At 36.7% G+C, this 116,518-nt stretch overlaps 2 protein-coding genes across 2 annotated transcripts; one reads left to right on the top strand and one right to left on the bottom strand.

The window, feature by feature from the left end:
* Positions 1 to 3,945: 3,945 nt before the first annotated feature.
* Positions 3,946 to 69,494, bottom strand: PUS10 (pseudouridine synthase 10). Its single transcript, XM_060169067.1, has 18 exons — positions 69,328 to 69,494; positions 66,937 to 67,077; positions 64,172 to 64,435; positions 63,339 to 63,425; positions 32,507 to 32,541; positions 29,157 to 29,268; positions 26,901 to 26,962; positions 26,559 to 26,604; positions 24,450 to 24,514; positions 22,846 to 22,931; positions 21,664 to 21,789; positions 16,593 to 16,649; positions 15,644 to 15,720; positions 15,495 to 15,550; positions 14,336 to 14,453; positions 10,691 to 10,833; positions 7,842 to 7,941; positions 3,946 to 5,753 (listed from the first exon to the last, which is right to left on the bottom strand). The coding sequence occupies exons 2-18, from the start codon at positions 67,060 to 67,062 to the stop codon at positions 5,715 to 5,717; spliced, it is 1,599 nt and encodes a 532-aa protein (XP_060025050.1). The 5' UTR covers positions 67,063 to 67,077; positions 69,328 to 69,494; the 3' UTR covers positions 3,946 to 5,714.
* Positions 69,495 to 70,477: 983 nt separating this feature from the next.
* Positions 70,478 to 104,008, top strand: PEX13 (peroxisomal biogenesis factor 13). Its single transcript, XM_060168601.1, has 4 exons — positions 70,478 to 70,589; positions 87,031 to 87,725; positions 100,567 to 100,692; positions 103,041 to 104,008. Exons 1-4 carry the CDS (start codon positions 70,498 to 70,500, stop codon positions 103,337 to 103,339), a joined length of 1,212 nt encoding a protein of 403 aa, XP_060024584.1. The 5' UTR covers positions 70,478 to 70,497; the 3' UTR covers positions 103,340 to 104,008.
* The last annotated feature ends 12,510 nt before the right edge of the window (positions 104,009 to 116,518 follow it).

The raw sequence follows: 116,518 nt of genomic DNA, 5'->3' as shown, positions 1-116,518 counted from the left end.
CAAATATGGAGGACTTTCATTTGGCCATATTCTTTCCAGAACATTTCCTATTGTATAGTGAAGATAAGGTCAATTAATGACTTCGGGTTCTGAAATTCTATGACTCTTAATTTCTTTGCCAAAATTGACTATGAATTGGGAGTTTTATGACTATCTTCCTAAGAAGGAGTCTCATCATAGCTAATGAAGTGGCCACGTGAAGATTTCTGATCTGTTTTGTTTCTGGAGATTGAGAGGGGGAAAATTAGGGTGCTTTTTGCATCACAAATAATACAAAATTTCATGCTATTTAACATTATAAGCCCAGGAGTGGGTAGCGAATTAGAGATAAATGTATGAGTTGTCTGTACCCAGTTTTATGCCTTTGTTTGTCTAAGACTTGGTCAAATTAATATCTTAACTAATACATCTCAGCAGAGTTTAAAGTACAAACTTAACATCAGTAAAGTCTCAAAAGTAATCATGTCACCACTACTTTCACTAATAAAACACAGATACAATTTTTAAAGAATTATTTCTTCTAAATATTTTTTCTATTCTAAATGTCTGTGGCTTTAGAAAAAAGTACCTGCTAGTAATTATCTACTTAAAGGGAGTAGCATTTATCATACTCTTTTTTCTTAATCTCTTATTTCTACAATTTCAGTTTGCTATTGGACTTCAAAAATTTAAAGAATCACCAAAAATTTATTAAATACCTATGTGTGAACAGTAATACACAGTAATTAGTACAAAATGTTGGTGCTTCAGTAAATCAAGTTTTCAGGAATATCAGCAGATAAGTAAAATATAAACTTTGTTAAAGGTATCATTCATCTTGCTTATTTTTCTAATTAAACCTTAATCAGAACATTACAGCTCTGCATAAAATGTAGTGAAAAATAAGTTGGAGTGTTTGGGGACCCCATTTGTGGAATTCAGTCTCAGGAGACTTCGTTAGTGACACACTTGATTTTATTGGGTAATCAGCTAAAAATATTGGTTGCTGGCGCACAGTTCAGATAGCTTTAAGATGAGATGGAAAGGAAAACACAAAGTTTTTGGGTAATGGGCATTCTTAAATGCATGGTTCAGACCAGATGAACACTTTTGGAGATGACTTCCATTTTAAAAGAATGTACTTAAAAATACTGTTGACTATGATGAATCCAGATCCCTGAAGAATGGCACTGCTGTTTTTATTTTTTAACTGTTCTATTTGTATATGCTTCTTAATGACTGTAATGAATTTGGAAGCACTGAAAAAAATGATTTTTAAAAGTTCTCAGTGTTCAATTATTTAATGTTAAGTGTGATACTTAAAAGTTGAAATCATTTTTTAAATGTCAAAATGTCTTTTGTACAGAATATTTTATTACTTTTGTAATATCTTGTATACAGTGATTTTTTTCTTGATAATATAATAAATGGAAAAAATTCTAAAACCCTTACAAAAATTTGTTGCTGTTTGACTTTAAAATTATCAAGATTTTCTTATATTTATAGCATCTTCCTTAAAGAGAAAGGCAGTTTTGGTTGCTTAGAAACATTAGACATTTTTATGGAATGCTGTATCTGAATATACTTACATATGTAACTGTCCTTTAAAGTGATAATTTTTGGGCTTCCCTGGTGGCGCAGTGGTTGAGAGTCCGCCTGCCGATGCAGGGGATGCGGGTTCGTGCCCCAGTCCGGGTAGATCCCACATGCCGCGGAGTGGCTGGGCCCGTGAGCCATGGCCGCTGAGCCTGCGCGTCCGGAGCCTGTGCTCCGCAACAGGAGAGGCCACAACAGTGAGAGGCCCGCGTACCACAAAAAATCAAATAAATAAAATAAATTTTTGTAGAGTACTGAAATGCCTTTTAAAGAGATTTTCATTTTCTGCCTTCCTGACTTATTTCCTGCCTGTCTCTCTCCCTTCCTGAACAATTCAGGACAAAAGTCATTTGCTTATTCTGAGCAAGGTACAGTTACCTATTGCCACAGGGGGCAAAGATGGTGGCCCATTGTGGGATTACAGTGTGGAGCCTGGGAACATTTGAGGGTAGTAGGGAGGGGAGTCTCAGTGATCTGAAATAAGGATGCAGCAACAGGAGATTGGTTACTTATGAGGGGGAATGATCTATTAAGGAAAATGTTAAGGCTAATGGACCCAGATTTCTCACTGTCAGAAAGGACTTACAAATGCGGAAAGGGGGAAAACTAGAAGAAGGTTGGAATCGGAAGTACTGGTATAAACTCATAATTTTCAATATATGTAGATAAGTATATAGGGATGTGTGCATGCATGCATGCCATGAGAGGGCTTGGTAGCAGCAATGCCACAACAGCAGTGAGCACACCTAGTGCCCAGATCTTTTTTCTATCATTTTCCATGAAAAGGAACCAGTTTTTCTTAGAGAAATAGCCCATTCCAGGGCTGGTGCAGATGAAATACAAGATGAGCCTGGAATGTCTTTGTATTAGAAAGTAAGAACATGCTCTAGGAATGATGGGGACATGCCACAAGGACAAAGCCATCTTGAAGGGGCACCCACTGGCCACATCAACACTTAGAAATCAAAATAAATGTCAGTAACAGATTATAAACCATCAAATAAAATAGGATGCCATGAATCCACAAGAAGGGAAAGCTCTACCTTTCAGTGTAATGCCAAAAGGAATGGTGGAATTAGAAGATCATTTGATAATCATTGTGGTAATAGATTCAGGTGAAAATCTTCAATAAATGCTAAAACTAGTGAATGAAAGTTTGAGGGTCTCCTACAAGATACTTATTAAAGGGAAAAAAGGGTAACTATAAAAGTGAAGGAGATTGGCACACACCACCTTCGTTAACTGATCAAAGCCGAGTCATCAGTAACTGCAGTGATCAAAATTGTGACATCTGAGAAGATGCAAGAAGATAATCTCCCTTCTGTGGTATTCTTGCTAGAAAGGTACAAACTGAACCTCATTATAAGGAAACATCAGGCAAGCCCAAATGAGGAACAGTCTGCAAAATAACTGGCCTGAAATCCTCAAAAAATGTTGAAGTAACGAAAGTCAAGGAAAGACAAACTGTTTCAGATTGGTGAAGATTAAAGAGACATAATTAAATACAAAGTATCATCCCTTGGCTATGAAGGACATTTTTTGACAACTGGTGAAATTTGAGCAGGGTAGGGGTGGGGGGGGTCCTGTGGATTACATAATAGTAATGTTAGTGTTAATCTGATTTTGATAGTTACATTGTGAGGAAGTAGAAGAATGTCCTTGTTTATCGGAATTTGTCCTTGTTTGTAGGAATTACTAATGCATTCAGGGTGATACATTTCTGGGAAAAACATTCTTTGTACTTTTCTTGCAAGTCTGAAATTATTTCAAAATGAAAAAATTGAATTGAAAAATTTATTTTCCCTATAATAATAAAGGGCAGCATTTAAAAACATCAACTCAGGAAAGCTTACATCATAACTTGTAAATGAAATCAGTTACCTTACTTGGGAAATTTTTCATTTTACCAAAAATTTTTTCCCCCATTTTTCCAGGTACTCGGTGTTTTTCCTAAACTAAACCACGGACTATATTTGGGACAAAGAGATACTAAAAGTACAAAGGGCCCTTTCTCTTAAGTGTTTTTTGTTTTTTGGTTTTTTTTTAAATAAGCTATAGAAGATCACAAAAGTAATTTAAAAATATTTTTATATAGGCAAAAGTTAAACTGTGTAGTACTCTCATGACTTAATGTCTTCTGTTCTGCTTAAATAAAGACCTACATTAATTTTTAACAACCTATGTCTCATGGATATTTGGAATAAGTATTTGCAGTTAATGCTTACTCTTGAAATTTTGTATAATCCCAGGAATAGAAATTTAAGAAACAAGTCTTCTAATTTAAGTTTGCTAAGGAGATTCTTAATTCTTCCATTTGCAGATCCACTAAATTCAAAGCTGAGCCAAAAAGAAACCTGCAAAAAACGATTTCCCAAATTATTTAAATCTCTTTTGTAGCAAAGTTTCCCCCCAAACTAAGAAACATTCACACAAACGTTCTTACCTTTTTATCAAGTTTATTTCTATTATCCCTTTCTCATTTACCGGCATTGAAAATAATGAAAAAGTTATTTGCTATTATTCACATATGAAATTTCTTCATGTCAGTTAAACTGTTTTCCTGATTCTTAAGGTGAATGATACAACTTAGTATCTCTGAATCATGTTTAATGTAGAGATGGGAAGTTGAATAATCCAATACTATCCAAGTCATGTGTTCCAAAATAAGCTCAGAAAGTTGAATCAGGGTGATGGAAACTGCACTTAAATCTGAAATTTGAATGAGACTCTTTTCTGAAACTTTTCTCTTAATGATCTATCCATTTTCTTTGCTTCTTTAATGTTTTTCCTCTTCGTAGTACCAACTAATGATTAATTAACAAATGGTAATCATATGAGCTCACGTGAAATTTACTTGGGCAATTTTTTTGTAAGCTTGATTTGGTATCTAAATTCCAAAAGTCAATTCTCATGGTTATGTCCATTAAAATGACATTCTTGGTTGCCTCCTTTCATGTAGCAGATGCTCAATAATAAGATTTATTAGAAAAGACCCTAGAGACCGGGAAACTTCAGTCCTAGTCCTAGATATGGAAGTAACTAACAATTTTAGATAAGTCAGTTCACTTCTATTCTTTGGTTTTCATATTTATAAAGTGGAGATAATACCCTATCTACCTGATGAAGATGTTTGAAATTGGATAATACATTGAAGCACTCTGGAATATCAGCTTACCTTTGTTTAGCAATGTCAATTTTTCAAAATCTTATCCCTGGGATTGAAGTCATTGAAGGCACTTGTGACTCCTTATTTAAAAGATTTATGAAAGTCTCTTATGGTATGCCTCAATTCCTAAGGTCTCACATTCTCTCCCCCAGGAAATGTACTGACAATTTTAGATTGTCAAAAGAGTAGCTTGGAGTCATTAAAGTTTGTGACAAATTGTACCAAAACACACTTCTATTGGTAATAGCTTGTTTGAAGCTTACTGGGAAAAATATTAATGATGTCAGATTTGCATTTGGTATCTTAGAATATTACAAGGATACTGTGCTGCATAAATCTAGATGTAACTTTTATCAAGATCATTTAAAAAATTTTAAACCTGATTTAAAAAGTGGTATCTGGGCTTCCTTGGTGGCGCAGTGGTTGAGAGTCCGCCTGCCGATGCTGGGGACGCGGGTTTGTGCCCCGGTCCGGGAAGATCCCACATGCTGCGGAGTGGCTGGGCCCGTGAGCCATGGCTGCTGAGCCTGTGCGTCCAGAGCCTGTGCTCCGCAACGGGAGAGGCCACAACAGTGAGAGGCCCGCGTACCGCAAAAACAAAACAAAAAAAAGTGGTATCTATCCCGTGGAGGGCAATTTTGCTGAAAGAAATTACAGCTTCTCAGATTTTCAGAGAATGTATCCTGTTTGTGTACCTCTCTGAATGAATGATTTCATTATTCATAGTTTGGCTTGTGGGGGGTTGGAGAAGGAACGAGAAAAATCATAAGACATCCTTAGGACAATTCAACACAAAATATACATGTACATAGATCCTGAGATGTTACAACAAATTTAAAAATAGATAGATCAACATGATCCAAATGGTTTCCAAGACACCGTTATGGTGGGTAAAAACAGCCATCTTACAGTGTATGCTGAATGGACGTCCACATTTTGCTGGAAAACCCTACTCTTTGTTTCCCATTGAAAGCTAGTCATCCAGAGCAGGGGGCCAATCGACATCTACAGACTAGAAAGAAGAAAACAAGTCATTAAAACATTATTGTTCTAGTAAGCATTTGCCGGTAATGCTGTATAAATCTAGTAGTTTTAATATAATGCAACAGAAGAAACTGCATTGGAAGAAAAGAGCCATTGAACACCACGATTTCACACTCTAAAATCCATTCTAGGACCTGGGATTCTTGGGCCTGAGGTCTGTTCCTGAATTCACTGAGTATTTGGTTACTCAGCCAGTTATTAATTGTACCTTTTGGTCAATACAAGACTAGAGTATGTTTAAATTTTTCAAATGTTATTTATGGGAAAAGTAGCAAATAATGCAGGGCCAACACCAACTTTCCCTCAGAAGTCTCAGGAACTTTTAGTCTTCTGACTGTTTTCATTTTCCCATCTTGCATTTAACAGTACTCAAGTAGTCTATATACTTATAATCTTGTTTGTAACTTAGCAACTAAATGTGAAATAAATGGTTATGAAAGATCACCTGTAACTAGAAAAGGATTAGAGATCTTTGCATGTCACTTCAGCAGAATTTTTGTTTCTCTTAAAATTGAATTTATCTATCTCTACTCATCCTGGTTTGGCACTTCTAGAACGAAACCTTGATCTTTAAGTCATAATGGAATTACAGTAGCAGACTATTTGCCTCCACATAAATAATCATGTCCCAGGCATTAGAAGTATGAAATTGCACTTTGCCTTAACTACCCTAGAGGGCCTAATTTAGAAGTTAAAACCAAAAAATACAAAAAACGAACAAAGAAAAACAAAATAACTACCATACCCATGTAGTTTTTCGAGAATTAAAGTGTAAAACCTGAAATGATTTACTACAAATTATTTTCAAAATTAATCTGAGTCACTACCAGATTTGGAAATTTTTATTAGAAAAGCCCAAATAAGTGTGTGTGTGTGTGTGTGTATCTTTTACAGATGCCAAGAAATACTTTGGTTTTGTTTCAGAATATAGCCATAAAACAAACACCCATATATAAATTAGTGGGTGGTTTCTCAAGCCTGAAAACCAAACATTACTGATCACAATCTTGTATGTGTTGAGATCAGGGGAAGGTAGGCATGTTTGTAGGGTTTTAAAAATTCTACAGGTGATTGCAATGGACAATCAGGGCTGAGAAACCCCCGCCTTTGGCTCTTTGACACTCCTAAGCTGTCCTAAGAATTAAGGTCAAAGAAGATGAATGCATTTGGGATTTTCTTTAAGAGAAGGTTGTCTTCCTCAAAATGATAGTCTTACTAAGAAGACTCCCTGCAACCTTGAAGATGCTAGCACTGGTTGTACCACAGGTGTATAAAATCTAATCTGAACGCACTCAAGAGAAGTGCTGGTAAAGCAATGACATTCCAGTGATCATTTGATTACCATGGCTGTTTTCATACTAGGCAATTATACCCACTTCTTTTTATTTATACTGAGATTATTCCCAAGTGCAAAAATTCATTTTTTTGTGTGGGGTGTGGGGAAGCTGTTCTTAACCAGATATTTACCAAAGTGCACAACTCGTGACTCAATACCTATTGATGCTCAAATGAGAAAAATGTTTATGGAGAATTGTCTGAAAGATCCATTCATTCCATTCTTCTAATTACTTAAGAATGTAATCTGATTTCAATTCAGACTATAAGAGCAGAGAATTTCTCTTATACCACATCACAGAACCCTTATAGAACTGCTTTTATTTATAACAATTAGCTCATCCCATTTTCTATCCCTGTCCTGAATATATGTTTCTGAGGAGGCTGCCTTAAATTCTTTATAAGAGAGTCCAAAGGATATATGAAGGGCACTTACAACTTCATTTCCTTGCTTGGTTTAAGGGTTTAGATCTCATGTCATACGTAAAGCACAGTTAGTAAATTAGCTATATATTTGCAAGGATTATAAATGAGACCTTGTGTTTTTTAAAAAATAAAAATTCTGAAGATAGTCCCTCCCTGCAATTCAATGCTACTGTGAGATTTTGACTGTTTTCAAATACCTATTAAAGTGAATAGTACTATTTGGTTTAATGCTAAAAAAGCATAACCTTGGCTGATTCAGTGTGCAAACAGGCATTTCCACAATAAAATGGTTTACCTCAACATCCAGCTCAAGAATGTCTGCAGTCACATCCATCAGAGAGCAAATGTTCGGCTTCGTTCTTCCAAAGTCTCCATGTACAAACTCTTTAATGTAGCTGGGTTTTGTTTAAGGAAAAAATGAAGATAACCATGCAACACCAACTGTTTGATGAGATTTGACAGGTTGAAGGGGAAATGACAAAACAAAAGCAGAAAGGTTATAAAAGGGAGTTTATTTCTGAGCCATGACTTGGGATGTATGTCTTAGAAATTACAGCTATGGCAATAAATAAACTAAGGATGGCAAACTGGTTCCTACCAGCCTGGCAGCTAACACTGGGTCCTAGGGCCCATGTCTAACTTCCCAAGAGTCATGACTTTTCTTTCGGCTCATCTCCAAGTGCCAAGGTTTGAATATGGATTTTTTAAATTAACTATAGTAAAAAAACCCTCAGCTATTTTCTTTTTTGCCACAGATTCTATTGGGTCATCTTTTTGGTCTCATCATTTTTCGATAATGACAGTAGGCGGCTGCCAAATGGTAGGTTTTCACAGGGTCACTCATAGAGCGACCTCAATGATGGCTTTCCTTATAACATGACCCAGTGACAACAGCAACAGGATGGGAGAGAAAATGAACTTATTAATTTAGACTTGATGAAGGCCCTTCAGAAGGATCATCAAAGGACGTAAATTTTAGTTGTTTGCAATTCTTGCATGGTTAGCAATAGACCTAATTCTTTTTGTGTGTGTCTTCCTCATAGATCTTCAAAATTTCAAAGTCAGTGACTGATCCTAGAATTATTCAGATTACCTTAACACTCCTTACACAGAACTCTACTATAATCTTAACAGTATTTTATCTGAAAGATGTGTTTTTGCCAGCATTCAGTAAACACTCATTTAGCATTGTTGTGTCTATAAAGCAGCACTTAGTATAAAAATTAATATAATTTGAATATAAAAAAGTTTATTCTCAGATGATAAATAAAAAGTTAACACCATAATATGCTGACATTATGTCCTCCTCACTTTCTGATAGTTTGTTTACTATACTTTCACCAAATGTTTTGACTCAAGCATAAGGCATATAATTATCTATTAACTGTCTTCTTTGCTAAACTCATAATTACTCAACAATTGTCCTTTTTCTCTCACTTCTTTAGAGAGTGCTACTTCTAAGTAGCAATGATGAGGGGAGATGACCAAAAAGCCCCAGAATAACCAGTTAAAAGGTCCAGAATGTTTTTTATGAGGTATGAGTCAAATGAACTACTTCATTATACTGAGCAATATACGAAAAAAATTCACATACTTCTGTGTATAACCACGTGGTATCTAAAGTTTTACCAAATAGGGACTTCCCTGGTGGTGCAGTGGTTAAGAATCTGCCTGCCAATGCAGGGGAAATGGGTTTGAGCCACGGTCCGGGAAGATCCCACATGCCATGGAGCAACTAAGCCCATGTACCACAACTACTGAGTTTGCGCTCTAGAGCCCGTGAGCCACAACTACTGAGCCCGCGTGCCTAGAGCCCGTGCTCTGCAACAAGAGAAGCCACCGCAATGAGAAGCCCGCATACCACAACAAAGAGTAGCCCCCACTAGCCGCGACTAGAGAAAGCCCGCGTGCAGCAACGAAGACCCAACGCAGACAAAAATAAATAAATAAAATAAATAAATTTATAAAAAAATAAAGTTTTATCAAATAGCCTTTCTTGGCTAATGCCTTAAGTACATGTACATGGCTGGTTCTAAAAATATGTTAATGAGATTGAAAAGACATTAGCTTCTCCATAAGACCATCGCATTTCTTCCTAGCACACCAAAACCAAAGCTGAAATTAGGTAAAAATATGTTTTTAAAATCTGTGATTTCTTTGAAATTCCATCCACATTCCATCTACAATAGGCAAATGTGCTCCATGCCCACTGGTCTAAATAGATCCAAACTGCAAAAATTTAGAAGATTTTAGGAGTAAATAACCTGTACCTGTTTCAGCTTAGTCAGTCCTGGGGTGGAGTAGGGAAAGAAGAGGGGAGAGAAGGTTGATGGGAAAGGAGAGGCAGATTAATTATAGCAATATAGTGAGAATGCTATTTGGTGATTAAAATGACATTTTTCCCTCTATTGTATCCAATAAGTATGTCATTAGTTTTATACTAATTAGAAGGTTTCATGCTTCATGCTATTGGATCACAAAATAATATAAAGCCAAGAAACAAACAAAAACTAGGAGCACCTTTGAAAACTAAACTAAAGCTAAGACTATGGCAGCTCCCTGATATATTTTAACCAGCAACTAAGATATGATACAAAACCACACAAAGCAGGGTAAGTTATGAACAAGTGATCAAACTGGGACTATTCTCTTGTTCTGGGCCAGTGGCCAAATAATGTGATGGTCTACATGTAAAGTAGGGCCATTCCCATCTATCATCCCTGTTTAATCATTTGCGGCAAATGCTCGAAATGCTGAAAGGACTCAAATGTGGTCATGAATATGTGACTTGCAAAATGTGTAAAGACATGAATCGATGAATGAATCAATTAAAAGTGTTCCCTGAGCACTTACTATGCCCTCAGCACCTCAGAATGATGTGAGACACTAAAAATTTTAAGGTTCACATTGAATTCGCTGCTGCCTCATGGTTTAATATGTCATCTTGAAAAACACAAATTTAATGGGTAAAAACACTCCAGACCAAAAAAAAAAAAAAAAAGAAAAACAAAAAAAGGATTCTTCTCCAGCCCAAACCTTTCCCGAACTGTTCCGAGATAAGGTTGAACCTCTTTTCTAGGGCAGCATGAACTTTCCCAATAGGATTCTGGTTAGATTAGTGCTACACAGACAGTGAAAGGATACGTTCCTGCCTGAGTCTTCAGGTAGAGGCGGAAATGGTGCTCATCCACATAGTGTGTCTCCATGGAGTGAATGATGCGAGTTCTCACAGCCAAGGGCCTCCGGTGAAGGACCCGTAAAGGTGTTTTCTGGTCAATCTTTAAGTCCTAGAGGAGGATATGATAACCATGCGTCAGCTTTGCCGCCCAGTGAAGCCCATTTTAGCATCTCCTTTGTTCATCCGTGGCTCACTACAGGCACCCCCATCTATCAGTGTCAGGATAGAAACTAATACTATCATAAATTGTATCCTCTAAGGTTCAGACTCTGTGAGACTTCCTATAACCTAGGCCACAATTACTCATTTTCTGGGCCCCAGTATGCCATTAAAAAAAAAAAAAGGCTTTGAAGTAAATGATACCCAAGGTCCCTTTTGCCCTAATATTAACAAATTGATTGGACCCTGGAGTCTTATCCTGCCCTTTAAATAGAGCTCTTCTAAAAGATAATGTTCTTACCTTTTTTTTCCCTAACCCAACAGAGTGACCTAATAGTGGGGATTTCAGACTGAGGTGAGAAATGGTGTAGAAGGTGGGACATGAGCATCACCTGTGTGCCTGGGCAGTGTCCATGTTTTAGCGAGAGCCATATACCTACTCACAGGATTTTTTTTTTTTTGGTTATACAAAAGGATTTATCTGGAAAATTAACAGCTGCATCTCTGTCTAGGGTGGTATTTCCAAATAATAATTACAAATAAGTGTGTACAATAAGCCAGGACCTCTCAATATTTGTTAGCCCAGTTCAGGTTACTTGAGAATAATACTGCATGTTTCTTTACAACTCAGGTTTTTAGGGACAAAGTCTTGTTTTTCTCACAATTGGAGATGTCCTTTTATGTTACAAGATATAAATTAAGAAATAGAGGTTGGGCTTCCCTGGTGGCGCAGTGGTTGGGAGTCCGCCTGCCTATGCGGCCGACGCGGGTTCGTGCCCCAGTCCAGGAAGATCCCACATGCCGCGGAGCGGCTGGGCCCGTGAGCCATGGCCGCTGAGCCTGAGTGTCCAGAGCCTGTGCTCTGCAACGGGAGAGGCCGCAACAGTGAGAGGCCCACGTATCGGGGAAAAAAAAAAAAAAGATATTGGGCATAACCAGCAACTCAGGTTCATAAGAATTTTGAATCCTCTGAACTTTCTTGTAGGAACAACTCCTGCCTGATTTACATGATTAGTGAGTGCCTAAAGCCATGCTGAGAAAAGAAAAATTTCTGTCTGGTCTCCCCCTACCAAATTCTGTACCAAGAAAGAAGAACAGGTTCTGACAAAGACTACACTTGAAATGGTATGACTGCTTTTATCAGAGCAGTGAGTCAGTGACTCCTCCTTATGATTCTATAATTCTTTGATTTTTAGAAGCACTTTGTTCTGATGAGATAAGTTGTTTCCACAACGTTTAACATTACTCTGGCCAAAAAGACCAAAAAAAGGACAAGGCTGAATTATTATAGAATCGATAAAGATATGGCCTCCACTTAAGAGCACGGAACCAGCTGGCCTTTAACGGAGTGACTCGCTAAGGTGTTCCCTTCCCCTCTGTTTCCTTTACCTAGAGTCACTCCCTGGACTCTGACCCAGGAGCAGTCAATGGAGGTACAACTGAGCTAGTAGATGCACCACTGCTTCCAACATAACACTCAGATCAACACACTTGCGTGTCGTTTTTGGTTGCTTGTGTCTAGCAAATGAAAGGAAACCGCTTTCATGTCCCCATACTGAATTTTCAGAAACACACGTAGGTGACTTTTTTCCTTAGAAGTAGGTTGCCCTTAAAAAAAAGGAGGCAAGTGGTAAATTTGAAGTGACCTTTTCTCAGAATGGGGCAGTAACTCAGTTTTTTTATTTTTGATGCCAATAGGAGTATCTGAAAAATGTTTTAACCCTAACACTTTAAAAAAATTATTAGACGTCACCTAGTCTCATCGGTCCAATTGGGCAGTGGGCCATTAAATCAGACCCTTTCACTACTTAGTGTGTACCTATAACAATCATCTTTCAGCATCATTTCTGAATCAGCTCTATGGCTACTCCCAAACTGTAAATCTATTTTTAAAGTGAGTTTTTATTTTCCCCACAGCATTCTAAATGAGCTGTATACATGTACACATGTGATAGAATAGAGGTTTACAAATTTGTTTTACAATCTTAAGGATATCTGTCTATAGCATAACTATCATCCTAAAGACCCTAGATAATAGGGCCAAAGGCCAGAAGGCCTTAGATTTGGAATCACAGAACCTGAGAAGTGGAGGGCCCACTGGGGATCATCTAGTCCACCCCTCATTTTATAGGTAAACTTCTCTAAGCAGGTTAATGACATGTATGTTTTCACCAAAACACTCATACTATAAACGTTATTTTGCACCTTGCTTTTTTCCGGTAACATCATGGGTGTTCCTACAAGTCCTAGATGTAGACCTACCTCTATCTTTTCTTCCAACAGTTTTAGGCATATATACACACAATAACGTAAATTAAATGGGATCACATGCAGTTTTAGTTTTTTTAAACAGCTGTATAATATTCCAACGTGTTCTACCATTTCCTTATTGAAGGAAATTCACTTTTGTTTCCAGTTTTGTTGTTGATTTTGTCACTCTGAACAAAGTCAACAAACATCCTTGTGCACATATCCTTATGCACTGGAGTTTTATTTCTTGTCCTGCCAGTAGTGGAAGTACTGGGTAGAAGACCAGTCTATTTTTTATTTTTACAGTCACTGCCACATTGTTTTCCAAAAAGGCTGAAACACTTACATTTCTACTGAAAATGTATATAACTAGCCTTCTCCTCCCTCCAACCAACAGGTATTCTTAGTCTCAGAAGAATAAAGTGATGTCTTATTGTTACTTCAATCTGGAGGTGGAACATCTTTTCAGATGATTCTTGGCCATTTGGAGTTGCTCTTTTTTTTTTTTTTTTTTTTGCGGTACACGGGCCTCTCACTGTTGTGGCCTCTCCCGTTGCGGAGCACAGGCTCTGGACGCACAGGCTCAGCAGCCATGGCTCACGGGCCCAGCCGCTCCGTGGCATGTGGGATCTTCCCAGACCGGGGCACGAACCAGTGTCCCCTGCATCGGCAGGCGGACTCTCAACCACTGTGCCACCAGGGAAGCCCTATTTACAACATGTTTTATTTATGCACTTAATCTGAGCATCAATTCTATTAGATAAGTTCTATTTTCTATTTCCTTTTTGCAAATGGCCAAATATAATAATAGCATTGCTGAGTGTTTTCTATGTGTCAGATTCTATTCTAAGAGGTTTATATGGCTAACCCCGTTTAATTCTTCTAACTAATTTTACAGATGAAGAAAACTGAAGCATAAAGAGGCTAAGCAACTTGTCCAAAGTCACACAACTAAGAAATGCAGGATTTGCACCCAGACAATCTGTCCTTGGAGTCAGACTCTTAATCACTAGCAACACTGCTTCTCACACAGGTTAGATGAATTGCCCAGTCATTTACCTAGTAAATGGCAAAGGCAAGATTTGGAACCAGGTCTCACAGTCCCCAAAGCCTATGCGCTATGACTTGTTGGTAATAAACGAGAAGACAAAGGACTCTTTTATAGGCAGTAGAAAAATAAAAGAATTAGAGCACTGAACTACCTTTATGTCATCTAGGAATTCAATGTCCTTCCTCTGTATTGCTTTATTTGTCCATATTAAGGCACTATAGGTCTTGGTCTTTTCTTCTTCACCTTCTTTCATATGACCTATTGCCTCTCTAAACAAAAACAATAAAAGAAAGTTCGTCTGAATATATAAAATACAGACAAGACTTGCCCCAAACTTCCCTTTCTTTAAAAATAGATTTATTGAGATATAATTTACATACAATTCCCCTGTGTAACTGAACGATTCAGTGATTTTTAGTACGTTTACAGAGTTGTGCAGCTATTACCACAATCTAACTTTAGAACACTTTCATCACCCCAGAAGAGAAACTCCGCACCTATTTGCAATCACTTCTCATTCCTCATTTCCCCCAGCCCTTGGCAACCACTTGTTGACTTTCTGTCTCTATAGATTTTCCTACTCTGAACATTTCATATATTAAAATGTGAATATTGTAAAATACACAGTAAGTGGTATTTGATGTCTGGCTTCTTTCACCTTATAATGTTTTCAAGGTTCATCCATGTTGTAGCATGTATCTGTACTTCATCCCTTTTTATTACTAAATGATATTCCACTGTATGGATATACCACATTTACATTTTGTTCATCCATAGATATTTGGGTTGTTTCTACTTTTTTGCTATTATGAGTAATGCTACTATAAACATTCATGCAGAAGTCTCTGTGTGGATGTACATTTCCATTTCTCGTGGGTATATATCTAGAAGTGGAACTGCTGGGCCATATGGTTACTCTATATTTAACTTTTTGAGAAACTGCTAAACTGTTTTGCAAAGTGGCACCACTTATAATCCCACAGCAATGTATGAGGGATCCAATTCTCCATATCCTTGCCAACACTTGTTATTTTCTGTCTTTTTGTGAAGTGGGATCTCACTGTGGTTTTGATTTGCATTTCTCTAATGACTAATGATGTTGAGCATTTTTTCCTGTATTCACTGGTTATTTTGTGTATCCTTTTTGGAGAAATGTTCACTTAATCATCTCTCCATTTTTAATTGAGTTATTTTCTTATTATTGAGTTGTAGGAGTTCTTTACATATTCTGGATACAAATCCCTTATCAGATAAATGATCTACAACCAAAACTCCCCTCTTGAAAACATCTCCAGTGATCCTACCCTTACCTTGTGACAAGCTGCAAGTCACGGACTTGGATTTTGTTAGACGAGTTATTAATTTTCTGTAGTATTAGAGAAAGAAAAACAATTAGCAACTCTAGTTCAGTTACAGAGTTGCAGAAACATGACAATTTCCATGTCATGAAGTGGTTTACCTGCTGAAGTTCCTTAATTTCTTGTGAAGTGAAATGTACTCTATGAGGATTCACCAGCTCAATTGCAAAGGGCCTTCCTGGCAGCACACACCCCGTCATGAAACAGAAACGTGTTGATGGAGTTAACATTTGGGCTAATGCAAGAGGGTTAGGAGGTGTGAAAAAACGAGTTGAGCTCTAGAGGACTGAAAGTTTAGTGACATGACTACATCTGGGGGAGAGAAGAATGTGTGAAAAGAATCAAGGGGCTGTTTGGGGGCTGCTAAACCCCAGGACAGGCAATATGTAAAAACGACTGCTTTCCCAAAAGTCCATGAACAAGCCTGTGTTAATTACAAAATCAAATCCAAACAGCCACTAATTGACCTGGTTACACTAACGTAATGTTGTCACATGCAGCAATGCCCAGGTATACCAAATTGAAATACATTCTCCTAGCCTAGTGAAATGAAAAGCTGAGATTCCATGAGAAGAAGGGACTATAAATCTCGAATACCTCAGGATTACTCTCATCATCCTTCTTGTAATGCAACAATGTAAAATGAGAGAAATGAAGGCTAAGAGAGCAGAAGCACTTTTTAAATGAAGACATTTTGCAATTTAAATGAGGTGCATTTTGAAAATTGTACTGGTACTGAAATGTTATTAAAAGGAACAATTAATTATCAAAGTTTTGGAAAAAATCAGGCACCTCTTTGTTAATGCACATAGAAGTCCCTTATAACCTACAGGTATTCAATAAAGATGGCCTCTGAAGAAATGATCCCTGTTAAAACATAGTCATATAATTTACAAGGGTAGCTCCATAATCCACAAGGCTTCCTCACATGGAGAAGCTCTGGACTCTGCCAACTTGGATTATGACTAAGTGACTACAAAAAAGCTGCTGTCTGAAAAGGGTGATAATCTGAAAGTTAGTTCCAGTCAAGTGATATTGTCACAATCTTACCATTTCCTAATGTTCTCACATCTACATCTTCTCTCCCAGAGGATGAAAAATTAAAGCCTTTGGAAAGCAGATAAAGAAAAAAAAAATCAGAGACATAACAGTGCTAAGACTTTCATTCCCATCCTTTGGTAGAAACCCAATTTGTCTTAAACAATCTACAAGAGAATCCCAAGGAATAGTCATCATCACACCTCTAATCCCAATCTCTACTAAAAATAGCAATGATAATAATAAATACCACTTATTGAGCACTTATTACATACCAGGTACTGAGCTAAAATTCTGCATACATTATTTCATTCAATCCTTATTATAACCTTATGAGGTAGGTATTAAATAAAAGAACACCAAGCTTCTAAAAGGTTAAGTACTTTTCCCAAGGGAACATGATTAAATGGCAGAGGTAGATGTTTCTGATGTCAAAGCCAGACCTTACTTATCATCCCAGCCCACCATCCCATGGGAAAGCCAAAGGCAGAGCACTGTTTGGAGGAAGGCCCCACTACCACCCTGGCTACAAACTTACGGTGAAAAATCTATCTTTCGTCTTTTCCTTAAAACAAAAGAAAACAAAATAAAAACATTATTTGAGAATTAAACTCTATGAAAGGAAGAGGAGGGGGGAAAAAAAGGTTTGATTCTGAAAGGAAATTCATTATGTAAGCTGGAACCACAATATAACTAGTATACATTTTAAGATAGATGGATCATCACAGACTAAAAGCTGCAAATATTGGAATGGGAAAGTGGTCAATACAGTGTGGGTGGGCAGGGGAAGTGGTTCCATGACAACTTTCTTAGATACAGAAATAACTGATGATTTCACCACAGGAAAGATTACCATGAGCAGGCATTATTCTAAGTACTTCATATATGTTAACACTATGAGGTAGATACTATCATTATCCCCATTTTACTTATAAGGAAGGTGAGACAGAGACAGCATAAGTAACGTGCCTAGGATCACATCACTGGTAATTGGTAGGGTCAGGATTTGAACCAGCCTGGCAGTCTGGCTCCAGAGTCTCTTAATCACTGTCTACACTGCACCACCACCAAGACAGCTGGAAGAGCTCAGACTCGTGCCAACTGGGACAAGCAAGACCAATCAGTCCTCTTGTACCAGGGACTGGGAAAGACTAGGATGTTTTGGAAACCCTGGTCAATCCATAGTTCAGCCACTTTGGAGAGCACAAGATGAGGAAGGACAAGATTGCTGGGAAGGACAGACAGGAAAGGTAGAAGGGAAGGAGGGTCTGTACCATTTTGACAGACATTTTTCTCCTAGGAAAGGTTCAATATGCAAAGGTCCCATGTAGATTTTAGAAAAAGGAAGGCTAAAAGGCTTGAAAAGTGCTATAAAAACTACACTGAAGATTAGCTCTCCTTTCTAGGATGTTTAGCTGTGAAGAAAGTAAGGTTTCACCCTTCCTTCACCTTTAAGACATCCCTTTAGCAAGTCAAGGCCAACGCTTGTTGGAAACATGGGCTCCAAGCTGTTGCCTGTCACCCACTGCCAAGGTGAAGTGGGCTCTTCTCTGCCCCACATGGCCCAAAACTGTGGGTCTCCCAGAGAGGACCAAGCCAGGACTGGTTAGGTAAGGCCTAGGTATCTAAGGTCGGCCTAGAATTCAAGCTGCTCAGAGGTCTGGGTAACTTGTGCAGTGTTAACACCTGGGGACTAGCCAAGAGGGCAGCCATGAGGGGCACAATGTCAGGCTCTTCTCCAGGGGGAGAATCTACACCAGGCAGTTAGTAGGATTCTGTGAACCATTAAGTCCCAAAGAACCCTCCATTCCATGTCTATACTCCATTGTCAAGCAGCTAATAAACCTATAGCAACATCAGCAGCTTCTAGTCAGAGTCAACAGACTCAAGAGTAGTGCTAACTAGGGATGGATAGCTACATGGAGAGTTCAAAATGGCATCTGGAAAGCTGAAAGATACTCCCTGGGGTGGGGGTGGGGGGCCCTAGTTTGTCTTATACCTGCCCACCTCCATCTCTAATCCAGGCATAATACTGGGGAACCAGGGCCCTACAGTGACTAAGCCATAACCTGTGACTGATAGGGGTGGAGGGAATGAACAGGACACAAAGAGGTAGATCTACTAGTGACTACTCAATCAGACCAGAAATCTCAAATTCATAAATTAGCCCATAAAACTTCCCACAAATTCCAGCCCATCAATAAGAAAAAAGTACAGAAAACTAGGCTCTTGAGAAGTCCAAAGAAACATTAAATCCAGATTAAGGGAGAAGGGGTATTTATTATATCTTTTAGAAAAATGTTGCAAATTTGGACCCTACATTGAGAAATACTTCAGGGGGCAAACTTTAAAAAATAATTTGCAATCATGAATAATAAATGACAAAAAAAGGAAAAGGAGTCACTGCCTTAAGTATGAGGAAATATATGCTTAAAATTTAGTTGGGGCTTCCCTGGTGGCGCAGTGGTTGAGAGTCCGCCTGCCGATGCGGGGCACATGGGTTCATGCCCCGATCCGGGAGGATCCCGCATGCCGCGGAGCGGCTGGGCCCGTGGGCCATGGCCGCTGAGCCTGCGCGTCTGGAACCTGTGCTCCGCAACGGGAGAGGCCACAACACTGAGAGGACCACGTACCGCAAAAAAAAAAAAAAAAAATTTAGTTGATTTTTCTAAACTCACATTACGCCTTGCCTTATCCCCCTAATCCTGTGAGTTCTACAGACTTCTGCTCAATGGAACAGATAAACATACAAACAAACAAACAACAAGGACAAAACCAAGGGCAAGAATGATCAGGAACTGTAAGGGGTTCAATAGTCTGTAGTGGCTCTCATACCTGGGGGCAGATAGACAATGGGACTGAAGGATGGGCAGAGGCCAGATGATGACGGTCTCAGAATATCAAGTTATATAGTTTGGACTTTACCCTGTAGCTAGTCACTGACCAGTTTTCAGCAGGGAACTGACATGACAAATATTTATTCCATAAGTGAAGTAATAAATGTATTAGGAAAACATTTCTTAGACATATTGATTTTGAGAGTGTGTCAAAGTTTTACTTATTAACTAGAGAACTGGCAAGTAGAGAATATGATGTGTCAGTCTGAAGTGGCTGAGAAACAAGTTTGTATCTCCCACTGAGGGGAAGGAGTACTAGTTACTTCTGCTTTATAGAAGTAGCTAGGCCGCTTCATGCAATACTGGTTTATTTTCATAGAGCTGTAAAGCACAGAGGTACAACAGTCAGAACCATTTTCCCAGAGTTGTCAGATGTGAATCACAGAGGTAACGAGTAATGTATCTGAGAAGCACAAGTTTAGCAAATCGATGCTATTAATCAGGCATTTCAAACAACAAGGTTTTATTTCACGACAAGGAGCCAGTTAGCACAGAGGCCCAGAGGTCTGCTTTTTCTCAAGCGGCTCTTAATAAATTTCCTCAGCACACAATTACAGATGCTAAACACACAGTTTGCTTTATTTTCAGTTTGGAGAAATTTTTTTTCCCTCCTCAAATGGAAAATGACAACAAATCACCTTCGTGAAAGATTTCAAGGGGGAAACATATAGCTATTTTAGAGCCCCCCCAACAGCCCTCTTGGTAATGGAGGCTTCCTTGGGACCCAAATAATCAGAACAAAATCTTGAATTTTCTTACAGAAAGGGAATAAGGTAGCCCCCCCAAAAGAGTTTGAAGGACACTTTTCATGCTAACGCTTTATTTTCACTTCTTCGTAACTTGGGTAAGTCTTAGGAGATAATCAGCGTGTAAATATTAAATCAAGTAGGTAAAAGCTCGTGGCAATAGCCCTTTACAGCTAAGATTTTGAAAAATATTACATTGCTAGGTTACTTTCTTCTCCATTCAGTAAACAATTCTTAAAGGCCCTTTTTAAAAGGGCCCACCTACCTAATAGGCAACAAATTATAAGAGGGATATGGTTTTTGAAGTGCTTCTCTTTCCTCTTAACAAGCAGAGAGCTGGAAGGGATAGCCATGTCTCATTTTGGTCACCTGCTCGCCATTCCTAAAGCAGGCTTGTCTTAAGGTTTGTGAGAGAAAAAGATGGATGTCTTGGTCTATCTGATCCTTCAAAAAAGGTGTTCTGGGACTTCCCTGGTGGAGCAGTGGTTAAGACTCCATGCTCCCAATGCAGGGCCTTGGGTTCAATACCTGGTCAGGGAATTAGATCCCACATGCCTGCCGCAACTAATAGTTCACATGCCACAACTAAGGAGACTGCCTGACGCAACTAAGGAGCCCACATGCCGCAACTAAGGAGCCTGCCTGCCGCAACTAAGACCTGGCAATAACCAAATAAATAAATAAATATATTTTTAAAAGGTGTTCTAATTATGCTAGGAGACCCACTCCAAAGAGTATGATATACTTACTCATTGTCTACAGTTTCTCCTGATGTACAACATGGTTTCTTGTGATTGAAATCTTAGTCCCTTTCCTCTAGTCTAATCCTAGGTGAAATCACAAGGTTTTTTACTCCTTTGACCTGATAGCCCTATTGAGCAAAGAAAGCATATGCCTGACAGGATCTGACTCACCCCACAAACCTGGGCTCCTTAATACTTAGGAAATTAAAACAACACAACTACTATTAAGTCTTTGTAAAATGGTAGCTATTGATCTATTTTCTCTAGGCCTGAACTTTATTCTAGGCCACTTTAGCCGTTAAGATGGAAGCTGGGCATTTGCCAGTGATGATTCTTGAACAGCACTTGATGTGGAAGCTGTATTTTAATTACCTCATATTCCCAAAAAGAGGCAGAGGCTCAAGGTGTCCCAAGGTCAGAGCTTAAGTGCATTCATTTAAAGTAGTTTCAATTGTTTTGAATTTGCCCAGGAAAAAGCGTAATCTTGAGAGAGGAGAGAAATCCTAGGGCACCTTGGCTCAAATCCAGCCCAGGGCAGAGGAGCTCAGGACACAGCGGTCCCAGTTCACAGGAAGCTGCCAGCCAAGGGGCCCAGACTTGGTGGTGGCTTACAAAATATAGAAATCTTTCCTGCCACCTCCAAGAAGTCTATTCATGAATGACAATGTAACTAAAATATGGATATTATAACACTTACTCTCTGCTTTGAACACTGTCAAAAGGTGGTCTGAAATTAATTCTTCCACTGAAGAGTCCAGCTTCCTTTCTCCGTCAATTATCCAAGGAGTTTGTGGTAGATTCCTGGAGTATTTATTATATCTCCCTGCCAAAGAAATATAAAGGTCACCTGGATGGAATGGTGTGCTTAACACAATAGGATAAAAAGGAAAGCAACAGCTATTTATTGAGTGCCAGTATCCTAGGTGCTATGATATAAAACAAGGTTTAGCCTTCAACTAACTTACAATCTAATTTGGAGAGTCAACACATACACATAATTAAATGAAAAAATTTAAGGTAGCAATAGAAGAGATGGCTAAAGACACGGTATGAATCATCAAATGAGTTCTAAAGGAATGCTCAATATACTTATTAATCTTTTTGGCTGACTGAACAAGTTACAATATTATGGAACACACTATGAATCACTTAAAAAAAGAGCAACTACTGTTTTTATGCCTGGTTAATAACACTCTCAGTGTAATAGTCATTGGTGATAATGTATTCCAAAGAATTCAAATACAGGAAATTTTGAAGTTTTTGTAAGCAAAAAAAAAAAACCCTAACAGAATATGACTCACTGTTTTATGAAAAAAGCTACTCCAAGGCAGGTAGCTTTTATTACGCCAGGGCAGGGTATTATACTCAAGACTAAAGAGCAATTTCATTTCAGCTATTACTATGAAACAGCTGTAGCTTTCAAAACAAAAACTGTCTACCCGATTTACCTCTTGGGAAAGTCAATGCAACAATTTCTTTTTCCAGGCAGAAGCCAAATGTTTAGTCATTTTGCAGATAATAAAATAACTTTTTTCAGGATTGATTTCATGTTATAAAACATCCTCTCCCTTCTCCTGACCAGTTTGAGGTCTGTACATGTACCCATATTTTTACCTGGCCATCTCTGATGAAAACCATTAAACCTGGGAAGTATCATTTCCCTTCAACATGGCATTTTAAATAACAAATCTCCTGAGTGACCCTTAAGAATGCCTACAGAACCTACAATAAACTTGGTTATCAGCTCTAGTTCTCAAAAGAGTTAACTAATCAGAAATTAATAACAACAGTAAGAAGGAAACAGAGGAGGAGTTAGTTGAGTTTTTCAGAAAGCAGAGAAAATTGACAATGTAAGTATATCCTGGACTGAATATTTTACCAGCCACAAAAACAGCACCATGAGCACATTCAATTTCAACAACACTGCATACAGCCTTTGGTGAGTTTGGAGGACAAGGAAACTGCCTGCAAAACAAAATAAATTTTACAGCTACTATTTTCCAGACATGATATTGAAACACATAACTAAGATGAATCAGCACTGTCTGAGTTACACAGAGCCTGAGTCTCTCAAGGACTAAGCCTCTCCCTAATTTTAAGTTTTGGAACCATAAGGGTCTCTTAGGCCTCTGGAGTACCACTTTTAATACATGAGAGTGGCACTAAGTAAATAAGGGCTCGCTAATAACATTCATGCTCAGGAGGCCTCATGTTCCCAAATGACAGTTTCCAAAATCAACCTGGAGATTTGGGGGAAAAAAATGCATCTATATGTAGTGGCAACCTCTCCAGGTTCATTTTGCTATCCATGAACACTTGCTGCTGGCTGACAAGGTCCTCAGTCATTTGGGTAAAGCTGGTGTGCAGTCAGACTGGCCACATGAGCATGTCCCACCTATGGTGAGGGTACTCCAACATTTTTCTCTCTTTTTCCTCTTCATTTCAACTATGACCTTGGGAATCAGACCACAGAGCCAGAAAAAATGGAATATGGCAGACTCTGTCCTTTAGCTAAGAAACTTCAATCCAGCTGAGGACAGACCAGAAAGAGCAATGTATGGCTTTATTCTCTGTCCAACATCTGAGAAATTCCAAAGCCATGGAATGGAATCTACCTGTAAATGACTAGGTGTGGACTTAATCCAAAATGCTTGTCTTAAAGTTTTCATTCCGTTTCCCAAGATGTCTTAACAAAGAAAGCACTTAGAAACTCAGGAACTATTGCTTGTAGAGAGTAACTGTCTTTACTTCCTAAAGTTTAATAGGGAATTCCCTGGCAGTCCAGTGGTTAGGACTCTGTGCTTCAACTGCAAGGGGCACAGGTTCAATCCCTGTTCGGGGAACTAAGATCCCACAAGCCATGCAGCGTGGCCAAAAAAAAAAATTTTTTTTTAATAAAAATATTTCCATTCTGAGACTCATGTTTAGTCAGAAAAATAAATGAAACCTTCGTCATAACTTCTTCTGGAAGGATAACTATGATAATATTTTATTAAATAAAATGAACACACTGAGAATTAAATCTAAGATTTACTGTAGTTCAGTATATTTTAACAAGAAAGGAAACTCAGGAGCCCTTTTCTCCCTCTTCTGGAGATGTACAATAACAGGAAATCCAGGACAAGGGATGTAATGGGGCCAGTAGTAGGCTGGAGAATCAGGAAACCTGGCTCTATGTCCACTCTCTATTGCCCAGTTGAAATCTTAGGCAAGTCAACTCCCTCTTTGGACCTCAATATCCTCCTCTAAAAGATAAAGAAGTTGGACATGATTCATAAATTCAAATATTAATTTGACATTTACTGAACACCACTACATGCCAGATACTGAGCCAGGGATTGGGGATATAATAAAGATTAAGACACAATAATCCTGTTCCCTAAAATATATCCAGTCTTGTTTTAGAGATAATCCAGATTATTTCTAACATTCCCTTTATTCTAAAATTCCATGATTATTTCTTGTTTCTATAATTCTACTTACTTGCGGAAATCCTCTTCTTTAATCTTATTCAAAGCTTTCATAACTGCCATTCTAGTGAATACTGACTATATAGGGTAAAATGAAAAGAAAAGACATTTTATCACCCATATAAGAAAACATCAGAGTTGAAACAAAGAACATGGTTGGAGAAATTATATCATTTTAAACCATACTTAAAAGGGAGAAATACTTAATAACTTCAAGAAAATAAATGAAGCACAAGTGTTCATACTGTCAGTTCTGTGATTGGTAGACCCTATAACCCTTCTCTTCAATCTAGTCTATGTCTATAATACCAGGTGGATCTAGCAGAATGTCTTCTTCACTGCACTCTCCCATTCCCCTCAAAATGTGGTATTCTTCAAATACAAAAATGATGACATTGCAGGAAATGTGCTTTGAATATTTTTTCCTAGACCTCAAAAGAAATTTAGACTGACCCATCTATCTTTTCTTCCCTATATCCCTTCAGGGGCCACGGTATATAGTTTAGGAGTTGGCTGCCAGGGTAAGGGGTAAAACAGAGCCAACCAGCCTGACTTGGCATCTAGCAATTCAATATCACTCACCAACCTCTGAGAAAGTAAATTAATCCACTATACTGAATAAAAGGGCATCTACAAATGTCCCACTCTGGGTTTTTTAAAATAAGAAAAGCCAAACCTCATGGTAGACATACTAGAACTAATTAGTGCATATATTTGTGGTCACTATGATAAATCACAATTATTTCTTCTGTTATGAGAAATTACACTTGACTGAAAAGAAGAATAATGTAGGTATCTAAACAGTTTATCATAAAAAAACTGATTTTCTAAACCATATTCTGGGGAACTCTAAGGTGTCCTAGGGTTAGAATTAAAAATTAAGTGCCTGTTTGTTAAGATATGAAATCTTAGGCCTGAAAGAATCTCAAAAGGTCATTCAAATTATTCCCAGCCATAAGGCAGGAAAACTACATTTAAGACTATACAACACCTACTGGCCAAATGGCGTGGTGTCCATGATCGTTTGACAAAAACTTCCTTACTCTATTATTTGATGCTGGTACTTATATACTTCCTCAAAGATAACAAAAAATAAAACTAGATCTTTAATATAAATATGGCTTACAGCTCATTTGGGCAGAGCTTCCCAATTGGTATGGCAAAGCATACCACTGGGCTACAGTTGTGCCCACATCCCTCTAGTTCACAAGGGCTGAGGGGCAGGGCCTGGAACAATGAGAACCCCCAGGCCTATTGCTTACAACTTAGAGCAACTTCATCTGTTAACCTCAGGGTGCTGGCCAAACATGGTAATGTTCTAGGTATACCATGATGTGAGAAAGGGAGGCAAGAAGTGTTTTAGGCTTCCTGCATTTCTGATTATTTCCACACAGGGTATTTGGCAAATGTTACAAACTCCCCAACCCTCCCCTCCCACCCCAGGCAAGAGGAAAGACCAAAAGATGTATCTTTGGCAATAAACTTATATTCTTTTTAACAACCACAACAGCAAAATGGACGTCGGTAAAACTAGGAAGGCCTGAGTCTACACAAAACCAGCTAAGTAACTGGGGTGTGAAAGCTTGCCAATATTGTGCCATGCTATTCTATCCTGGCATAATAGAAACTAAAAGTACATGCTAACTAATTTTTCTCATTAACATGAAGACCAGCTCACATCAGACAGTAAAGGAGAGTTTAAATAAAATACCTTTTGGCAAATGTAGCCTGAAATAGGCTCTATTAATTCAGGACTGTTCTAAATAAAATAATTTACTTTGGATTATATTTTCAAAATACCGATTTCTAGAAAATAAATATTAGACAAAAGTTTGGAATGGTGATGATACTGAACAGGTATTTTCCCAGATGACATAATCTTGGGGAAACAATCCAGACACTGACACAAGCATGAGAACATTTGTGTGTTATGACTTCCCAGCCAAAGGCAAAGGTGTTGAGAATTGAAAAAATGGAAATAAATGTAGCAAATGGAAATATTTAAAGACTGATTCTTAGTATAATAGATTGCCACCATTTCTAATGCATATCCTTTTTGTTGTTAATTTGAATATTCAGCTCAGACAAAACTCACTAAAGAGTAAGAAGCAGGAATCCTTACCTGTTTGTTTTTGGCTGGCTTGAAACAATCTGGGCATATCGCACGTCTAAGTAAAATTCAAGGTAATATAAAAGATTAATGAGTTTATTTTGGGGAGGATAAAATTCAAATATATTTTATACAACATGGCTGCTAAATTCAGGATATCAGAAGCAGACAAAATGAATCCCTCTATGAGCTGCATTGGTTTGCCTAGACCCTTATGTCAGACAGCTCACAACCTACTAAGACATGACAAGTTCTGACAGGCTCATTAGAAAGAAGAGCAATACTATTTTCATGAAAATCAAAAAATATTAACAATGTTGCACAATTGGCATTGTTGTTTACATTGTAACTTACAGGAAGTGGCAATCCTCAACTGTTTCTGGGTGAGCAAAGACCACACTCACTTCAAACAAGCTCTAAAAATTATAAAGACAGTTTAAAGATGAGCAAAAGGAAACTAACATCTAACAACTTATGAATGGAAACAGAAATTAACTCTCAAAGACTGGCTCAGAAAAAGAGTGACAAGAAAAACTGGAAATACTACTGTTTTCAAATTAGCTTGTTCACAGGGCAGCTGTAAAGGAAATCATCTTTTTTTTTTTTTAACTTCTAAAACTCAATCATCAGTGATCCTACAAAAAACAAGTTTAAAACAAATTTTAAAATAAATTTGTATGATATTTTGTACATGTATACATTTTTGTACAGGTATATTTTTTCTACATGTATAAATTTTGTATAAGATTATACAAAATTCCACACTGAGAAAAATATATAAATGTACAATTAGGTATGAAGATGAAGGAGACTTCAGGGAATTGGAAAGGGATAACTGAAAGAAATGAAGAATTACTCCTGTCAGTACTATGATTAGAATTATTAGCAAAGCAAATAGCACTTTATGCACATGCTTAAAAACTCTGTATGAGGCTTGTTTTAAGTGCTCAAACTTCTTAACGGATTTGACTTTTAAAAGCAAGATCTTAATTTTTTGTTTTATTAAAAAAGTGATCATAATAAATTATAAAATAATCAAACAGGATGGGTTTTCAATCCCATTCCACTGAGGTAGAACCAGTAACAGTTTGGCATGTTTCCTTCTAGCCATTTTTATGAATATAAACATAAATGTATATACTTCTTTGTATATTAAACAGACTTGGAAAATTGCTTAATTCAATTAATATTGCATCATGAACATCTTTTCCACTCTAGGGACTGTTGGACGTTTAAGTTGTAGTTAAGTTTTTTCTGTTTTTAAAAAATGCCACAATGAACATCCTTGTACACAAAAAAGCACAAGTTCATACTCTATATACATTTACCTCCATGGAGATTATACAAAATTCCACACTGAGAAAAATATATAAATATCATACCATATAACAATTTTTCTTTTTTATTGTGTTCTACATTTACTGATTGCATTGGATCGTCAGCAGGCCTATTAGCAACTCTATAATCACAATAGTGAATAGCTAAATTTTTGCTCTAATCTACAAAATAAAATTAAAATTGCAACACATTCCTTTTACTCAAGAAAACTTCATTCATCCTGAATCCATTAGAACATTACCGCATCTTTTGTTTTTTATTTTCTGTTCTCACTGATTCAACATGTAAAATTATCTGTGCTTCAAACTGAAATTTGAGGTTAAAATATTTTGCATCAATGACTTCTCTAATTTCCAAAGTACTTTCATCACCTCATTTCCTCTTCATACTATCGGTGAAGTGGTTTTATTCTCTATTCTGTTAGTAGTCAGTTTAAAGGACAGAGCTTACTCTTACTAACAGAGGGAAACAGAGCTATGTAATTCAGAACGAGGAAAATTTTTTAATTACTTAGCTTTGAAAGATGGTTTTGTGACTTTACTTGAATAGGGGTGTGTCTGATATTCAGGGAATTTCCTTCATGCAAAATGATGAAGCAATGAGGCCATACTATTAAAGTCTAATTTAAGAGGAGCTGGGAATATGTCCTGTTTCCATCTCCGGAAACCTATTGAACTCTTCCCTAAAATTCAATCCATTTCAAAGGCTGAGGCAAGGTCTGCCTTGGAATAGGGGAGATGGTAAGTGTTCTGGTTTCAAAGGCAGTCTGCTTAAAATTAAACAGAGGGACCTGAGATACCAACAAGGTGGGATAGGTTGAGCCCATGCTCACTGTAGTTGAATAGGGTCTGTCTGCATATTTGAAAACAAAATTAGCCACAGATAACCAAAATTAAATAGTCTAGAGCTGACTCCACACTTGTTCCTAGTTATTTATGTTTAGCTTTGTATCAGTAAATCTGTCTATCTAATTAAACTATAAATATACTAAAGGCAAAGATTCACTTCTAACCTTTTAAGGTCAATTAGGATACACTGCACCTGTTATAAGTGTCTTGGATCACAAAGAAATCTTAAAAAAAAAAAAAAAGAAACAAAGAAAAACTTTAACCTCAATTTAAGACTGTTAGAAATTAACATTTTAAAATCTTAAAAATCCTTCATTGGATTATTGAAAGAGAAGATTCTTTTGGATAACCAAAACTCTGCCATTTAATGAAATAAAACTAGTAAAACCACAGAATAAAATTTAAAATGCTGATGACCCAATACCTTTCCATCAATGGGAACACCCAGCTCCTCTGAAAACAGGGGGTGAGTTATCCATTTGTAGGCTTCTTTTAGCTGAACTGTATCATTTCTTTCCAGCGACAGACTCTGCTTTCTGAATAACATAAAAATTAATTCACTGACATGAAAAGCTTCATTTTTATGAAAGTAAGAATTTATGTGATTATTAAAAAGTATATATTATTGAGTGCCTACTATGTCCCAGGCACTATTGTACACATTAGATAGAAAGCAGAGACCAAAGCAGACAAAAATTCCTCAGTTCATGGACCTATATTCTAGTAGAATCAAGAAACTGCTTTTTTTTAATGGCATATAAGACAGTTTTTGAAGCTTCAAAGACAAAAGCATACAAATGAGGTTTTTCTGAGATAGAAGTGCCAGATTCCAGGATTTATACATCAGAAGATGGAAAGGTGGAATAGAGAGGATTATTTATTGCTTAGAAACTACAAACTGTGTATTACAATAATCTCAGACCAGAAATGTTTGTATCTACTCTCTTCCTGATAATGGGAGCTTACTTTTGGGAAATCAATGTAAAAGCTGTACTTCTCTTTACTGGTAAAGAAGAAGTATCAAATCCTAAAGTATCAGTGTTCTAGAATGCTCATCAATTTAACAACATATAAATATCTCAATAAATATTTTACATTCCCCCAAAATCTACTCATGAGCCAATAAATAGGTTTGGGGAAGTCCCAATTATGAGTTCTAGCTTTTAGTTTGTAACCTAAAATGAGATAGAAAGGAACTGAAGAAAAAGGAAAGAAAAACATGGTATGGTAATATTTAAACAGTCCTACTCTGCAGTATCACTATTAAACAGGCCGTATCATTCAAATAATTAAAACTTCAAATCAGTCCTATAGCTATTTACAGGACTGCTTTTAACAAAAGAGGTGTTTAGGCCAACTTGCGAATCATTTCTTTCAGTGTCCTATTTTCACTATTAGAAAGGACAATATAGTCAATATCCATTGTAATTTAATTCCTCAAGACCAAAAGACACTAAGAATTACAGGTAGAAAACAAAAAATAATTTAGCTAATGGCTAAACTTAATTGATCTAAATACACACACACACACACACACACACACACACACACACACACACACAAAGACCACTGTCCCTCTAAAAAATGCAAATTAAGAAATAGTTGATCTACCCATTCTTATCCAGCTGAGAATAACTGGTTAAACAGAATGCTTTCATATGCTTTGGGATTGTGGTTTAACAATGAAATACTCTGATAAGCCCTACATCTGACAAAAAAATTAAGTTACTTCCTTACACTTAAGAACTTATTCAAACACTGAGCGTTTTAGCTTCATAAACTGTTCCTAGTTCTCTATCAGAAACATTTTAGAAATTTTCAGACTATCTTGATATTGTATCAACAGTTTAACTAATGATGTTTGCATAAAATAGCATCGCAGTTGAAAAGTAAATAATTAAGGTATGAGCACACATTTTAAAGAATAAAAAGGTGAAACAGAAAACACAAGAATGGAAAACCCTTTAAAAATTGTTTAGACTCTAGAGAGTACAAAGGATTGTAGCCAAAGCCAATCCTAAAAATGGATTAAAACATTACTCATTATATATTTAAGAAAACTGATACTTTAAGTCCCTCATGTCTCTGAAAAACATTTAAAGCACGTTAATCCAGTTTAAAAACTTCAACAGTAATTTTTTCCTTCCAGATTAAAGAGCTATAAGAAAGCGTTAAGAGACATTTTGGAAACCTTAACCTCACATTTAAGGCAAAAATATAATACTTAAAACTCCATATTTTCAATCCTGCAAGTTGAATGTGGCTAATAGCTTTTCTAATATAATTTAGGGTGAATGTTTTCACAAAGGTCCTTAGCTTATGGCTGATGGTCCTTTAGGGGAATCAGTAGTCATTAAGGTAAATTCAGTACCAATTTAATACTTAGTAACTGCATTTCCCTCTTTCCTCTGCTAGATAACTAATGATGAGGATATTAATTAGGATCACTTTTGCTATAGACACAACAGGATAACCATTCTAAAGCAAACATGAACCAAAATATCCAATACATTTTTTCCTAAATTCCTTGAATCAATTCTTTAACAGCAATTCCTCCACAACCTTTTGATATTAGAATGAACTAGGGACACTGAGAGAAAAGACTACTATTCTATATTTTTTTCTGTTCTAGTATCCCTATATTGATCAGGATCTTTTGCAAGAACTAAGCTTAGTTTAAAATCCTTCAATAAGAAATAACAACAGCAAGCAAGGTAGATGCAAACTGGAAACATTTAAAAAATAGCATGCTCTGACTTGACTATGCTAACAAATTTCTCATAGGATCAAATTTTATTATGCCAGAATCACAAGCATTTGAGACTAATTTAACATAACCTAACAGAACCCCCAAACCTTTAATAAATATGTGGTTATTACCCTTTTAAAAATGCAGATGTGAAATACAACACACACAAAAAAGCCAAATCAACTAATTTTCTATAAAACACCAAGTATGAGATTCTGATACAGAAATTTATACTTCTCTCTGTGGTTTTCTTTCCAGAGTACACAGGAAACTCCAGTAGTCACATGGTCCTTTTCATATGGTATAAAATTTTTAATTTCAAAATCCAGAAAGCTCTGGGAAATTAAAGATTTTTTCCTTAACTCAGTTGGCAACCAAACTCTGACTTGAACATGTGAGGCTATTTATTTAGACTTTGTTTATCAAATTTATTGTGACTATTCATATATTTCACTGCAGAAATATTAATGTTTGATTATATAGTACTATCCCAGACCCTGGAGGAGATGGGTATATTATATATGGTATTTATACTGCATTATATTTCCAAAGTCCAAAAAATTCTAAATTTCAAAACACATTTGGCACCAAGGGTTTCAGATAAAGGATTGTGGACCTATGTTTCCTATGTCTTATCTATGTAGAAACTCACTGTTGTTCTGCCTTAACTAGGACTTTACTATGTATCTTTTATAGCACAATTAATTTTATAATTTAGTTTCTAAAACCAGTATAAAATGTGTTCCTTTAAAATAAGTTGCCAAACTACATGCATTTACATTCATGATAAATCTACCAAAAAAAAATGAGTCTGCTTTAATAGACTACTAATATGCTGTGCAAATAAACCAATTAAACAAGGTTAACACCTTAAATATATACAATAAAAATTTCCTCTTTGTGCCAATTTCTCTAGCAGCTAGTGAACTCCCTCTAAAAAAAGAGATAGTAGTAGTAAAAGTACTTTAAGAATCAGGTAGCTTATATTTAAAGGGTAGTAAAAATTCCCTACCTAAATTACTTACCCCATTTCCTGTTTTACCAGCAACCATGCAGCATGCTGTAGGCAATTTAGTCACACCCAGAAAGAAAAGGGAAAAAATGTTCATTGAAATTTGGTTCCAATATCATTAGTAAACTGCTTAAGTAATTGGCTAATCAAACTCTCCTTTTCAGGAGAGGAGTTAGTGTTCAGAAATGCAGCAATGACCTCAATCTCATTTAAAATCAGAAGTGAGGTAAGATGCCACATTGTAGTGCTGGCTTGCTGTGGCCTATGAATTCAACAGTGGTATCCCCCTCCTCCCCACAGATTTCTATTTCTCATTAATGAGTTACAAGTGTTTTTTAATATGGGTAGCTTATATATATATTTTTAAATATCTTACTATTTCATAGGGTAAAGCTCAAAGTAATTGAGGAGTACATACTATGTCTCCAAAGAAGGACTCAGTTTTTTTTGTTTTTTTAATAGAGCTAACATTTTTAACTCTAATTAATGATATCCACATGTAAGTGTTTAGGAGTAAAATGTGCTAATGTCTATAACTCACTTTGAAATACAACAAAAACTAAGATGGGTGGCTGGATAAATTGATAGGTATATAATAAAGCAAATAAAGAAAAATAGCAACAAGTATAGAATCTAGGTGGGTATATGGGTGTTCACTGTACAATTCTTTCAACTTTAATATAGTTTTGAAAATTCTCATAATTAAATGCTAGGGAGAATGTTCTGGGAAGGATTAATAAAAAACTGAAAAAGTTGCTAAAATGAAAACAATAACGTTCACAATCATGGTCGTTATGAGGATTAAGTGAAATTCATATAAAATGCTTTGCATGGTAAGTGTGTGACACTAAGATTTCTCAGTTTGCCATTAGACTCCCATAGCTTTCACCTTAAAGAAAGGTTATACATGGCCTGCCTCGTATATACAGCATTCTGTGAACATGACAGAAGCATACGTGTGTAAGTCAATAAAATGCCATAAGTAGTCTCTGCTTCTACATGTCACAAAAATGGCCAGTCACATCCACTTCAAGACCTGGAGAAAGAGAGGGACAGAGAGAGCAAGACAGAGAGAGAGAGAGACAGGGAGACAAAGACAAAGAGAAAGAGAGACAGAGAGACAGAGAGAGAGAGAGACAGCTTTTGTTGTTCATATGTAGAACCCTGTCCTTTTAAACTTCAAGTGGCTGGTGGGGCACCAGAGACTGCTAAAGACTTAGGATCATTTGGAAACATTATGTGCATTACTTTGTTCAGACATGAGCCAAGCAGAATAAATTAATCACTAGCTAGGTAAGAACTAGAACTGTTCCCAATGCCTAAATGTCTCATCAGTACCTTCCGATCTGTTAGTTTGTTTACTTTGCTAGCTCAAACTAATACCATTTATAGCGCTGCAAGACCCCTTCCTTCTTGCCTTCCATTTACTCAAGCTCTCTCTCTGAAAGTGCATGGGCATGGTGTAATACACAAATTATGAGTTGTCAGAAGACCTGGCTTTAGGCTTTACCAGATTTCTGGCACTCTGTTTCCTAATGTATAAAATAAGAGAGTTAGACTAAGATGATTGTAATTTAAATTTTTCTGGATGGCTAAAGGTCATCATTAATGGACATTACTTAGTATACTGTTTTGTAACAGGGGCTATTAAGACTTATAGGACTTTGAGATCATAGAAAAAATAAATAAATAATAAAAAAATAAATAAATCGACTAAAGTTGAAACCTTGTATTCAATGTTACCCCACCTTCCTTCAGCCTCCATACTTTATTTAACAGATCAATAAATACTTGTTTCCTCATCTGTAAAGGGATATTAATACTCCCCTTGCAGAGATATTATAAGGATTTAATGAAATTATGTATGTAAAGAACCAAGTAAGATTGCTGGCATGTACTTAATAAATGGTAACTATTACTGTCATTTTTGAATTAAAACCTTATCTGTATTTCACAAGTAATAAAACTATTATCCCTTTAAAGACTTAAAAGGCTTGATCCCTTTCCCTCATGTCCCAAACTGCTCTGCTATAAGTAGTTCTGGAACCTCCCTCATCAATGAAACCCTCATGGGTATCTGAGCTATAGAGAACTATCTGTCCTTTTTTTAAGGGAACTCAGACTCTTCTGTCCTTTTATGTTGACCTTTTCCTCTCCTCTTTTGAGGCAAACTCTGTTCCCTATGGTCACTTCCAGATGATGCCATCAAGTCTGTAATCTACCTGCCATCCTCTGATTATAAAGTAGGGTAGAACTGGAGGTTGCCAAGGGAAACCAGATTACCATGTGTAACATGTAAAATTAAGTCAAATATCTTCAGTACCTGAGATTTGTTAAAGGGTTTTTCCTTCCTAATCCTTTGCAGGCTCCCTGCTTAAGCATGCCAGCAGGTTAGACTGAACTAATCACACAGCAGGGGCTGGAAACCTGAATCCCAAAGTAGTCAGTGTTGCTCAATTATTCAATTTTTATCACGTGCTAATAATGCCTTGGACCTGCTTCTGCTGAGGAAAAAGAAGTACATTTCCCCCTTTCAGTCACCAAGATAATTTTAATAAATGTTCTTTTCCTTAGTGGAAAAAAATTCATTCTCTAGAGTAAGCAATTTAATTCTTCCTCCGCAACAGAACCAAATGGCATTAAAGTTATCAAGTTTAATCAAATTTGATACCAAAGGCAGCATGTCACCTCCTGAAAATTCAGAAACCACAGAATTTAATCCTGGGCTCAGCTTTGTTAAATGGGGCAGTTGAATAACGTGCTTGCTAAAAGTGCTTGTGCACTCTGGCCATACACAGACATACAGACACACACACATAAGCATATACCTGTATACACACATCATGGAAACTCTATGCCTGGGAATGTTTTTTTTTTTTTTTTCCTTTTTTTTTTTTGGCTGCGTTGGGTCTTTGTTGCTGTGTGCGGGCTTTCTCTAGTTGTGGCGAGCAGGGGCTACTCTATGTTGCAGTGCAAGGGCTTCTTGTTGCGGTGGCTTCTCTTGTTGTGGAGCATAGGCTCTAGGCGTGTGGGCTTCAGTAACTGCAGCAAGCAGGTTCGGTAGTTGTGGCCCGCGGGCCCTAGAGCATGTGGGCTTCACCAGTTGTGGTGCATGGGCTCAGTAGTTGTGGCTCCCGGGCTCTAGAGTGCAGGCTCAGTAGTTGCAGCGCATGGGCTTAGTTGCTCCGCAGCATGTGGGATCTTCCTGGACCAGGGATCGAACCTGTGACCCCTGCATTGGCAGGCGTATTCTTAACCACTGCGCCACCAGGGAAGTCCAGGGAATGGCTTTTAAGCTTAGAGTTCTGAGCTGGGGGTGTATCCAGCACCAAACTATGAGAGTGGGTTACAGTAAGGCCAGGGATTGAGGCTGATTCAAGCAGAGGTGGAAGGAAGGAAGAACAGAGAGAGAAGGGGAGGAATTAAAAATGGCATGTTGTCACATATGGATCAATGGAACAGAATAGAGAGCCCAGAAATAAACCCACACACCTATCATCAATTAATCTTCAACAAAGGAGACAACAATATAAAATGGGAAAAAGACAGTCTCTTCAGCAAGTGGTACTGGGAAAGTTGGACAGCTGCATGTAAACAAATGAAGTTGGAACACACCCTCACACCATGCACAAAAATAAACTCAAAATGGCTTAAAGACTTAAACATAAGACATGACACCACAGAACTCCTAGAAGAGAGCATAGGCAAAACATTCTCTAATCGTACCAATATTTTCTTAGGTCAGTCTCCCAAGGCAATAGAAACAAAAATAAACAAATGGGACCTAATCAAACTTACAAGCTTTTGCACAGCAAAGGAAACCATAAAAAGAATGAAAAGACCACCTACAGAATGGGAGAAATTATTTGCAAATGATGCAACCGACAAGGGCTTAACCTCCCAAATATACAAACAGCTCATACAACTCAACAACAAAAAAGCAAACAACCCAATTGAAAAATGGGCAGAAGTCCTTAATAGACATTTCTCCAAAGAAGACATATGGATGGCCAATAGGCACATGAAAAGATGCTCAACATCACTAATTATTAGAGAAATGCAAATCAAAACTACAATGAGGTACTACCTCACACCGGTCAGAATGGCCATCTTAAAAAGTCTACAAATAACAAATGCTGTAGAGGGTGTGGAGAAAAGGGAACCCTCCTACAGTGTTGGTGGGAATGTAAGTTGTACTGCTGGAGAACAGTATGGAGTTTCTTCAGAAAACTAAAATTAGAATTACCATATGATTCAGCAACCCCCTCCTGGGCACATACCCAGAAAAAACTATAATTCAAAAAGGTACATGCACCCCTATGTTCATTAGCAGCACTGTTCACAATAGCCAAAACATGGAAACAACCTAAATGTCCATTGACAGATGAATGGATAAAGAAGCTGTGGTACATATATACAATGGAATACTACTCAGTCGTAAAAAAAAGAATGAAATAATGCCATTTGCAGCAACATGGATGCAAGTATTATCACACTAAGTGAAGTCAGAAAGAGAAAGACAAATGCCATATGATATCACTTACATGTGGAAACTAAAATATGGCACAAATGAACCTATCTACAGAACAGAAACAGACTCACTGACATAGAGATCTGACTTGTGGATGCCGAGAGGGATGGACTGGGAGTCTGCGGCTGGTAGATGCAAACTATTACATTTAGAATGGATAAACAGCAAGGTCCTACTGTATAGCACAGGCAACTATATCCAATCTCCTGGGATAAACCATCATGGAAAAGAATATAGAAAATCATGTCTATGTGTATAAAACTGAGTCACTGTGGTACACAGCAGAGATTGGCACAGCATTGTGAATCAACTACACTTCAATAAAAAGAAAAAAAGGCATGTTGGGGAACTACAATTCAGTAAAGTTGGAGCTTGGGGTATGTATGTGTGTACATAAATGTGAGTAGGGGTTCAGAGACTAGAGATGAAACTGGAAAGGTCAGCAGATTTTGAGTGCCAAGCTAGGGCATGAATCCAAAGATTGAAACCATAACATGAAGTGCCACATTATGTGTATACAAATTCCCATGGCAGCACATTTGATCTTCTATAACTGATCAAGTCACAATATAACCATCATCTTCACACTATCGTTTTTCTTATATGGTAGCTTAAGAGAAATATAAAGTATTTCTTGTACAAAAATATTTCTTTATTATACATGGGAAAATACAGTGTGAAACAGGCATATGTTCAGAAAAATGTCAGAATGACTGTAAAAAAGACAATCCACTTCTCTCATATTTGTTGCCTATCTGGCCCTTACAGATACCTGAATCTGTAATTCCTGACAGAGGGAAACAAACACTAGACTCTAAACATTGTGTGAGCACTTTGCAAGATGGCTTACCTCTCTGAGTCTTGGTTTCTCAACTATAAGATAAAGGGGCTCAACACTTCATTATTTGGGGGGTACTTCCTATGTGGTGATATCTTTACGGAGAAAACAGACCTGAAAGACTAGTTTCTGCCCATAAGGGAACTCGTGAACTAGGAGAGAATAAAGGTAAGTAAAATGATAATAAAACCATAATAATGATTAATAATATTAATACAAATAAAAATACAGAATGGTGGGGGCTGTGACAAGGACATATTCTGAGTGGACACTTAGGGCATCCTCAGCTCAGCCTTGGCATTAGAGTTACCAAGAAGTGACACCTAATCTGAGCTCTGAAGCATCAGGGATTGAGAGTTAACTGGGTGAAGAGTGGGGAAAGTACATTCCAAACAGAGGAAACTGTTGTGCAAAGGTCACGGAGCATGAGGAAGGTTCTGGGAACTAAAGGTTAGTGGTCCCTAAAGAGCTGAGGACGTGTGGCTGCGAAGTGCAAAGGAGGAAGCAGGACTAAGGTCATAGAACTAGTGTACCCATGCTGAGAGGTTTAGATTTTACACTTAAGGCAATATGGTGCCACAGAAGGATTTTAAGCAGTGGAGTAGCATGGTCACATTTGTCATCAGGAATGCTCACTCTGGTTGCAGTGGGAACTAGAGGAAGAAGATGGGAACTAAGGGAAATGAAGACGTTTCGTAAACGAAAGCAGTAATTCAAGTAAGAAGTAACACATATGGCAGTGGCGGTAGGAATGGAGAGGAGGGGGCAGCTGTAAGAGACAATAAAGACACAGACCAGCAGGACTTGGTGATCGACAGTGGTGTTGGGGTTTCTAAATTACCACTAATGCCCTTAAAACTCTGAAGTCTTTTGAATCCTACACATCTCTTGGACTCATTTATAATTACAAGGGTAAAGCAAATATAGACATGCACCAACAGGGAAATGACAATAGTTGTGTGGGCAGCTATAAGTACTACGCCCTGCTCTTTCTTCTTCTCCCAACACACACACACACACACATACTCTCTTATGTATTTTTCTTGCATACAAATAGCCAGTTGGGAACTAGGCTCAATAATGATGTTAGTAACAATAGAAACTCTTATTCCCTCTTCCCACCCAGCAAAACTGCCTGAGCTTTCCTCCTCCTCCTCCCCACCCTGCAGTCTGCAACACTTTGAACATCTGCCCGCTCCTCACCTTGGGTCAGGTTTGGTGTCAGAAATGGTGGCAGAAAGAGAGGTAGGGAGAATATCCTCCTAGAACTCCTCTAGACTCTTCCACTTAGCTACCCCCATGTCTCCTCACCACCGTCACCTCCCTGCCACTCTTCTTTTCCCCAGAATCTCGGATGTCAGATCTGTGATGTAAAACTAACACACTGAGTCTGGATGTCTCTTTTGATAAATAAATGTTCTGTTAGCCATATTTAAAAACCCACCCAAATCCTCTACATTTTCTTTCTCCACAGGGTTGAGAAAAACGAAAATGAAGCCAGACATTTTCTAATTTTCTGTTCTTTTTATATAACATGTTAAAAAGTATAGAACTTTATTTACTGCGGAACGCAATTTTCTCTCTCTTTCTCTAAGGATATTATCTCAACCTCAAAGGTTTTGTGTTTTTCAGCAAAAAAAAAAAAAAAGTATGAGGGTCCCTGGGGAGCAGAGGAGAAGGAAAAACCTCCTTCCTCCCATTCCCCCTTTCTTCCTCTTACCCTGATCATTGGATAGATATAAATTGCCACTGCTGCTGCTGCTGGGAACCTGGGTAAGACATGCTGGATATGGTCCAGAGTGACTATAGTCAATGACAAATAACATTGTGTCCATGTGTGGTAGGCATATATTAGTAGACAAAACAGACACAAATCCCTGTCCTTACAAAATTTATAGTCAAACAGAAAACAAGCAAAATAAGTAAACAAATCACATGCTGTTTTATGTGATAAATGCAATGAGAAATGATAAATAGAGTGGAGAAAAGTAACAGACAGGAAAGAGGAATGGAAGAAGAGCAATTTGCAATTTTAAACAGGGTAGTAAGGGAAAGCCTCACTGAGAAGGAAAAAAGATATGAAGGAGGTGAGGAAATAAGCCATACATATATCTGAGGGAGAAATATTTTAGGCAGAGAGAATAGCAATGCAAAGGCCCTGAGGCAGAAGTGTGCCTGTTGTGTCCAATGTGGCTGGAACAGTCAGGAAAGAGAACAAGTATCAAGTGATGAAGTCAAAGAACTAAGGTGCAGTGGTAGGGCAGGGCCAGTATAGGACCTTGTAGGCAATTAAAGGACTTTGATTTTACTCTGAGGGAGATGGGGAGACATAGGAGGGTAAGCAAAGGAAGGACATGAATTGATTTACTTTTTAAAGTGGTAGGGGACAAGCATGGAAGCAGGGACAGCTTTTAGGAGGCTACTGAAAAAATCCAAGCAATTGCCCAACCTGCCTCTGGATAAAGGAAATGATTTTGACAGGTACAGCAAGGAGAAGGATTAGGGTCTTTTCCAGTCTTGGATCTCAATGTCTTCAAGCTAACCCTTGTTCAACAGTCCTTTTTTGCTGAAAGAATAAGTTGAGGCTTTAACAGCTAAAACCCTGTCCTAGGTCTTGGCTTGTAATCCTATGCCTCACTGTGCTGGATTATTCCCTTCTAAGAAGGAGCTCCCAGTGCACAGGTAGCAGGCAGGAGGTACCAGGCCCAGGCATCTCATCTGTGCCCTGCAGTACATCTCCACAGGCACTGGCCTTCAGAGCCAGAGGCTTCTAGATAGTCATCAGGGATAAGAAGATCAAATAGTCCATCTTGATGGGATTGGGGAAGAGGGTACACTGAGGACAGACAGCTGGCATGCATAGACTGCAGGCCCCAGAAAAGTACTGACTATGGGATTCATAGTGGCCAGGATCCTGTATATAGCAGACTCGGTCTAGGGAGTTTTCTGGATTCCTACCTTGGACACAATATGGGTTTCAAGAAATCCAATGTAGGGCTTCCCTGGTGGCGCAGTGGTTGAGAGTCCGCCTGCCGATGCAGGGGACACGGGTTCGTGCCGTGGTCCGGGGGGATCCTGCATGCCGCGGAGTGGCTAGGCCCGTGAGCCATGGCCGCTGGGCCTGTGCATCCAGAGCCTGTGCTCCACAACGGGAGGGGCCGCAGCAGTGAGAGGCCCGCATACCACAAAAAAAGAAATCCAATGTAACCATCAGAGCATAGGGCTGGCCTATGACAGCAACTTCCCTGGGAGAGCCTTCCACTCTTTCTGCTACAGATCAGGAACTCCATGCCTTTCATCCAGGCCGACCATCAGAAGTCTGCCAGTTCACATATCTAAGTCACTTCTGTAAACTTGGCCTGTGGACAAAATCAGCCACAAAGAAGATCCAAAATACCAAGTGGGCCAGTTCTTCTATCTACATTGGGGTTCTGCTCACAAGCACACATGAAGAGACACACAATAAATATGTAAAAAACAAAGATGCAGCAAATACGTATGTGTACGTACAGATGCAGATATATATATGTATGTATATATATGTGTGTGTATGTGTGTGTGTGTGCATATATATATATATATATATATATAAACATACCCATAAGGCAGAGGCAGAATATTCTATTCAAAGAAGATTTCAAGAAACATAGCTGATAAGTACATGCATTTTCAAAAAAATTAAATTATTAAATCTAGATCAGTGGTTCTCAAACAGTTTGGTTTCACGACTTTTTACAGTATTAAACATTTTTGAGAACCCAATATAGCTTTTGTTTATGTTGGTTATATCTATCAATATTTATAATATTAGTAATTAAAACTAAAAAATTTAAAAATATTAATTCATCTAAAATTGATAACAAAGTAATAAATCTACTATATGCTAACATAAATAACATTTTTTAAAAATTATATTTTTCAAACAAAATAATTTAGAAGAATGGCAATGCAGTACATTTTTGCAATTTCCTCAGTATATATCTTAATAAAAGATAGCTGTTTTTTCATATCTGCTTCTACATTCAATTTGCTGCAATAGTACATATCATGTAGCCTCTGGAAAACTCCATTGTATACTCTTGAGAGGATGAGAATGAAAAAGGCAAATAATTATATATATTATGAAAATACTGTTGGCCTTATGAATCTCTTGCAAGGACGCCTAGTAGTCCCTACACAACACTCTGAGAACTACTGATGTGACTGAAATGAACAATTTTGAAGAAACATACAAATAATTAAAATTTGACTCAAGATGAATGAACAAACCCATATAGACCAATAACCTTCAACAGAATAAACGGAAAAAGTAATAAAGATCTCCCCTTAGTACTCCCTAAAATGTTTTCTTAAGTGTAGTCTACCAGAACTTCAAGAAACAGAAACAGATTACTCCTTTGTTGCTAAAATTTTCCAAAGACAAAAGATAGAAAGCCTAAATTTGCACAAGCCTCTTGGATAGCCTCATCCACCAGAGGGCAGACAGCAGAAGCAAGAAGAACTACAATCCTGCAGCCTGTGGAACAAAATCCACATTCACAGAAAGGTAGACAAGATGAAAAGGCAGAGGGCTATGTACCAGATGAAGGAACAAGATAAAACCCCAGAAAAACAACTAAATGAAGTGGAGATAGGCAACCTTCCAGAAAAAGAATTCAAAATAATGATAGTGAAGATGATCCACGACCTCGGAAAAAGAATGGAGGCAAAGATCGAGAAGATGCAAGAAACGTTTAACAAAGACCTAGAAGAATTAAAGAACAAACAGAGATGAACAATACAATAACTGAAATGAAAACTATACTAGAAGGAATCAATAGCAGAATAACTGAGGTAGAAGAACGGATAAGTGACCTGAAAGACAGAATGGTGGAATTCACTGCTGCGGAACAGAATTAAAAAAAAAAAAAAAGAATGAAAAGAAATGAAGACAGCTTAAGAGACCTCTGGGACAACATTAAATGCAACAACATTCACATTATAGGGGTCCCAGAAGGAGAAGAGAGAGAGAAAGGACCCGAGAAAATATTTGAAGAGATTATAGTCGAAAACTTCCCTAACATGGGAAAGGAAATAGCCATCCAAGTCCAGGAAGCACAGAGAGTCCCATACAGGATAATACCAAGGAGAAACACGCCAAGACACATAGTAATCAAATTGGCAAAAATTAAAGACAACGAAAAATTATTGAAAGCAGCAAGGGAAAAATGACAAATAACATACAAGGGAACTCCCATAAGGTTAACACCTGATTTCTCAGCAGAAACTCTACAAGCCAGAAGGGAGTAGCATGATATACTTAAAGTGATGAAAGGGAAGAACCTAAAACCAAGATTACTCTACCCAGCAAGGATCTCATTCAGATTTGATGGAGAAATCAAAAGCTTTACAGACAAGCAAAAGCTAAGAGAATTCAGCACCACCAAACCAGCTACACAACAAATGCTAAAGGAACTTCTCTAAGTGGGAAACACAAGAGAAGAAAAGGACCTACAAAAACAAAAACAAAACAATTTATGGTTTTAGGAACATACATATCGATAATTACCTTAAACGTGAATGGATTGAATGCTCCAACCAAAAGACACAGGCTTGCGGAATGGATACAAAAACAAGACCCATCTATATGCTGTCTACAAGAGACCCACTTCAGACCTAGGAACACATACAGACTGAAAGTGAGGAGATGGAAAAAGATATTCCATGAAAATGGAAATCAAAAGAAAGCTGGAGTAGCAACACTCATATCAGATAAAATAAACTTTAAAATAAAGAATGTTACAAGAGGCAAGGAAGGACACTACATAATGATCAAGGAATCAGTCCAATAAGAAGATATAACAATTAATATATATACACCCAACGTAGCAGCAGCTCAGTACATAAGGCAACTGCTAACAGCTCTAAAAGAGGAAATCGACAGTAACACAATAATAGTGGGGGACTTTAACACCTCACTTATACCAATGGACAGATCATCCACAATGAATATAAATAAGGAAACAGAAGCTTTAAACGACACAATAGACCAGATACATTTAATTGATATTTATAGGACATTCCATCTAAAAACATCAGATTACACTTTCGTCTCTAGTGCACACGGAACATTCTCCAGGACAGATCACATCTTGGGTCACAAATCAAGCCTCAGTAAATTTAAGAAAATTAAAATCATATCAAGCATCTTTTCTGACCACAACGCTATGAGATTAGAAATCAATTACAGGGAAAAAAATGAAAAAAACACAAACACATGGAGACTAAACAATACGTTACTAAATAACCAAGAGATCACTGAAGAAATCAAAGAGGAAATCAAAAAATACCTAGAGACAAATGACAGTGAAAACACGACGATCCAAAACATATGGGATGCAGCAAAAGCAGTTCTAAGGGGGAAGTTTATAGCTATACAAGGCTACCTCAAGAAACAAGAACAATCTCAAATAAACAATCTAAACTTACACCTAAAGGAACTAGAGAAAAAAGAACAAACAAAATACAAAGTTAGCAGAAGGAAAGAAATCACAAAGATCAGAACAGAAATAAATGAAATAGAAACAAAGAAAACAATAGCAAAGATCAATAAAACTAAAACCTGGTTCTTTGAGAAGATACACAAAATTGATAAATCTTTAGCCAGACCCATCAAGAAAAAGAGGGAGAGGACTCAAATCAATAAAATTAGAAATGAAAAAAGGAGAAGCTACAACAGACACTGCAGAAATACAAAGAATCCTAAGAGACTACTACAAGCAACTCTATGCCAATAAAATGGACAACCTGGAAGAAATGGACAAATACATAGAAAGGTATAACCCTCCAAGACTGAATCAGGAAGAAATAGAAAATACGAACAGACCAATCACAAGTAATGAAATTGAAACTGTGATTAAAAATCTTCCAACAAACAAAAGTCCAGGAGCAGAAGGCTTCACAGGTGAATTCTATCAAACATTTAGAGAAGAGCTAACACCCATCCTTCTCAAACTCTTCCAAAAATTTGCAGAGGAAGGAACATTCCCAAACCCGTTCTATGAAGCCACCATCACCCTGATACCAAAACCAGACAAAGATACTGCAAAAAAAGAAAATTATACACCAATAACACTGATGAATATAGATGCAAAAATCCTCAACAAAATACTAGCAAACAGAATCCAACAACACATTAAAAGGATCATACACCATGATCAAGTGGGATTTATCCCAGGGATGCAAGGATTCTTCAATATATGCAAATCAATCAATGTGATACACCATATTAACAAATTGAAGAAGAAAAACCATATGATTATCTCAATAGATGCAGAAAAAGCTTTTGACAAAATTCAACACCCATTTATGATAAAAACTCTCCAGAAAGTGGGCATAGAGGGAACCTACCTCAACATAATAAAGGCCATATATGACAAACCCACAGCAAACATCATTCTCAATAGTGAAAAACTGAAAGCATTTCCTCTAAGATCAGGAACAAGACAAGGATGTCCACTCTCACTACTAGTAGTCAACATAGTTTTGGAAGTCCTAGCCACAGCAATCAGAGAAGAAAAAGAAAGAAAAGGAATACAAATTGGGAAAGAAGAAGTAAAACTGTCACTGTTTGCAGATGACATGATACTATACATAGAGAATCCTAAAGATGCCACGAGAAAACTACTAGAGCTAATCAATGAATTTGGTAAAGTTGCAGGATACAAAATTAATGCACAGAAATCTCTTGCATTCCTATACACTAATGATGAAAAATCTGAAAGAGAAATTAAGGAAACACTCCCATTTACCATTGCAACAAAAAGAATAAAATACCTAGGAATAAACCTACTTAGGGAGACAAAAGACCTGTATGCAGAAAACTATAAGACACTGATAAAAGAAATTAAAGATGATACCAACAGATGGACAGATACACCATGTTATTGGATTAAAAGAATCAATACTGTGAAAATGACTATACTACCCAAAGCAACCTACAGATTCAATGCAATCCCTACCAAATTACCAATGGCATTTTTTACAGAACTAGAACAAAAAATCTTAAAATTTGTATGGAGACACAAAAGACCCCGAATAGCCAAAGCAGTCTTGAGGGAAAAAAAACGGAGCTGGGGTAATCAGACTCCCTGACTTGAGACTATACTACAAAGCTACAGTAATCAAGACAATATGGTACTGGCACAAAAACAGAAATATAGATCAATGGAAGAAGATAGAAAGCCCAGAGATAAACCCACGCACCTATGGTCAACTAATCTATGACAAAGGAGGCAAGGATATACAATGGAGAAAAGACAGTCTCTTCAATAAGTGGTGCTGAGAAAACTGGACAGCTACATGTAAAAGAATGAAATTAGAACACTCCTTAACACCATACACAAAAATAAACTCAAAATGGAATTTAATGTAAATGTAAGACCGGACACTATAAAATTCTTAGAGGAAAACATAGGAAGAACACTCTTTGACATAAATCACAGCGAGATCTCTTTTGATCCATCTCCTAGAGTAATGGAAATAAAAACAAAAATAAACAAATGGGACCTAATGAAACTTCAAAGCTTTTGCACAGCAAAGGAAACCATAAACAAGATGAAAAGACAACCCTCAGAATGGGAGAAAATATTTGCAAACGAATCAACAGACAAAGGATTAATCTGCAAAATATATAAACAGCTCATGCAGCTCAATATTAAAAAAACAAACAACTCAACCAAAAAATGGGCAGAAGACCTAAATAGACATTTCTCCAAAGAGGACATACAGATGGCCAAGAAGCACATGATAGCTCTCAACATCACCTATTATCAGAGAAATGCAAATCAAAACTACAATGAGGTATCATCTCAGACCAGTTAGAATGGGCATCATCAGAAAATCTACAAACAACAAATGCTGGAGAGGGTGTGGAGAAAAGGGAACCCTCTTGCACTGTTGGTGGGAATGTAAATTGATACAGCCACTATGGAGAACAGTATGCAGGTTCCTTTAAAAACTAAAAATAGAATTACCATATGATCCAGCAATCCCACTACTGGGCATATACCCAAAGAAAACCATAATTCAAAAAGACACATGCACCCCAATGTTCATTGCAGCACTATTTACAATAGCCAGGTCATGGAAGCAACCTAAATGCCCATCGACAGACGAATGGATAAAGAAGATGTGGTACATATATACAATGGAATATTACTCAGCCATAAAAAGGAACGAAATTGGGTCATTTGTTGAGACGTGGATGGCTCTAGAAACTGTCATACAGAATGAAGTCAGTCAGGAAGAGCAAAACAAATATCGTATATTAACGCATGTATGTGGAACCTAGAAAAATGGTACAGATGAACCAGTTTGCAGGGCAGAAGTTGAGACACAGATGTAGAGAACAAACATACGGACACCAAGGGGGGAAAGCCACGGGGGGGGGTGGGGATGGTGGTGTGATGAATTGGGCGATTGGGATTGACATGTATACACTGATGTATATAAAATTGATGACTATAAGAACCTGCTGTATAAAAAATAAATTAAATTAAATTTAAAAAATTTTTAAAAATGATAGAAAGCCTGATAATTAAATCCACATAGCTTACATAATCTAATATTCAATCCATAATCCAATATGTAATCTAATCGCATAATTTAATACCCAAACCAAAGGTAGCATAAAAATGGTAGATAATAGGCTATTCTTATTTACATATATACATACATATTTGTGTATATATGTAAAAATCCTATATAAAATATTAATAAGTCAAATTTTTATGTAAATAAAATGACTGAAAAATGTTATCTCAGGAAAACAACAAAAGTTCAACATAAGAAAGTCAATTCATTTACTTGACTATAATAATAGCTAAAAAGAGAAAAATATGTCTGCAAAATATCTATTCCTGATTCAAAAAACTTCCTATACTTGGAATGGAAGCAAACTTCCTTAAATAGATAAAGAGTATGTATCAGAAAAGAGTTAACAACATAATTAATATTTAAACTCTAGAAACATTCCTATTATTGAGGGTTAAGACAAGAGTCACTTGTATTACCATTAGGTAACATGTTTTGGAGGTCCTAGTCAAGTCTATAAGATAAATACACACACATACATACATACATACACACATATACAATAAATATACACATAAATAGTGGGAAAAAAAGAGTAGAATAATGATCATTATTTGCAAATAAGGTAATAGCATATTTAGATAACCAACTGAATTAGAATTAATTAATAATAGAATTATTATTAGAGGAATATCACTAGAATTAATAATAGAGGCTAGAAAGTTGGGCAGTTACAAGATAAATATCAAGACACACAAACATACACACATTACTTTCCTAGTAACCAAATAGAAAATGTTATTAAAAAAAAACCTACTCAGATTACAATTAAAATAAAAAATGAAAACACGTTAAAAAAACCCACATACGAATAAATTTATGAAATGTGAGATGAAAACTGTAAAATAATTGTAAGCCCAAACAAAGAATTGAAAAAATGTAGAGAAATTTGTTCCTAGTTGAAAAGTTCCACAAAAATTAGAAATTTAAGTTTGTTGAATGACCATAAACAAAGATAAATGACAGGCTGAAAGAAATAAAATAGACAAAGGATCAATAACCATATGTCCAAAGAGCTCTTACAAATCAATTTTAAAGAGCCAAATAACCAAATAAAAAGGAACTCCAATGGTTAATAAACATGCAAAAGAGATGTGAAACCTCACTTGAAAATCAAACAAGTGTAAATTAAACAAGATAATTTTTGCGTGGTTTAGAATACGAAAGAGTATGATATACCCAGTTTGGACAAGGGTACAAGGTTGTAATACACTGTTGTAAACTGGTAACATCTTTTAGGAGGGCAATTTGGAAATACTTATCAAAATTTTAATCAATTCAAAAAGAAGAGTTGCCCATTTTAAATGTAAACCTCATTCCCCATAAATACAATAGCTATCTTTAGAAGTGCTGTGATGACAGAATTAAAGTTTTGTAAACTATAAAATGTACACACAACACCCTCCCCCACCCCATATAACATGATCTTATTTTTAGAGAAAAATCTTTCTCCAAGTTAATGAATTTTATTATAATTTGAGAAATAGCTTATGTGTCAAGGTATTAATATTGGAGGCTTTCTAAATTTATTAAAACAATGTCCTGAAAACTTCAAACAAAATCTTTCCAAATAAATGACAAACTCCTCTGATCTGGTAAGGTTTAATGTGCCTACCACTTTTTCTTTCCAGGAACTTGCCTAAGTAGTGTCAGAGGCGGGATGGGAAGAAGGTCAGAAAGAACCCTGGAAAAAGCATGGGAGTCTGAAATAGAAAGAACTGGGTTCAAGTTCTCTTCCTACTTAGCAGCAAGTAATTTGGGGCAATTAAATGCCCTTTTGGTGTTTGTTTCCTCATCTATAAAACAGGGAGAATGCTGTTTCTTGCATAATTGGAAGTTTAAATGAGATATTATACCAAAATGTTAATTGTTTTTTATAATGCAGGTCTCCTAACTCTGTTTAGTAATGCACATTAAACAAAAAAGGGGATTTCCTCAAGCCTTGTCCCTTCCAAACTTTCAGTTCTAGTTTTAGTCTAAAAGTTTAAGGAAGGTGATTTGTTGTGAATTTGAGAATGGAACATCATCTGCACTGGGCCAGTTTCTAGCCATGAATGTTAGTTAATGGGTGTGCAAAACATAAAGGCAAATGATCAAGGCAGATCAAACCATATACCCAACAACAAAATGCAGTATGACGCTGGGGAAAGGAGAAAGGCAGGGGCCCTTGGACCTTAAATTTTGTCCAGTTTGAATCCTGCCAATATCTTTATTAGGACACCTTGATATAGTATTTGGAAGGAAGGGAGGGAGCAAGGGAAGGCAGGAAGGTAAGGGAGAGGGAAAGGGGGAGAAAGAGATGGAGACAGTGAGAGAAAAAGAAGGAAGAAGGAACCACAGATTCCTACGAATAATTTGGTGAAGACTATCTAATGGCAAGATCTAATGACAAGGCTTTGGTGGCTGGGATATTTCAAGTGCATTTCTAGAAAATGGCAGTGTGATGAGTTATTCATATACTACCACTAATTTGTACAATATGATATAAAAATAGAAGCTAAAATAACTAAACAAATGAAAAAGGCCTAAGTTCATGAGATGTCAAAAATGATTAGTAAATATACTCATGAGTCTAATTGGTAATGAATTTTTTCTACCCTTTTCTTCCACCTACCACTCCTCCATTATATAACCTTAGAATATGCAAACATTGTAAATGTCATTATTGGGTATGAACGCTACTATTAACTACCAAAAAAGAATATAAAATTTCTTCAAGAATATTTTTTCTTCATATTTTTCCATATAATTAATTTGTAAAATAAAAACTAAATTGACAGATTTCCATTAGGGTTGTTATAGCATAAAAAAGTATTTCTAACCTCACAGATGAAAGAAACTAGACAGTATACTTTGATTTTGGTAATTTGTTTAATGTAGTAAATAAAAATAATGTAACTATAATAAAAATTAAAATGAGACAAATGCAAAAATTATATTTTAAAAGTAAGCAAATGTATTTGGACTTCTGGGTAAAGAGAGAATATCAAATTCAGGTATGTACTTTTGCTAATCCTCTAAAACAACAAATAACGAGATTTGTTTAAAGAGCATAAAATCCACCAGGATGGGGACAGTGGGAGTGTAGTTAGAAATCTGGAAGTTGGAAAGCAGATAGAGGAATGGTAAAGGACAGAGACACACACAAAAAGCTGAAACCTAAACTAGCAGCATGCATAACTGATACGCCACAATCAACAAAAGTCTGAGGAGTAAACACACCACCATGGAATTCTGGAAGTGGGGATAGAAGGAGCAAAATAAGGAAGTTTGACTGAAAATCTGTTTGAAAAAAGAGGTAGCTCTTCAAATCCCCCACATCACTTCATTTAGCCAGGTGAATGACCTGCCCTAACTCCTCTAAAAGACTACTTATTTTTTTTGGAGAAGGTAAAATGAGGGTCTTTTTAGTGGGGGTCATGAGTCACATGAAGGGAAATGATACCAGATGGCAACTTGGATCTAGAGGAAATGAGGAGCACTAGAAATGGTAAATTTGTGGTAAATATAATAGGTAGGCATATTGTTTTCATCTCTTCTTTAAAAGATATGTATTTCAGGGCAAAAATTATAACACAGTATTGTAGGGTTAAAACGTATACAGACATAGCAGATATACAATTGCACTAAGAACAGTAAAATAGAAATATAATGTTGTAAGATTATAATATTCCTGATTGAGTTAAGATAAAGATGGTTATTATAGCCCCTAGAGCAAAGCTTGGCAACATTTTTCTGTTAAAGACTAGATAGTACATATCTTAGGCTTTGCTGGACATATGCATCTAGCACACTTAATCAACTCTGCTATTGTAGCGCAAAAGAAGAAAAATCCAAAATAAACTATCTAAGCTCCCAACTTTAGGAAGACAGAAAAAGAACAATTAAAGCCATAATAAGTAGAAGGAAGAAAATAATAAAGAACAGAAATCAATGAAATATAAAATAAACATATACAGAATTAATCAATGAAACCAAATACTGGTTCTTTGAAAAGATCAATAACATTGGTAAATCTCTAGCTGCACAGATCACAGGAAAAAAAGAGAAGACACACATTACCATTGTCATGGAATAAAACATTAAACCATAAGAAGGGGGAACATTATGAAAAACTTTATGAAAATAAATCTGACAACTTAGATGAAACAAATTCCTCAAAAGATACAAATTACCAAAACTGACAGAAGAAGTAATAGGAAACTTGAATAACCCACTATCAACTGAAGAATCTGAATTTGTAATAAAAAAAACATGGTCAAATATCCTAAGGAATCTACAACAAAACTATTAGAACTATTTTTAAAAGTTTAGCAAGATTGCAGGTTACAAGTCTGCAAAAACCAACTACATTTCTACAGATCAGCAATGAAAAATTGGAAAATGCAATAAAACTCCAATTCCACTTACAAGAGCACCCAAAACAATGAAATTCTTAGGGACAAATTATTTTAAATATGTGTGAAATCTGTACACTGAAAACTGTAAACCATTATTGAAAGAAATTAAAGATCAAAATAAATGAAAGTGGGAATGTAGACTAGTACAACCACTTTGAAAATAGTTTGGCATTATCTGATAAACTCAAAGAAATGTATTCCTTATGACTCAGCAATTCCACTCATAGGCATATACCATAGATAAACTCCTGCATATTTGCACTAGGATAAGCTTCAAGAATGTTAATGGTTTCACTGCTGAAAGTAGCTAAAAACTAGAAATGTCCTCAATATCCGTTAATAGTAGTATTAATAAACTGCAGTATATTCATGCAACTGAATACCGTACAGCAATGACAACCTACAGCTCCACATAGCAATATGAATGAATCTCTTAAAAATAACATCAAATGATAGAAGCCAGACACAAAAGATTTATCATGTTATGATTCCATTTTATATGAAGTTCAAAATCAGGCCCATTTCAACTCTAGCTTTCGGAGTAAAGACAATGGTTATCTGTGAGAAGGAAGGGGTTAAATGCTGATGAATATAATAACATAAATTGCTAAAAAGAAAATGAAAATATTGCTATTCCAGGATAGATTTCAACTTCAAGGACTCACATCATGTAATCTCTGTGTTTCCTATGAGGCAATTACTTAAAATGTGAGAAACATGAAAGACAAAACAAACTGGAAAAAGACTACCTAAGATGTCCAACAAGCTATCCAATAGATGTACTATATCACAAGCTCAGGAAAAAAGTCTCTATGCTAATTGAATATTGTTTATCTGAACACTCACTCTGATTCATTACACTATACCTGTAGTGAGTATGATTAAAAGCCCTTCAAAAGACACATGTGGTGCATCTTAATCTTATTTACAAAATAACTCAGGTTGCATCATGAATAAAAATGTATCCAGAAGAAGTGCCCTGAATACATGTCTGCATTTAAAAAAATCTTTTGGAATACCAATTTAGCATTCGTTCCTGGTTACCGATTTATTCAATAGGGCTTGAGTGTACATGCCCACTTTCTTCATAAGGAGAGATTCTACCATGTAATGCTTTCAGAAATATGATCCAAAGTCTCACTAAAATCATTCTCTCACAGTTTCTAATATGAATTTATAGTGATAATACCAAATGAACAAATATTATCAATACACATAACACCCCAGCTTCGCAAAAAATTTAAATCCTAGATGTGAACTGAATTCTAAATAGAAACTATTTTATATTATGATTCTATTTTTTTAATGAGTTAAGTTTTTTAAAATTTATTTTTATTTTAATTATTTATTTTTGGCTGTGTTGGGTCTTCATTGCTGCACACGGGCTTTTCTCTAGCTGCAGTGAGTGGGGGCTACTCTTCGTTGTGGTGCACGGGCTTCTCATTGCGGTGGCTTCTTTTGTTGCAGAGCACGGTCTCTAGGCACACAGGCTTCAGTAGTTGTGGCTCACGGGCTCTAGAGCGCAGGCTCAGTAGTTGTGGTGTGTGGGCTTAGTTGCTCCACAGCATGTGGGATCTTACTGGACCAGGGATCAAACCTGTGTCTCCTGCATTGGCAGGCAGATTCTTATCCACTGTGTCATCAGGGAAGCCCTGATTTTTTAAATTGAGATAAAATTGGTATATAACATTATATAAGTTTCAGGTGTACAACATTATAATTTGACATCTGTATATACTACAAAATGATCAGCACCAATAGTCTAGTTACCATCCTTCACCATACAATTGACCCCCCTCAGCCATTTCATCCATCTTGCAACCCCCTTTCCCTCTGATAACAACCAATCTGTTCTCTGTATCTGTGAGTTTGGAGGGGTTTTTTAAAAATATTTATTTATTATTTTTAGCTGTGTCGGGTCTTTTTGTTGCAGCATGCAGGATCTTTCATTGTGGCACACAGGATCTTTCGTTGTGGTGTGCCGGCTTCTCTCTAGTTGTGACGCATGGGCTTCAGAGCACGTGGGCTCAGTAGTTGTGGCACGTGGGTTCTCTAGTTGTGGCGTGCAGGCTTAGTTGCCCCGCAGTATGTGGGATCTTAGTTCCCTGACCAGGGATCGAACCCATGTCCCCTGCATTTGAAGGCAGATTCTCAACAGCTGGACCATGAGGGAAGTCCCCTGTGAGTTTGTTTTTGTTTTGCTTTATTTGTTCATTTGTTTTTTTAAGTTCCACATATGAATGAAATCATACAGTTTTGTCTTTCTCTGACTTATTTCACTTAGCATAATATCCTCAGGTTTCATTCACAGTGTTGCAAGTGGCAAGATTTCCTTATTTTCATGGCTGAGTAATATTCCACTGTGTACATATACCACGTCTTCTTTATCCATTCATCCTTCAATGAACATCTAGGTTGTTTCCATATCTTGGCTACTGTAAATAATGCTGAATGAACATAGGGGTACATATATCTTTTCAAATTAGTAATTTTGTATTCTTTGGATAAATACCCAGAAGTGGAATAGCTGGATCATATCATAGTTCTAGTCTTAATTTTTTGAGGAATCCCCAGACTGTGTTCCAATAGTGGCTGCACCAATTTATATTCTCACTAACGGTGTACAAGAGTTCCCCTTTTTCTACATTCTCTCCAACACCTGCAATTTCTTGTCTCTTTTATAATAACCATTCTAATAGGTGTGATTTTTTTTTTTTTTTTTTTTTTTTTGCGGTACGTGGGCTTCTTACTGTTGTGGCCTCTCCCGTTGCGGATCACAGGCTCTGGACGCGCAGGCTCAGTGGCCATGGCTCAGCCGCTCCACAGCACGTGGGATCCTCCCGGACCGGGGCACAAACCCGTGTCCCCTGCATTGGCAGGCGGACTCTCAACCACTGCGCCACCAGGGAAGCCCATGATTCTTTATATAAGAATAAAAGGGCTACCTGTGTTGATACCAACGCATCTATTTCATTATTTCATTTCCTTTTTTATACTTCATGACCACATCTAAATAAAATTCATTTTATTTTTCCCCACAAATTAGTTCCCCTCACATTATACCTGCCCAGATACTCACAGTAACATTTTAACAACCACCTCAGAAATAAACTGAGATTCCACCAGAGAAAAGAATCAAGAGTTTCAATCACATCAATACTTCAGCAGTTACTTATATGAATAACTTTCTTTGTCTTTTTTTTTTTCTGGCTGCACTGCGCGGCCTGTGGAATCTTAGTTTCCTGACCAGGGATTGAACCCGGGTCACGGCAGTGAAACCACCTAGTCATAACCACTGGACCACCAGGGAATTCTCTGAATAGCTTTTAAATGATAATAAAAATAATACATGACTCTTTAATTTGCCATACATATAAATTTTTAAATAAAAATTTATATAATTATATACCTCTTAAATAAAAAACTTGCCCTCTTCCTTCTGCCAGTACCTGCTCTGAGCACTCTTGTCAAGGTTGTAGAGACAGCCATACACCGATCTGATCTCCGACCCACTAAGTGTTAAACGCAAAGCTACAAGCAATAAAAAGGAAGTAACACTGTGAAATGACAATCCAATGCTAAACTAAGGCCTTTCACATGAGAGTTTTATAAACGATGAGTGTCCAAATTGGTTGAAAAATATTTATCATATTAAAAAAAATTAGATAACTCTGCATAATAAAAATAATGGCAAGGAAAAAGATACCCAGTTTTTCTTAGGAAAAAAAATTCTCAGATACCATTTCCTTGAAAGGTATTTACTCTAGAAAATAGATTCCACTAATACTGATCCTGTATTAATACTGGTAAGGAAAAACAAAGTTTCGTTTAAAAGGAAAGATTTGTGGGACTTCCTTGATGGTCCAGTGGGTAAGACTCTGTGCTCCCAATGCAGGGGGACTGCGTTCGATCCCTGGTCGCGGAACTAGATCCCGCATGCATGCTGCAACTAAGAGTTCGCATGCCACAACTAAGAAGCCCATGTGCCGCAACGAAGATCCCACGTGCTGCAACTAAGACCCAGTGCACCCAAAATAATAAATAAATATTTTAAAAAATAAAAGGAAAGATTTGTAAAGATAACATCCAATATTTTAAGCAGTACAACCTAATTTTTTTTAAAAAAAGAAGCAGGAGCAGCTGTAGCACTACCATTAATCAATACTACTAATTCTTCTTTTTTTTTTAAACGTAAGAAAGTAGCAGTACTACTTCTAAAGGAAGAGATTTCTGAGAAGTCAATAATGAAGTTGGATTTGTCTGACTTCAGGGTGGCACCAGCTCCCTCTTTTTGGATATTTGGAAGTACACATGACAAAAGGACATGGCTGAAATCCTGACATGCCCACCTCTAATTATTAAGGGAATAACATAATAATTCATCATCACACACACCTATCAATCGTTCTAAGATTAAAGGAAAAACAGAAGTAGCTCCTCACAAAAGTGAATGGAAATTCCTCTATTTTAAAACATCTGCTGTAAAAAGATATTTGATTTAAAACCTCTTCTGTACCTATTCCAATCATCTGATAACAAAACTTGACCTCAAGTGTGGTGGGAAAGTGCTAAAAAATGTAATTTTAATTTTACTTTCAAAGTTGTAATTTTAGAGAATCACCAAATAAATTGGTGGTTTATCATCATGTTTGTTAAATTATTACTCTTGTTAAAATATTACAAGAGCTCTGGTTCCACATATATATATTTTATATATATATATATATATATATATATATATATACTTTTACCAAGAATCCTTTCCCTAACCTTGAAGATACTATACCATTTGAGTGTAAACGTCGAAACCTAGACTAAGCCTCTCCTGTAAACACAGATACACAATAACCCACTTCTGATATCTACCTGACCAAGTCACAGTGTAAGTAGTAAGTAGGGCACAGCAATAATCAAAAGCATATACTCTGGAGTTGGATACATGAGCGTTTAAATCCTAGCTCTGTTATTTATTAGCAGTGTAACCTTGAGTTTCAATTTCATCATCTGTAAAATAGAAATAATAACACTGCCTACTTCAAGGGGTTGTTATGATTAAATGAGACAGCACAGGCAGCACACTGTCCTACAAATAATAAATGGTGGCAGCTACTGCCCCTTGTTTTTTCCAAGAAAGGGGTTGTATCTCACTGCTCCTAAAACATAAGCACACATTGTGGTGGTGTGGCTGTTTCACATATAAACTATCACTTTATATACATATATTGTATATATAAATTATTATGAATGATTTTTCAAAAATAATAACTTAGTAGTTGAGAATTAGTAAGTCTAAAACATGGTGGTGATCTCAGCAAAAAGGGTAATTGAGATGACTTCTCTATGTAACAAAAGAAATCTGAAATAGAGTCTAATTTAGAAGCTCCCTTTTTCTGAAACTTAGTCCACTAGGCCATGCAGTCCTAAAACTGAATGAAAAAAAGGAAAGTTTGGTAAGGAACTCAACAGTTGGTAAGTAGCAATGTGATAATATGTTGCATTTGATGGGGAAATAGAAAAAGGATTTGCTTCATCTTGTATTTCTATTAACTCTGTTATATAACCATTTCTCACTAAAAATTTTAAAGATGCAAAATGTGACAATTCATGGAGTAAGACCATACAAATTAAAACATAAACTTCAAAATTTTAAGGCTGCCTCATGCTCTTAACACACCCTGCTACCCCTCAACCACCCACACTGGTGGATTAGCCATAGCAACCTTTTCTTTCTTGCTGCCTCCTCTGCCTATACTTAGCTGGTTCAGGCCAAGAAAAAAGCAAAGCTAGGAAGTAAACATACGCACCTTCAAGTATTTAAACATATGTCTGAATACTCCGCCAACTGCATTCCTGAATCCAGTATACGTTATTGTAATGGTTTTTAGAATTAGCCTTGCTCCTTGTCCTACTTCACCATGGCATCTCATTCGCGGGAATATGATTTGTGCTTCCTTACTACAAGGCTCAGTGACTTCAGGAAAGGGTTCTTGCTTTATTTGTTGGTCTCCCTGCAACTGTACCCTCTAATAGTGAGTTATTAAACCTATTCAATACCTGCTCTGACTCCCTGACAGCTGGACTGCTGACTGCCCACCCTAAACTAACCAGGACTTGGGTTCTACAAAGACCTTGACTAATCACAGGTCACTCATCCTTTCTTCCTTGGAACACACGTCCCAATTGTAGACGGAATAACAGAATCCTGAACCTGCTCCCATGTCTAGTCCCATGTTCCCCCTGATGCAACAGCTCTGCCTAGATTTTATCATTCTTTTGTCCCCTGATCCTTCTCGAGTGTATGGCTTACCAAGTGCGGTAGTTAAGAAAAGGCAACGCCCATAGAGCCAAGGTAGTTAAGTAAATAAAACATGCCTAAGTATAAAAGATGGAGAGATGGTGTGGATTTAAAAAAAAAAAAAAGAGCGTGAATGAGGGAGACAAACCCAAATTCCAATAAATGTGACACATTGGGCAAGCTTTGGTCTTCCCCCCTTCACATGAGATGAGTGAGATGATTAGTGAAGTAATCCCAATCTGTGAGGCTGAAAAAAAATCATCCCAACATAACTTCTTTCCAATTCACAGACACTGGGGATCCGCTAAATTTTCAGAGATTTAAAGGTTGGGAACTCCTGGACTCCATCAGAGATTCTCAGTAGGTTTTAAGGGATTTATACCTGAGATGGTGGCATGGCCAGAGCTCTGACAAATCACAACCATATACATGTCATTTTTCAATGAGACTAGATGGTCACCAAGGTCTCCTACAGATCTATGATTCTGTGATTCTGATCATGCAGACTTCCATATACTGATGTTGTGCTCACAGAGGTATGCTATTGGGGTCACCTCTCATAAGGAAGATGGGTTTGCTGCATGTCCTCTGAATGGCTTAAAATGTTGCAGCCTGTATATGCAAAACATTAGCAAGGTTACATCCCCCCAACCCATCCATAAAGAATCTACTGAAAAATCCCTAAGAGGCCGAGACAGTGATTGCTATAATTTTGCATGTTTTTCAGTGCCTCATTCAGCAACCTTGTAAAAATGCTTTGCATGGATAAATGGACCACATAAAGATTGAAGCAAGTCTTAACTAACTAACCTAACCAAAAACTAGGGTTACAAAGTCTGAAAACTCCTTAGTAAGCTCAGAAAGTTTATCGATTGAAGTGAACCTTAAGTTGGTACTAAATGGTTGGTAAGAGAGAACAAAAACTGATTTAAGCAAGGTGTTGTCATACAAAATAAAAATTGAGAAGTCACGGAAAATGAATAAAACGTAGAAAATATGCATGCTAAATTAGAGAGTTGGGTTAATGAATGAAGATAGCCAGCTCAGGCCTACACATACAATATGAAATTGAAAGTGTAGCTCTCTGTACTTGAAGTCAGAGATTTCATCAAATTCTGTACTATGAGCTAATCATAATTAGAAAAAACATTGCCCTTTAGAAAAAGTAAGCACATCAATCAATTACAGAGGGGGAAAATTACTGGAGTGTCCAATGAAGAAAGATCCTAGGTTAATGGCTGGGAGTTTAAGAGGCCTATATAAATACATGCAAAATTCTGAATACATGCATTTTTAGGACAAGGGAGTCATTGCTTTCTTTAGATTCTTAATGAGATGATGGTCCCAAACTGGCTAAGACCGCACCGATTTAAGTAAAAATCCAAAGTCTTTTGAATACCCATTTGTCAGAATTTAAGAAAAGAACAACTTTGTAAATATAAACTGCTACCACAGAAATGGTACTGCTTTTATTTTTGGCTACTTTTCTAGGGCTGTGTATAACTTATAGTACTTAGTGCAAAGCATGGAAATATCACAAAGTATAACAAATGAGAGAAAAAAGGTTTTGATTTGACAAATAAAACTCAAACTATACCAAGTTGCATATAGAGAAGTAGGTGTTTCATACGACCAAAGTAACATTTAAGGGACAATTAACATTCAAAGTCAATAGTAATTAAGGACCTACTGTAGAGCACAGGGAACTCTGCTCAATACTCTGTAATGACCTATGTGGGAAAAGAATCTAAAAAAGAGTGGATATATGTATAACTGATTCACTTTGCTGCACAGCAGAAACCAACACAACATTGTAAATCAACTATACTCCAATAAAAATTAAAAACAAAACCCAAAAAAGTCAGTAGTAAACAACTATTTCCCGCACGCTGCTCCTGAGGTGGGGCCAGTAGGCCAAACTGATAGTACAATATTGCCCCCTACTGAACTGTACTAGTAAAGATAAACCTAGAAGAACAGGACTTTAAAGTGCTTACTTTTAAAAGGACCTACTTGGAATGCTCTTTTCCCATCAATACCAGGTTAGCCTAACATTAGCATAAGTCTGGGTTATTCACTCTATGGTAATTTTAGTGCGGCAGTAATGTAATGTGGTGTAGGAGTTTAGAGGAATCAATCATGAATATAAGGTAACATTTAAAAATTACTATAATAAATATTTTTCTTAAAACTATATAGGATCTTGAAGTTTGTAAAGGCTGAACAAAGTCTCTAGTCTAACCAACTATAGGTTCACAACTTCCTTACATATATATATATATATATATATATATATATATATATATCTGCCAAGTAGTTGCCCAGCCTTGGCTTAAACATTCTGGTGACAGAAAACTCACCATTCCTGAAAACAGTCTATCCTGTTTTGGATAATCCTCCTTACAGCTGAAAATTTCTCTCTCCAGGAGAAAACCCCTCAAATATTTAAGCAGGGCAAATTTGTCCCACTAAATCATCTATTCTCCAAATTAAATAACCCAAGTTCCTTTGGCAGCAGCTCCTGTGACCAGGGTTCAGATGTCTCCAACATTCTAAATGTACTCATCTAAATGTGTTTGTTTCTATTGTTGCTATAACGAATTCCCACAAATTTAGTGGTTTAAAACACAAATTTATTATCTTACAGTTCTTTAGGTCAGAAGCCTGACACTGGTCTCACTGGGTCAATAGGGCCATATTCTTCTCTGGAGGCTCTAGGCTAGGAGGACCTGTTTCCTTGCCTTTTCTAGCTTTCAGATTCCACTCATTTTCCTGGGCTCATGGCTCCCTCCCACTATCTTCAAAGTGAGCAACACTGCATCTCTCTGACCATTCTTAAACAATCACCTTTTTCTCTTACCATCACCTCAGCCAGGAAGGGTACTTTTAAGGACTCACATGATTAGGTTGAGCCCACCTAGATAATTAAGGATAATCTCTGTATCTCATCATCCTTAACCTTAATTACTTCCGCCAAGTCCCTTTTTTAAAAATGCAAAATAACATATTCACAAGTTTGGGGGACTACTACAAAATGCCTTCCCATTTGTATTTGCTCCTCCTAAAGTAGAACATTCCATCTGACTATGGTACTCTAGGAATGGTCAGCACTGAGTAAAAAGGGATTGTCACCTTCATCTTTTCAGATACTATACTTCTAATATCTGGATGAAAATCCAGAGAACTTATCTAATCACACCCATAATTCTCATCGGGCTACTAACTAAAACTCCTAAGCCATTGCTATAAACACAGCTCTTTTTTTTTTTATTGGAGTATAGTTAATTTACAATGTTGTGTTAGTTTCAGGTGTACAGCAAAGTGAATCAGTTATACATATACATACATCCACTCTTTTTTAGATTCTTTTCCCATATAGGCCATTACAGAGTATTGAGTAGAGTTTCCTATGCTATACAGTAGGTCCTTATTAATTATCTATTTTATATATAGTAGTGTGTATATGTCAATCCCAATCTTCCAATTAAACATAGCTCAAGCCACTCCTGCCTCATCCTTTACTTGGCAGTTGTTTTTCTAAACCCAAGTATAAGAACGTAGGTTTAAGGACTTCCTTAGTGACGCAGTGGTTAAGAATCTGCCTGCCAATGCAGGGTACATGGGTTTGAGCCCTGGTCCAGGAAGATCCCACATGCCGTGGAACAACTAAGCCCGTGAGCCACAACCACTGAGCCCACGCTCTAGAGCCTGCGAGCCACAACTACTGAAGCCTGCGTGCCTAAAGCCGTGCTCCACAACAAAAGAAGCCACCGCAATGAGAAGCCCGCGCACTGCAACGAAGAGTAGCCCCCGCTCGCCGCAACTAGAGAAAGCCCTCATGCAGCCATGAAGACCCAATGCAGCCAAAAATAAATAAATAAAAACAAGAAGAGTTTATGCAGAATAATTCTATTTTTTAAAACAGCATCTTCTATTTCTAATATGGAATATAAATACTTCATAAGTATTTAACAAATATTAAGTTAATATTGTTAAAATCATCACATGTGGTAAAAATGGACAATACAAATTTTAACGTAAAAATATAAACTTTGAGATGAAGATTGGTAGTAAGATATATAACCACACTTAGAAAATATATTTCTTTTCCTATTTTTGTTACTCAAACACTGAAAGCTTTTGTGAGTCACTTAGCTTTTGGAAGTCTGTTTTTCTCCACCAGAATTGGACCCTGGAGATGACCTATCTGTGAGAAATGCACTGATGATTGACTAGAAAATGACTTTAAGTGTTTATAAACCTCAGTATTATCATTATCACTGCCTTTACTCTTCCATTTGCTCCATTATCTTGTCATCAACAGAGATACTACTTAAAATCACTCTACTCTTTTTCACTTCCCAGCTCTTCTCTATCATTTATCCAGCCTCAACAAGTCTTAAGTCAATCTTTAGCCTTTTAGGGACTAATAAACATATTCACCCAAAGAAAATGATGGTATAAGATGTAAGGTGATGCTTTGGGATTCTTAGGGAAAATATACCTCATACATATAAATAGATGTGTTTACAGCTCATTATAATTTGAGGTTACAGAGGCCATTCTCTCTATACTACATTTAACAGTATTAACAAAGATAGTTTTGTGTTTTCACAACAGTTTCTACACACAGGAACATTACAATAATGACTACTATTATTTTTTTCACTTACCAAAAGAAAAAAGTTAAAATAAATATGAGGCTATTTCTCTCCCTTTTTCCATTGACTAAAAGAGGTGCCGTCTTTTTATATTTTACTCTGGAAAAGAGAAGGCTCATCAAAATTAAAATGATCTTATCCTAGGACCATTATAAAACACATACATCTGCCCCAAAAGATCTCTGAAGTCCTGGTCAAATATCTTTCTCTGACCAACATGCCACTCAATGAATGTTGCTACTGAATTAGGACCTTTTAAAAAGATGGCAGTACTGTGATGAATAAACTAACTTGAACCAATAATTCCTTTTCTCATCCATTCACTCAACATCATTAAGCAACTATAATAATGTAATGCTTTCAGTCATTCAATAAATTCATAAAATGTGAAAATATAATATGGGAAGGAATATTTATACTTTCCTATTTTTTTAGAAATTTCTATTGTGTACTTCACATATAGTTTTACGTATGTAAATGACCTTACCTCTCTTACAGATAGCTGTGGTGGGAAGGAGATTGACAATACCAAGTTGGTGAATTCAAACCCAGAGGCCTCAACCTTTTGGCACACCTAAAAAAGTATTACATAAAAAGTATTTTTTATTACATAAAAAAGTATTATATAAATTCCAAGGAATTGCTCAAATTTTTACACTAATCTTCACAACATGAATTTTTGGTCCAGGAGATGACACTGCAAAACTTCTAAACTTTTACCTTTGAGTAGGAAACTCTCACAAACATCCTGAAATCAAATATTTGCCAACTATGACCCTGAGGACTGATATCACAAGGTGCCAAAAGAGCCAGGACTCACCTGCAGAACAACCTGTTGAATGTCAAAATACTTTTCTATTAAGTCACCTGGTAATTCAGAAAAGATCTTAAACAAAATAAAGCTAAATAGGCACTCCTGATACCTGGAAACAAAAAGCAATCCCACCTTCAATCATGTACCTTCCTCAAGGCTGTAACACTAGTCTTTTCTAGACACTAAAAGGTATGACTAAAGAAGAACTTTTCTCTAACTCCTTAGCTATGTTAAACAGCAAAGGGAAAACTGCTACATTTTTGTTCAGTTGAACAGCACTCATAACTGAAATACATGGATACATATTTCATTAATTTTCAGACATGTTGATAAAAAGGTAATTTGAGAATAGTAGGCTTTTTTAAAAAAAAATTAAGAAAATGTTCTAATGATCCATTTGTGTGAAACAAGTTGAAACGAATGGCATTGTTCCTTTGGATACAAGAATTCTAGGCCTTAGAACTGAAAATCTTTATGAATCGCACATTAATAAAAAAACAGTTTACCTTTTTAATGAACTCTTTTTCACAGAAGTCTTGAAGAATTCCTAGGCATACATTGCATACATTTAAATTTGAGTTCTTGGAAGCAATGCTTCCATCTTCAATAATCGAGATCTTTCCCTCTCCATTTTGACTCAGATTATCCATCCCATCAATCCCATCTTCTAGTTCTAGTAGTCGAATTTTCTTGGGAGGTGGGTTTGGAACTTCTGAAATTAATTCATCTTTTTCAGTTTCCAGAAATTTTTGCAGTTCATTGAGCAACTCCTGGAAAGTTAATTAAAAAAAAAAAAAGTAATGACCCTTTAACAATGTCCTTAAGGGTAAGATGAAGTGTGAAAATTATGATATATCACAGACTTATACAATGCTGACTTATATCAGTTCTGGAGCAGTTAGTTTTATTAGCCAGCACTGGCTTTCAGGAGAATTTAAAAGAGAATACCTAATTCCTATAATATATGTGTGAATATTTTTTCAAAAGAGTTTCATACGTAAGTGAAGCTAAAATCCTAAATCTGAGATGGAAAGGCTCCATTAACAAATTTATTAATTTGGCCTGTAGTTCTGTTGTGAGGGTCATTCACTTGTTAATTTCAGCAAAACAAACAAACAAAAACAAAAAAACCCAACTTCAATTCTAATTATTAGCAAATAGAAATGCAAACTGAATTTCCATCTATGCTAGGTTATTTAATAATCTCACAACCACTAAAACTTCATATGTATAATATTTAATATGAAATATGAAAAATTACATAGATTAGAAGTCTATTAAGTAAAAATAATTTCTAGTCAATTTACTAAACAAAGGCAAACAGATGCTGGCAATGCTGAAATTTGGCATCATAATTACAAACCATTTACAGGCATTAATTGAAAAAAGCCCTCTACTACATTCTGGTTTGCCTAATTTCTGTCACTCTTTGTATTGGAATGTAAAAAGTGGCATTCCTTTCAAACCACTATCATATTTCAGACATTCCACTCATCTAAATACTCAGAGGACTTTTCTTCTGTTTTGTCTAAATTGGGCAGGTTTTATTATTCAGTTGTTGAATAAATATCCTTTTGAAATTCACTCATATTACAATTTACTGACTCTAAAGGGAAAAATCTTTCACTCAAACAAATTTAATTCATTTTATTAAGACATGAGCTCTCCTATTAAATCTTTAACAGAGAAATACATACACATATACACATACAGGCATATTATGGCCCACACAAATATGTTTATTATTACCTAAGACCTATAACGTCAATATAACATCGTACAGATACATGCACGTGTACATATATCACATGAATAGAAAATATCAAAATATATTTACCCAGAAAAGTCCTCAGATATTTTCATATTTATATAAAATGATACAAAAGTTGGCAACACTGTCTTTCTATAATATATATTTTAAAACTTACAACATATGTATAAAATAATAGATTATAAATGTGTCTGAAAAAAATTGTAAGGCAAGTTACACAAACTCAATCTTATCACTTCATAGTCATTATGCGTATAAAGAAATATAGATGTATATATTAATCATCATAGCATATGTACCATTTCCAGTTTTCAAAGTGTTTTCACATACTTTATTAGATATTGTCCCTTAAAATCCTGTGAGGTGGATGTTATCATCACGCCCATTTACAGAGAAGAAAACTGAAGCTGGAAAGTGGTGAAACTGGGATTCAAATCCATGTCTTCTAGCTCCAAATTCTAGGCTTTGGATTCAGACAGTTCATATCCTAGCTTGCTCACTTAATAGCTGTGTAACTTTGGGCAGGTTGCTTAACCTCTCTGTGCCTCAGTTTCTTCATCTGAAAATAGAGACAATCATAGTATGTACTTACCTAATAGGTTATTGTGAGGATTATATGAGAGCTTGACATATAATAATGCCATATGAATATTGGATATAATTATTTCCAAAATAATAGAAACTAATACATAGGAGAAATGACTGCCATTGCTAACTCCTGGGCAATTTTTTTTAATTATAGGAAGCTGAATGTGTGTGTGTATGTGTGTGTGTGTGTGTGCGTGTGTGTGTGTGCGTGTGTGTGTGGTGTATTCGTACTGTTTATAAGTACATATTTACACATATGTATATAATTACTATCTGCCTCTGAAAAGAACATCACTGTTAGAATAAAATATATTTCACAAAATGTTATATATTTTATATGAAATATTCTATTAAATGTCAAAGCTCTCTGTATATTACCATAAATGTCAAAGACCTCAGTATATTACTTTTGCTATTAATAGTGGTAAGTGATAATAAGCATTTACTTCTAGAGAGTTGCAAACACCTATTTGTAAATACAAGTGGTAATACAGAAAACAGAAAAAGAAAAAAGGCAACCAAACCCACCGTGCTTCCACCCCCCCATTACATTTTACTAATATCTGGTGAGATGCACTATTTTGTGATATTCTGTCTAGATATTCTTTAGGAAAGATCTATGCAAACATTAAATGCACCAGTGAATTGCTTCACAAAGATCCCACTACATTAAATGTTAAATATAATCACTTAAGAAGGAACTTACATTTTATATGGTAATGGCAATTCCCAAATTACCATTATCGGTAACTACTTTATTATAGTTTTTAAAAAAATTTAATGAAGAGTTATCAACAGATACTTGCCCTCAAATACACAGGTATTGATTTAAGACCCTTTCTTAACTTAAAAAAAAAAGGAAGGAAGGAAGAGAGAAAGAAAGAGAGAAAGAAAGAAAGAAAATACCCTTACCTTGTAGGGAAGTTTGTATGGTGCATGAAAATCCACACCACAGAATCTGAAGATACATCTTGGACAGGTACCAGTACTGAGCAACAACTGGGCCACATGCTTGTTTTCCACAGTCAGTGGAAACATATTAAACAGCTACAACTAGAAAAAAAGAAAAAGTAAAACTAATGAGCACCTTTTGTGTTTTACTTTCACAGACAAATATATGGTCACCTTTAAGGATAAAAATCTTTAAAGATAAAACATTTATATTTGAAAATCACTATTTGGTATTCTCCAATAATGTCCCTTTCATTAAATCCATATTGAAACAAAAACTTGAAGGCAATTTATTAGATGGATCAGGTAAAAGTTTCTAATTGTCAAGGACTTTAACATTCTGGATTATGATAAAGTGCATCAACATAACTAAATCAATCAAAAGAAATAAAAACTAATAAAAAATGGCTGTCTCTAAGGAGGGTAATGAAAACAAGAATACAGAGTGTAATTTTGCTTTTTATTTTGTACCATTCAGTATTGTTTGAGAACACAGAGTTGTAAATTCAATAAACTTTCCTGTTAGAAATAAGAAATGAGTTTGCTAGAAAAAATAATCAGATCAGTCTATGTTATGTAATACTTGACTGCCCTTAATGATAGTTAAGCAGTCAAGTATTCAAAGCAAACTGATCAGATTCAAAAACATCAATTTTACTTTGATGAAATAATAACTAAATAAAAACCAACTATTAGCAAAATGAGAAAAATCTTCCTTTCATACACAAGTAAAAACTCCAACAAAAACAAATAAAGTGCAAAATATTTGAGTAATTATTATCTAAAACAAGTTGCCACTTTTTTGCAATTTGAACAAACTCACTTGGAAGTAAATACAACATAGAGAATGGGTTCTTGTTGCCAGGAAGGAGTGGGGTAATGAAAATTAAATTTTGTAGTCATTCTGTGTGGAGGGAAAAAAAGGTCTTCTGATTAATGAATCAGCTCACATTACTTTAAAATGAGGAACTAGTGATATTTTATAAAACTATGATTGCATGGTTATGGTACTGAGGTCATAGAGATAAAAGATTGTGGCACCTTTAATTTGTTCATTTTCATAATTCAAATGAACTTAGTTTTTGTGGAGGGTGAAGCTCTTACCAACTGCTTACTATAAAGATGTGACTCTTAGAATTAGTTTGTGTTTTCTAACCCTTTAAAACCCACTACTTACTTTCAAGTTTCTAAATGTTTGTGGCCACTTATCAAGAATAGATCCTTGACAGAAAACAGTACTATGTAACTCTTCACCATAAAAATAAGGTCAGCAAGCTGGACTACAAAAACCAGATTGCCTGTGGCTGGGTTCTAATTCAAGGTACCAGAATATGTGAGTTGTCAGGGAGGGGAAGGGAAGAAAACCAAGCTTCTCTGGACACACCAGTGAGAACTTTCAGACACCCAGATTGGGAAACACTGATTAGGATTGCCTAAGTAAATCTGAGCTCCAGAAAGTACAGAATATGTAAAGAACAACCTCTGCATAATGAAGCTCTGTGTGATCATTGTTATTTACAAACGATCTGAATCCCTTCCCCCAGCTCATTTAATCTAATAGTTTGATGCTGATAAGGGGTTGGGATTCTTTGAGGAGCTGATTATCATCATTTAAAGTGTATCCCAACTGCATTCCCCTCACAGAGAAACTGTTTCTATTTCGTCCTTTTTTTCTCCGCCTTTCCATTAGCTAAAGCCAAGGATTTCATTTAATTGAGAATTAACCTTTAACTCAGAAAGAGAAACCAATAAACCCTCCTGTCCAATAAATAAATCCAGGACTGAGTGCTTAAGATGGGCACTTTGTATCAAAGATTTCCCAGGAGACTTAAGTTAAATAGTTGTATTAAAATGTATGCTTTTTCCCCCAGTTGGCTTAAAGACAATGTTTGTTTCTCCAGTAGGTTCACTAGAACAAAGGTATCACGCTAGTCAATAAATGACACATTATACTCTCTTGGCTCTAAAGTTTCCAAACCCGTTCAGAATTAGGAAATCTCCTGTCTTGAGTAATTTGAAGAGGTCTTAAAAGAGCAAAACAAAACCCTCTTCCGTAATTATGTTAGTAATCGAATGGCATTACAAATTTCTCAAGATCACTTTCACCTAGCAACAATCTAGCGACTTCCCAAGCGCGTTAACATTAGGAAAAAATACGTTCTTAAATTTGGTTGTTTCATCTTGATGTACAGCGCTGAAATGCCAGGATTTCATAAGACATCAGAAATCAGTTGTTCCATATTAGATTTATTATCTTTGAAACCAAGCCCTGAGAAATGCATCCCGTACTGTAAGGTTTTCATTGTCGGTTGCCTTTAAGATGTTTGTTTTTCGTTTACGTGTTTACTTTACCCAAAGAACTGGAACGTATCATTGCAACAGAATCTCTTCCCAGGTGTCAGGATCCTACGGCGATCCAGTCCCTGCTCCACAAATCAATGGTAACTAGCCCCGTCTCTGGTTTACTAGAGAAGATGGTTTTTCTTTTCAGTTCTCGGACGATTACAGAAACTATTTATTACAAACAGGCCAGGAGCAGGCAAAAAAAACAGGCTGAGTCTCACATCCCGGGATCTTTTAAAACTCATTTTCATACAGAAGGGTGTCATTCGTCTTGTGGGGTGGGGGTGGGGTGTGGATTTTTAAAGAAAGGCGCTCGTAACTTCATCGCGCTACCGATACACTCAGCAGTGGAATCTACTCTAGATTTCTGGAAAGTTCAACCCCAGGTCTAACCTCCAGTCTTTCCTTTGGCCAACCAGGGAAGCCCTTCTCACCTTCAGTCGGGTCCCCAAACACTTCCCACTCACCCCTCCTTGCTAACAAAGCCTCTCCCACAGGAAGGAAACGATCCCCTCCATCCACACCTCTCCGGCATGCAGTCCTCACCCCCTCTCCTCAGACCTCCCTTGCCTCACCTTCTCCCACGGCGCCGGAGCTAGAGATTTAACCCCTTCCAGCCCTCAGAGGGAACGGGGAAGACTAAAGACAACGCACCTATTGCGTCTAGCAATTCTGTTCCCCGAGGAAACGAGAGCTATAGAACAAAAAGTACCAGCTCCCTCACGCAAGGACTGAGTGAATTCTCCCCTGCTTGTTTGCAGGGAAACCAGTCAAGATACATGGCCGGCCGCCACGCACCTTGCCTGCCCCGCGGGTGGAGGAGTGGTGTGTGGGGCATTACTCCGGCCGGGTGCAGGACTTGTCCCAGGGAAGCCTCCTTGGGACTCTGACGTCTAGGACATTATAGCCGCTACCAGAAATATCGATTATCTCTTACCCTCTGTTTAGAATGGAAGTTCTTTCCAAGGCAAATAAAAAGAAAGCGTTTCTTCCCATAGGTTAGTGGCATCCTCCTAGGCTGTAATACCAGCCAGCAAAGCACCACAAACCACATCCTGACTGCAGGGGAGGGCCGGGTGGAGGGCTCTGCACTCTGCATGTTGTGCCTGGCGCTCAAGCGGCTGGTGTCCTCGGGCCTGGAGAGTCCCAGCGCAGAGCGGGATCTGAGAGGAGGCGGAGATGGCGTCCCAGCCGCCGCCTCCGCCGAAACCCTGGGAGACCCGCCGGATTCCGGGGGCCGGGCCGGGGTCAGGACCCGGCACCACTTTCCAGTGAGTGTGCGATTTTTCAGGCCGCGAGTTTTGTGGGCCATAGCGGGGACTTGGCAGGAGGCGGTTGAGGCCGTTGTTGGGTGTGAAGTGTCCCCTCCCCCTCTCAACCAGCCCCCACCCACACCCCTGGTCGTAAGGGAGGTCGAAGTGCCTTCGGGGCGCCTGCAAGGGGAATTCGGTGTCAGACAGCTGCTTCTGACTCGGCGGCTCTGGGCAGCGACGTTTCCGGGAGGGGTAGCGATAGTCCTGGGCTCCTGAGTGCCGGTGCTTGGAAGAAAGGGTCAGGTACCACCTGTCCCTTCTGTTTGGGGGACACCCTGACTGAACTGCACGACTCTCTTCCCCCCGCCACCCCCACCTTAAAGAGTTAAGACTTTCGGTCCGTAGCAGGTGAGAGAGGCATTTGCCCGGCCCCGGCTCGTCAGGGAGCAAAGTCTCTCGAAAGCTTTTAACCATCTCTCGACAAGTTGGTGAAAGCCCAAAAGGTCACTTTTACACAACTGGAACTCAAGCCTGTACAGTTTGCGTTCTTTTCCAGCATAACTCAGCAATGTTTCGGATAAAGATTTGGAAAAGCAACAAGCGGGAGTTAAAAACTGAGGCCTACGAGTGGCCTTTGTGCGCTAGATAGTGTGTGATTTTTTTCTAAGGCCTGTGGTTTTTTGTTTGGTTTTAATCAGTGTTAAATGGATCTACGACTCAAAAAAGGTTAAAATAGAATAAAAGAGAAGAATTTCACATAGAGAATGGGTTCTTGTTGCCAGGAAGAACGTGTTTTGTGTTGGGTGGATCTGGACATCTTTTTTTTTAATTTTTTATATTGGAGCAGAGTTGGTTAATGTGTTAGTTTCAGGTGTACAGCAAAGTGATTCAGTTATACACATACATGTATGTATTCTTTTTCAAATTCTTTTCCCATTTAGGTTATTACAGAATAGTAAACAGTGTTTCCTGTACTATACAGTAGGTCCTTGTTGGTTATCTATTTTAAATATAACAGTGTGTACATTGTCAATCCCAAACTCCCAATCTATCCCTTCCGCCCTTGTAATCATAAGTTCTGTTCTCTAAGTCTGTGGATCTGGGCATCTTAATTCAGATGGTGAGACTCGAATGTCACATTGCCTACTGTGGTAGGTTTACTTACATAGAAATCCCCAACATACTGGAATGTATTTCTGCTGTGTTCTAAAATCTTGTAATGTTTTTTTAAGGTGTTTGAACACAATTGCTACTTTATTTAATAATGAAGGTACATAAGTAGTAAGCTTTAATTATGCTATTAAGTTGGGATGACACTTTATGCTACTTTTTAAAAAATAAATTTGTTTTATTTATTTTTGGCTGCGTTGGGTCTTCGTTGCTGCGCACAGGCTTTCTCTAGTTGGCAGCGAGCAGGGGTTACTCTTCGTTGCGGTGGGTGGGCTTCTCATGGCAGTGGCTTCTCTTGTTGCGGAGCATGGGCTCGAGGCACATGGGCTTCAGTAGTTGTGGCTCGCGGGCTCTAGAGCACAGGCTCAGTAGTTGTGGCGCACGGGCTTAGTTGATCCTCAGCATGTGGGATCTTCCCAGACCAGGGCTCAAACCCGTGGCCCCTGCATTAGCAGGCAGATTAGCATTTTTTGCTAATATAAAGGTAGCATCTGCTACCTTTTTTTATGAGTGGTTTGACCTTATTTAAAAATTTGGACTGCTCTTTAGAAGAGAGACGTTTTATTTTTGCATCTGTTAAAGTTATGTTTGTAAGATTAACCATTTTCCCATTTTTTAAGAAAATGTGAAGTATTTTAAACACCTAGAGACTGGTAGAGAGTAAGATGATGAATACTTGTGTATTAGCTCCTAGCTTTAAGAAATATTAACATTTTACCAGATTCGCCTCAGATTTCTTAAAAAATAAAATTAGAGCAACAGTTAAACCCTCCCATTCTTCTTTCCTACGGTAACTACTGTCCCTATTTGGTTTTTGTTGTACACAATGTGTTTATACTTCAGTATTGAGCTTTGTATGTACATTACATATGTATATATGTATGTATTATTATTCAGTATATTTTTGACTTTAAATATATTCGAACTGTATGTATCATTTGCAAAGTGTTTTTCCACTAAGTATTATTTATTTTGAGATTTATCTTGTTCATTCTTGTAACTGTACAGGCATACTTGGGAGGTATTGCAGGTTGGATTCAGACCACCGCAGTAAATCAAATATCGCAATAAAGCGAATGAATATTGCAATAAAGCGAGTCACATGAGTTTTTTTGGTTTCCCAGTGCATACAAAAGTTATGTTTACACTCTACTGTAGTCTATTAAGTGTGCAATAGCATTATGTCTAAAGAAACAATGTATATAACCTTAAAGATACTTCATTGCTAAAAAAATGCTGACCATCACCTGAGCCTTCAGCCAGTTGTAATCTTTTTGTTGGTGGAGAGTCTTGCCTCGATGTTGACTCATTGGAGGTGGTTGCTGAAGGCTGGGGTGGTTGTGGCAGTTTCTTTAAATAAGACCACAATGAAGTTTGCCACATTGGTTGAGTCTTCCTTTCTCAAACATTTCTCTATAGCATGCAGTACTGTTTGGTAGCATTTTACCCACAGTAGAACTTCTTTCAAAATTGGAGTAAATCTTCTCAAACCCTGATGCTGCTTTATCAGCTAAATTTACATAGTAGTCTAAATCCCTTGTTGTCATTTCAACAATCTTCATATCTTCTTCACCAGGAGTGGATGCCATCTCAAGAAACCACTTTCTTTGCTTACCCATAAGAAGCAGCTCCTCATCTGTTAAAGTCTTATCATGAGATTACAGCAATTCAGTTACATCTTTAGGCTTCACTTTTATTTTTAGTTCTCTTGCTATTTCCACCACATCTGTAGTTACTTGCTTCACGGAAGTCTTGAACCCCTTTAAAGTCATCCATGAGGGTTGGAATCAACTTCTTCCAAACTCCTGTTAAAGTTGATATATTGAACTCATCCCATGTATCACAGATGTTCTTAATGGCATCTAAAATGGTGAATCCTTTTAGAAAGGGTTTCAATTTACTTTGCCCAAGTCCATCAGCGAAATCACCATCTATGGCAGCTATAGCCTTATGAAATTTATTTCTTAGATAATAAGACTTAAAAGTCGAAATGACTGCTTGATCCATGGGCTACAGAATGGATATTGTGCTAGCAGACATGAAAACAACATTAATCTCATTGTACACCTCCATCAGCTCTTGGGTGACCAGTTGCATTATCAGTGAGCAGTAATATTTTGAAACGAATCTTTTCTTCTGAGCACTAGGTCTCAACAGTGGGCTTAAAATATTTAGTAAACCATATTGTAAACAGATGTGCTGTCATGCAGGCTTTGTTGTTCCACTGATAGAGCACAGGCAGAGTAGATTTAGCATAATTCTTAAGGGCCTTAGGATTTTCAGAATGGTAAATGAGCATTGGCTTCATCTTCAGGTTCCAGCTGCATTAGCCCCTAACAAGAGAGTCAGCTGGTCCTTTGAGGCTTTGAAGCCTGGCATTGCCTTCCCTCTAGCCATGAAAGCCCTAGATGGCCTCTTCTTCCCATAGAAGGCTATTTTGTCCGCATTGAAAATCTGTTGTTTAGCATAGCCACCTTCATTAATTATCTTAGCTAGATCTTCTAGATAACTTGCTGGAGCTTCTACACCAGCACTTGCAGCTTTACCTTGCACTCTTATGTTATGTAGATGGCTTCTTTCCTTAAACCTCCTGAAACAACCTCTGCTAGCTTCAGACTTTTCTTCTGCAGCTTCCTCATCTCTCAGCCTTCACAGAATTGAAGAGTTAGGGACTTGCTCTGGATTAGGTTTTGGTTAAGGGAATGTTAATGGCTGCTTTGATTTAGCTAGACCACTAAAACTTTCGTCATGTCAGCAATAAGGCTGTTTTACTTTATCAATAGCGTGTTCGCTGGAGTAGTACTTTTAATATCCTTCAAGTACTTTTCCTTTGCATTCACAGCTTGGCTAACAGTTTGGTGCAAGAGGCCTAGCCTTTGGCCTATCCTGACTTTTGACATGCCTTCCTCTCTAAGCTTAATCATTTCTAGCTTTTGATTTAGAGGCGTGTGACTCTTCCTTTCACTTGAACACTTAGAGGCCTTTGTAGGGTTATTAACTGGCCTAATTTCAACATTCTTATGTCTTAGGGAATAAGGGAATCTCGAGAAGAGAGAGAGACATGGGAGGAAAGGCTGGTCGCTGGAGCAGTCAGAACACACACATTTATTTTGAGAGTTTGCTGTCTTATAGGGGCACAGTTCATGGTGTCCTAAAACAACTAGAATAGTAACATAAGAGATCACTGATCACCATAACAAATATAATAGTAATGAAACAGTTTGAAATATTGTGAGAATTACCAGAATGCGACACAGACACGAAGTGAGCAAATGCTGTTCAAACAATGGTGCAGATAGATGGGCTTGACCCAGGGTTGCAACAAGCCTTCAATTTGTAAAAAACACGATCTGCAAAGCATCATAAAATGAGGTATGCCTGTAGTTCGTTTTAACTGCCATAGAATATTCTGTTATATAAAAGCAAACTATTTGTTCTGTTATAGATATTAGAGTATTAGTTGTTAAATATTTAAAGCTACTGCAGTCAAAATTCATGTGTCTTTCTCCTTGTGCACGTTTCCAAGAGGTTTTCTGGGAGGAGAGTTGCTTGCTGGAAGGGTATGCTTATCTTCAAGTACTGACTATCACCAAGTTGCTCCTCGAAGTGGTCGTATACCAATTTTTACATTTTCACTAGCAAGGTATTCTGTTTCTCTACATTTTTTCCAACACTTGATGTTATTTTGTAGTACTGTATTTACCAATCTAATAGATGTGAAATGGTATTTAATTTGCACTTCTCTGATCAGTAATAAAATTGAGGATCTTTTTGAATGTTGATTTGAAATTTTTTCTGTTGGTAATCTTTTGCCCACTTTTATGTTGGCTTTATCTTTGCTTATCAATTTGTAGGAGTACTTTATTGTTTGTACTGATCCTATTTTGTTTTTATCTTTCAATCTTTGGCTTGTCTTATTGCTTTATTTACATTCATGTTCATTTTTGTTGTACAGATATTTTAATTTTAATATAGCCAAATTTTTCATCTTTTACTTGTGCTTTTTCTATCTTGGTTAAGAAACGCTTTCTACCTCAGATCAGGAAAATTTTTCTCTATATCTTCTTTTAACTGTTCATTTCCCATTCATATCCTTTTTTTTTTTTTTTTTTTTTTTGCGGCACGCAGGCCCTCTCACTGTTGTGTCCTCTCCCACTGCGGAGCACAGGCTCCGGACGCACAGGCTCAACGGCCATGGCTCACGGGCCCAGCCGCTCCGCGGCATGTGGGATCCTCCTGGACCGGGACACGAACCTTTGTCCCCTGCATCGGCAGGCGGACTCTCAACCACTGCGCCACCAAGGAAGCCCCCCATTCATATCTTTAATCCACCTGGAACTGACTTTGTTGTACAAAAATCAGTGTGAAATAGAGAATTCAATTCTTTTCCATGTGGATAACTTATTATCCCAGCACCATTTATTAAGTAATTTATTCCATACTACTTTATAATGCCATCTATATCACACCAAGTTTTTCTAAATGTGTGGTTCTGTTTGGGGGACTTTATAATATGTTCTGTTGCTGTATTTATCTATTCTTATGCTAACACCACACTGTCTTTATAATAAGTTTTGATATTTGGTATGTCAAGATCCTCCACACATTGCTGTTCTTCATAATTGCCTTTGTTGCACTTAGCCTTTATAAAAAGACTTATTGGGATTTTTATTAGAACTTTATATTTTATTGGAACTTTTATGTAAAGATCAAGTAAGCCTTTTCATCCATGAATATTGTGTAAGGTGCAATTGGTGAGATTTTGACATTCTTTTTTGCTTTAAGTAGTGTTTTATAATTGTTTCCATGAAGTCCTTTCCCATCGTTTATAAGATATAAATATTATATCCAGCATAATGTCAGACTCTTAATTTGTTCTGATGGTTTGGTTGAAATTCTTTTGAGTCCTGTGTTGACAATCCTGTCATTTACAAATAAGCCAGCATAAATTGCCAACATCCTTGTATTGTTCCAGACTTTCATTGGAATGCTTCTCAAGTGTCACTATAAATTATGATGTTTGCTTTTTGTTTTTGATAGATATCCTATCAAACTTCTATCTCTCTACCTTGCTCAGATTTTTATTATGAAGGGGTATTAAATTTTATGAATAACTTTTCTGCATCTGTTGGGATAATTATGTGTTTTTATTTTAATATGAAAATGTGGTTTATTGCATCAATTAATTGTCCAATGTTGAATCATCCTTGCGTTTCTGGATGAACTCTGCTAAATTTTGATTTTTTTAAAAAAATACAATGTAGAAATCTAATATTTTAAGATCTTTGCATATATGTTCCTAATTGGAACATATGGTTTGGTATCTGGTTTGGTATCAGAGTTTTGTAGCTACAGAAATTTTTCTGTTGAGTTTAATTTTTATTCCTTTACAGACTATGTTCTCCTTAGCAGCCTTTAAGATTTTCCCTTACCTTGGTCCTCTACAGCTTTATTAGGCTCTGTCTAGGTTCAAATATTCAGATATACATATGTACATGTATATATTTTCCTCCTGCTCAGCAGCTACAGTGTTCATGCTCAGTACCCACAGTGTTGAATCCGAGGATTCACATCTGTCTTTAATTCAGGAAAACTCTCACGAATCCTATCTTTAAATATTGTTTGAGCACTATTCTTTCCCATCTCTTCTTCTGGAACTACTATTAAACATATCAGGAATAGTTCTGCTCCAAGTAACAATATCTGACTTTCTGTGCTTTCAACTATAGAGGCATTTATTGTTTAGTTGACAAGAAGTCTAGAGATCTGCTAACTCACCATTGTCATCAGGGGACCTACATTTTTCTTGGCTTCCTTTTTGTCTGTCAGCTTTCTGGCATTCTCACTCATCTCTGTCTTACTCTTGCTCCTTCGAAAGGAATCTCTTTTTTTTTTTTTTTTTTCCAGCAGTTATACTTTGTTGGGCTTCAATGTATTTTTCACTATATTATTTTTGGTGGGATTCATAGAGATACTTGAATCTGACTTGATGTCTTTCATTGATTTCAGAAAAGATTCAACCATTATTTCTTTAAATATCTCTTCTGCCCATCCTCTTTTCATTTCTCTGACCCCAATTACATATATGCTCTATATTTCACTATATACTCCATCTTACACTCATTTCTGTATGTATCCTTTTGTTACTCATGCTTCATTCTGGGTATTTTCTTCTGAACTCTTCTAGTTCACCGGTATTTTTCTTTCAGTGTGTCTAATCTGATAGTAAACGAATCAGTCATTGAGTTCGTAGTTTCAGGTATTTTATTCTTTTAGTTTTAGAATTTCCATTTGGTCCTGCTTTGTAGTTTCTATTCTCTGCTGAAAATCTCAATCTTGCCTTTTTTTCTTTGAATATGTATAGCATAGTTGTTTAAAGTCTCCACCTGATAACTCCATTATCTGGATCCATATGGATCATTTTATATTGACTAATGTCACTCATTTTTTTTTAACATGTAGTTTTGTCATCATAGAGGCTCAATTATTTTTCAGTGCGAGCTGGGCATTGTATATAGATAATTTAAGGCGATTTGAGGCCTAGGATGGTCTCTTCCTCCAGAGAGTTTTACTTTTGATAGGCACCTTGGGCCACTAGCAATCTAAGATCATTTTAATAATTTCAAATTTGAGCTAACTTGAAATTGTGGTTTTCAGTTTCTCCCAGGGCTAGTCTATTTCTTGTTAACCTTTTTCCCCTTACTCCTAGCATGTGGCTGTTTAAAGTCCCAGTCTGAAGTGTGGGCATTTATCTTGTCCCTCTTTTGGGACTTCTGAATTCTAGTTTTTGTCTCCTTAGCCCAGAGAGTCTATTAAAAGCTCTACTCAACTTCTCATCCTGTCAGCCATCTCTTCTGGAATTGGCCCTCTTCCCTTGAGAAACAGCTAAAATGGGCTCTCTAGATTTTCTCCTACTCCTGGATCTTGACTCTAATTCCTCAGTGTCTTGTCTTCTCATGCTTTAAACAGATAATTTTATATTTTTTCTAGCTTTTCTAATTGTTTTCTGTGAAAGAGTTGGTCTGATTACCTAGAATACCATTACTTGAAGTAGAATTCCACAAGTTCCATATTTCTACTCTGTTCCTTAGTGTACAACAACTAATTTTCTTTTCGCCTCATAGTTACAAGATGCCTTGTGGCTGTGGGCATTGTGTATAAGATTTCTAATGAAATTTTTTTCATATTTACATGGGTTTTTTTCTATTTTTATTTCACAGATGTTATTGCTACATTTATCTCTTTGACTTTTTTAAATTGATTCATTCAATCTCATATTATTCTTGTTCTGCTTATCTCTTTGACCATTTTAAACATATTTAGAATCTTTGATGAGCTATTATATAAAATTAGTTTTTCCTTGAATGACTTTTCATTCTTATTGTTAATTTTTGTTATTTTGGTCTCTTTGTGTTTTTTTTTCTTCTTGTGTGTAGTATTTTTGATATCTCCATTTTGAGTGGGAATTTTGGGGTTCTGTTGTCTCACTTTTCCTTCTACATTCAGCTCTTTCTATCTAGTAGGCTTCCTGTTGCTTGTACCTCCCTCTCAGCATCCACTCTCCATGTAAGAATCTGGTATAAAGTGGCTTAGATTAAGGATATCGCAGATTAAGTCATTGAGTCAGTTGTTAACTTGTTTCATTTTCTGAGTTTGAGGCTTTATCAGAGTCTTCCCCCATTCTTAGTTTTGTAACTTTCTAAAAATCCTAAAGTGTTGTCAGCAAATTTTATAATCTCTTTTACCACTGTCAGCAAATTTTTATGAGGCAAGGTGGCACTTCCCAGTCCCCAGCCTCAAGCAATGAACTAGTTTCATTTGAGTGGAGCACTTACCCTCAGAGCTGCTTCATCCAAACCTGAATATACTACACTATTTGGTAGTCTACTGACCCTTTTTAAAGTTTTATTCCTTTTTTTATGATGTAATACAATCTGAGGTAAACAACTTCGCTCATGATTTATGCTTGCCAAAACCTTTAGATCAAACCTTTAGATGCATACTTAGAGTTTATACTTCCAGTTCATACTTCCAGTTTATACTTCCAGTTTAACTGGAAGTATAGAGGATAGGGGATAGTTAAACAACATTTGGGGGTAACACAAATCCAGAATGTGGGACACTCTAGAAGAAATTGACTGGACTCTTCAAAAAGTCCAGGACATTATTGTTCTGTTTAGATGAGAATAGGGACACAACCAACCAAATGCAATATGTGAGACTTAATTGAATTTTTGTTTCAAAAAAACCTAAAAAGACATTTTGACTTTTACAACTCAATGATAAAAAGATAAATAACCTAATTTTTTAAATGGGCAATGTATGTGAATAGACATTTCTCCAAGGAAGATCTAAAACTGGCCAATAAGCACATGAAAAGATACTCGATATCATTAACCATTAGGGAAATGTAAATCAAACCCACAGTGATGTACCATTTCACACCCACTAGGGTGGCTATGGTAAAAAAGACAGATAATAACAAGTGTTGACAAAATGTAGAGAAATTGAAACCCTCATGCACTGCTGGTGGGAACGTAAAATTATACGGTTGCTTTGGAAAACAATTTGGCAGTTCTTCAAAAGGGTAAACACAGAGTTATGATATGACCCAGCAGTATCATCCCCAAGAAACATGAAAACACATGTTCACACAAAAATTTGTACATAAATGTTCATAGAAGCATTAGTCATAATACCCCAAAAGTGGAAACAACCCAAATGTTTATCAGCTGATGTATGGATAAATATAATATAGTAATAAAAAAGAATGAGGTACTGATACATGCTACAACATAGATGAACCTTTAAAACATTAAGTGAAAGAAGCCAGTCACAAAATACTACATATTGTAAGTTTCATTTACTGTAGATCCTCATTATTTGCGGATTCAGTATTTGCAAACTCTCCTACTCGATGAAATTTATTTGTAACCCTAAAATCAGTACTTGAAGCATTTTCATGATCTTTTCAGACACACATAGAGCAGTGAAAGATCTGAGTCATCTCTCAGCTAAGGGTGAAGAAAAAGCAACATTCTGGCTTGTTTCAGCTCTCATACTGTAAACAGGTGTCCTTTTCAAAATCAGTTAAGTGCCAACCACGTTTTTCACATTTTTGTTGATGATTTCACTGTCTTTAAATGGCCCCTAAGCATAGTGCTGAAGTGTTCCTAGAAGGCCTTATGGAGAAAATATTAGCATTAGATAAACTTTGCTCAGACATGAGTTGTGGTGCTTTTGGCCATGAATTCATTGTTAATGAGTCAACAATGTAATTAGATAAAGTATCTTTAAACAGAAACATACATAGAAAGTATATGTATTGATCAGTAGATAGATGAAAATGTTGTGACCAGAGGCTTGAAGGAACCTAACTCTTTGTTTCCTCCAGGAGCAGTGATTCAGTATTTGCTGATTCATTGTTTGCAGGTTTATAGAGCATAACTATCTCAAATAACAAGAATCGATTATATAGGAAATGTCCAAAGTAGGCAAACCTATAGAGACAGACAGTAGATTAGTGTGATTGCCCAGGATTGGAGGAGGGTAAGAAATGGGGAGTGACTGCTAATAAATATGGGATTTCTATTTGGGATGATGAAAGTGTGCTGAAGTTGCATATGGTGATAGTTGTACAGATCTGTGAATATATGGAAAACTGTTGCTTTTTACAATTTAAATGGGTGAATTTTATGGTATGTGAATTTTAACTCAATAAAGCTGTTTAGACAAAGATATTTGAGAGTAATGGATATGTTTTGAATATCAATTGGGTAATAGATATGGAATTATTAATTTTTAAAGATGGGAAAACAGTATTATGTTTTTGTATAAAATATCTTTATTCTTAGGAAATGCCTGTGAGGTATTTAGGAGTAATTTATTAGGTCTACAAGTTAATTTCAAATAGTTCAAGAAGTTTTAAAAGACTAGAGAGTGGTAAAGAGAAAGCAAATGTGGCAAAATGATAGCAGTTGTTGAATCTAGATAGAAGGTATGTGGATATTCATTGTACTTTTCTTTCAGTTTTTTTTTTTTCCTGTTTGAAACTTTTCAAGATAAAAAATTGGGTGGGGGAGATTTTGCACACTCAGCAATGAGAATAAATCATTGTTCTTCTAAGTCATAGGCTTCTTTAGCTCTCATTATGCTTGTTGTACCAGAAGCAAGACTGTACATGCACACTGAATGCACTTGTGTATGCCGGAAACAGACCGCATTAAAACCAAAGAAGAGTGAATTCCTTGGTGGTCCACTGGTTAGGACTCCTCATGTTCACTGCCGAAGGCCTGGGTTCAGTCCCTGATAGGGAACTGAAATTCAACAAGCTGAGCAGGGCGGCCAAAATTAAAAAAAAAAAAAAACACAAGAGTAAGAGGAAAGCTCTTTATTTTTTTATTACCAAGTGTTTAAATTTAATTCCCTATAATTTTTTAAGTTACATATTCATCACAATTTATGAAATAATACAAAGATATATAAAGAAAAATCTGTATTAATAGTGTGTGATATATGTGTATTAAATATTTACTAATGAAAGACTCCAGTATAGTGTTTGTATCAGTACCTATTTATATGCTAAGCACTATAGTTAGGTGATGGAGAAACAAGGAAAGCTCCCGTGCCTTTGAGAAGCTTGCCGTTTACAGGAAGAGTCAGATGTATAAATAAATGTAAGATACTGTACAAAATATGGACAAAGAATTATAGGAAGGACTTTTGATGATGGCAGAATAAGTACTTCAGGAAAAAAAAAACTATTGAGGACAAGTAGAAGGCTAAGCAGAATATAAAACATCTGGAAGGCTATATTATAGGGCAAAAAAGAGGATAAAGGTTTATGGAGCCCAGATTCAGGAAAGTTAAAAATTCACAAAGGTGAGCATTGCCTTTGAAAGCACTTTTCCCATAGAAGCTTCTGCTGATTTCAGAAGAAGCAGCTTAGATAATGAAGCTAGTTGAGTAGAACACTTGACAGACTCTTGAATCAGGGTTGGAGTTCAGACGTCCTCCAAGACGAGATACTGATAAATTACCCATACCTAATGTTAGGTACATCTAGATATAAGGGTATAAAAGATACATCTAGATATAAGGGTATAAAAGAAGTAGACAGGCCCTTATAGGAACAGAAGTCCAGCGTCAAATCATCAATTCCTGAAATTAGGGACATCATGAATTGATAGTAGCCTTAGCAGCCTGCCTGAACCAAATTAGAGAATAGTTCAGAAAACAATATCCAGATACATATTACTATATATAAAATAGATAAACAACAAGGACCTATTGTATAGCACAGGGAACTAATGTATAGCACAGGGAACTATATTCAATATCTTGTAATAACCTAAAATAGAAGAGAATCTGAAAAAGAATATACATATTCACTTTTATATGTGTGTGTGTGTGTGTGTGTGTATATATATATATAAATAAATATATCTGAATCACTATGCTGTACCCCTGCAACTAACACAACATTGTAAATCAACTACATTTCAATTTTTTAAAAAAATGAAAAGAAACAATATCCAGAATGAAACACATCTGGAGAAGGAGAACATCATCCAGAATCTCAAATTACTGCTACAATAATAATTGCTCACGCACAGCAAAATCAAATAGCCAGACCCAGGAGGACATTATGTAACATAAATGGCAGCTAAGTTAACATCTGGATAAACAAATTCATAGGGACTCTAGATATTGGAGTTAGCAGAAACTTTAAATTATCTTTAATATGTTGAGGGCAATAAAAGAGAAGATGAAGAATTTTGGCAGAGAATTGGAAACTATTAAAAGAGGAAAGGAATTTCTAGAACAAAAAATACAGTAACCAAAATTGAGAGCTCGTTGGATTTAGAAACAGATTAGACACCATTACATAGAGAATTAGTGACTTAGAGCAGTACTGCTCGAAGTGTGTTCTGTAGCTGCTGAGAGTCTATGGGCTGGCTGCTATTTTTTGAACTATGTAGTAACAGTCCACAGCAAGATAGGAAATTTGTGTCAGAATGTAGAACAAATTGACCCTGAGCATACCATTTAGTTCAACTGGCATTTTCTTTTCTTTTCTTTTCTTTTAAATTTTTATTGGAGTATAGTTGTTTACAATGTTGTATTAGTTTCAGGTGTACAGCAAAGTGAATCAGTTATACATATAAATATATCCACTCTTTTTTAGATTCTTTTCCCATATAGGCTATTACAGAGTACTGAATAGAGTTCCCTGTGCTGTACAGTAGGGTCCTTATTAGTTATCTATTTTACATATAGTAGTGTGTATATGTCAATCCCAATCTTCCAGTTTATCTCTCCACCACTCAAGTGGCATTTTCTTTTTTGTTTTTTTTGTTGTTTTTTTTTTTGCGGTACGTGGGCCTCTCACCGTTGTGGCCTCTCCCGTTGCGGAGCACAGGCTCCGGACGCGCAGGCTCAGTGGCCGTGGCTCACGGGCCTAGCCACTCCGCGGCATGTGGGATCTTCCCGGACCGGGGCACGAACCCATGTCCCCTGCATCGGCAGGCAGACTCTCAACCACTGCGCCACAGGGAAGCCCTCAAGTGGCATTTTCTTGATAGCAAAACTTTCTCTGTGAAGAAAGAATTTGTTCATTTACATTATAGTGCAAGTTCCTTATCTTGCAGATTGGCCCCTTGAGTAGCAGTGACCTAAAGAATAGTTGGAGGGCTTCCCTGGTGGCACAGTGGTTAAGAATCCGCCTGCCAATGCAGGGGACACAGGTTCGAACCCTGGTCCGGGAAGATCCCACATGCCACAGAGCAACAGCCCGTGTGCCACAACTACTGAGCCTGCGCTCTAGAGCCCGCGATCCACAACTGCTGAACCCACGTGCCACAACTACTGAAGCCTGCGTGCCTAGAGCCTGTGCTCCACAACAAGAGAAGCCACCTCAATGAGGAGCCCGTGCACTGCAATGAAGAGTAGCCCCCGCTCTCAGCAACTAGAGAAAGCCGCGTGCAGCAATGAAGACCCAACGCAGACAAAAATAAATAAATAAAATTAAAATAAAAAAAGAATAGTTGGGAAGAAAATATCTAGAAGGAAGTACAAAGAGACAAAAGGACAGGAAAATACAGAAAGGAAGGGAAGAGATTTAGAGGATGAAGCAAGGTATATTTTACAGATAGAAAAAATAAATAGTCCTTTAACACTTGAAGCAGTGCCTCTCAAAATATTTGTGATGGTGGCCAATACTTTTTATAAAATGCAGTAAAAATATCATAGCAGTGTCAAATTACTTAAACACAATCTCGTTTTCTGTACTTACTAGAGATTGGTATAAAATGGTTCATAAAATAGCACTGGTCCACAGACCACATTTTAAGTAGCATGATACTAAAGAAATTAAATTCATAATGAAAATTCTTCCCAGTAGGAGAATTCCAAGCCCATATGATTCACTGGAAAACTCTAGAAACCTTTAAGGAAGAAATAATTAACTTTTCTAGAATATAGAAAAGAGTGAAAGGCTCCCCCAACTCTTTTTAAGAGGCCAGTTCAACCTTGATGTCCAAACCTGACAAAGACGTTTACAATAAAAGCATATTAGGACAGTCTCATTCATGAACATAGATACAAAAAAATCTTCAATAAAATATTGGCAAACCAAATTCAGAAATATATTGTGGCTTACTTGATTCTACTTCAGGAATGCAGGTTGGCTTTAACATTTGAAAATTAATGTAATTCATCATAGACAGTAAATGAAAAAAATTCATATAATCATCTTGATAGCTGCTAAGGAATCGTTTGATAAAATTCAGCATTCATTCTGAATGGTAAAAAAAATTTTATCGAAAAGAAATAGAAAAGGAACTACTAAATCTACAACAAACCTACAACAAACATGATAATTATTGGTGACATCTTGAAAATTTTACCTTTGAGATTAGAAATGAGACTAGGATACCTTCTATCATCCCTTCCATTCAAGATTGTACTGCAGGTCCTAGATGCAATACCTTAATAATCAAAGCTGTAAGAATTGAAAAAAGGAAGAAATAACCTATCGTTATTCGCATACAATATGACTGCAGATCCTTAAGATTCTAGAAAGTACAAAAGAAGAATCCAAAATAAGGTTGTTAGATATAAGGACCATATTTTTTTAATCAATTATTTCTATATAATAGCAAAAAAGTGAAATATTAGAAAGACACCGTTTACAATAGCATCAAAAAAATCAAATATATAGAAATAAATCTAAAGAAAGACCTCACAGTAAACTATAAAACATTGAGACTCAGTGATTATTTTATTTTTTTAATTAATTTATTTATTTTTGGCTGTGTTAGGTCGATTGCTGCACATAGGCTTTCTCTAGTTGCGCGAGCAGGGGCTATTCTTTGTTGCATTGTGCACGCAGGCTTCTCACTGATGTGGCTTCTCATTACAGAGCATAAACTCTAGGTACGCAGGCTTCAGTAGTTGTGGTGCATGGGCTCAATAGTTGTGGCTTGCGGCCTCTAGAGCGCAGGCTCAGTAGTTGTGGCTCACAGGCTTAGTTGCTCTGTGGCATGCAGGATCTTCCCGAACCAGGGCACGAACCCCTGTCCCCTGCATTGGCAGGTGGATTCTTAACCACTTCACCACCAGGGAAGTCCCTCAGTGGTTATTTTAAAAAAACATTATTAAGAAAAATCTTTAAAAGACATAAGTAAATGGAGAATATGTTATATTGAGTTGAAACTCTCAATATAATGGAGATGTCGACTACCTCAAATTAATCTACGAATTTAATGTAATCCCAAACCAGAATCTCAATAGGGCTTTTGTGGGGAGAACAGTGTAGAACTTCAAACTCTGATTCTAAAATATATATGGATATTCAAAGGGTCAAATAGCCAAGACACTCTTGAAGATGAAGAATAGTGTAGGAAGATTTGTCTTATTGGATATTAAGACCTATTATAAAACTATAGTAATTAAGATAGTGCCATTTAGGTGTAAGGATGGACAGATATCGAGTTGTAACTAACCCTGAGGAAATGGGCATGTGTCTTAAAAAGAAACCAAAGGTTGAAGGTACTACTAATAATGCAGCATAAGTAAACAAGAATATAGAGTTCAGTCAGCTATTTTATCTTATCCATTTTGTCTTAACACAGATTCTAAGCATCTGGATATTAGAGACTATTCCTTACTTTAAGACATCTTTAGTAGGATCTGTCATAACACTAGGTATATACAAAGTGTTTAATAGTTACTTTGAATGAATTTATTGTGTGCTTAAGTTACAAGTTTGAATCCTTTTTGATTTTAGATCTGCTGATTTGGGTCCTACTTTATTGACAAGACCTGGACAACCAACACTTACCAGAGTGCCACCGCCTATTCTTCCAAGGCCATCCCAGCAGACAGGAAGCAGTAATGTGAACACTTTCAGACCTGCTTACAGTTCATTTTCTTCTGGATATGGTGCCTATGGAAATTCATTTTATGGAAGCTATAGCCCTTATAGTTATGGGTATAATGGGTTGGGCTATAACCGCCTTCGTATAGATGATCTTCCACCTAGTAGATTTGTTCAGCAAGCTGAAGAAAGCAGCAGAGGTGCATTTCAGTCCATTGAAAGTATTGTGCATGCATTTGCCTCTGTCAGCATGATGATGGATGCTACCTTTTCAGCTGTCTATAACAGTTTCAGGGCTGTATTGGATGTAGCAAACCACTTTTCCCGATTAAAAATACACTTCACAAAAGTTTTTTCAGCTTTTGCATTAGTTAGGACTATAAGGTATCTTTACAGACGGTTACAGTGGATGATAGGTTTAAGAAGAGACTCTGAGAATGAGGACCTGTGGGCAGAAAGTGAAGGAACTGTGGCTTGCCTTGGTGCTGAGGACAGAGCAACTAACTCAGCAAAATCTTGGCCAATATTCTTGTTCTTTGCTGTTATCCTTGGTGGTCCTTACCTCATCTGGAAACTGCTGTCTACTCACAGTGACGAAGTAACAGGTAAGAGTAATAAAATGGGTTCAAAAACCATATAACAATCTCAAATTTCAAGAATAGGTTAAATTAGCTTTCTTTATGCATTTGTATTTAATATTTTGATCCAGTTATATTTTCAGTTAAGAACTTCAAAACTGGAAGAGGAACATGTAGCAAAAACAGGCTTCTTGATTTATTCTTTGTTACTTCAGTTTAACAGCACACATTACTTAACTACTGTTCACAAGTCACTGAACTTGATGCTGTGGAAGATACAAAGATAACATAGGGCATATTCCCTTTATCTTTCTAAAACTTACTGGAAGAGAGGTGGGTGAGACACATAAATAGGTAATTGTAATGAGGCATAAAGAGTGTAAGTAGTACGACAGTTGGGGAGAAACATAAGACTTATTGAGCCTTTTTTTATTATTATTATTTTCTTGAATTTTATTTTAATTATTTTTTATACAGCAGGTTCTTATTACTCATCCATTTTATACACATCAATGTATACATGTCAATCCCAATCTCCCAATCCATCATACCACCACCACCACCACCACCCTCCACTGCTTTACCCCCTTGGTGTCCATACGTCTGTTCTCTACATCTGTGTCTCAATTTCTGTCCTGCAAACTGGTTCATCTGTACCATTTTTCTAGGTTCCACATATATGTGTTAATATACGATATTTGTTTTTCTCTTTTGGACATACTTCACTCTGAATGACAGTCTCTAGATACATCCACGTCTCTACAAATGACCTAATTTCGTTCCTTTTTATGGCTGAGTAATATTCCATTGCATATATGTACCACATCTTCTTTATCGTTGATGGGCATTTAGGTTGCTTCCATGACCTGGCTATTGTAAATAGCACAGCAATGAACATTAGGGTGCATGTTTCTTTTTGAATTATGGTTTTCTCTGGGTATAGGCCCATTAGTGAGATTGCTGGGTCATATGGTAATTCTATTTTTACTTTTTTAAAGGAACCTCCATACTGTTCTCCATAGTGGCTGTATCAATTTACATTCCCACCAACAGTGCAAGAGGGTTCCCTTTTCTCCACACCCTCTCCAGCATTTGTTATTTGTAGATTTTCTGATGCCCATTCTAACTGGTGTGAGGCGATACCTCATTGTAGTTTTGATTTGCATTTCTCTAATAATTAGTGTTATTGAGCACCTTTTCATGTGCCTCTTGGCCATCTGTATGTCCTCTTTGGAGAAATGTCTATTTAGGTCTTCTGCCCATTTTTGAATTGGGTTGTTTTTATTTTAATATTGAGTTGCATGAGCTGTTTATATATTTTGGAGATTAATCCTTTGTCCATTGATTCATTTACAAATATTTTCTCCCATTCTGAGGGCAGTCTTTTCGTCTTGTTTGTAGTTTCCTTTGCTTTGCAAAAGCTTTTAAGTTTCATTACGTCCCATTTGTTTATTTTTGTTTTTATTTCCATTACTCTAGGAAGCGTATTAAAAAAGATCTAGCCATGATTTATGTCAGAGAGTGTTCTTCCTATGTTTTCCTCTAAGAGTTTTATAGTGTCTCGTCTTACATTTAGGTCTCTAATCCATTTTGAGTTTATTTTTGTGTATGGTGTTCGGTAGTATTCTAATTTCATTCTTTTACATGTAGCTGTCCACTTTTCCCAGCACCACTTATTGAAGAGACTGTCTTTTCTCCATTGTATATCCTTGCCTCCTTTGTCATAGATTAGTTGACCATAGGTGTATGGGTTTATCTCTGGGCTCTCTATCGTGTTCCATTGATCTATATTTCTGTTTTTCTGCCAGTACCATATTGTCTTGATTACTGTAGCTTTGTAGTATTGTCTCAAGTCAGGGAGTCTGATTCCTCGAGCTCCGTTTTTTTCCCTCAAGACTGCTTTGGCTATTCGGGGCTTTTGTGTCTCCATACAAATTTTAAGATTTTTTGTTCTAGTTCTGTAAAAAATGCCATTGGTAATTTGGTAGGGATTGCATTGAATCTGTAGATTGCTTTGGGTAATATAGTCATTTTCACAATATTGATTCTTCCAATCCAAGAACACTGAATATTTGTCCATCTGTTGGTATCATCGTTAATTTCTTTCAACAGTGTCTTATAGTTTTCTGCATACAGGTCTTTTGTCTCCCTAGGTAGGTTTATTCCTAGGTATTTTATTCTTTTTGTTGCAGTGGTAAATGGGAGTGTTTCCTTAATTTCTCTTTCAGATTTTTCATCATTAGTGTATAGGAATGCAAGAGATTTCTGTGCATTAATTTTGTATCCTGCAACTTTACCAGAATCATTGATTATCTCTAGTAGTTTTCTCATGGCATCTTTAGGATTCTCTATGTATAGTATCATGTCATCTGCAAACAGTGACAGTTTTACTTCTTCTTTTCCAATTTGTATTCCTTTTCTTTCTTTTTCTTCTCTGATTGCTGTGGCTAGGACTTCCAAAACTATGTTGACTACTAGTAGTGAGAGTGGACATCCTTGTCTTGTTCCTGATCTTAGAGGAAATGCTTTCAGTTTTTCACCATTGAGAATGATGTTTGCTGTGGGTTTGTCATAAATGGCCTTTATTATGTTGAGGTAGGGTCCCTCTATGCCCACTTTCTGGAGAGTTTTTATCATAAATGGGTGTTGAATTTTGTCAAAAGCTTTTTCTGCATCTATTGAGATGATCATATGGTTTTTCTTCTTCAGTTTGCTAATATGGTGTATCACATTGATTGATTTGCATATATTGAAGAATCCTTGCATTCCTGGGATAAATCCCACTTGATCATGGTGTATGATCCTTTTAATGTGTTGTTGCATTCTATTTTGTTGAGGATTTTTGCATCTCTATGTATCAGTGTTATTGGTGTATAATTTTCTTTTTTTGTAGTATCTTTGTCTGGTTTTGGTATCAGGGTGATGGTGGCCTCATAGAACGAGTTTGGGAGTGTTCCTTCCTGTGCAGTTTTTTGGAAGAGTTTGAGAAGGATGGGTGTTAGCTCTTCTCTAAATGTTTGATAGAATACACCTGTGAAGCCATCTGTCCTGGACTTTTGTTTGTTGGAAGATTTTTAATCACAGTTTCAATTTCATTACTTGTGATTGGTCTGTTCATATTTTCTATTTCTTCCTGGTTCAGTCTTGGAAGGTTATACCTTTCTAAGAATTTGTCCATTTTTTCCAGGTTGTCCATTTTATTGGCATAGACTTGCTTGTAGTAATCTCTTATAATCCTTGGTATTTCTGCAGTGTCAGTTGTGATTTCTCCTCTTTCATTTCTAATTTTATTGATTTGAGTCCTCTCCCTCTTTTTCTTGATGAGTCTGGCTAATGGTTTATCAATTTTGTTTATCTTCTCAAAGAACCAGCTTTTAGTTTTGTTGATGTTTGCTATTGTTTTCTTTGTTTCTATTTCATTTACTTCTGCTCTGATCTTTATGATTTCTTCCCTTCTGCTAACTTTGGGTTTTGTTTGTTCTTTTTTCTCTAGTTCCTTTAGGTGTAATGTTAGATTGTTTATTTGAGATTTTTCTTGTTTCTTGAGGTAGGCTTGTATAGCTATAAACTTCCCTCTTAGAACTGCTTTTGCTGCACCCCATAGGTTTTGGATTGTCGTGTTTTCACTGTCATTTGTCTCTAGGTATTTTTTGATTTCCTCTTTGATTTCTTCAGTGATCTCTTGGTTATTTAGTAACGTATTGTTTAGCCTCCATGTGTTTGTGCTTTTTACGTTTTTTTCCCTGTAATTGATTTCTAATCTCATAGCGTTGTGGTCAGAAAAGATGTTTGATATGATTTTAATTTTCTTAAATTTACTGAGGCTTGATTTGTGACCCAAGATGTGATCTGTCCTGGAGAATGTTCCGTGCACACTTGAGAAGAAAGTGTAATCTGCTGTTTTTGGATGGAATGTCCTATAAATATCTATTAAATATATCTGGTCTATTGTGTCGTTTAAAGCTTGGGTTTCCTTATTAATTTTCTGTTTGGATGATCTGTCCATTGGTATAAGTGAGGTGTTAAAGTCCCCCACTATTATTGTGTTACTGTTGATTTCCTCTTTTATAGCTGTTAGCAGTTGCCTTATATATTGAGGTGCTCCTACATTGGGTGCATATATATTTATAATTGTTTTATCTTCTTTTTGTATGATCCCTTGATCATTATGTAGTGTCCTTCCTTGCCTCTTGTAACATTCTTTTTTTTAAAGTCTATTTTATCTGATATGAGTGTTGCTACTCCAGCTTTCTTTTGATTTCCATTTGCATGGAATATCTTTTTCCATCCCCTCACTTTCAGTCTGTATGTGTCCCTAGGTCTGAAGTGGGTCTCTTGTAGACAGTATATATATATATATATGTGGGTATTGTTTTTGTATCCATTCAGCAAGCCTGTGTCTTTTGGTTGGAGCATTTAATCCATTCACGTTTAAGGTAATTATCGATATGTATGTTCTTATTACCATTTTCTTAATTGTTTTGTTTTTGTTTTTGTAGGTCCTTTTCTTCTCTTGTGTTTCCCACTTAGAGAAGTTCCTTTAGCATTTGTTGTGTAGCTGGTTTGGTGGTGCTGAATTCTCTTAGCTTTTGCTTGTCTGTAAAGCTTTTGATTTCTCCATCAAATCTGAATGAGATCCTTGCTGGGTAGAGTAATCTTGGTTTTAGGTTCTTCCCTTTCATCACTTTAAGTATATCATGCCACTCCTTTCTGGCTTGTAGAGTTTCTGCTGAGAAATCAGGTGTTAACCTTATGGGAGTCCCCTTATATGTTATTTGTTGTTTTTCCCTTGCTGCTTTCAATAATTTTTCTATGTCTTTAATTTTTGCCAGTTTGATTACTATGTGTCTCCGTGTTTTTCTCCTTGGGTTTATCCTGTATGGGACTCTCTGTGCTTCCTGGACTTGGGTGGCTATTTCTTTTCCCATGTTAGGGAATTTTTCGACTATAATCTCTTCAGATATTTTCTCAGGTCCTTTCTCTCTCTCTTCTCCTTCTGGGACCCCTATACTGGGAATGTTATTGCGTTTAATGTTGTCCCAGAGGTCTCTTAAGCTGTCTTCATTTCTTTTCATTCTTTTTTCTGTATTCTGTTCCGCAGCAGTGAATTCCACCATTCTGTCTTCCAGATCACTTTTCGTTCTTCTGCCTCAGTTATTCTGCTATTGATTCCTTCTAGTATAGTTTTCATTTCAGTTATTGTATTGTTCATCTGTTTGTTTGTTCTTTAATTCTTCTAGGTCTTTGTTAAACATTTCTTACATCTTCTCTATCTTTGCCTCCATTCTTTTTCCGAGGTCGTGGATCATCTTCACTATTGTTATTCTGAATTCTTTTCTGGAAAGTTGCCTATCTCCACTTCATTTAGTTGTTTTTCTAGGGTTTTATCTTGTTCCTTCATCTGGTATATAGCCCTCTGCCTTTTCATCTTGTGAATGTGGTTTTTGTTTCACAGGCTGCAGGACTGTAGTTCTTCTTCCTTCTTATTGAGCCTTTTTTATATGCAAGACACTGTGCTAAGTATTTTGTGTATTTTACTCATTTAATTCTTACAACAATTCTAAGAGAAATTATCCTCATTTTACAAGTGATAAAACTGAGGTTCAGAGAAGTCTCTTGCTCAAGGTCACATCTTTAATAAGCCAGACCAGAAACAAAACCAGGTATATTTGACTGTTAAGCCTCTACTCTGTCAACTGGTACAGAGTATTATCTCAGCTCAGAAGTGAAGCTGACATTTTTTGACTCTTCGTATCCAGAAAGAAGCAGCATCTAAGTTAGATTTTTGAAAGAATGGTAACATTCCATCAGTTACATAGGAAAAAAAAAAAAAAGACTGAAGCAGATGGAGTAGCTTGAACAAAAGTATATAGGTAGGAAATATGAGATTTGTTCATCAGCTGTCCTATAGTATTGAATAGAAGGATATTAAGAAGTAAGGATGAGAAATTAGATTGGAGCCTAGTAATGGAAGATCTTAATTTCCATGACAATACTTAATCTTCATTTAGTAAGGAAAAGATGGTTTTTTGGTTGTCTGCTTTTGTTTTTGTTTTTTAAAGCAGGCTTGTGACGTACATATAAACAGTGCTGTAAAGAGGTCAGTCTGTCTTAAGTGTTTGAAATAGGTCAGTGCAGGTTAACACAGGTTGAAATTGGACAGTAAGATTAATAAACAATTTTGGGTTATACTTACATTGTATTCCCGAAAGCTAACAACCTGACCAGCATATCCAAGGTGCTTAATAAATATTTATTAATTTAGGGACATCACTTATGATGCTTTTGCATTTGAATGGATGAGAAATAATGAAGACCTGAACTAGGGTATGTGAAAAGCAGCAAAGATATAATAGACGTAACAGATTTAGTTACTAGCTAGATGGAGTTCGTAAAGGGAAGGGAGTAATTGAAATGCCCTAGACCTTTTAAATTGAATTATGAGCGGGATAATGTTTTATTTGTTAACAAATATTTGTTGAGTGCCTACTACATACCAGACACAGTTCTAGGATCTAGGGATATAGCAGTGAGTAAAACAGATTTTAAAAATTCCTGCCCTTGTGACTAGTGGGTAGAGACAGCAATAAACAACTAAGTCAAATATATAGTAAGTCACAAGGTAATAAGTGCCATAGGAAGAAAATAAAGCAGGGAAGAGTGTTGCAGAGTGCCAGTGGTAGGAAATGGGGTTACAGAGCTACACACAGGGAAGGCCTCTCTGAAGGAGATAAAGGGGGTAAGCTGAATGAGGGAACTGCTGGAGGCATAGGGAACAGCAGAACTGCATAAGTGGCAGTGTGCCTGGCATGTCACATGAACGACAAGAGGCCAGTACGAATGGAGCAAAGTCAGAGTACCAGGAGATGAAGGAGGGAAGAGTACAGAGTGTAGATGGTATAAGCCTTGTAGACATTTTAAAGAACTTTGGCTTTTATTCTGAAATGCGAAGCCATGGCAGAATTTTGAGCAAAGGAGTGATATGATTTGACTTAGGTTTAAAAAAAAATCTTTTTCCTGAGAATGAATTTTAGGTAGAGCTAGGGCCAAAGAGACCAGTCTGGAGAATCAAGAGGCCGTTATAATAATTCAAGTGGGAAATGGTGGTGGCTTGGCTCTGGGTCACAGTGATGCGGGTTCTGAGGTGGGTCACATTCTGGATATTTATTTGAAGGTAAAGTCAATAAAATAAATACAGAGAAATCACATGGAACAACTGGTTTGTGAATGATTATCATTCATTTCATTAGAGCTATATTGAGTTTGGTTGTGCCAGTGGGACATTCAAATGGAACTTGAGAAAGTTTCAGAAAGCAGTTTAAAAGGCAGGAAAGGATCTTAGGAAAGAGGTGAAAAATGAAATATTTAAGCGTCATCCACATAAAAGTGAGAGTTGAAATAGTGTTAGTGGATGATATTACAGTGGTAGAGAGAAAGAGGAACTAAGATGGAAACCAGGAAGAGCAGAAGTAGAACTATGTTAATCCTGTGTTATAGAAGTGAAGGGGAAAGGAGGAAATTTCAAGAAGGGGGAGAAGGATGATGCCTGGTGTCAGATGCTGTAGTAAGATAAGATCGAGAATTGAAAAAAGGTCATCAGATTTGGCAATTGGAGGTCATCAGCTCCAGCAAGCAATTTTAGTAAAGTAGAGGAGACAGAAACCATGGAAGAGTATAAAGGGTATATAAAATCAGAAGGTGTGAAAAAAGAAAAGATGAACAATGACTGGAGGAAGAAAAATCAACTGGCTGCTTGGGTAAAAGCAAGTTGATGTGGTAGTTTTCCGTTTTTTTGTTGTGCTTTGTGTTTTATGAAGTAAAATCTGGGAATGTTTTTAGGCTGAAAGAAAGGAGTCTGTAGAGAAGGATTGATTGTCGAGGAGGGAGAAACAGGAGTCAAAAGATGAAGCCTCCTGTAAGAGGTGGGAGAAGATATGATCCAAGGCAGGTGAAAAGGAGGGGCGATTTTTTTATCTGAGGCCAAAGAGGGAGCAATGGGTAATGATACTAAGAGATTTTTGAGGAAAAGCGGAACTGAGGAAGCTTAGGCCCTATGACTTCTTAGCTGCTTAGGACAGGGGTCAGCAAACGATAACCTGTCAGCAAGATCTGCCTTGCTCCTGCCTTTGTACAGCCCACAAACTAAGAATGGTTTTTACAGTAAAATCCAAAAGAGTACTGTTTGTGACATGTTAAAATTATATGTAATTCAAATATCTGTGTCCATTAGTAAAGTTTTATTAGAACACAACCACATTCATTCATGTATGTATTGTTATGGCTACTTTTGTACTGAAAGACCAGAGTTGAGTAGTTTGTAACATAGAGATCCTATCTATGTTGGCACTCTCATTGCTTTGCACTTGTTCTGCACACTGCAGATCTCAGTAACATAACTTGGCAATGTGTTGAGTGCCACATGTACTGTTATACTGCAATATATATTTTTGTTATGAGTACGTACATGCCACAAAGAAAAGAAGAGTGAGGTGGACTTTGAAAGTCACACTTTTAAGGCACAGTATAGTCTGGATTATTTTGTTACTGAATTAGGTGGTAAACCATTATTACATTTATTATGCAGTGACAACATAGCTATGTTAAAGGATTACAATATATTGCGTTGGCCAAAAAGTTCCTTTGGTTTTTGTTGTGTTTTTTTTTAATTTTATTTATTTATTTTGGCCGCATTGGGTCTTTGTTGCTGCATGCAGGCTTTCTCTAGTTGCAGTGAGCGGAGGCTACTCTTCGTTGTGGTGCACGTCTTTCTCACTGCGGTAGCTTCTCATTGAGGAGCACAGGCTCTAGGCATATGGGCTTCAATAGTTGTGGCACATGGGCTCAGTAGTTGTGGCTTGTGGGCTCTAGAGCGCAGGCTTAGTAGTTGTGGCACATGGGCTTAGTTGCTCCGCGGCATGTGGGATCTTCCCGGACCAGGGCTTGAGCCTGTGTCCCCTGCATTGGCAGGCGGATTCTCAACCATTGCGCCACCGTGGAAGTCCTCCTTTGGTTTTTAAGTAAAAATAAAAGACACATTTTTCATTTTCACCAAGAACTTTATTGAACAACATATTCACCATTTTGTTCCACTACCTTCTGCCATTTTTCAGGCAACTTCATAATTCCATCTTCCCAAAACTTTTTATCTTTTTGAGCAAAGAACTGTTCCAGGTGCCTTTTACAGTCTGCCAGGGAATTGAAACTTCTTCCATTAAGAGAATTTTGTAAAGACTGAAATAAATGGAAATCTGAATGAAGGTGCCATGTCTGGTGAATACCATGGATAAATCAGAACTTCCCAGCCAAGCTCTAACAGCTTTTGCCTGGCCATCAAAGAAACATGTGGTCTTGCGTTATCCTGATGGATGATTATGTGTTTTCTGTTGACTAATTCCGGACGATTTTCATAGAGTGCTGCTTTCAGTTGGTCTAATTGGGAGCAGTACTTGTTGGAATTAATCGTTTGGTTTTCTGGAAGGAGCTCATAATAGAGGACTCCCTTCCAATCCCACCTTATGCACAACATCACTTTCTTTGGTTTTTTTTTCTTTTTTTAATATTTATTTATTTTTATTTGGTTGCACCAGCTCTTAGTTGCAGCTCACGGGCTCCTTAGTTGTGGCATGTGAATTCTTAGTTGTGGCATGCATGTGGGATCTAGTTCCCTGACCAGAGATCAAACCCAGGCCCCCTGCATTGGGAGTGTGGAGTCTTAACCACCGCGCCACCAGAGAGGTCCCAACATCACCTTCTTTGGATGAAGACCGGCCTTTGGTGTGGTTGGTGGTGGTTTATTTCACATGCCCCACGATCTCTTCCGTTCCACATTATTGTACAGTATCCACTTTTCATCGCCCATCATAATTTGTTTTAAAAACGGAACATTTTCATTACGTTTAAGTAGAGAATCACATGTGGAAATATGGTCAAGAAGGTTTTTTTCTCTTAACTTACGTGGAACCCAAACATCAAAGCGATTAACATAACCAAGCTGGTGCAAATGATTTTCAACGTTTGATTTGGGTATTTTGAGTATGTCAGCTCTCTCCCGCGTGGTGTAACATTGATTGTTCTCACTTAATGTCTCAATTTGATGGGTATCAACTTCAACTGGTCTACCTGACCGTGGAGCATCATCCAGCGAGAAATCGCCAGCACGAAACTTCGCAAACCACTTTTGACATACATTCGATCAGTCACAGCACCTTCTCCATACACTGCACAAATCTTTTTTTGCACTTCAGTTGTGTTTTCACCTTTCTTGAAATAATAAAGCATAATATGCCGAAAACGTTGCTTTTTTCCTTCCATCCTCAATATTAAAATGGCTACACAAAAATTCACCAAATTTGATAAGTTTTTTTTTTTTTGCTAATATAACAGCTGTCACAAAACAGTCTAACAAAATTGTTTCAAATGAAGTTAAAGACAACTAAGCACTACTAGAGCTATCTTACAGAAAAAAAAGAAACTCTTTGGCCAACCCAGTACATCAACATTAGCAGACTGAGCACTCATCACAATATTCCCAACTCACAGGAAGTCAACAGTCAGAAAAATTAGAAAATTTAAAATGGAATAGCTCATCATAGCAGAATTTCCTCACCCAAAAGGGGTCAGGGGAAGGAGCAAAAGAAGGGGCTTCCCTGGTGGCACAGTGGTTAAGAATCCGCCTGCCAATGCAGGGGACATGGGTTCAAGCCCTGGTCTGCGAAGATCCCACATGTCACAGAGCAACTAAGCCCGTGTGCCCCAACTACTGAGCCTGTGCTCTAGAGCCCGCGAGCCACAACGACTGAGCCCGTGTGCCACAACTACTGAAGCCCGCGCGCCCAGAGCCTGTGCTCCACAAGAGCAGCCACCGCAATGAGAAGCCTGTGCACTGCAACAAAGAGTAGCCCCTGCTCGCTGCAACTAGAGAAAGCAGGCACGCAGCAACGAAGACTCAACGCAGCCATAAACAAATAAGCAAAAGAAGAAAAAATAAGCCTGCAACCAAAATAAGTTTCTGAGAGGCTCATTTGTCAGATTAGCAAGGAAATCTGTTTACCAGTGGTTATTGCAACAGCCAAGGAAATGTGTCAGAGAAAGTAAATTTGTTTAAGACTGTTAACCTTTCAGGGAGAACAGTTTCTTAAAGAGTATTTGAAACATCATTTTAATAGTCATTTTAAAGCAAGGCAGATGAATTCAAATGGATTTACTTGGCTCATGATGACCCAGTAGATATTGTTACTGCTCAGTGGTTTATTGGAAGAGTCAGTGTTGAATTTGAAGTGGCTGAAGATGTAGCCTCTGTGAATAGTCTGCATGGAACAACTACAGACAAGAATATCTTCAAAGAATTTGGAAAAAACACTAATCTGCAAAGATATGTTGTGACTGATGGTGGTAAAAATTTGTGTGGAACAGAAAAAGGCTTAGTTGGACAAAATTTACAGTTTTGAAAATATAAGGTTTTTAAAGCCTATAGTTATTCATTGTATTCTTCATCAGCAGGTACATTGCAGAAAATATTTGAATTTGTCATGTGTTACTGAATTAGTAATGTGAAAGGTGAATTTCAGTCACCCTTGTGGACATAACTATTGTAAGTTCTATGAATTTTTGTCAGAAGTAGAAGCTGAAGATTCTGACTTGCCCTACCACACAGCAGTTAGATGGCTAAGCAGTCAGTGGTTAAGTTTTATTACTCTTTTTGAGGGATCAAGGCCAAGACTGATATTTTTCTGAAAAACAAGCACCATCAGCCACTCTTAGAAAACGTTTAATGGCTTTGGAAATCAGCTTTTGCTGCAGATTTGGTAATCTTAATGAATTCAACCTAAAACTGTAAGGCAGAATAGCAATTATATTTTGAAACTTACATTGGAGTGAAGTTATTTTGACAACAACTAATACTGTTTGAATCACAAATAATGTCACACTGCTTTATACACCCCCCACCCAGGTTGTCAAAAGTTAAAGAAACAAGATTTCCCTTCCCACATAAATTTGCAGCAGATAGACCTTTCAAGCTTAAACTACAATTGAGAAGTGTTTTTGGACCTCCATGCAAGTGCGAAGGAAATGTCCATATTTCAAAATCCATTTAACTGCCGTTGAGGAGTTTCCATTTAGTCTTTATTTAAAAGTGATTAGTATCTAATGTAAGGACATGTTAAAAGGTTAACATTGAAGGAATTTAACAGAATTCTACTCTATTCATCTTCTTAGGATGAATATGCTCAATTAAAACCACATGTTCAATGTATTGATATCAGAATTTGGCAATACATATCTATGTGAAAAAACATTTTCAAAATGAAATACCTCAAATCTCATTACAAATTAGCATTAACAGATGAATATTTGCAATTGATATTGATGATAGAAAACACTACATTTGAACCCCAAATTAAGTGAAATATTATCCTATCCCAAAAAGATTCCGTTCTTTGTAGTAGACCTATATTACAAAAAAAGAATTCAATTGTTATATTTTGAATTTTTCATAAAATTTATGGAACATTTTTTTCTCTCTTTATATAAGAAACTACACAACATGTTCAATTTTGCCTCATGGCCTACAAAGCCTAAAATATTTACTATCAAAAATCTTTTTACTCTACAAAAAAATTGCTGACCCCTGGCTTAAAGTAAGGGAACTAGGATTTGGAGCTTAAAGAATAGGAAAAAGTTTATAATAGGTATCGTAATGAACATATTGTTGATTTTACGTAGTGTTAATTGTGGAATTTACTTTGAGGGGAACTTTTCTCTTGGCAAATAAGTTTATACAGTTTGCAAAACATAGCCACTGAAATATCTTTTTTCTTTTTTTTTTAAGTTTTACTAACCTAATCTTAATTCTTAATTTGGTTTATAGACAATACCAACTGGGCAAGTGGTGAGGATGACCATGTAGTTGCTAGAGCAGAATATGATTTTGTTGCTGTATCCGAAGAAGAAATTTCTTTCCGTGCTGGTGATATGCTAAACTTAGCTCTCAAAGGTAACAAAACATGAATAAATTGGAATTATCTGTGCATTTTTAGAATTTGTAAATGTAATATTAAAAACTGCATTAAAAGATCTTGGTCACCATTAGTTAACTCAGAAGTAGTTACTAGGATTTCTCTTTGTCAATGTAGACCTTCTAAATCTGGGGGAGTGGGAGAAAAATGTCCCAACAGAGTTGTTCCAATAATATTTCACTGAGATAAGGAAAGATTTTGTTTATATAATCTCTTCTAAACTCAAAACACTTTTAATCACCACCCCAAAACATGAGGTTAGCGCTAAGTGTAACAAATCTAATAAACCAAAGTAATTGTCTAGCATCATCTAAGCATCCCTATTGGTCTTTTATTGCTGGGACTAGTATTGCTTTCTTTTTTACCTGAATAATGTTTACTTTAGAAACTTCAACATGAATATTTAGGAATTACTGTCATGACTTATTAAAGAACCTCAGCAAGAAATTTATAGGCATTCAGGTTAATTTTCAGGCGAGGTCACTAATAGTTTTTAATGGCTCCAGACAAAATGGCCTTTTCCTCCACCTTTCCCCAGTAATGATCAGAATTTTTGTGGATTTACAAAAAAAAGATTTTTTGTGTATTTGTTGGGATTCAGGTTTGCCACGAAAAGTCACATCTTGTTGGTAAAGATACTAATAACAATAATAACAGCTGTCATTTATAGACTGCTTATTATGTACTAGGGGGAATTCCCTGGCGGTCCAGTGGTTAGGACTCCACGCTCTCACTGCCAAGGGCCCAGGTTCAATCCCTGGTTGGGGAATTAAGATCCCGCAAGCCATGGGGCGGCCAAAAAAAAGAAAAGAAAATGTACTAGACACTGTACTTTACATATTTCGTTTAAACCTTATAATAATGCTGTAAAGTGAGTACTGTTATTATCCTGTTCCTGTTTTACACATGAGGAAAGCGAGATTCAGAATGAGTAAATTGTCCTGTGTGTTGGAGCTGGACTATGAACCTAGGTTTATCTAACTTAAGAACTTGTATTTTTAACCACTTTGGCTGATTTCCATGTGATCTATTAATGGAAACTTTAGCCTTTTATTGGTGTTAGTCACTCTTTACATAAGGGAAAAATACCTTCAATGTTCAAATCATTAGTTTAATGTGTAAATAATTGAAAAATTTGGATCAAATTTGCTAAATCTCTGCCTCATCTCTTCACACACAAAACCTAGGCTTCCAAGAAAAATTTTTAAATAATAAAATAAAATGTAACTTTTCAAAAATCCTGGCTTTTAGGTATTATACTCATGTTTCTCTTCTAGTGAAAATAGTAACTTACTATTTTAGATTTCAAAAGAATTATTTCTTTTTAAGATTTATTGTTAGAGGAAAATACAGATAATTAGTTTTAATAAATCTAATTAAAGAATAAAGATCAAATGTGGTTTCTTTCAACTAAATTATAATATTCCAGAAAAATTTTATATCAGATTATTCTTCAACTAATAGTGCCTTTTAACACTTTGGCTTTGCTTTGTTGCTTTCCTCCGTTGCTCAATTAAAATATGTGTGGGCATTTAGAACAAAATCAGTCACAGACATGGTTAATTTAACTTTTTAAAATTATTATTATAGAGTAGTATTAAACATGAAAATGTCATATTGTGCCTAAATTATAGTGTTGAACTAAAACTTAACAGTTAAACAGGTTTTTAAAGACATGGATAAAATAGGTGGGAGAATATCAAAATACAAAACTGAATATTTAAATAATCTTTCCTACTTTAAGCTTAGAGTATTGCCTTTAACTTTTTCTTATGTGGCTATAGGTAACTGAGGTCTTCAATTTTTGCCCACCTTGGATTAAAATTAACATTCACTGTCCTTCAGGATTATACATCACAATCATATAGAATGAATTTTATATTTCAGCTAAAAATATATAAAGAAAGCTGCCTTATGTAAATGTATATATTTATTTTCTATACTTACCCCTAACTTATCCTATTGAGAAGTAATGAGATATTCATTCCTTAAATTTCAATTTAAAATATGAAAGACATTGATGTTAATTTTCATCTTTTGGTAGAACTGAATCGTTTTACTCTATGAATGCACCAACTGATGTAAACTTCATGTTCTTCAAGGCTGAAAAAATATTTAGTAAATATAAAATTAAAAGTGTAAGTTGTAAGAAGGGATCCTAGACTTAAACCTACTCATCTTGATTTTTTGAATATTCATGTACACTATTTGTTTATGTATTTTATTATATAAGTGTAACAGAGATTTTACTTAACATTTTATTATCAATATTCTTTTGGACCCTCAAAGTATGTGATAATTACAAGGCTGTCTTTTCTTCCATCAGAACAGCAACCCAGAGTGCGTGGTTGGCTTCTGGCCAGTCTTGATGGTCAAACAACAGGACTTATACCTGCTAATTATGTCAAAATTCTTGGTAAAAGAAGAGGTAGAAAAACAGTGGAATCCAGTAAAATTTCCAAGCAGCAACAGTCTTTTACCAACACAACACTAATTAAAGGAGCAACAGCTGCTGATTCTTTGGATGAACAGGAAGCTGCCTTTGAATCTGTTTTTGTTGAAACTAATAAGGTTCCAGTTGCACTTGATTCCACTGGGAAAAATGGAGATAAACAAGATCTTTGATAACTTTCATGTTTACCTGCAGCTGAACTATACTTCAGAGTACTTTTAAAAAGTTTCTTCTTACAAAGAAATTCATCTTCAATCCAATGAAAACATTTGTTAATGGCTATTCCAGATGTTTTGTTGCTAGAAATTATTAAAGTTGTACACTAGTATGTTGGTCTAGTGACCTGGTTACATTTTACGAGTTGTTATTGGACCATGAGGATATTTGTTTTACCTAGATTTTAAGATTATGGAGACTACCATTACCATCTTATTTAAAACCCTGTGTTTATTGAAAGACTATGATTCATGAACTATAGAATACACAGTTTGCTACAGTAGGGATCACTAATGCATTTTAAAATTCTAGATTAATTGACTTGGAATCCTCAGAAGTTGAGTGACAACATATAAATATCAGAACAGGCAAAAAGGCTAATTTTTCTACAACTTTAAACAGAATAATAAAAATTTTCTGATGTGTATTACATCCAGTATTGGGTTTTTTAGGCAGTAGTAATATGTTTTCACCCACCAACAATTGATACTTTTATCTTTTATTGTATTTTTTAAAAATTTATCTTGGAAAAGTCACTAGAAGCATTGTGAAGGAAATGGTTCCAGGGTGACATATAGCCCTAATTTAGTTTTCCCTGCTAATAAAGGGGCTATAATTTATCTTTCTTACAGATTATTTCCATTTCTTCAGAGGATCATATCCCTTTACAGTATGATTAGTTTTCATCCTGGGTGAATCAGAATACATATATGAAAGATTTACTTTGTTTTCCTGCAGCCAAGACTCAAGTCCTTTGAGTTTCCAACTCAGTTCCAGCAGCAACGATTTTAAATCTTTTCATAGATTCTCTGCTTCTACCTAATATAATTAACTTTTTAAAATTCCATATTCAGGCTGTTCTTTAAACATTGAGAGTGTGTCACATTGGGTACACATTTCTTTTAGGTGTGGTTTTTACCACTGAGACTATAAATACAATGCTGAATTGCCATTTAGAATATGATAGTGCTATTTGACTTGTTTTTTGTTTAATAATGATTTTAAATCTAATTAAATTTCAGAACACTGAATATTTCCCCACAAAACTGGAAAATTCATGTACTTGCTGTGATCATACTACAAAAATAATACTATCAGAAATACAGGGTACAAGAATACATTTACATATATTGTTGAAAACTTGGAATTATTTGATAAAGATTTTGATTTAGTATTTTTATCTTTCTTCTTACAGACTTTATGTTCAACAAGTAAGTAATTCTAGAACAGTTCAAACTAAAACATTAGGAACCAAGTATGTGTATAATCAACATAGAATTTTACTAAAGTCTTCTTGGGAATCTCTCTTTTGAGACAATATAATAACTAATATGTCATTTAAAATACAAATGTTGACCCTGTGCAGAAAAAGTAATAAGATAGTAAAATCTGTTTATCTTAGGCATATTTTTCTAACACCTGGTTCTTCAAACCTTCAAGTTAAGGGGATTAAGTTACTTATATATTATTTTCCATTTGTGTTCTACAATTAGAGGTTCTGCTTTGTTTGTTAGAAAGTAATTTATGGAAATTTTGTTATTGAAACAATTTTTGATAAATTATTAAATTTACCATTGAGACATCTAAATTGAATACTAGAAGTGAAGTAGAGGTGAGATGTTGAGTTGGCGCTATTTGGATTAGAAAAGGTGGGTCTTTAAGATAGTACTTGTGATTGCTATTAAAGATGTATAGGGAGGGCCTCCCTGGTGGCACAGTGGTTGAGAGTCCGCCTGCCAATGTAGGGGACACGGGTTCGTGCCCCAGTCTGGGAGGATCCCGCATGCCGCAGAGCAACTAGGCCTGTGAGCCATGGCCGCTGAGCCTGCGCGTCCAGAGCCTGTGCTCCACAACGGGAGAGGCCACAACAGTGAGAGGCCCGCATACTGCAAAAAAAAAAAAAAAAAGATGTATAGGGAGAAGAGTATAGTGCAGAATGAATGACAAAAATAATTTGACTTGGGACATCCCTGGTGGTCCAGTGGTTAAGACTCCGAGCTTCCAATGCAGCGGGTGTGGCTTCCATCCCTGGTGGTCAGGGAACTAAGATCCCACATGCCTGCATGGCATGACCAAAAAAAGAAAAAAATTGACTTTTCTTAGGGTGTTTTTGGTTTTGTTTTGTTTGTTTGTTTTTGGTTAAGAATGCTACATTGCAATGTATATTATCTGACTGGTAACTATTTGTGTTTGAAAATTCCTTTTCTATTAAGAATCTAGAAAAGGAATTTAGGACTAGAATAAGCAGAGACATTTTGTAACCTTTTTTAGATGACTAAATGTAATGTTTAAGGCTCCCATATTGTTATTTTTAGGAACTTATTTAAGGACTGCTACTTTACAGAAATTACTAACTGAAACTAAAACACTTTCAATTAAATAAAATAATAAATCACAAGTTACAACAAGAAAACAGGTTTCATTTAAAATTTTTTTCTGATTGTAGTTTATCAGTGTAGAAAGGAAAAGGTAGGAGGACTATAAATTTTCATGTTTTAACATTTCATTTAGGTACTTGATTTAGTCTATCAGTGTGTCATAATTATATATTTACTTGAATACTGCTGTCCTTTATCTTGTGCTTTCTTTAATAGAAAAAAGAATGATATTAAATGCAGTTAAAATTTTATTTTTAATAGATTGTTAAGTTGCTTTTACTGGACAAATAAATATATATTAAACTTGATTGACGTTTTTTGAAGACAACTCTTTTCAGGATTGCAATTAATGTAAAAGTCTCTGTATTTTTCTTCATATCATTGTGTATATTAACTACTGCAAACCAATGTGTCTGCTCTATTTCCTTGTGATTTGAAGAAAATATTAAATTTACATTTATATAAAAATTATCTAGAAGGTGAGTTAAATAAAAATAAGGCCTCAAGTCTAGGTTTTGGGAGACCTAGATTCTAGTCTGGACACCACTACTTACTTACTGTAAGATTATTTTTCAGTTTCCTCATTGATAACATTGGAGATAGCTACTACATCTGCCTCACATGAGAGTGCTTTTTTAAAAATATGAAGCACAGTCAAAAGTAAGAGATTATGACAACTACTTACTTGTAATTTTTTTAATGTATATTTAAACTTCTTACATCCTGTTAAAATGTCACAAGATATTTATATCAATGTAAAATTTCAGATTCACACATAATTAAAAATTAAAATTAGTTCACTTGTACTTATAACTTTGCCCAAAATGTAATTTTAAATTATTTTGCTGAATACCAGAACAGCCTAGAAAAATGCAGTGGAATATTTGTTCAACACAAAGAAATTTTGTTTTTTAAGCATTGCCTTTAAGTGTCCTTTCATATTGTATGTTGTTTTTATTTAGCTTATCTTATTTGGGAGAATGAACTGTTTCTTTTAAAGACAGCTAACTCACAAATCCTGTGGGGTACTTACTATATTATGCCCTATGGATAGTTTTTCACATTTAATGAAGAAATGTTTTAGTCTAACTTAACTATGTTTCTCTCCTCATATAAATCGTTTCTTTTTTTAAGGATTTCATGTGCTCAGCATTGACTCAATCATTAATTGTACTCTTTATTAATGACAGCAGTATCATTGGTCTAGAAAACCTACACTTTTGTTCTGCTTCATTTGACCTTAATAGTTTTTCTTCATCTCCTGCCTGCAATTCCATACTCCCCACTCTCTACTATCTTTAATGTTTATCCTTCCAAGCCATCTTCCAAATTTTTGACATATTTCTTTGAAAAACTATATAATAACATTTATTTTGTATAAATTTTAAATTTTATATAAATGATATTATGGTATAAATTTCATTTTGCTTCTAACTTTTATAAAATATTAGGTTTTTAAGAACTATTCATGTTACTGTATATAGCATACTTCTGATTGCTGCATATTATTCTATTGTATTCACATACCATAGATTATCTTTTCCTCTAGTCATAGATATTTAGGTTATTTCCAGCTGTTCCCACTTCTACAAACTTGTACATTTCTTCCTATGACCCTGCCCTGTAGTTTCTTTGGTATATATGGCCTAGAGTAGAATGGCTGGGGTTTTGAGTATATGCATATTTAATTTCAGTTAGTAATGCTGGATTGTTCTTGGAGATGGTTGTACCAATTTGCACTTACACCAGCAAGACATGATGATTTCATTTTCTCTACATCTTCAGCAGTACTTGATATTTTCTGATTGTTGTTAATCTGATAATGTATGAAATTGTATTTTGTTTAATCTGCATTATCTCATTACTAATAAGTCTAAGCATATGCTTTTTAGTCATTCTGGTTTTCCAGTCTATGGATTGCCTATACTTATAATTTGCCCATTTTTCTATTAGACTTTTCTCTTTCTTGCTGATTATAGTACAAGAAATTCTTTATATAGTCTAAATAATGTTTCCTTGTCAGGTTCAGATGTTGGAAATAACTTAGGCTTTTCATTTATTAATTCTTGTCTTTGGTGTCCTTTATGGAATAGAAATTTAAAATTTTGCCCCCAGTTGTTTGTATTTTTTAGGTCTTGTTCTATCAGTGTTATAGTTTTACCATTTACATTTAATGTAATTGGAGTTTATTTTTGGATATAGTATAAGGTATGAATCCAACTTTTTCTCCAGCTAATCGTTAAGGGAAAAGTGTTATTAAGAAAACCACTTCTCTCTCTCTAGAGGAAAATTATCTTGGATTTACTTTTTCCTTAGCACTATTTCCTTGAAACAGTGGGTTAAGATAAATAAGGAATGCCAGCTGTTTACCCAGCAACATTTTTTTATTGTAAAAAGCACAGGCTTTGAGATTTCTCTGAGTAAGGTACAACTGATAACCAAGCTTGTTCCTCCTTGGGGAGATGTGGAACCCACCTTTAGGGATTTTTACACCATAGTGGTTCCTGTGGCATGTGAGGCTTACCTAAGGTGGATGCTCTCCTCTATATTGCTGTGTTTACAGTGCTATACCTTTCTGGCAAGCTAAGTGACCTTGGTGCCTTTTGGGTCTTGTGAGTGTGAATGTCTGCCGGGTATGCAGAGTAGAGTTGTAAGTTTTTCTAACACCATCTGTTAAATCCATATTTTCCCATTTCATTACATACCAAGTTTCCATAAGCATGAAACTGGGGCTCTCTGTTCTGTTTATTGATAAATGTCAATTCCTTTCCCAGTACAACACTTTTAATATAAGTTTGTAATATGTCTTAATAGGTGAATCTATTTGTTCTACTTTGTTAAAATTACCTTAGCTGTTTGTGGATTTTTATTCTATGTATGTATACATTTTAGTATCTATGTATACATTTTAGTATCAGTTTATGAAGTTCCCCAAAACAAGCTGCTGAGATTTTTATTGGAATTGAATTGAATTTGCATATTAATTTAGAATTAACATTTTTACAAGGTCAAATCATCACATTTGTGAACATAATTTTTTTCTTCATTTATTCTGGACATCATGTGTTTATGGGTTTTTTATTTGTTTTTTTGGCTAATTCCTAGGTACTTCATACTTTTCGTTGCCATTGAAAATGGTATCCTGTTATTTCTGATCATGTTGAACTTGATGTTGATCTTGTATTTCCAGCTTTGATGAATGCTTTTTAATTCTAAAGTTATTGATTGTCTTTGGTTGTCTATCTAAATGCAAATGCAAATAATGAGTTGTATTTCTTCGTTTTCAGTCCTTATACCTTTCTCTCCTCTTTATTGTTTCAGCCAGGTTGCCAGTCTGTATTTGACAGTAGTTGTGGTAGCTGGCATTTTTATCTTATTTCTACTTCAGAATCTAAAGTTGCTTTATTAAATGTGATGTTTGCTGGAGTTTTATGCTAGTTAGTCTTTATCGAAAGAAGTTCCCTTTTATTGATAATTTAAATGTGCCTTTGTTTAGATGGTCTTTTGATTTTTGACCTTTAGTAATAGTAATATAGAGTATAACATTGATCTTCTGGTATTGAACCATTCTTGCATTCCTACTTGATGTTATTTTTTCAATGAAATAATTTGTTTTATCAAAAATACATATAAATGAGCATGGAAGATGATTAATATAAAAGTGGGGTATCATGCAGAAATGTAACTATATTCAGAAGGCAGAATTGCCACTGTTTGATGAGGTGTCCCGGAAGATAAGCCGAAAAGAGGCACTGGGTCATAGTCTGGCTTCGTTGTCTCTGAAATTTTACAAGAGCCTTTTCTGGAGAAAGTAATTGGGCAAGGCCCTGAGCAAATACTGGGAAACCTAGAGTTATCCACAGTTTATGTATTTTGAAATATGTGCCAGCTCCTAGAGCTGGATACTGCCTGTGACACAGGAGGAGTGGGCTGCTTAGACTTTTCCGCTTTTAAGTTCCCTATGGCTATCCTTCAGCACTCAGGAGTAGGTCAAAGCAGAACACTTGTGTGTTCTCAAAAGATCCAGGGAGCAGAAGGAAAGAGCTAATCCATCAGCACATGGTATCACAAGCCAAGTACAGCAAATAACCTAGGCCAGACTCACCCAGGCACTGTCAGATTTCTTAAAAATAAGGTATACCATAAGAAAACATCAGTTGAAGTCTCTTGAGTCATTCTGCACAAATCTGAACTGGCTGCTCTCTTTGCCTGGTGCACAATTACCCTGGGTTCTGTATTTTCCTGAGGAGTCCTATGATCTTTCTTATTTCTATACCCTACATTTGCCTCTTTCTTGGTTTACTCTCTTGGAGAGGTAAAGCACATCTAGTAGCTTCCTAAGAAAGGCTGCATGGGAGGTAAAGTGTGGGTCCTTGAATGTCTGAAAATGTCTTTAATTCTAATCTCAATTTGAATAATAGTATGGATATAGAATTCCAAGTTTGCAGTTGTTTTTCTTTAAAAATCTGAAGGGATTTCTCTGTTGTCTCTAGCTTTCATTGTGGCCACTGCGAAGGCTGAAGCTGTTTTGATTCTTGATCCTTTATATGTGCCCTATTTTGTTTTTGTTTTCCTCTCTAGAAGCTTGTAGGATCCATCCGAGGACATTAATGATTGTAAATTACTTTGTTTTTTATTTATTTGTTTATTTCGGCTGTGCCAGGTCTTAGTTGCAGCATGCAGGATCTTTTAGTTGCGGCATGTGGACTTATTACTTGCAGCATGCGTGCGGGATCTAGTTCCCGGACCAGGGATCGAACCCGGGCCCCCTGCATTGGTAGCTTGGAGTCTTACCCACTGGATCACTAGGGAAGTCCCTAAATTACTTTGTTTTGAAGTTTCCATTTTCTTACATAGTCTTTTCTTTCCCCTATGTTACTGTGTGTGTGTGTGTGTGTGTGTGTGTGTGTGTGTGTTTATGTTTTATCTCTATCACAATAAAGATTTTCCTCGGGTTTCTGCTGAACTTTGGCTGCCTGCTTATATTTAAAAATAAGAGTCTGAACAGCTGATTGAAGACTTTGAGCAGATAGGGAGGGCTCGTTGTCGGTGAACTTTGTGTTAAAGGTAGTTTGGAACGCATGACATACGATTTGCTAATATTTCCCTAAATTAAACTTTCTATCCAGTCTCAGGTAGAGTGACCCACCAAACTTACAGAATGGTCAGGAAAACAGAACAGAAAGCACTTTAACTGTAGGTAGGCAGGCAGCTCCAATGAGAGTAGAGAGAGAATGGAAAACTGCTTGTGTATAGTTTCTCCTTCCAAACTCACCAATCAGCTAAATCACTCCTTCCCTAAGAAGCTGTTAGTAAAATAGGGAGAGAAGGAGGGAGAAAAAGGCACCAGTGTTATTCTAGAGAAATACTTCCATGTGAAAAAATGGAGTAGGGAATTGTTAGATTGAACAGTATGTTAAAGTGAATGTATATTTTAGATTTGTCTTCATATTTGCTTTTGGGGTGGTCTCTTTGCTGTTTCTAAGATAAATATATTTAAAAATCTCCAGTTGTTGATATATTCTCATGGTTTTGTCAGTTGTTACTTTGTATATTTTTGCTACCTTACTATAAGTTTTGTACTTAGCATGCTTTCTGTTTCTTTTTTTTATAGATGTCTCTGCAGGTTTGGAAGCTGTACATTCTATTTTTATTCTCGTTGTGGTTACTTCTAACCCATAATTATGATTATTTTTCTCTACCAGCGTTTAACGTTATCAATGTTGGAGTCTTACGATGACACAAGAATGTTGGCACACTATCATCCTCCCTGCTTTCTGCAGACACTTTTCCTATTGTCTCTCTGCCCCTATTCTTTTACTTGTTGGTATCACTTGGAGTTTTTTATTCCAGTTAATTTTTTATTTTGAATATTTGCTTAGTAGAACAAATAACTTGTCTGAGGTTACTGTTTATCCTTACTTCCTATATATGTTTTATCCATTCAGTTACATGTTTAACCATCAAACTAATAATCACATGGTTTTAAAAAATCAAATTGTGATTAAAAACACATAAGGAAATGAAGTAGTCACCTGCCTCACTCCAGAGTCCTGATCCCAGAATCAACCACATTTAACTCCTTGCTAATCTGTTTTTATCTTCTTATTTCAAAATAATGTGGTCATCTCACTTTTTTTTTTTTTTTTTTTTTTTTTTTTTTTGCTGTACGCGGGCCTCTTACTGTTGTGGCCTCTCCCGTTGCAGAGCACAGGCTCCAGACGCAGAGGCTCAGTGGCCATGGCTCACGGGCCCAGCCACTCTGCGGCATGTGGGATCTTCCCGGACCGGGGCATGAACCCGTGTCCCCTAGCATCGGCAGGTGGACTCTCAACCACTGCGCCACCAGGGAAGCCCTCATCTCACTATTTTGACTTACCAACTTTAGAGGTTATCTGTTACCCTCTCCTTCCCACCCCCTGCCATGGAGGATTTGGCTACCTTACACTACCATCCCACACTACTTCTTACCCATCTTCCTAATATTATTTTAACTTTTAGTCAAGTCAGTGAAAATGTTTGCATTATTGTGACCATGTAAGTATTGTTTCTTTCTTCTCTCTTTCTTATGTAACTCTCTGGTTTTCCTGGTGTTGACATTGCCTTGCTTTTTTATTTGTCTGGTTTCTATGTACTGTACCTGGCTAAAAGGAGTGGTGCCTAATGCTTTCAAAGTGCTGAGACTTTCAGGAGTTCTGCAGTGTAGACAGTCTTAGTTATCAGAATCCCAGTCTTTGGTATAATTTCATCCCCTCTGCTAAGTCAGTTATTTGCTTACTGCTTCTGAAAGTCTCACTCATTGTTGTCTTCTCTTGGGACTTCCCTGGTGGTCCAGTGGTTAAGACTCCATGCTTCCAATGTAGGGGGTGCAGGTTTGATCCCTGGTTGGGGAGCTAAGATCCCACATGCTGCACAGTGTGGCCAAAAAACAACAAAAAAAACCATTGTTGTCTTCTCTTTATGCTTTGTCCTGGTTGTTTAATACCTCTCATTCTTTTTTGGGTTTTTTTTTTGTCATTTTGGGGGAGATTTTGAGGGGAAAGGAGAACAAGGTGAATAATCTCTTGTATTTAACTAGAAAACAAAGTGGTTTTCTGCAACCATGTGTTATATACCTTTGAGAGAGTTATCCATAGTGCTGCCCATTCGTTCCTCCATACCTCCCCCTATTCTGTGTTGAACTCAATTCAACAGGTTTTTCCCACCACCACCACCCCCATCAAAACAACTCTTGTTGAGGTCACTAGTGACCATTACACTGCTTTCCAGTGACCAATTCTCAGTCTTCGTTCTACTTGACTTAAGGTGGCACGGTTGATTACTTCCTCCTGCTTGAAAATCTTTTTTCCCTTGGCTTCCAGGACACCATACTCTCCTGGTTTCCCTGCAATATCACTGAACCCTTCTTTTCAGTCTTCATTGCTGGTTTCTCCTCATACTCCCTACCTCTAAATGTTGGAGGACCTCAGAGTTTAGACCTTGGACCACTACTGTATACTCACTTCCCTGATGATCTCACCCAGTCGGGTGACTTACAATACCATATGTTTTGATTACAAAATTTTTGTCTTCAGGCCTCATCTTTTATTTGAATTCCAAAATCATATCCACCTGCCATTTCACTATCTCCACTTGGTATCTACTAGGCATCTTAGGTTTAGTATGCTTAAAAATCCTGATGTTTCCTTCAAAACCTGTTTCTCCTTCATTCTCTTCCATGTGTCACTAAATGGCAACTGCATCTTTTGTTTAGGCCAAAAATTTTGGAATCCTTTCTCTTTTTCATTCATACCCCACATGTATCAGGGAATCCTGTTCGTAGTAACTTTAGAATATATTCAGCATTTAGCCACTTAGCATCTCCACTGCCCCCTCTCTGGTCTAAGCCACATCATTGCTTGCCTAGATTATTGTAATAGCCTTACGACTTGTGGCTCTGCTTCTGCCTTTACCTCACCAGACCTATAGTCTGTTGTCAAGACAGGAACAGAGTGATCCTTTTTTAAAAAAATCTAAGTCATAATACAACACTCCTCTGCTAAAAACTCTCCAGTGGCTTCACATTTGACTCAGTAAAAACTCAAAGTCCTTATAGTGGTCTACACGGTGCTAAGCTATCTGACCCTTTCTACTCTTTGCCTTCTACTTTCCTCCCAGGAGTCACATTGCCCCCCTTGTAGTTATTGAATATTCTAGGCATGCTTCCATAGGAGCTTTGCACATAGCTTTTCTTGTGTCTGGAGCCCTTTTCTCCCAGATATCCTCACGGCCCTCTTCTGCATCTTTCTGGTCATTGCCCAAAAGTCATCTTCTCAGTGAGCCCATCCATGTCACTCTATTTTAAACTGCAACCCTTTCCTTCTCCCTCTGCATTCCCTTATCCTTCTTCCTTTTTTCTTTGCAGCATATATTGCTTTGTGTCCTCCTGCATCCCCATACTTGAAAGTACCTGGCAAATTTAGGCATTCATTTATATTGAAAGAATGAGTGGATAAATCATAGTAGTTACCTGTTCCTAATACTCTCAATGTCAAAACGTTTCACTATAAAAAGAGCATATACGAGTGTTATGAAATTAACACTAATGTTAATGGTAAATGACAAAATCAGTGCAAGGTAAGTTAATGGCTTAAATTCATAACTACTAGCTACAGTATGCAATATTTCCCTAGATATGTATAATTCATCAATGTTTTGTTGCTTCTACCAAGGGTTAGGAACTAGGCTGCACAGCCGGAGGTGAGCAGCAGCAAGCAAGCAAGCAAAGCTTCATCTGTATTTACAGCCGCTCCCCATCGCTCACGTTACCACCCGAGCTCCACCTCCTGTCAGATCAGCCGTGGCATTAGATTCTCATTGGAGCGCAAACCCTACTGCAAACTGTGCATATGAGGGATCTAGGCTGCACGCTCCTTATTAGAATAATGCCTGATGATCTGAGGTGGAGCTGAGGCAGTCAGTGATGCTAGCGCTGGGGAGCAGCTGCAAATGCAGATTATCATTAGCAGAGAGTTTTGACTGCATAGAGACCATAATCAATCAACTGCTTGCAGACTCATATCAAAACCCTATCCGTGAGTGGCAAGTGACAATAAAGCTGCATCTGGTGGCAGGCTTTAAATCAGAATCTGACACTAATTTTAGTCCGCACATGGCCTGCCTTTTGTGGGGTTTTTTGCCTCTTTTTTTTTTTTTTTTTGGCTGCGTTGGGTCTTTGTTGCTGCACACACGGGCTTTCTCTAGTTGTGGCGAGCAGGGGCTACTCTTTGTTGCAGTGCACGGGCTTTTTTTTTAAAACATCTTTATTAAAGTATAATTGCTTTACAATGTCCACGGGCTTCTCATTGCAGTGGCTTCTCGTTGTGGAGTACGGGCTCTAGGCAGGTGGGCCTCAGTAGTTGCAGCACGCAGGCTCAGTAGTTGTGGCACATGGGCTTAGTTGCTCCACGACATGTGGAATCTTCCCAGAGATCGAACCTGTGTCCCCTGCATTGGCAGGCAGGTTCTTAACCACTGCGCCACCAGGGAAGAACCCTGCCCATTCTTTTATTTACCACTTCCATTCACACCTCTTTCCCACGCTGTGCACTTGTCTCAGTCAGTTTTGGTAAGCCCACAAGCTAACCCTAGCCAAAATGAGTAAAAAACAAACGTCGCTGGAGAGCTTCTTTGAAGAGGGAGAAAGACCCAGTGATGAAGACAGCAGAAGATTCTAAGACTGCCAACAAAAAGAAATCTGCATATAAAAGAAAATACCAAGAGTCGTACTTAAATTACGGGTTCATTGCAACAGGTGATTCACATTCTCCAAGCCCACTTTGTATAATATGTGGCGACTGGCTATCAACGAAACCATGAAACCTTCAGAACTGCTTCGCCACATGGAAACCAAGCACCCTGCATTAAAAGACAAGCCTTTGGAGTTTTTCAAAAGAAAAAAAAGTGAACACAAAGAACAGAAGCAATTATTGAAGGCCACCACTTCATCAAATGTGTCTGCACTAAGAGCATCATTCTTTTTTTTTTTAATTAAGTTTTAAATTTTTGGCTGTGTTGGGTCTTCATTGTGGTGCGTGGGCTTCTCATTGCAGTGGCTTCTCGTTGTGGAGCATGGGCTCTAGGCGTGCGGGCTTCAGTAGTTGTGGCGCACGAGCTTAGTTGCTCTGCGGCATGAGGGATCTTCCCAGACCAGGGATTGAACCCGTGTTCCCTGCATTGGCAGGTGAATTCTTAACCACTGTGCCACCAGGGAAGTCCCAAGGGCATCATTCTTAGTGGCTAACCACCTTGCTAAATCTAAGAAGCCTTTTACCATTGGTGAAGAGTTGATTCTGCCTGCTGCTAAGGACATTTGTTGTGAACTTTTAGGAGAGGCTGCAGTTCAAAAGGTGGCACGTGTTCCTCTTTTGGCTAGCACCATAACTACATGAATTGATGAAATAGCAGAGGATATTGAGACACAATTGTTAGAGAGGGCTAGTGAGTCACCGTGGTACACAATCCAGGTTGACAAGTCTACCAATGTTGACAAGCCAACAGTGCTTGTTTTTGTGTGATATATTTTTCAGGAGGATGTGCATGAGGATATGTTATGTGCACTTTTGTTGTCAACCAACACCACAGCTGCAGAACTATTCAAGTCTTTGAATGATTACGTAACAGGAAAACTGGTCATTTTGTGTTGGTATATGCATGGACGGAGCAGCTGCCATGACTGGACAGCTTTCTGGTTTCACTACTCAGGTCAAAGAGGTCGCT

The sequence above is a fragment of the Lagenorhynchus albirostris genome, chromosome 13, assembly GCF_949774975.1.
Source record: "Lagenorhynchus albirostris chromosome 13, mLagAlb1.1, whole genome shotgun sequence".
Classification (NCBI taxonomy): Eukaryota; Metazoa; Chordata; class Mammalia; order Artiodactyla; family Delphinidae; genus Lagenorhynchus; species Lagenorhynchus albirostris.
Note: the sequence above shows the minus strand (reverse complement) of the source record. Positions and strands in the feature narration are given on the sequence as shown.

Excerpts from the sequence above, each read along its gene's own strand:
- PEX13 (XM_060168601.1), top strand. The coding sequence starts at position 70,498 with ATGGCGTCCCAGCCGCCGCCTCCGCCGAAACCCTGGGAGACCCGCCGG. Across the intron at positions 87,726-100,566 it reads TCACAGTGACGAAGTAACAG|ACAATACCAACTGGGCAAGT; the intron begins GTAAGAGTAATA and ends TTTGGTTTATAG. Across the intron at positions 100,693-103,040 it reads GCTAAACTTAGCTCTCAAAG|AACAGCAACCCAGAGTGCGT; the intron begins GTAACAAAACAT and ends TTCTTCCATCAG.
- PUS10 (XM_060169067.1), bottom strand. The coding sequence starts at position 67,062 with ATGTTTCCACTGACTGTGGAAAACAAGCATGTGGCCCAGTTGTTGCTC. Across the intron at positions 24,515-26,558 it reads AGCCAGCCAAAAACAAACAG|TCAGTATTCACTAGAATGGC; the intron begins GTAAGGATTCCT and ends TACCCTATATAG. Across the intron at positions 5,754-7,841 it reads TTCTTGAGCTGGATGTTGAG|TCTGTAGATGTCGATTGGCC; the intron begins GTAAACCATTTT and ends TCTTCTTTCTAG.